General features: G+C 31.5%; 9 protein-coding genes, 1 long non-coding RNA gene and 1 pseudogene across 16 annotated transcripts; 6 read left to right on the top strand and 5 right to left on the bottom strand.

Moving 5' to 3' along the window:
• Window positions 1–23,918: 23,918 nt before the first annotated feature.
• On the top strand, window positions 23,919–32,955 carry LOC124832223 (short-chain dehydrogenase TIC 32, chloroplastic-like). Its single transcript, XM_047306376.2, has 8 exons — window positions 23,919–24,157; window positions 24,744–24,975; window positions 25,061–25,140; window positions 25,474–25,621; window positions 29,114–29,192; window positions 30,552–30,636; window positions 31,395–31,441; window positions 32,513–32,955. The coding sequence occupies exons 1-8, from the start codon at window positions 24,049–24,051 to the stop codon at window positions 32,669–32,671; spliced, it is 939 nt and encodes a 312-aa protein (XP_047162332.2). The 5' UTR covers window positions 23,919–24,048; the 3' UTR covers window positions 32,672–32,955.
• A 4,736-nt stretch (window positions 32,956–37,691) lies between these two features.
• Window positions 37,692–42,923, top strand: LOC124832212 (short-chain dehydrogenase TIC 32, chloroplastic-like). Its single transcript, XM_047306362.2, has 8 exons — window positions 37,692–37,863; window positions 38,005–38,236; window positions 40,538–40,617; window positions 40,924–41,077; window positions 41,644–41,722; window positions 41,831–41,912; window positions 42,047–42,102; window positions 42,596–42,923. The coding sequence occupies exons 1-8, from the start codon at window positions 37,767–37,769 to the stop codon at window positions 42,752–42,754; spliced, it is 939 nt and encodes a 312-aa protein (XP_047162318.1). The 5' UTR covers window positions 37,692–37,766; the 3' UTR covers window positions 42,755–42,923.
• A 3,452-nt stretch (window positions 42,924–46,375) lies between these two features.
• LOC148199655 (uncharacterized) lies at window positions 46,376–48,571 on the bottom strand. 2 transcript variants are annotated; one of them, XR_015786113.1, is made up of 6 exons: window positions 47,740–48,571; window positions 47,401–47,546; window positions 47,220–47,317; window positions 47,019–47,147; window positions 46,878–46,913; window positions 46,376–46,708 (listed from the first exon to the last, which is right to left on the bottom strand). It is a non-coding gene; the product is annotated as an uncharacterized LOC148199655 (long non-coding RNA). The 2 variants fall into 2 exon arrangements; XR_015786112.1 differs by having other exon boundaries at window positions 47,105–47,147; window positions 47,740–48,554.
• A 6,333-nt stretch (window positions 48,572–54,904) lies between these two features.
• On the top strand, window positions 54,905–60,799 carry LOC124832214 (short-chain dehydrogenase TIC 32, chloroplastic-like). 3 transcript variants are annotated; one of them, XM_047306364.2, is made up of 8 exons: window positions 54,905–55,029; window positions 57,115–57,346; window positions 57,424–57,503; window positions 57,585–57,738; window positions 58,395–58,473; window positions 59,877–59,961; window positions 60,305–60,375; window positions 60,465–60,799. In XM_047306364.2, the coding sequence occupies exons 1-8, from the start codon at window positions 54,924–54,926 to the stop codon at window positions 60,657–60,659; spliced, it is 1,002 nt and encodes a 333-aa protein (XP_047162320.2). In that variant the 5' UTR covers window positions 54,905–54,923; the 3' UTR covers window positions 60,660–60,799. The 3 variants fall into 3 exon arrangements, with proteins under 3 accessions (XP_047162320.2, XP_087969881.1, XP_087969880.1); XM_088113754.1 differs by having other exon boundaries at window positions 54,917–55,029; window positions 57,110–57,346; XM_088113755.1 differs by lacking the exon at window positions 59,877–59,961 and having other exon boundaries at window positions 57,585–57,758; window positions 60,465–60,782.
• Window positions 60,800–64,294: 3,495 nt separating this feature from the next.
• Window positions 64,295–64,892, top strand: LOC148199654 (uncharacterized). The gene is made up of 2 exons (XM_088112743.1): window positions 64,295–64,663; window positions 64,824–64,892. The coding sequence occupies exons 1-2, from the start codon at window positions 64,295–64,297 to the stop codon at window positions 64,890–64,892; spliced, it is 438 nt and encodes a 145-aa protein (XP_087968869.1).
• A 1,765-nt stretch (window positions 64,893–66,657) lies between these two features.
• LOC124832210 (short-chain dehydrogenase TIC 32, chloroplastic-like) lies at window positions 66,658–72,705 on the top strand. Its single transcript, XM_088113756.1, has 9 exons — window positions 66,658–66,786; window positions 67,355–67,497; window positions 67,608–67,839; window positions 67,917–67,996; window positions 68,086–68,239; window positions 69,146–69,224; window positions 69,392–69,476; window positions 72,112–72,182; window positions 72,347–72,705. Exons 2-9 carry the CDS (start codon window positions 67,392–67,394, stop codon window positions 72,521–72,523), a joined length of 984 nt encoding a protein of 327 aa, XP_087969882.1. The 5' UTR covers window positions 66,658–66,786; window positions 67,355–67,391; the 3' UTR covers window positions 72,524–72,705.
• Window positions 72,706–78,099: 5,394 nt separating this feature from the next.
• LOC124841150 (short-chain dehydrogenase TIC 32, chloroplastic-like) lies at window positions 78,100–82,601 on the top strand. 3 transcript variants are annotated; one of them, XM_088113165.1, is made up of 8 exons: window positions 78,100–78,347; window positions 79,504–79,735; window positions 79,894–79,969; window positions 80,322–80,431; window positions 80,538–80,616; window positions 81,277–81,364; window positions 81,741–81,787; window positions 82,155–82,601. In XM_088113165.1, exons 1-8 carry the CDS (start codon window positions 78,242–78,244, stop codon window positions 82,314–82,316), a joined length of 900 nt encoding a protein of 299 aa, XP_087969291.1. In that variant the 5' UTR covers window positions 78,100–78,241; the 3' UTR covers window positions 82,317–82,601. The 3 variants fall into 3 exon arrangements, with proteins under 3 accessions (XP_087969291.1, XP_047173320.2, XP_047173321.2); XM_047317364.2 differs by having other exon boundaries at window positions 78,101–78,347; window positions 79,894–79,973; window positions 80,278–80,431; XM_047317365.2 differs by having other exon boundaries at window positions 78,102–78,347; window positions 79,894–79,973; window positions 80,278–80,431; window positions 81,280–81,364.
• Window positions 82,602–84,155: 1,554 nt separating this feature from the next.
• Window positions 84,156–92,187, bottom strand: LOC124841151 (mitogen-activated protein kinase kinase kinase YODA-like). Its single transcript, XM_047317366.2, has 12 exons — window positions 91,873–92,187; window positions 90,166–90,912; window positions 89,024–89,761; window positions 88,819–88,906; window positions 88,620–88,682; window positions 88,247–88,407; window positions 88,054–88,129; window positions 87,612–87,671; window positions 87,413–87,520; window positions 86,994–87,239; window positions 85,564–85,655; window positions 84,156–85,429 (listed from the first exon to the last, which is right to left on the bottom strand). Exons 2-12 carry the CDS (start codon window positions 90,714–90,716, stop codon window positions 84,922–84,924), a joined length of 2,691 nt encoding a protein of 896 aa, XP_047173322.2. The 5' UTR covers window positions 90,717–90,912; window positions 91,873–92,187; the 3' UTR covers window positions 84,156–84,921.
• Window positions 92,188–97,449: 5,262 nt separating this feature from the next.
• LOC124841147 (cation/H(+) antiporter 15 pseudogene) lies at window positions 97,450–100,092 on the bottom strand (annotated as a pseudogene).
• Window positions 100,093–107,080: 6,988 nt separating this feature from the next.
• Window positions 107,081–110,360, bottom strand: LOC124841145 (silicon efflux transporter LSI2-like). Its single transcript, XM_047317360.2, has 4 exons — window positions 110,207–110,360; window positions 108,020–109,274; window positions 107,691–107,880; window positions 107,081–107,550 (listed from the first exon to the last, which is right to left on the bottom strand). The coding sequence occupies exons 2-4, from the start codon at window positions 109,175–109,177 to the stop codon at window positions 107,288–107,290; spliced, it is 1,611 nt and encodes a 536-aa protein (XP_047173316.1). The 5' UTR covers window positions 109,178–109,274; window positions 110,207–110,360; the 3' UTR covers window positions 107,081–107,287.
• Window positions 110,361–117,406: 7,046 nt separating this feature from the next.
• On the bottom strand, window positions 117,407–123,459 carry LOC124841144 (silicon efflux transporter LSI2-like). Of its 2 annotated transcripts, XM_088111828.1 has the most exons (5): window positions 123,304–123,459; window positions 120,827–120,928; window positions 118,663–119,890; window positions 118,374–118,563; window positions 117,407–117,905 (listed from the first exon to the last, which is right to left on the bottom strand). In XM_088111828.1, exons 3-5 carry the CDS (start codon window positions 119,791–119,793, stop codon window positions 117,643–117,645), a joined length of 1,584 nt encoding a protein of 527 aa, XP_087967954.1. In that variant the 5' UTR covers window positions 119,794–119,890; window positions 120,827–120,928; window positions 123,304–123,459; the 3' UTR covers window positions 117,407–117,642. The 2 variants fall into 2 exon arrangements, with proteins under 2 accessions (XP_087967954.1, XP_047173315.1); XM_047317359.2 differs by lacking the exon at window positions 120,827–120,928.
• Between the last annotated feature and the right edge of the window lie 20,720 nt (window positions 123,460–144,179).

Raw genomic sequence — 144,179 nt, 5'->3', positions numbered from 1 at the left:
CTCCCTGACACAGAACATTCCAATTCCAATTCCAAACCTCCCTCCTCGACCTGCTTGACCTCAATGACTGAAAACTCTATAAAACCTAATCTGAAACAGTTGTTAGAACAAAAAGTAAAAACTCTAGAGCAAAGCAATTGGTAGAGAGAAAAATGTTATAGATGGAGAAAACAGTCCAATGAACATCACATTCATGCAACAATCAGATTCATTTCTTTCCATGTCAATTTTCATACATAACAGAATCCAAAAGAAATTTTTTTCTCCCTAACAAACCATATATTTCCATCAACCTAGGCAACAACAAAATCTGCAGTCTCTGGTATGGGTACAACGACGTGACTTTGGAAGCAAGGTTCAGTCTTTTGCTAAATACCCTAATGAGTGGCAAAGATCTTATCCATCATTCCCATTTTGGCAAAAGTTGTCGTGCTCCCATCCTAGTCATTGTTTGTGCGTTTGTTCCAATTCAGATTCCTAATGGAAGACGACCACAAAGCCGAACTCCCACACCCTTTCCCCAACATTTTTTTTAGAGTCCATCAAATTCATCCCAATTTCTTTCATACACCAAAACTCATCCAACCGCAAGAAATCTCACGCCAAAATCAGATTCAATGCTTTAGTGTTTGTGCTAATTCCTTAAATCTTAGAAGTAGATCAAAGGGAGACTATCTTCATCAGTTTCACCCACCAACCATTTCCCCAGTCCTCTACAAATCCTCGTTGAGCCCTCTACTAACACTTCCCTTGCGATTTTTACATAATCCATCAAGTTCCTCATCCTACCCAACTTACTCAATCAGTGAAGTTCATGCTAAATGCCTCCCACTGAATGAAACAAGTGTGGTGGTGTAGTGAAGTGACGCGATGATGATTGAATCGAGCGAAAACAGTGATAAAAAGAGGAGCAGTGGTGAACAGAACAGGAATGACTTAGGGTTCTCCATTTTGGGGTTTTTACGGTATTGGTTGGCAAAAAGAGGTTGATCATGACTGATGTTGGCTGATGAGGTTAATGGAGGATGAGATGCTTTGTGGGTCACGAGGAATGAAGCTTCTAGGGTTTTTTTGGAAACATTTTCAGAAAAGGAATGTTGCTTTCATAATCTTTCTACATTTTTTTTAATTTACTAAATTCCATTTCATAATTTAATTATTTCCACGTAATAAAATATCCACCTCAGCATATCCATTGTCATCACATTTTAACGTCGTCTGTGAAAACTTAACGGACAAGGCTTAATTGGCTCAATTTTTCAAATATAAGGACCCAATTGAGACCATTGCAAAAACGAGGACCCACTTGAGATTCCTCAACAAATATGAGGACGATCCGGGGATATAAACCTATTTTTTTCATGGATAAATGATGTAATCCTTGAAAGGATGCGAGAATTTTAATTAACAAAAGGAGTTGAAGAACTCAAAAATCATAGAAGAAGAAATGACGAAAGCATGTTCCATATGGAAGTTTTCAATTGGACATCCATCAAAACAAAAGAGAAATAAGAACAAGTTGCAAAAGCAAATATAAAATGAATTAAGGAAAGAAATGAAAGTAGTGTTACCAATAAGGTGCATTGGTATTTTAAAAGATAATGATTTTGATGATGCTGTAAGAGAAGAACTTGAAGAATGAAGTTGTAATTTATTTAACAGCACTTTTTGTAGACTGAAAATGTATTAGGAATAACTTGGAACATGTAAACACTTAGAAATTTCTTGTCTTTAGGATATCTGCGCATATAATCGATTATTTGATGTAATAATCGATTATCGCGAGCCTTTTTAAAAAATCATTGCTCTCGCAGATAATCGATTATTGCTTGAAATAATCGATTATCCTGGTCTGGATGAGAATTGCCCAAGTCTCGCAGATAATCGATTATTCCTCAAGATAATCAATTATCACTCTTTTGAAAACCATGTAACGAACTTGAATAATCGATTATTACTTAAAATAATCGATTATCACTGGCAGTTGTATTGTGTCTTTTTAATTTCAGACATGTGGGCTATATATAGTTGTCTAAAACCCTTAGAGGGTTTATCTAAGTCATTTGAGAATACAGTGTGATATGAGGAAGTCCTCAAGTGTTAGTTCATCACTCTTGTCAAGTCTTGTGAATAGGAGAAGCTCGCGCTTTGTGTGTCAAAGGTCGAAGCGGTTCTCTTCAAGTTGGCAGAGCTGTTCTCTTCCGGTTCGTTGGTCGAAGGAAGATTCTTGTTGTACTCTTCCAGTTCGTCTGTCGAAGGAAAGGGTTGGCTACTCGCTTCCGGTTCGCTTGTCGAAGGAAGTTTCCCTCTGGTTTGTTCGTCGAAGGAAGATTTTGCTTTTCTATTTACATTCATTATTCTATAATCTGTACAAGCTGTGAAACTGTTTTTAGTGAAAAAGGTTAATTACTATTCATAGTGATTAACGATTGGACGTAGAATCTTTTGATTCGAACCAGGATAAAAATCATTTGTGTGATTTTTTCTACTCCCTACACTCTTTACATTTTCTGCACATTAACTATTTGATAAAACATTTAAGAGAAAATTAAAGGAACTGTTTTTAAAATTGATCGAACAAGCTCTTTACTTTTAACAATCTGTATCGTACTCTCTGATTTTATATTTCCACAACGCAATACCGGTACCGATTGTTTCAACAATTGGTATCAGAGCTTGCTTTGATATTCTTTCAAACTTTTCGAAAATGGCCGTTCATCAAAATCAAGTATATGCCGAGGGTGCTTCCATCAACAGACCACCACTTTTTACTGGTGATAACTATGCCTTCTAGAAAGTCAAAATGGAAATTTTTATGGGGTTTGTTGACAAAGGTATCTGGGAAGCTGTACTTAATGGTCCTTATATTCCAAAAAGTATTGTTGATGGTGTAGAAGTAGAAAAACCATTCTTTAACGAGACTGCTGAGGAAAACAAAAAGAGCCCAGTTTGATATTAAGACTCGTAATACTATTTCATCTGCTGTTGTACTTGACGAGTTCTATAGAATTTATGTTTGTAAGATAACACAAGAAATGTGGGAAGTCCTCAGAGTCACACATGAGGGTACTGATGATGTGAAACGCGCAAGGAAAATCACGCTCATCCAGGAGTATGAGATGTTCAATATGCAGCCTGGAGAAACTATTTTCAGATGTCCAGAAGCGCTTCACTCATATTGTAAACCATTTGACGGGATTGGGTAAGACTTTTGATACTAACGAATTAAATGTAAATTTTTTGAAATCATTGGACAGGTCTTGGCAACCAAAAGTGACTGCCATTTCAAAGTCTCAAAATCTCTCTCAAATGTCAATGGCAATACTATTTGGAAAGCTTCGTGAGCACGAGTTTAAGTTGAATAGATTGACAACAGAGGAGGATCAAGGCAAAAGGAAGACCTTAGCCTTTAAATCTGAAATCCCAAAAGGAAAGAGTTCAAGAAGAACTAAGGATGACGACTCTGATGTTGAGGAAAACATGAGTCTCTTGATAAAGAAATTTGCAAAATTCATGAGAGAAAAAGGAAAGGATAAATACCGTGGAGAAAGAGAAGAAAGTCATGGATCCACTACAAGAAATTGGCGTATTACCGAAGGGTTTTTACAGACGGCCTCTCGGCCTTCGGTAAAAGTGAGTTACCGACGGTCAGATAAATGATTACCGAAGGCCATGGTGAAATTAGTTATCCCTCCGACCCAGCCACAACCCTCCTCGTCACCCGCTGTCCCTCAGCAGCCCACATCAGTCCAACCCACACCAGTCCAACCCACACCAGTCCACCCATCAATAGAGGAGCAGGATGATGAAGATCATTCTGATGATAGCTATGTACATTATTAGTTTCATTTTCTTATTACTTGTTATAGAAACATTTGAATATTAGAACATTTGGAGTTTAGATAATTTCGATGTTAGATGAACTTGGTGACTTTGAATGTTAGAACATCATTAAGATTGATTGTTTTATGTTTTAACTATAAATACATGTTCTATGGATTAATGGATATTCTATAGATTATTGTATGTTCTATGGATATTGATCAATGATTGCATCTTTCAGATGCACATTATGTAGGTCTGTATGTGCTTGAAAACTGTTTAGCAGGTCTGTTTGTGATTGAAAATTGTTATGCAGGTATGTTATATGTTGTTGGTTTCGCCAGAACACAATTGTCCCTTACATTTCCCTCGAAATTACCGAAGGCTTTTGCCCTTCGGTAAATTCCCACGTTAGGCACTTACTGAAGGCGTTTGCCCTTCAGAAATTACGGAGGGCTTTTGCCCTTCGGTAATTACTGAAGGCTTCTGCCCCTCGGTAATTACCGAAGGCTACTGCCCTTCGGTAATTACCGAAGGGCAGAAGCCCTCGGTAAATGTTAGCGACAAGGGATTTACCGAGGGCTCTTTGGCCGTCGATAAGCCTTCGGTAATTACCTTCTACCGACGGTTTTTAGCTGTTTCCGAGGGCTTCTGGCCTTCGGTAATGCCCTTCTTTTTTGTAGTGATCTCCATCAAGCGTCAAGTGTAATGGATGTGGAGAAAGAGGACATGTGAAGACTGATTGTCCTAAAAATAAGAGAAGTGAGGAAAAGAAGGAAAGAAGATTTCCCAAGAAGAAGAAAGCTTACATAGCATGAGAAGAAAATGCTTTTAGTTCTTCAAGCTATAGTGAATGTTTATCTTGTAAGAGTCATATGTTTGATATTGACATACTTGAAAACTTACTTGCAAAGGCAACCAAGCCTAACTCACATGCTAAAAGTAACCTTAAAAGAAGCAATGTTAAAAATAAAAACATGCATCATCATAAGAAATCTAAAGTTAAGAGAACTCGTAGAGTTTGGGCTGAAAAGGGAACTTTTGTGAAAAACAAGGTGCATGATGTTTGTTGTTTTTATTGCATGAAGCATGCTCATACTTTAAACAAATGCAACATTAAACATTTTGGAATTCCAAATGAAAAATATGCATGGGTTAAAATTGTGAAATGATGTTTACTTGCATGTATTAACCCACAAGACCCATAATGAGATTGGGGACCTAAATTCTTGCTTAATTTGTTTTGTAGGAACCTACAAAGTCAAAGAAGTCATTGTGGTATCTTAACAGTGGTTGTTCAAGACACATGACCGGGGACAAAAAGAGGTTCATCTCTTTTGAGAAGAAAAAGCAAGGTTTTGTGACATATGGGAACAAGAATAAAGGGAAAATTATTGGGACTGGAAACATTGGAGGAGGAAACACCTTGACCATAAAAGACGTACTGTATGTTGAAGGTCTCAAACACAACCTCCTGAGCATAAGTCAATTATCTGACAAAGGTCTCAAGGTAACATTTGAAAGTGATAAATGTACTGTTTATTTTGAGAATTCTTCTAATATTGCTTTGCAAGGTGTTAGGCATAATAATATTTATTTGATTGACATTGAAAGTGAATCTAGTCATAGCATAACATGTTTAGTTTCAAAAGCGGAAAATCCTTGGTTATGGCATAAAAGAGCTGCACACATTCATATGCAACATCTAAATAGACCGATTTCTAAAAATCTTGTGATTGGTTTGCCTAAACTAAAATTTGAAAAAGATAAATTATGTTCTGCTTGTCAAAAAGGAAAACAAACCAAATCTTCTTTTTCATCCAAAAGCATAATTTTTACATCAAAACCTTTGGAACTTTTACATATGGACTTGTTTGGTCCATCTAGAATTAAAAGTTTTGGTGGAAACTATTATGCACTTGTGATTGTTGATGATTACACTAGGTTTACTTGGAAATTCTTTTTAACATTGAAAGGTGAAGCTTTTAAAGCATTCAAAACCTTTGCAAAACATTTTCAAAATGAAAAGGATTTGAAGATCAAAACTTTGAGAAGTGATCACGGTGGTGAATTTGAAAATGAATCCTTTGAAAAGTTTTGTGATGAACATGGAATTTCTCATAATTTTTCTGCTCCTAGAACTCCCCAACAAAATAGGGTTGTTGAAAGGAAAAATAGATCATTAGAAGAATTAGCTACAACTCTTTTAAATGAATCTAATGTACCTAAATATTTTTGGGCTGACGCAGTAAGTACTACTTATTATGTGTTGAATAAGATGCTTATTAGACTCATTCTCAAGTTAACTCCTTATGAACTATTTAAAGGAAGAAAACCGAATGTGTCACATTTAAAATTTTTTGGATGCAAATGCTTTGTATTGAATAATGGTAAAGATAATCTAGGAAAATTTGATGAAGCCATCTTCTTGGGTTATTCGTTAACTAGCAAAACATATAGGGTGTTTAATATAAGAACTTTAATAATTGAGGAGTCAATGCATGTTGTCTTTGATGAAATTGTGGACCTTGAGGTAAACCCTCTTGAGTCGAACAAACCTATTGTAGGTGATGATGATTACTCGAGGGAAGCTCTTGAAGAAATTTACTTAAATGAAAACAATCATAGAGAAACTCAAAATCAAGAAGTGGATCCTAAGAGTTACAAACAACCTCGTGGCCTCTCCCTGGACAACATCATTGGAGACATTTCAAAAGGGGTAACTACTAAACGTAATTTAAATAATTTTTGCCTAACAATGGCTTTTATGTCTCAAATAGAAGCCAAAAACATAAAGGAAGCTCTTTAAGATGATAAGTGGTGCATTGCTATGCAAGAAAAGCTAAACCAATTTGGGAGGAATGACGTTTGGAAACTCATTACTAGAAAAGATGACTATCAAGTCATTGGGACAAAATGGGTGTTCAGAAATAAAGTAGATGAAGAGGGAAACATCACAAAGAACAAAGCAAGGCTAGTTGCAAAAGGCTACTGTCAAGAGGAAGGTATAAATTATGATGAGACCTACGCCCTAGTCGTCAGGTTAGAAGCAATTAGACTTTTACTTGCTTATGCATCATTGATGAAATTTAAACTGTACCAATTGAATGTAAAAAGTGCATTTTTGAATGGTTTTATAAAAGAGGAGGTATATGTTAGTCAACCTCATAGAATTGAAGATTTTAAATTTCCTAATCATGTGTATAAACTGAAAAAGGCATTGTGTGGTCTTAAAGAGGCACCTAGGTCTTGGTATGAAAGACTTAGTACCTTCTTGATTGAAAATGATTTTTCTAGAGGAAAGGTTGATTCAACCTTATTCATTAAGAAATTAGGAAAACATATTTTGATTGTTCAAGTGTATGTGGATGATATTATCTTTGGATCTACTGATGATTTGTTATGTGAGAGTTTTGCAAATATAATGCAAGGTGAATTTGAGATGTCTATGATGGGTGAACTAAATTTCTTCTTAGGATTACAAATTAAGCAAATGGAAGGTGGAACTTTCGTTTCCCAAACCAAGTATTGTAGGGAAGTACCTAAGAAGTTTGGAATGGACACCTGTAAAGAAGCCAACACCCCTATGACAACCTCTTGTTACTTAGATAAGGATGAATCTAGAGAAGAAGTGAATCAAACTATGTATAGAGGGATGATAAGATCTCTATTGTATCTTACTGCTAGTAGACCAGATATTATGCAGAGTGTTTGTCTGTGTGCTAGGTACCAAGCAAATCCCAATGAGTGTAACATCCCAAAAATTCACCCTTTAAAAATCAAAATTTGAAATATTGTAATAATACATTTACAGTAACACCCCGTAACCTCATACTTAAATCTATACATAAGTTTTAAGCTCAGACTTAACTGCAAAGATAACATTAAATCCTTCTAATTCGTTCTTCCATCTCTTCCTTCATTTGCACCGAATCACGTGACAATCCTTCATCTGCTCCCGTATAACAAATACGTTATACGATCATCGCAAAAATATGATTTTCCGGCACAAACAAACAAGTAAGGGTGAGCTACCATGCAACATTCAAAGAAAAACATTACACTATTGCTATACGTAATACATTCACCATAAATTCATGTAAAATGCAATTATCATTCTAGACTCTATTATCCGGATATAATGTTGATGGAAGTCTCGGGTGGTCATGCACTTGTGGTGATTTCAACAACAAAAATTTTGGCCAAATATAATATATCATATCACCCACAAGGTTAATCCATTAATGTCTATAAACATAGACTAGGACCTCCTACTACTCTCACCACATAACACATCCTTCTCTAATTGATACTGGAAGATTATTAGAGTTTTAGGATAACCACCAACAACAGGACCCTCAACATCAACATATACACTAATACCATACCAATATAGAATCTCTCCATGAGACTCATATCATGCTCATTTTTCTCAACTCATGTCATACTATTACAAAATCTCCACATAATACACATATCATGATCAGATGCATAATTTCATGTCAACATCATAAAATACATTTATCACAGTAATTTTAACATATCTCTTGCATTCACATACTTCCACGTAATTCATGTCATACTATGCATAGTACACTTAATTCAACACCAACACAACATTAACTAAAATTGGAACCGAACACTAAGAACTTTGACCGAACGTTAAAAACCGAACGCTAATATCCGAACATTATTGGGACGAATACGGTTTGGACGAACGCTATGGACCGGACGCTATCTGCCGAACGTTATTCGCTGAACACTATTTGGTTGGATCCTATTTGAACGAACGCTAGGGAAACATGTACTATTGAGCTGAACGCTAAAACTCGGGACTCTATATTGACCAAACACTCTTAGAACGAACACAGATCAAACACTAGGCCGAACGCTCAAAGCCGAACGCCAGATCGAGCCCTAGTTGAACGAACGTTCAAAGGTCAAATCTCACTGAACACTGCCTATGATGAACACTATCTGAGTGCAACATCATCGAGACCGAACGTTCCCTACGAACGACCCCTAACTATTTACGATCCATACCTGAGACAAACATCATCCAAACCGAGCATTACCTATGAATGATCACTACCTGAATCATGCATCATCACGACTAATCACTACTTATTAATCGATCGCTACCTAGGAACAAATGTCAAGGCCGATCACTACCCATAAACGATCGCCACCTCAGAAAGACATCAGCAATAAAGATCATTCCCTATAACTCTCGCTTTGAGACAGAACCCTATAAAACCGCACGCTAAGGTCGAAGCCCATTTAACCGAATACGATAAGGACAAACGCTAAGCTTGAAACCCCTTAATCCTAACACTGTAAGGACGAACGTTAAGCTTGAAACCCATTTAACCTAACACCATAAGGACGAACGTTAATCTTGAAACCCATTTAACCTAACACCATAAGGACGAACGTTTAACTGAATCTCATTTAACCTAACACTATAAGGACGAACGTTTTGAGTCTTACTTGAACGCCTAGAGCACTCTGCCGAACACCTAAAGCACTGGCCGAACGTATTCAACTAATCCTCAGGGTACCAAATTAAGACCGAACACTAGCTACCTAAGAGCAACTATCATTAAGATCAAAAGCTACCTAATAACGCTCGCTATCTGAGAACAAATATCATCAAGACCGAACGCTCGCTACTATCCATGGACATTCACTATCTGAGAACAAGGAATATCAAGACCGAACGCTCGCTACAACCTATGGGCGTTCGCTATCTGAGGACAATGAACATCTAGACCGAACGCTCAAGATTGTTACCCGAGAATACCAAGTTAAGAACGAGCGTTTATATTCATTAATACACCAAGGCCGAACGTTTAAGTTTCAAACTTAGAATATTAAATTAGAGCCGAACGCTCATAATCACTAATACCCAAGAACGAACACTTATGATCCAAACTTAAGAATCCCAAATTAAGGACGAACGACTACAATTACTAATTCACTGTATACATTTTGGACGAACGTCTTGTACATGACTAACTTTACCTAAGGACGAACGCTCAATGAAACGCTTAAGGACGAATGCTCAACGAAACACTAAGGACGAACGCTCAACGAAACACTTAAGGACGAACGCTCAACGAAACACTTAAGGACGAACGCTTACTATATCACTCATGAACGAACGCTCACTATATCACTTAAGAACGAACGCTCACTATATCACTTAAGGACGAACGCTCGAAGAAACACTAAAGGACGAATGCTCAATTACACCCATATACCGAACGTTCACTTACACTAAAATACCGAACGTTCACTTACACTTAAATGTTGAACGCTGACTTACACTCAAATACCGAACGCTCACTTACACCCAAAACCGAACGCTCACTTACACCCAAAACCGAACGCTCACTTACACTTGAATGTCGAACGCTCACTAACACTCAAATACCGAACGCTCAACAAATTGGACGAACGTCCAGTTTCACCAGAATTGGACGAACGTTAGGCCGACCACTATCTGGTCGAGCACAGTTGGAACGAACGTCCAATTTTGAATCATCAAAATTGGACGTACGCGCATTCTGCAGAATTCTGCAGAATTCTGCAGAATCGCGCAGATTCCAGAGAAACCCAGAAAACCCCATTTTTCAACCCCAAAATTTCCAGATTTCCTTCCAACCCAAAGCATACAAGGTTTCATACATAAATCACTTCCCTTTGATCAATTATAACAATTCAAACTCACTCAAGTCAATTCCAAACAGCATAACACAGATTCAACACAACCAACCATGCATAATTCAATTCATACACCTAACACGTAATACATCTGAAGAAGGTAATCCAGCTCCCCTTACCTGGTTTTCTCCAAGTACCCTGTCCACTACCCGCAACCCCATATCTCAGACTAGCACCTTCACCTCCTCCAGCTTCTTCCATCACCATAACCACCCCTTTTTGCTCCATCTCCGCCAAACCAGCCACCGCGACCCAACCTCCGATCCTGTCTGCTCTCCTCGGCGTCTCTGCACCGTGTCTGACTAACTGGCTGTTGCTCACCACTGCGATCCCGCCTCTGCGTCACTTCTTCTTCGATCCTGCCACGGCAACTCTTGAAGACTTCCTTCTTCATTCTCCATATTAGAAAGTGACTTCTCTGCTAGTACTGGTCCAAGCTGCTGCCATGGCTTTGCTGGAACGTGGCCTCCGTCTGCTGCTAGACTTCTTCTTGCGTGTTGTTGGATGTTGGGGCTGTGTGCAACCAGTTCGGACGTGAAGACCGTGCGCTCTTCCCTCAAGGACGTGGCTTCTCCAAACTGGACACCTGCTGGACGGAGCGGTTGTGACAGAGAAGCTAGCTGTTTACCGTGATTTCTCCTGGAAGGTGAGCGTGCTGGACTGCGTTGATGGAGCTGCTGTCGCTACTGGATCAGCTGGCTGGTGGACGTATGTGCTCCTCCTTCTTCACGGTGGTGGGTGATGCTTAGCTAGAACCCACCTTCAAAACCGACACTTCTTCATTCACCATGCAGCCGTTCCTTCTCCATCAAGTTCAAGCAAACAAAAGTGAAAGTGCAGCTGGATTAGACCGTGTGAGTGCTCTATCCGTTCTCTCTGGAAAAATTCTCTATGTTATACTACTTCACTTTTTCAATCCATTCTCTGTAGTTAGGCTTTCACGTGAACAAACAATGGCCAAGGTGGTATGTCCCTCGTGACTTTCAAGTGTGACCCCTTCCATTATTTCAAACCGTGTGGTAGATGCTTACCAAGTAGGCCATTACCTTTCCATGTGGCCATTTTCCTTTCCTTGTTAATTGTTGGATGGCAAACACGTAGTGTGACACCAAGCACCCCCAATTATTGCATTCTAATAATGCAAATGGTGGATGACCACCATGCTCCCCACCATTCCTAAAATTACGGATTCTTACATTCTCCCCAACAACAAAAATTTTCGTCCTCGAAAATTAAGCTTACGGAAACAAGACGATGTATGTTTCTCCCATATCATCCTTTGACTTCTAGGTAGAGTTGCCTGTTATAACATCCCAGATTACCTTGACTCGATTGAGAGTTCATCCTCAAACCTTACTGGTTGTACTTGAACTGATAAATCCTTCTCGACTTGCATACTCTCAATCTCAAGCACTGCCCTGAGGTGATCTTCATGCTCACATGAAGGAGGTAAACCAGAAACTTCTTCAGGAAAATTATTTTAAGAAGTCATTCACAACCACGAGGTTTACACTCCGATTCTCCTGCGCCGCAAGATCTGAAACTTGAGTCGCTTCCATAAGTGATAACACTGAGAAACAACTGTCGTCTTCCAGGAGGTTTTGCCTCAAGACACTGATCGACAGAGACATACCTTGGTATCCAACTAAACATAACTCTGAATAATCTACTTGCTGATAAAATTTCATCATCTCTTTCAAAATTTTCACTTAATCTAAGATCCTAACAATACTTCATTCTTCTTCAAAGACCTCATGCTCTGCCTTATGAGACTGCCTCTTGCAGTCTTCACCTTCTACTTCCTTCCTCGATACTTCTTCCCCGTACTCCATTTTAGAATTTTCTATTCCTTTCTTAACTTAAACTTTAGGCCATTCACCACTTTCTTATTCAGATTCCAACCATCACTGATACCTCGATCCAGGTTACCGATCTCCCACAACGTCATTCCATTTCTCACCCACACTTCCCTTTCCTCTGACTGCTGACGTTACTGATATACTAAACCCAACTAATTTCTCAAACCTTGCTACAACCATGCTTTTCCAAAACTTCTTTAGGTCTAACCTCTGAACTTCTTGCGAAAGTACGATATAAGATCTTTTGACTTTGTTTTCTTGAAATTTTCTTCATCCATAACATTACTTCTAAACTCCAATATCTTACCTCGTCCTCCGAAGCTTAACTTTTAGTCTTTAATCTCCTATCTTCAAGGCAAGAACTTGTCTCAAAGGCTTAACCCAATTCTACTAAAAGTATACAACTCAAATTGTCCTCGAAAAAGCATTCCAATACTACTATAGAGTACAAAACGCTACCACAAAACAAGAACAAGACAGGAATTTCTAAGGGAAATAACACTGAAACTCTAACTCTTTCTTAACTCTAACCTTCAGAATTAAGAAAGGAAAATCATCTATGGTAAAAGTCATGAGTGTGCACCCTCAGTACTCTTATCAAGACATTTTCTGTTCTCAAAACTTCTAGTTAGATACACACCTACTACATAAACTCGGAGGAAATGGTAAATCATACCATTTACACTCAATTCTTCACAGAGAAGACATGACAAACCCACAACACAGAGGTCATCCAAAGGATGAACCGCTCTGATACCATTAATGTAACATCCCAAAAATTCACCCTTTAAAAATCAAAATTTGAAATATTGTAATAATACATTTACAGTAACACCCCGTAACCTCATACTTAAATCTATACATAAGTTTTAAGCTCAGACTTAACTGCAAAGATAACATTAAATCCTTCTAATTCGTTCTTCCATCTCTTCCTTCATTTGCACCGAATCACGCGACAATCCTTCATCTGCTCCCGTATAACAAATACGTTATACGATCATCGCAAAAATATGATTTTCCGACACAAACAAACAAGTAAGGGTGAGCTACCATGCAACATTCAAAGAAAAACATTACACTATTGCTATACGTAATACATTCACCATAAATTCATGTAAAATGCAATTATCATTCTAGACTCTATTATCCGGATATAATGTTGATGGAAGTCTCGGGTGGTCATGCACTTGTGGTGATTTCAACAACAAAAATTTTGGCCAAATATAATATATCATATCACCCACAAGGTTAATCCATTAATGTCTATAAACATAGACTAGGACCTCCTACTACTCTCACCACATAACACATCCTTCTCTAATTGATACTGGAAGATTATTAGAGTTTTAGGATAACCACCAACAACAGGACCCTCAACATCAACATATACACTAATACCATACCAATATAGAATCTCTCCATGAGACTCATATCATGCTCATTTTTCTCAACTCATGTCATACTATTACAAAATCTCCACATAATACACATATCATGATCAGATGCATAATTTCATGTCAACATCATAAAATACATTTATCACAGTAATTTTAACATATCTCTTGCATTCACATACTTCCACGTAATTCATGTCATACTATGCATAGTACACTTAATTCAACACCAACACAACATTAACTAAAATTGGAACCGAACACTAAGAACTTTGACCGAACGTTAAAAACCGAACGCTAATATCCGAACATTATTGGGATGAATACGGTTTGGACGAACGCTATGGACCGGACGCTATCTGCCGAACGTTATTCGCTGAACACTATTTGGTTGGATCCTATTTGAACGAACGCTAGGGAAACATGTACTATTGAGCTGAACGCTAAAACTCGGGACTCTATATTGACCAAACACTCTTAGAACGAACACAGATCAAACACTAGGCCGAACGCTCAAAGCCGAACGCCAGATCGAGCCCTAGTTGAACGAACGTTCAAAGGTCAAATCTCACTGAACACTGCCTATGATGAACACTATCTGAGTGCAACATCATCGAGACCGAACGTTCCCTACGAACGACCCCTAACTATTTACGATCCATACCTGAGACAAACATCATCCAAACCGAGCATTACCTATGAATGATCACTACCTGAATCATGCATCATCACGACTAATCACTACTTATTAATCGATCGCTACCTAGGAACAAATGTCAAGGCCGATCACTACCCATAAACGATCGCCACCTCAGAAAGACATCAGCAATAAAGATCATTCCCTATAACTCTCGCTTTGAGACAGAACCCTATAAAACCGCACGCTAAGGTCGAAGCCCATTTAACCGAATACGATAAGGACAAACGCTAAGCTTGAAACCCCTTAATCCTAACACTGTAAGGACGAACGTTAAGCTTGAAACCCATTTAACCTAACACCATAAGGACGAACGTTAATCTTGAAACCCATTTAACCTAACACCATAAGGACGAACGTTTAACTGAATCTCATTTAACCTAACACTATAAGGACGAACGTTTTGAGTCTTACTTGAACGCCTAGAGCACTCTGCCGAACACCTAAAGCACTGGCCGAACGTATTCAACTAATCCTCAGGGTACCAAATTAAGACCGAACACTAGCTACCTAAGAGCAACTATCATTAAGATCAAAAGCTACCTAATAACGCTCGCTATCTGAGAACAAATATCATCAAGACCGAACGCTCGCTACTATCCATGGACATTCACTATCTGAGAACAAGGAATATCAAGACCGAACGCTCGCTACAACCTATGGGCGTTCGCTATCTGAGGACAATGAACATCTAGACCGAACGCTCAAGATTGTTACCCGAGAATACCAAGTTAAGAACGAGCGTTTATATTCATTAATACACCAAGGCCGAACGTTTAAGTTTCAAACTTAGAATATTAAATTAGAGCCGAACGCTCATAATCACTAATACCCAAGAACGAACACTTATGATCCAAACTTAAGAATCCCAAATTAAGGACGAACGACTACAATTACTAATTCACTGTATACATTTTGGACGAACGTCTTGTACATGACTAACTTTACCTAAGGACGAACGCTCAATGAAACGCTTAAGGACGAATGCTCAACGAAACACTAAGGACGAACGCTCAACGAAACACTTAAGGACGAACGCTCAACGAAACACTTAAGGACGAACGCTTACTATATCACTCATGAACGAACGCTCACTATATCACTTAAGAACGAACGCTCACTATATCACTTAAGGACGAACGCTCGAAGAAACACTAAAGGACGAATGCTCAATTACACCCATATACCGAACGTTCACTTACACTAAAATACCGAACGTTCACTTACACTTAAATGCTGAACGCTGACTTACACTCAAATACCGAACGCTCACTTACACCCAAAACCGAACGCTCACTTACACCCAAAACCGAACGCTCACTTACACTTGAATGTCGAACGCTCACTAACACTCAAATACCGAACGCTCAACAAATTGGACGAACGTCCAGTTTCACCAGAATTGGACGAACGTTAGGCCGACCACTATCTGGTCGAGCACAGTTGGAACGAACGTCCAATTTTGAATCATCAAAATTGGACGTACGCGCATTCTGCAGAATTCTGCAGAATTCTGCAGAATCGCGCAGATTCCAGAGAAACCCAGAAAACCCCATTTTTCAACCCCAAAATTTCCAGATTTCCTTCCAACCCAAAGCATACAAGGTTTCATACATAAATCACTTCCCTTTGATCAATTATAACAATTCAAACTCACTCAAGTCAATTCCAAACAGCATAACACAGATTCAACACAACCAACCATGCATAATTCAATTCATACACCTAACACGTAATACATCTGAAGAAGGTAATCCAGCTCCCCTTACCTGGTTTTCTCCAAGTACCCTGTCCACTACCCGCAACCCCATATCTCAGACTAGCACCTTCACCTCCTCCAGCTTCTTCCATCACCATAACCACCCCTTTTTGCTCCATCTCCGCCAAACCAGCCACCGCGACCCAACCTCCGATCCTGTCTGCTCTCCTCGGCGTCTCTGCACCGTGTCTGACTAACTGGCTGTTGCTCACCACTGCGATCCCGCCTCTGCGTCACTTCTTCTTCGATCCTGCCACGGCAACTCTTGAAGACTTCCTTCTTCATTCTCCATATTAGAAAGTGACTTCTCTGCTAGTACTGGTCCAAGCTGCTGCCATGGCTTTGCTGGAACGTGGCCTCCGTCTGCTGCTAGACTTCTTCTTGCGTGTTGTTGGATGTTGGGGCTGTGTGCAACCAGTTCGGACGTGAAGACCGTGCGCTCTTCCCTCAAGGACGTGGCTTCTCCAAACTGGACACCTGCTGGACGGAGCGGTTGTGACAGAGAAGCTAGCTGTTTACCGTGATTTCTCCTGGAAGGTGAGCGTGCTGGACTGCGTTGATGGAGCTGCTGTCGCTACTGGATCAGCTGGCTGGTGGACGTATGTGCTCCTCCTTCTTCACGGTGGTGGGTGATGCTTAGCTAGAACCCACCTTCAAAACCGACACTTCTTCATTCACCATGCAGCCGTTCCTTCTCCATCAAGTTCAAGCAAACAAAAGTGAAAGTGCAGCTGGATTAGACCGTGTGAGTGCTCTATCCGTTCTCTCTGGAAAAATTCTCTATGTTATACTACTTCACTTTTTCAATCCATTCTCTGTAGTTAGGCTTTCACGTGAACAAACAATGGCCAAGGTGGTATGTCCCTCGTGACTTTCAAGTGTGACCCCTTCCATTATTTCAAACCGTGTGGTAGATGCTTACCAAGTAGGCCATTACCTTTCCATGTGGCCATTTTCCTTTCCTTGTTAATTGTTGGATGGCAAACACGTAGTGTGACACCAAGCACCCCCAATTATTGCATTCTAATAATGCAAATGGTGGATGACCACCATGCTCCCCACCATTCCTAAAATTACGGATTCTTACAATGAGTCTCATTTGACTGTTGTTAAGAGAGTGTTAAAATATCTTAAACGAACCACCTCCTTTAGAATTTGGTATCCCTCTGATGCTACACCTAGTTTGATAGGTTAGTCTGATGCAGATTATAGGGGCTGTAAAATAGATAGAAAAAGTACTGTGGTACTTTTCATTTTCTAGGCTGTTCTTTAGTGTCTTGGCACTCAAAGAAACAAGCGTATGTAGCCTTGTCTACCACTGAAGTTGAATATATAGCAGCAGACAACTGTTGTGCTCAAATCTTGTGGATGAAATGACAATTGGAGGATTTTGATATCTCCCTTGATCACATTCCTCTGAAATGTGACAACACTAGTGCAATAAACCTAACCAAGAATCCCATAATGCACTCTAGAACTAAGCATAAGGAGATTAGGCATACCTTCTTAAGAGATCATATCCAAAAGGGGGATTGCAAGATAGAATATATTGATACTTTGCATCAATTAGCAAACATTTTTACAAAAGTCTTGCCTAAGGATAGGTTCTATGATCTTAGAAGAGAGTTAGGAGTTATAGATGTGTCTTAATCTTAAGATTCATGACTTTTTTAAGTTTTTCGTACTTCCAGCGTATTTAATCGATTATCACAGGAATATAATCGATCATTCAAAGCTTGTAGAAAAGGTTTTTGTTCGCTCATAATAGATTATTAGGAGTCATAATCGATTATCCTGACTTGCATTGAAATTTGGGTAGTCATGAACAAACAAACGATTATCACTATCAATAATCAATTATCCTTGCATTTCTGGAAATTATTTTTGAAGAGATAATCCATTATCACTTACAATAATCGATTATCACGCATGTAGTTTCACAAATAGAGTCGTTACAACGTTCTAAAACGGCTATAAACGGTCATAAACGGCTAGTTGTTCAATTCTTCCTATAAATAACCCCTCATAATCGATTAATAGCCACTCCTTTGCACCCAAAACTCTGTCCAACTCATTCTTGCATCAAAATTCTCTCCTCTTCTCATCACACTTCCCATATCCAAATTCTCTCATCTTGCCATGGTTTAATCAAGAAGACCTTGCAAAAGGGCAGCTGGAGCTTCTTCATCCAGACCCCATGCTCCTCGCCCTACAACCATTGAAGGATGGATCTCTAATCAAGAATAGCATGCATAATATATTCACTTCATGCAAGAGCGTCAGATTATGGCTGTAAAATTCATTCGACTTGATTTCTACCGATTCTATGGCTTCCAATTACCAAAACAAAGAGCAATCCCAACTCTCTAAGCACCTTAAGAGCAATCCCAACTCTTAATGAAGAACACCACAATTCTCTCCTTCTAGCTAACGTGCACAAGAACACAATCCTCTGATTGCAAATGATGAATCCGATCTTCATAGTAGTACACCAGTAGTGCATAATTGATCAGAAATCTTTCAACTCACTTTTCTCGCAAGAATCTTGATGATTAACCATGTGATCTTTGATTCTCCAAGACTGTTTTTAGACGCTTCTACAATCAATACTCAATCAACACGTTAGTTATGAAATTGATAGCTCATCAAATTGTATTGAAACAACGCGCAAGACAGTTATTTATAGGATTTTTTAATCCTAACGCACTTTAGTCGATTTCGCAATTAATGTAATCAGTTAAGTTTTCCCTTCTACTTTAATAATTTTACATCTATTTAAGATTTAATATATTATACAACGCATGCAATCGATTATGAAATTCATACAAGCGAACAACTAATTAATATGACCGTTATAAACAGTTAAGGCTTTAAATGAAATTGATTTTCGCAAGATAAATATTTTAACTGGCTACGAAACTTATGTAATTGATTATATTCAACACTTAATTAAGCAAATTTTCAAATCAATTTCTATTCCAAACATATCAATGCATTCATCACACACATGTTGGCATAACGTGTTTTAATCGATTATATAACCAATGTAATCGATTACTACACAATTATTTTTCCCCTGTTAAGCATATACTGATATATGAAAAAATTTAACAGATTATATACAATGTCTAATCGATTTTTTCTACCAGAAATGTAATGTGCAACATGTTTAAACTTATGATTCATTTACACACAATGAATACATGTATCAAGCATTTCAAGCACAAATGCAATAATGATAAAACAATTATTATGTCATTTATTGTGCAAGAAACCATAAAAAATTTCTTTTGTTCAATATCAAAAACATATACATGAGATATATATTGCTAGATATAGCTCCCCTATCAACAATTTTGACTGGATTTTTTTATTTTTATGCTTCACATTGGCCTTTTTGTATTTTTATGTCTCACATTCTACATACTTAACCCTTATTTTTTATAAGAAATTTAAAATATTTTATAACAAAACATGATATAGAATTTTAAAAGGACACTAGTGTAAAATAGACTTTTTATAGCTACTGTTTATACCGGTTCAAATTTATCAGGTATAAAAAGTAATGTAATGGCAATATCGTAAATAAGATAAATTCTTTTACACCGATTATATTGAAAATCGGTATAAAAAATACCTCTACACCGGTTAGAATAAAAATAGGTATAAAAATTCATTTTTTATACCGACTACAACTTTAAACCGGAATGGAATATTTAATATTTTACCCGCTTTCCCTCTTCACTTCCTTTCCCTGCTTCTTCACTTTCACGCTGCACTCCTTCTCCTTTGCTTCTAAATCGCCAAATCAATCGTGAAAACCCTCATCCTACTGGACTGCGACTTCTCTCTTTTGCTATATTTGGGAGGTTAGGGTTCCGCGACTCATCTAGAAGCGATTGATGCTGAAATTGTGGCCATTCTCGATGAGGCTCGAACATCATACGCCACCCACAACCGAAAGCTCATGTCACTCCTCCGAGCCAAATCCTCTTCTTCGGTCTTCTTTTCCGCCTTCTCCAGAACCCTAACTCCTCTCATTGATTTCCAGAGGCACCTTGCCTCTGTTGAACGTGTCGTCTCCTTCGTCTATGCCCTTGCTGCCTCCGCCTCCGACGAGTTCCTCGATTGCTTCCTCAAGTTCCTCCTAGCTGCCGCTACGACATCCAACAAAACAGCCAGATTCCGAGCGTGCCAGATCGTCTTCGAGGTAACTGATTCTCACAATTTCCAAGCACTATTTAATTGAGTTTTCTGAACATTACTGAATTTTATATATATCAGTCACTGAAGGGATAGTTTTATGAAGTCTGATACTGAGGTGAAAAATGCTTACAATTTCAAGATTTATGATTGCACGGAAGATTGTTAAAATTAGAGCTAATATCTCGGATTTGTTGAATTTTAGATAATATTGCGGCTTCTAGATGACGCAGAAGTGAGCAATGAGATATGGGATTAGGTGATTGAGTGGATGATGGTGAGGGTACGAGACAAGATCCCTGTGGTGCGTAGTTTTCCCCTCATGTCATTAGCTAATGAGTGTGCCAAATGTCATGGACTAAAAATTGGGAAGGCAGTTGATGATGATGATGATGTGGGGAACTACTTTGTGATTGCAATGGTGTTTCCTGCTAGTAAGGTTTGTCCTATTACTATTTTTTTTTGAGGATTCAGCACCTTCTTTTGTATCAAAGTTTCCTAATGCTAGTGGTTTGTCTTCTCCACAATTTGAGGATTCCGCATCTAGTGTGCCAAATCAGAAGAGTCAATCACTGATTTCATCTGATGTCAGCTTAGCAGTAAGTGATGAAAGTTCTAAGCAGTCACTTGAGACATGGGCAACTTCATGGTTATATTCTTGATATTTATTTTTAGGGAATCTTGTCAGTATTCCAATGTTTTCAGAGTGTTTTTTCCAAGTGATATGAGCTAAGAAGCTGTCAGTTACAAGTTACAAGTTAGGAAATAGTTGATTTTTCTACTAAGATAAAAGAGAGGATTAAACAAGTTACAAGTTAGGAAATAGTTGATTTTTCTACTAAAATGATGGTTAGATAATAGTAAGAATTATAATTATCACACACCCATCAGGTGATAATTCAAATTCATACAACAAGCGCATACAACAAACAACATAAAACGGGTAGGCTAATGTTAAAGAATTAAGCATGGGGCTCCATAAAACATCACATATTACATTTAATCCAAAATCAAGCAAACATATTGACCCAGACTTGACCATCCAAATACAAGTATGAATGTCAAGCTATGACGAGTCATGCACTTGTGGTGGCCTCTACTACTCTGCAGAGCCATTATCAAATGGTTTTCAGCCTACCACAATAACAAGATTAGTCTGTTCCACGTCTTCGGCCAAGATGAAGCACTTAAAATAGGACCGCCTGCTACTCTCACCACATGTTAGCCCTTCTCTACTTGAGAATGTGTAGTCGTTAGAGTGTTAGGATAACCCCCAAGATTGAACTCTTATATTCATACATACAATACTTGAAATTGGGGATGGCAAAAAAAATTGCGCCCGTGGATACTTGCACATAAAATCTGCTACGAGTAATTGGTACCCACGGGTTGCGTGTAACGGGTATTTTAATACCCGTTTATAAATGGGCCGGATGCAGATATTATACTATCCGATCCGTCGGTACTTGTTACTTGCAAAAAAAAAATTAATTTATATTTAATTTAATTTAAAATAAATCTAATTTATATTTTATTAGATTAAATTTAACTAAAATTAAAATTTAGTTTATATTTTATTTTATTTATATTAAATTATATATATTTTTTTAATTTTATTTAAATTTTATTTTAAAAGTGTAAAAAATATATATATTTTAATATTTGCAGGTATCTCGGATTTAAAAATATCTCTAGAGGTTTTTGAAACAGGTACTCACCTGGGTAGCGAACGGGTTGCGGGTAGAATTTTCATTTTGCACGTTGGGTTGTGGATAGACACTATCTGTACCCGACTCGACCGATTGTCATTCCTACTTGAAACCACCATTTAGAATTTCACCTTAGAAATTCTTATCCAACCATACTTTAAATAAACCATCATTTAATTTAATAGATACTTCTAAACAAACTTCAAGTCCTAATATAGTTCAAAGTTACAATAAAACAAAAGAAAGAAAGCTTCAAATCTGAACAAGTCGTTTAGCGCCTGTCCTGGCCCAGGAAAAGAACTCCTCTCACTCAATGAGAAACCACTTACTCTAGGAATAAAGAAAGAGAGAGTTCTCGTCCACTGCTACAACAAACTTCTCTCCTCAAACTAACGCACCAAGCCCCCAAAGCTCACTCTACAAATGCAGAATTTCGCAGAATACCAATTGTGAAGAATTTGAACCTACCAACTTTAACTTCCTTATTTAAACATAACTCCCGTGTATATGGATCCAATCTCACTATTCTAAACTTAAATTTTAATTCACCAACCTGACTAAGCTTTTAACTCCCACTTTTGCCAAGAATTCATACTTACGGTATTGGCACTGCGTAAAGTCTATGAAACGAGCTAAGGAACCATTCTTCAACTTTTAACTATTTTTCTTTGACAAATATATTCTTTTAATGATTTTTCTTAACCTATTCTCATCTTTATTTTTATATTAAATTTTAATATATTTTAATAAAAAATTATCAATTGTTAAAAGATATATTTTATATTAATGTGCATTTCTTATCATAAATACAAATATAATATCTATGACAAAAAGATATTTATTTATTATATACTTAATTACATAAATTAGATATTTATGATGTATATATATATATATATATATATATATATATATATATATAAATTTAATATTAATTAAGTATATTTTACTGCGTATTAATACAATATTAATTATATTTTTTCAAAAAAAAGTAAAAAGTTAAAAGATAAAAAAAATGTAAATAAAAAAATAAAAAGTAACTGAAAAATAAGAAATAACTTAAAATAATTTGAAACATAAAATTTTAAATATATTGGAAGAAAATATAGGGAAATGTAAGGTATTTGCTGTATTTTAAGTGTGATGCTAGATCCATAACTTTTCCATAATGAAGATAAGATACTACCACGTACATTAGATAACGATAAGACTTAAATACAAAAATATATTTTATAATTTTATTAAAATTTAATGAATATTCATTATTCTTTTATCCCGATATTACAGTAGTCGTATAACAAGGTGTTTTGCCATTTTTGTGAAACCTTTTTCCTGTTTATATGTCTTTAAGACGTTTTTTTTCTTTAAAAAGATTGTAGACCTATAATAATATGAAAATGAAACATAAACAAACACAAAAAGATACTAGAACAAACAAAATTGTAAAAAAAAAAAACTAAAAGATAGGGAAAAGAAGGTCATACCAAGATGAAATAATACGTACCTACCACATTTAATTCGTTGGATGATAAGTCCATGTTTTATTATGGTACACCTTCAATAATATTTGTACGTGATCGATAACCAGATAACTATAATAACAAGAAAATAATATTTTCTTTAATAAATCAATAAAACTAACTATTATTGTTAATGTACGATTATATTATAAGTATTTTCACGTAAATTTTTTGTGAACAATAAATGTGAAAGAGATGCACCATTCATAGAATGATGACTGAAGCTTTATAGTGCAGACAGAAGGGTCATGTCCATAGGTAATTGTGATCATAAATGCTATGGATGAGTATAGAAGAAAATCCATGTCTATTTATTTGCTGGGATAACTCTTTCGGTTTCTTACTGCAATAAATCAACGATGTGGTGGCTGTTCGGAAGAAAAAACTCTTCTGGTTTTTCATCTTCTTCTACTGCCGAGGAAGTCACTCAAGGGATCGATGGCAGCAACCTTACTGCTATTGTTACAGGTTCTCACTCATTTTTTCTTTATTACTTGTTCTTTTTTTAAATTTCATGTTTCAATATCATCAAAGTTGATCATTCCATCAATGCTTTCAAAAAAACATTGGAATTTTCTTTCAAATTCTGTTAAACCGGACAGCTCTTCTGTTAAGACTGTCATAAATCCAACATAAAAACAGGAAATACATGCCTATTAGTCTTTGAACCATTATTGGATCAATTCTAATGAAAAAATCATTTCTCCAAATCTATAAATTTTATAGGTAAGAAAAGAAGGTATGGGATAATTATGAATTTAAAATTTGAATATAAGTATTTACCTTGAGAGTACTTTTGATAAGTATTTACCTAGTTCTGAGACTTAGGTTAACAATAAAAAGACTAAAAAAAAATATAAAGGAGTAAAAAAAATATAAAAGAGTAGATCTCGATTAGGAAACAACCATATATGATTGAATATATATTTTAAATTGATTTTATCTCTAATTAATCGAGATTTTTAATTCATAATTTTAAACCTACGGAAATTTTGGAATCTGTTTTTCATTTTGTTTGTACATTTATGTTGTTGTTGACAATGAGAACAAGTAGGTGCAACGAGTGGTATTGGCACTGAAACTGCTCGTGTTCTTGCGATGCGTGGTGTTCATGTAATAATGGCGGTCAGAAATTTGGTTACTGCAAAAGATGTAAAAGAAGCAATACTTAAAGAGATTCCTAATGCTAAACTTGATTACATGGAGTTAGACCTTAGTTCAATGGCATCTGTTAGAAAATTTGCATCGGACTTCATTTCATCTGCTCTTCCATTGAACATTCTTGTGTAAGTGTAGTTACCTTACAAAAAATTTACTTGCATTAATTCATAAAGTAATAATGTATTTTTGTTTATTTGTTGCAATTGTAAGAAACAATGCAGGAATTTTCGCAGTCCCTTTCACTCTGTCTGAAGACAACATTGAACTGATATTTGCCACAAATCACATTGGTAAGAAATGGATCCTATATAAGGATGTGTTTGTCCTTATATCCTTATGTTTTGTCTTAGCTTATATATTTTAAAATAAAATAACTCTTCAAATGATTATTTTAAAGCACAACCTAAAAAGATGTGTATCAATGTTTTAAACTAGTGGGAGAAGAAACATGATATTTTTTGTAAGATGAAATTAATTTTAAAAGAAATATTAATTAGTTTCTACAAAAAGGATATAATAATCTTTTACTTATACATTTATACTTAAGTCAATTTTAATCTATATATAGGATTTATCTGGGTCTTATTTTCTTATGAAAATTAACCTTTAGCATAATTCCACAGGTCATTTCCTATTAACAAATCTGTTGTTGGATACTATGAAGAAAACAGCTCACGAAAGTAAGAAACAAGGAAGAGTCGTTAATGTCTCCTCTATACTTTATCGATTACCGAGAGGAATCCGTTTTGATCAAATTAATGATCCATCAAGGTAAAAGAGAAATTTATGATTGACAATTTATTTTCATAATTTATGGAAAGATATTTTTTAATGACAAGTCAAATTTTATAAAATTGAATTAAATTTATTTATTTTTTAAACTATTACTTAATTATATAAAATTTAGGATTAAATATATTTTTAGTGTGACATCCCATTTTTAATAATAAAATACTACTAAAATAAATATTACATATATGATAAATTAACTAATATAAGAAACAAACCTACGAAAAATAATATCTACACCTGTAGATTCTTCTGACTTCTTTACTGAATCCCCTCGAACACCTATCGCTAAAGTAATTGAAACAGATGTCTCCCTAAGCTCACACCAATCAGGTGATCATCACAAAAGAGAAAACATACAAGGACAAACAACAGAAAAGTAAGGATAAGTTAGTTTAAACAAAGATTAATCATATACTCATTTACTAAGTTTCATACAAGCATACTATTCATTTACACCACATAACTCTTCATACATAACACCACACTGACTTTGACCGTCTGGACTTTAGAATGATAGTCGAGCTATGACGGGTCTTGTACTTATGGTGGCTTATGATACTTGGGTTTCCCACCCTACCACACTCACAAGGTTAGCCTGTTCCGGGCCTTGAGGCGTACTGGAAGCCCCCAAGACTAAGACCTCCTGCTACTCCTCATGACATGGTTCAATCCTCTCTATTTGAGAATGATTGCCCATTGGAGTTTCAGGATGACCCCCAAGACTGAGCTCCTATTTTCTTTTTAAACAACTAAGAATCTCACCAAGAGATTCAAAACTTTGAATCACAACATAGGGCACCACCATGTATCCTCTCCTTGAGGATCATGAAATTACGTCCATTAACCATACTTTGAAAATAACATACTTTCACTTTGAAACCATACTTCAAGTCTTGGATAATTATAAAATCCATTACATATAATCTTTCACTTTTACATTGCATACAAACATAGATATAATGCTACTTATACTTCAAAAGACCACAAACAACTTAACAAGTCATCAAAAATCACATGAAACCATTCCATGTACGTTAACAAACAATAACAGTCCAAGAAGACCCACTAAACAACACAAAACCCCTTAAATTCATACTTAGACAAGGAAAATAACTTTGAAACCATCACCAACAGTTTCGAAAAGGTCCAAAGCCCCCAAAACGACCTAAAGAACGTCCAAAAGTGATACCCAGAACCCCGATAACCACCCAAAACTGTCTTGGATGATTTTCCGACGACAATAATCGATTATCATATGTGATAATCGATTATTTGCGAGAGCTTTGAAGAAGATACTACTCTCTGACTAGAATAATCGATTATCAAGTGAGATAATCGATTATTCTTATCAGTTTTTGACAACAACTTAATTTTTCTGGTTTTGGTGCATCTTAAACATATCCAAGTGATCAATTTAGAATTTGTAATACTAATATTGATATGGAATATATTTATAGATGAAAGTAGAGTATTGCATTGGCCATTTAGATAGGAATTAAATGTACCAAACCAACTCAATAACTCAAAACCTCCAAAAGAGACTAAAACCAACCTAAGATGCAACTTTCATCTTCATGACAGATTTTCACTGGTTTGAACCTCTATCCAAATCCTAATTAGTATCATAACATGTTCAAAACTCTGCAAAACATATTAAACCCCTTATTTCAAAATCTCACTACTCAAAACCTCATTTTTCCACTAAAAATACTCTAAACTTCAACTACACACTACCTTTTCATTACAGATTAGATTTCAATCATCTTATACTTCCAACAAGTCTTAATTTACCTCATGATAGCACCTCAAAAACAATTTTCTCACATCAGCCCCAAATTCTCAAACTCACATATGAAAACCCCCATTTTTAGGCTTAAAACTCAATAATTTGACCAACTCTCACTCCAATCACTTGAGTTCAGTTTTCAAACATCAAACCAACATTATCACACAAAATCTTAACAGCATAGAACATCAATTTCACACCATTCCAATCATACACACATCATACTTACAAGATCACAAATTAACATACACATTATACACCTAATCATACATATTTCTAAAAATCATCTATAAATCAAAGAAATACTAAATTTATAATACTAACACAACTAAACATGGTCTAACTTCCCTTAACTAAAACTCTTCTTCTTCTCGGCAGCACTCAAGATCAGGAGACGTGGAAGGAAACCCTTTTTGAAACCCTAAACCCCAAATCACCACAAATCAGAAAGAGGAAAGAAACCCCAAATTCAAACTCTAAAATGATCGGGAAAGAACGTCGTGTCAGAGTCACCGAAAACTCACCATGAAGAAGTCGCAACTCCATTGTCGTGAAGAGAACGCCGCTGCCGTCGCACCCCTGAATGGAGACAATTGCATCGCAAAGAGGAATGAGTTTCCTGCTGCAACTCCTTTTCCCTCAAGCCCACATCCTTCTGTGACCTTAGGATTTTCAGAGAAATGAAAGAAGAAAAAGGGAAAGTGATGAGAGAAGAAGACAGGAAAGAGAATGATAGAGGAAAAGAAGGAAAAGAACGGATCTTTACATTTAGTTTTTTAACTTTTAGTAAAAACTAAAACTAATTTCTCTTAAAATTTATGGATCAATTTATTTTCATATTTAAACCTGTCTGAATTAGTTATTTTAATTAAATTTTGTTAAATTTATTTGAAATTTTAAATAAATTATTTTTTACAAAATTTAGTTAAAATAATTAAATCTACGTATTTTTAAAATTAATAGACTAAATTAAATCAAAATTTTAAAAAATATTATTTTCAATTTTTACTTAAAAAAATATTTAATCCTACAATAAATTATAATAAAATTGTTATTTATTACTCTTATCATATTATCTTTTATTGGACCATTACCATATCATCTATTCATATAGTCACTTGATATGCATATACATTTAAATGAATAAGAAAAACTTTATATATTATTTAAGGAATTTATTCATAGAAAAACATATGTGACGGAGACTTCAACTTTATTACCATTGCCAATTTAACTCCAAGATTTGTTTTACTATGGATAAGGAAAATATGACTCTAAACATTAGTTTGTGAATTTTATTGTTATATATCCGTGAAATTGGGTCACATTTATTATTTATGGATTTATTAATATCAACCATATCATAACGCTATCTTTTTAATGTGATTGTGATAGTATTGATGATGACTTGTGTGTATAATCATGATATGATGTGAAAAGGAGAAGAAGGAAAGGAAAAGAAGAACAAGTTTGTGCAAAACATTATTAACACTAAATCAGAAAAGAAAGTTACAAATAAAATACAATGAAAAACTTTTATATATAAGTTCAAATATGCAAGAAAATTATTTATACTCGTCAGATTTTCTGATACATGACTTGTAGAATTTTAGACTAAAAAACAAAACCTTTTATTACAGAAAATGTAGTTTTATGGTATGCTATATAATTCTCCTTATGCGCAGTTACCATATGTGGTTTACATATGGACAATCAAAGCTGGCTAACGTTTTACATGCTAATGAACTTGCAAGACGATTCAAGGTATGTACACAACTATTATTTTCAAATAAATTTATGTTAAATATTTACTTTCACATCTTCACATATTCATATTTTATCATTTCATAATATAATATGTTTATTATAAAAATATGGAGAATCACATCAAACAATAACAAAAATTACATACACAGAATATAAACAAACTATATATATATATATATTATAAAAATAAAATATAAATAAATATATAATGATAAAACATTGAACCACTTAGTCATAAGTATTAGATGATATTATGGTCAAGTATACGGTTATTTAATGCTAAAGTTGGAATGGATGTTGGGAGAGAGGGTGAGTTTAATTTCCCCACCAACAATTTATGGATATAAGGTTGGTTTGAAAGAGAAAAAGGTTATGAAAGGTTGGTATTATTTTAGTCTAAAAATAGATATATTTACAAAAGATATTTTAACGTTTAATTCAGAAACTTATATTAAACATTATATTAAACATTAAAGGAGATAATAGATATTATAATAATAAACATATAATCTAATTATCTCGTAAAAGTTTCTTTTATCATAAGTTTATGAGATTTTACCAAGCTAGACAGAACCTCATAAATAATTACTTTAGTTAACTTGTTTAATGATTTGCTAATAATACACTTTATAACTCTTAACCTTTATTACTTACCGTTGATCTTTTTATCATAATATGATGTTGCCGATATGTTTTCGATCATTAGAGAAAGATGATGTCAAACATCCACTAAAAATAACCCCAAATATATAGGTCAAAATAATCTTGAATAGATATAGGACATAGTCAAAATCTAATTTCATTCAAAACTAAAAACTAGTTAGTTGAATTAATGTATCTATATTTATTAAGGCACAACCTATATTTCTAAGTCTTTTTATTGCATGTTTAATCTTGCATAGACTTGTATTTAATGAGTAGTGATTTCATTACAATTGTACATTTCAGTTTCAACTTGAGACCTCCATTAATTAGCCTAATAGTATATACGTCATTGTTTTCCTCTTTGTTTTGGTCACATTTTCTCATAATTTGTTAAGGAAAAATGGATCCGGGTTTTATTGGAATAAATACGATTATAGATAAATATAAGCACTTCTATGTGTTTAAGAGAAAAAAAGATACAAATTTAAATATATGAAGAAATTTATTGTATTTGTAATCTTTAAAGAAATTAAGAACAAACACAATGATAAAATAATAGATTTAATGTTCTAATATGGGAAACAAGTTTAATAGTGACTTTATGTTATTCTTATACAAAACTCTTTAAAATACAATAGGTTTTGCCATATTATAATTACTTGTCTCTGTTAGTGAAATCACTTGTTTTTGTTATTGGATGTTCTTGATCAGGAAGAAGGGGTAGATATTACAGCTAATTCTCTTCATCCAGGAGCTGTTGTCACCAATATTTTTCGTCACACCAATATACTGTCTGGTAATTAATTTCTCTACACATTGCACTATTTTTTTTATACATCTCATTTCTAAATTGGGAGTTAGAAAAAGAGTAAGAGGTGAAACCCACCCAAATTTCTCTGACTTTAATTTATTAGTCTTTTATTATACTTTTTACTCACCTAATTTTTTTTTAATAAGTATTTTTTGTTGGATTAGTCATTTTATAAAATATTAAAATGCAGGCTCCCATGAAATTATTTTTTTACGGAATAATTATGTAACATGAAAAATCCACAAAACTATTTTTAGTAACTCAATTTTTATTTAGAAACAAATTTGAAGTGTTATTTGTTAAGGAGATTTTGTGATATTTTTGTGTGAATGAAATCTTATGTTTGATTGATTATAAATCTAATTTAAGACTATTCCCCTTGATTTATATTTGAATTAGAAAAATTTTGTTATTTTTTTAAATTGAAAAAAAAATTTATAATTAAGTGAGCCAGTGAATTAACTCATTTAATCCACTAATCCGTGATGGATTGAATCGAATTTGAATTTTTTCAACTCACTAATAAGTAAACCAGATTAAGTTGACTCACTAAGTAACCAACCCGTGGTACATCAAACCGAATGACCCGTTTTAACCACACTAATTTCCTGATAATATACATAATTAATAATTTTCTTAATTGTATAGTACTCTAATAAAAATCCAATGAGAATGAGGGAATAATTTTATGTAAATAATTCATGCACTTATTGACAGTTTAAGGGTTTTTTGTTTTTATGCAGGTTTGATTAATACGGTGGGTAGACTTGTCTTTAAAAATGTCCAGCAGGTAAGTTAAACAAATATGAAAGACAAGTAATTGACATGAGTTATTAATGAAAATATTGGAGTTTTACTCTTTACAATGTTGTTGATTGTTTGTTACTTAGACAAGCAAAATTTTATAATAATATTTATTATTTAAATAATTCAAACTCAAAACTTGTAAACGTAACATCGTCACTTGGCTATATATATCACTTAGATAATTGTAATATTATTATATTAACTATATTTACTCAAAAAATATAATTGTTAATATAATCTTTTACACACGCATAATCTCAACTTCCTAGAGTTATATTTTAAATGGATGTATACATTTTTTTCAAAGAAATCTACCATTTTCATCACATCTTCTCTAACTTAAAGCTATTTTTATGAGTATATACTTAATCATAAGTTTACTTTACCTCATAGATAAAGGTATGGGTTAGTGGTAAATTATTGAAAAAAAAAATCATGAAAAAAGTTCAACAAGAAGTTTATAAGTCAAACTCAAACTTCAAAACTTTAATCAAGTCAAACATTTTTAAATTTTTGACTCATTCAAATAACATTATTTTTTTATAACTCAAACTTAAACCATATCAATTTAACTTGACTTATTAACTAGATTATTACTTCTTCGTTTTTTTAAATGTTTTTTTTTTGAGTTTGTAGTATGATAATATTAAGAAATAATATAATTATCCACGTTTTCATTATTTTTAAACTAATTCTTTAATCACCTCATTGGTTAATATTTCTACAATTTAACATTTTTTCCCCTTTTTCTCCCTTTCATAAATATTCAGAACAATTAAACATTAGGTAAAGAAAATATGTAATCTATAAATTTGCAATTAATATTGTTTTCAACTTTCAAAAATGAGAAATCCATATATAAGCTTTTACTTTTTGGAAAAACCAAACCATAAGCTGAGGAAAAAGTAATAAAATCATTTTTTTTATTGAGATTTTTGCATTCTAAATTAAAAAAACTCATCTTTAATCGTCTCAAAAGACTTGAACTAACAAATCCTTAACATGAGATTGTTTTAATGTTCCAATTTGGCTTTGTTCTCCAACCTTGATGTAGGGAGCTGCAACAACATGCTATGTAGCATTGCATCCACAAGTGAGGGAAATCAATGGCCACTATTTTGAAGATTGTAATGTTTCCACAGAAAACTCACAAGCAAGGAACCCTGAGTTGGCCAAGAAATTATGGGATTTTAGCTTAAACCTCATAAAGTAGAATACCCAAAAGGCTCTGTGGAATAATAGCTTGAGACCTTTTCAATAATTAATTCACACATTTTGTGAATTTAGTCATGAGTTGTCATTTCTGACATAATTAAATTTATGTGAAAGTTCTTGTTTGATGGAAGGGGTTTGACTTTTAGGTACAACACCTAAATTAATTTTTAGTTTACTTTTTTTTTAATATAGGTTGCGATGTTAGGATTTAGATTTGATCATTTCATAGTTATTTTGTATTAATATATATTTAATGAGTGAATTCTAATGTTGTTATTAAGACATTTAAATTATTTTTATAATATTAAAGAAGTATTATAAATCTAGTCAATAAATCAAAAAAGTTCTTTAAGTATTAGGTTAAATAAGAGGGATACATAAAAAAAATCACAAAAAAGACAACACATTAAATGTTTTAGTTAGAGGTTACTATATACTTCGGTAAAATATTTTGACATTTATGATGGGACAAGTAAAATTAGTAATACACCAGACTTATTTATTTATTATTCTTTTTATAGGGAGGACATAATCAATTATATTAGTTTGATGGATGAGTCATATAAAGAATTTTTACATGGAATATTATCAATTTTTATTATAGTAGTTTTTTTTAATATTAGTGTGATCTAGCTTTTAATGTCTACCATTCAAGGTCAGATGGAAAAATAATTAACGTAAAAAATACCAATAACATTATTATAAGTAAAATGACTTACACGTTGACCATTTGGTGGACTAACATCATAAATCCATTTAAAGTTGGCTTTGATAGTCCATCAACATTTAGGCAGTTACTCTCTTCATCACCATCAAATCCTTCTTACACCTCTTCAAACCTTTCCAATTTTTTTTTAAATTCAAAAGTACCCTTTTTTTACTTTAACTATATTTGTTTACTTTTTTTACCCAAGATCAAACACCATGCCCTGCAAAACAAGTAACAAAAAATTAATGTTATGATGAGATCCTCACATTCAGAGCATGCATTGTCATGATTGTTGACTGCTGACTGGTGAACACAATAAAAGCAAAAGGCTGCCAAGACACGAAAACCACATCAGTGAAACGATTCACATAATTCATAAATAAAGATACCCAAGAAATTAAAATTGCAATCAACCTGAGACGAATTGTTGAGACTCCAGAGATGTGAAGACTCGTAGCAGGGAAATTCGCGAAAAAGATTGTAGATTCTGCAGGGCTTTACATCTTTTGGAAGGCCAGCGATGAAGAGGGTGCAAACCTCTTTTGTGGAGGGTTGAGGAGCACCGTAAGAACTGAACACCGCTTGTTGTTGATGCTGAGCCACGTATGGCGGATGCCCGTGGTGCATCGGCGGGACAACTGCGCTAGGTGGTGGTGGTATCACCACCAACAACGAAGGAGGTTGCGGAGGCGACAGTTGATAGTACGAGTGGTAACTGAGAAGGCCCGCCTGTTGGGGCTATGAGTTCACACGTGACAAGCCCTGGAATTTTGGTTTATATTTTTCTCAATTGTTTCATTCGGTTTGGGGGCTTAAACGGATGTCAACATCCATTTGTCCTTCAATCGGATGTCAACATCCGTTTGTGCTTCAATCGGAACTCAACATCTGTTTGTCCTTCAACACATATTCATATCCGTTTAAATATTACTCAAGGGTAAAAAAAGGAATGAAGAGGTGCAGGGAGCACTGTGTGGTGGTGGAGGGAGTAACTCTCCAACATCTAATATGATGTCGAACTCCTACTGGACTTTGTAAACAAAATGACCAATTGGACATTGATAATTGGTCGGACCGATGTTATAAACCCGTTCAAAGTTGGTTTTGATAACCCATCGACGTCTAATATGATGTCGAACTCCTATCAATCTCAGGCTGTTGTGTAATTGTGAAGTTCGAGCTGTCGAGCTCAGGCTATCGAATTGTCGAGCTTAAGTTGTTTTGTTGCTAAGCTTAGGCTTACGGACTTTGCAGAATTGAACCATATGATGTCAAAAGTCTCCAGAGATGGCGTGTAAATCACTTTAGACGTTGTTCAAATGAGAAATTGTCATCAAACTTGTTAGAATCACTAAGGACCTGAACCCAAAAGATATTTTGTTGTCCATAGACCACTTTAGACGACGAAGGGTCATATGAGTACCATTAGATGTCAGCCTACTAGAGCATATAACGTCATATATGCTATTTTATCACTTAAAAAATCGCACGAGAGCTTTTTTTTCACTATTTTTGCACTTTCGTTGTTCTCAAGATTTCGAGCACAGTTCGACAACAAGTTCGACGGCCACCAAGGATAATTTCTACTTCATTTAACAAAAATTTTTCACATTCATTAAATGTTTTAGTATGATTTTTTTTTTCATTTTGATTGATTATTTTCGTGCATAGACACTGTTTTGAACAACATGGATTTCTCTTTTTAATCTCACTAGAGGCTACTCCTCTACTTCAGCATTGACATCGCCCTTAAATATATATGGTTCGTTTGGTTTTTGGTTTTTAATGTATATTGCACTTTATTTATAAATTGGTTGTTAGATTTATTGAGCTTACCTCAAACGGACAGATTACTGTCTAAAGACAGTAATTGGTCTTTAAACCAGTTAGTTTTTCCCTTTAGTTAATTGTTTCCGTTTTTTTCCAAAAACTCTATAAATAGAGTTCTCCCCCTTTTTCATTTGCGTTGTAAAAAGACATAAGACACATGCTATTACAGAGAATAAATAAAGTGCGTATTTTTCTTACCTCCGACAAAGTTTCTGTGCTGACCGTGCTTTTTCTTTCACCAAACATTCATGGCTACATCGGTTTGGAAGGCACCACTCCACTTCTCTTTCTAGTGCCTGGTAGAGCCTTAAGCTCTTTCCCTGGTAGGCACCAAACATTCATGGCTACATCAGCAATTTTACCCAAGAGATATTTTATCTCTCTCACTCCAAGTCAATTGAGCCTTTAACTCCTCGTATATGCAGTGGCCATATTTTAATAAGATTTCATCTTGGCAATTTATTCTTTGCAAAATTTTGGATACCACCGTAGTGGCTGTAGGAAGAAGATGGCAAGTAAAAGTATATTTTGGAACCATAAAGAAGATGGCAAGTAAAAGTATATTTTGAAGTTCATATATAAATAGATAAACCATATAATTGTTTTGATAATTGATTGTAGTTGAAATTCACGAGAGATATAATTGTTCAATCACAACATTTTTTTATCTAAAATTAACAAGAAGTGTTCATACTTGTCTAGTCACAACTTTAATTGTAAATCAAGAATATTTTATAGAGTTAGACAAAGTCATCCAATTGTATCTCAATTGGTTGATTAAAATAAAAGCACGTAATTTATCAAGAAATATAAAAGTATTTTTTGGTTAAATTAAAAAGTAGCTTTGTAAAGTAAGTGTTTAGTGATTTAGTGAAATTATCTTATATTAATGAATTGGGTTATTAAACTCTAGCTACATTAAATTTAACAAATTTTCAATTAAAATATGAACACACACCATATAATGTTGGACACATCTAACTAGAAACTGCCAACTTCTAAATAAATATCATGACAATGAAACCATAGACAATTTTTGTGCGCAAATATGAATTGAAAGCAATGGTTGAGAAGCGTGAAAAGTACTATCAAGGGCTATATTCACTGTTTGACTTCTGTCTTTTTGGATATGAAAAATCTTGAGAGTTCCATCAACTTGTTTGACGAAATGCTAATTGTTTCTAGTTTTCTAATTTTTTTATCAAATCATTAACTCATTAATTTAATTTACTAATATGATCTAATAATTACCTCATAATGCTATCCAATTAGAATTTATTGCTACTACTCTTATCCAATTAGAATTTATTTTAGGACAAATTTCTTCTATATTCTAGCTTCTTTTTGTCTTTTTCCCTTTTGTTACATTTGTACACAAATTCTACTAATTGAGAATATTTTATTTTGTTACTATTCTGCATGTATAACTCTATGTATGACATTTACTAATACTTCTAATTACCCAAGTATATGATTTAATATTTTTGCAATTATTAGGTAGATAGTTAAACAACAATTATCATCATTCATCATGGACCCAGTTGCTCTTAGCCATTAGAATGATCAATATATACTCATGATTGTTGGTGTTTGTTGGATGTCTTTATGGTCTCATTAATCACTCTTGAAATTTGTGCTTCACATTTTACATTCTCTCATCTATTTACATATTTTGCATCTTATTAATTACATAATGTTGCTTTGCGTCATCTTCATTTCAAGGTTATAACTTTAAAACATAGTGTTGAAAAGTGGATAAATCTATTCTTATGAAATTATTTTAATTTTAGTTGAAGAGAAAGTGATAATATATTCAAATAAACTTTCAATATATTTAATCTTATAAAACTTTGTTTTAAAAATTTTATATATTATATATTAAGAAATCAATTTATCTTTAATCGATTTGAAAATTTTAAATGATAGAATCTTGTGTTATTTTTCAAACAAATACACTTTTTTTAATTTACTTTCAAACCCAAGTTAGCTAATAAAGTTAAGAGTATATATTACTTGAGATTTTCTAGAAAAAGAAATTGAGATTTTGTTTACAAATATCACAATAATGTTTTTTTTAAAACAAATCAAACAAATAATTGTTTTTAGATTACAGTATTTCAGCACCAACTTCCAATTTTGTAATAACTCAGCTCAGAAATTTGTTGAAGGGTCGTTATCATCAACATAAAGTACGGTACATGTTCAATCACTATTTATAGGTAATTTATTACTTATATATATATTTATATATATATATATATATATATATATATACATATATATATATATGTATATATATACATATATATATATATATGTATATATATACATATATATATATATATATGTATATATATACATATATATATACATATATATATATACATATATACATATACATATATATACATATACATATATATACATATATATATATATATATATACATATATGTATATATAGTGTGAAGATTAAAGAGAAGCGGCTATAAAATGAGTCTTATATTTTCTTTTGCTGACAGTTTTAATTCAGAGACAGAAGAAAATAACACAGAATGAGCAGAAGAAAGGGTTCTGCGTTTTCATCTGCTTCAACTGCTGAACAAGTTACTGAAGGAATCGATGCCACTGCCCTCACTGCTATTGTTACAGGTGTTTACTTCTTTTTCTTCTTTTTAACAAATCGATGTTTCAATTTTCTCTTCCTGGTATGTATATCATGTTGCAAATTTTGGAATCTGTTTTTCATTTTGTTTGTACATTTATGTTGTTGTTGACAATGAGAACAAACAGGTGCAACGAGTGGTATTGGCAGTGAAACTGCTCGTGTTCTTGCGATGCGTGGTGTTCATGTAATAATGGCGGTCAGAAATTTGGTTACTGCAAAAGATGTAAAAGAAGCAATACTTAAAGAGATTCCTAATGCTAAACTTGATTACATGGAGTTAGACCTTAGTTCAATGGCATCTGTTCGAAAATTTGCATCGGACTTCATTTCATCTGGCCTTCCATTGAACATTCTTGTGTAAGTATTATCAACTTCTCACATTGAGACTTATTTGAATTATTGATCAATTTTTTTATTTAAAAAAAACAATACTAGCTGTAAGTATGAGTTAATGATATCTATTTTAAGCTAGTTATAATTTATTATATAATTTACTCAACCAATTAATGTATATGAGAATAAAATATAATTAGATATAATAGATAATATATATAATTAGTTATTTTGTTTCTCTTATTGAATATTGCTTTCTTTTTTATTTGTGGATATATATTTTGCTTCAATGAATTCTTTTAACTTTTTATGTGAAATAGAAGTGATTATCTGCATTTATTTTAATAAGATGTTTTTTTTCATGTGAATAAAAATTCTAACTATATTTATGTAAAATGAAAATAATTATTTACAATAATAAGGAAATATTTGTGACATGTAAAGAAGAATAAGGAAGATCGAATGGATAGGTTTGGGTCAAAGGTTAAGATTGACTGACTCATGACGAAGGTCGAGAAGGGTCAATCAAGTCAAAGATTGAGATTGACTAGTCTCAATTGAGATGGACTGATCTAAACTAAAGGTTGAGATTGATCAGTTTGGGTCAAAAAGGCCGGACTAAGGCTAAAGGTTGTGACGAGTGGATCGAGTCAAATATTGAAACAAATCAATTAAGATCAAAGGTCGAGATGGATTAGTATGAACTGCAAGTCGAAATAAATAAACCTATATCGTAGGTTGAGTTGGTTTGTAGGCCAAAAGTTAAGACAAGTTATCATGGGCCTAAGATTGAGATTAATAATTGTGTTTTTTGAGTGGTTATTTAACTCATTCTCATTTGAGATTTATTTGAACTATCATCCATATACTAGTACTTATTAGATACATGTATAACTTAAATTGGATGTTGATATTATATTTTTGTAAAATGGTTAGAGCATCCCAAATGCTTTGTTATTATATTTATTATTCTTTGTTTGTTGATAGAAAAAAAAACATGAAAAGGAGAAAAGAAGAAATAAAGGAAGAAGAAACTATTTGCTAATAGAATGTTTCAAATAAGAATCAGTTACACAAATCACTAAAGAATACAGGTTTATAAAGAGAAGCAAAGGCCAACGGATATAGAAAACATAACAAAAAAACCAAAAAAATTAGATGATGTAATAGCCATTATCAAACCAAACGACATAATGTCATTGTCTAGAATTTCAATATTTTCTAATGTTTTTATGTTGATATTGTCTGAACTTTGATTCTGTTTAATACTTTTATGTTAGTGTCATCTATAAGGTTTTAATATGTCTGATATTTTAATGTGTTGTGTTAGTAATTCGGGTTTTATATATATATATATATATATATATATATATATATATATATATATATATATATATATATATATATATATATATATATATATATATATAATAAATAAATAATTAAACATGTTATGGTTATTATATTATTAAATATTAAAGTGATTTAATTAATTATATTTATAGCTAAAAGATATATGTTATGAAATATTAATCGTGTAAATATTATACATAATATTCTAATTTGAGGTGGTTCAAATTAAGAATAGTGATTTTTATAAAAGATAATCAACAAAAATTACATATAGAGGTGATGATCCACGTATGTAAGCATGTACGTATTATTACTGTTTTTTTTTTTTCTTTATCACGTTGTAGAGAAAATCAAGAAAAAAAATCTAGAATGTTCTATAGTTGAAAGATTAAATACTTTTTATCTATCTTGTTCTTGATGGCCATTGACTACATATACTTTCGTTTACTATTCTATGAGCTAACGAGGATTGCTTCATTAATGAAAAGTTTATTACTCATTATTATTAATCTAACAATTTGGACAATAGCCATCATTTAGAGCTTTGAAATATTGTATGATATTTTGATGGTTGTGATACTTTGATTTTGTTGAAATTCTGAAAGTCAACTTAAGATAATAACTCCAAACATGTGAGTATTACACATGGGATTAGGTTTTTATTTATAAGAAATTATTTGCATATGTGAGCTATAATGATGTCTATTTTAAGTTCAATTACATTTTGACGATTGAAATAGCTTGTTGTGATAATTGAACGTGGAAAAATTGAGTAGATATACAATAATAAATTCTCTTTATATACATTTATATTTGTTAGTTTATAATTTATCAAAAACTTTTCACACTCTTACATTTTTCATTCTTCATCCGACTATGAATTGCATCGTCTTATGCAATGCCTATTCAGTCTTATACTGATAAATATATTAAAACTATACTGATATTGCGCTTTATTTCTTGCAATTTAAGAAACAATGCAGGAATATTTGGAACCCCTTTCACGCTGTCTGAGGACAATATTGAACTGCAATTTGCTACGAATCATATAGGTATGTAGAAACTATACAATGTAGTCCTTCTAAAACCTCGTAATATATAGTTAGGGATAGTTTAAAACATAATGTGACTCTTTCCGAGACAGTTAAAGAGTCTAAAATACACTTAATAAACTTAAGAATGATATTTTTTTTAACATTATTTTAAAAACCTAAAACAATTAATATTAAAAAAAATTTAAATTTATTTTTAAAGTCTAATAATTAGTATTGAAAAAATATTTTGGGATCTTTTTTATAGGTTCAAAACAAAGAGTCGATCTAGAATCTTCTAATTTGTTTTGTTTATATATAATGCAGGGCATTTTCTTTTAACAAATCTGTTGTTTGATACTATGAAGAAAACAGCACATGAAAGTAAGCGAGAAGGAAGAATTGTTAATGTCACTTCTTGTGCTCATCGATTATCTTATCGTGGAGGAATCCGTTTCGATAAAATTAATGATGAATCAAGGTAAGAAGTTGTCCCAATACAAATTATGATAAATTAATTATGCGAAAATTTTCTTTTTCTTTTTTTTTTGGAAGATGGATTTATCTATTAAAAATCAACCAATCACATAAAAAATTGACACAATTTTCAATCTAAAATTTTAATGCAATAGTTAATGAGTTTTTACTTTTATATAATATTTTATTTTATCATTTTTATTTAATGTGACTTAAACTCAATTCCCAATACTTTTAAATAGTGAGTCAATTCAGTCCGTCATTGAAAAAAATGTAATTTTTTATACGGGTTAGTTTTCAACCTGGTTCACACCGGCTCATTCGGGTTGAACCTTTGATGAGCCGGATTAATTTACCAACCTATCAAATTTAATTTAATTATTTATTATTTTGTGTTTCAATATTATTAATTAACATTTCTTTTATTACGTTATAGATGAGAGATAAAAAAAGATGTTTCAAGAGAAAAAAATATAATAGATTTATCTAATATTCTAATTAATTAATATTATAGTGTTACGCAGGATACGGGTTTTATGTTGTTCATTATTTCTGGTTCTTTGTGCACAGTTATAGGAAATTTTGTGCATATGCTCAGTCAAAGCTTGCTAACGTTTTACATGCCAATGAACTTGCAAGACGTCTTAAGGTATGTTAATATCTATGGTATTGCATCATAATTCATGTTTGTTGTATCCATTAGTTTATCTAAATTTCTATGAAACATGGTAATTTACTTGTTTAATATGGTGAGCAGGAAGATGGAGTAGATATTACTGCTAATTCTGTTCATCCAGGAGCCATTATCACCAATATTGATCGTTACTACGTTCACTCTGGTAACTACAATAAAGCTTAGTTGCTACATCAATCCACGTTGTTTTCAGCTTTCTATTTCTTTCATTTCTTTTCAGCAATTGTTTCTGCAAGTGTATTTCCATGAATGAAAGTTGCATGCATATGTTTTATGCAGGACTTGCAGCTATACTTAAGAAGTTTATAGGTTTTGCATTTAAAAATGTCGAACGGGTAAGTTAGTTAAATTAAACATTAAATATGTTTTTATTTTTTAACTTTAAGTAAAAATTGAAAATAGTATATTTTAAAATTTTTGATCTAATTTAGTTATCTAACTTTAGAAATATATGAATTTAATCTTTTTAACTAAATTTTGTCAAGTTTATTTAACATTTTAAATACGTTTTGTGATAGTATTTGAGTTGTTTTATAACCTTTTAACTTAGAAACATGTTTAAAATACTAAATAAACTTAATAGACTTTGGTTAAAATGACTAAATCTACAGTTTTAAAAACTAAATTGGTCTAAAGTTTCGAAAAGGAATAAATTTTAATTTTTAAAGTTAAAAAACTAAAAACATAATTAACTTTTAAATTAATACGGTCTATTTACATATAATACATCTCTCTAAAGGTTTTCTAAATTATATTTTAAATTAGTCAGTAACCTATTTTAATGAAAAGGCATTAATTTTTCCTTTATCTTGTCCGATGTTTTTGCAGGGAGCATCAACAACGTGTTATGTAGCATTGCAGCCTGAAGTTAAGGGAATTAGTGGAGAGTATTTTGCAGATAATAGAATGGCGAAAGTAGGGTCAAAAGGAAGGGATATTGAGTTGGCTAAGAAACTCTGGGATTTCAGCATGAATTTGATCAACTGAGTACTTTGTGTCAACGTTAATTAGAGTGCACATTTCAGCCCTAAAACTTTTTAATTCATGCTCCAAAATTTGAATGCACGAGGAACGGGGTAAAAGAAAACAACACATTTGTCATTACTTCTAGCCTTTAAGCTTCTTCAAATCTCAGTTCCTGAAATTTTTTTTTGAAGTATTTGTTGTTATATAGCCTAAAAATGGTGATATGATGCTTTAAAGTTGACAAATGTAAATTAATCATGGTATAAGACAAAATAGATCTCAATTATGATAAAGTTGATAAGAAATAGACTATAAACTTAACTCAATCACACGACTTTAAATCTAATTCAATCTTACAAAACTAACATGTGAGATAAGGTTTGTACGCATTTATATTATAAAGGTTTAATCATTCACAAAGTCCCTATTTTCGCGTGGAATCTCAATTAGGTCCCGTTGTTTTTGAAAATCTCAATTGGGTCCCAAATTTATGAAAATTGCAACAATTGGATCATTTCCGTTAAATTGTCTCCAATGGTGTTAGTGTGTGTTTGACGTGACACGCTGTAGTCAGTTTCTTAACTGACGTTGCTGACTGAAGCAGGGACAGCTGAAGCACGTGAATGATTAAACCTTTTTGCGTTATATCACTCTCGGTGTTATACCACTCTTTGCAAACCAAAGAAATCGAGCTTTTGTCCTTTCAAGATTTCAACATCCCTAGAATTCTTTCCAATACCTCATAAGGAAAAGTGGAGTTTGATTTTGGATTATCCCTCTTTCTCCTACACTCCATCTTCAACTCAAGAATAGAGAGACAAAAAAAGAGCCAAATTTTCCGACACCGTGTGGATCAACAATGAGATTTTTAAGCAGCCACCTTGTCAAATTATGGTAAAGCAACCAATGAAAAAGGAAGACTCAAACAAAGTGAACTTAAGGAGCAGAAAAAGAAACGCGTACAAGGAAAAAGGGTTTGCAGAGAGCAGCAAATTGTCAATGACAATAAATAATTCCCAAAAAGAAAGTGTAAAAGCAGTGAAAGAAAAGAAAGAAATTTGCTGAGTGAACTCTCCAAAGTTGAAAAAGAACCTGCTGCTATGTACCCTTCACTGTTGACTGCAAAGGTACCTGCTTTCAGCCATGTTTTTTTTTAACACAAAAAAACAACATAATTTAAGAGCATTCGGAACTGAAACAAAAATTTGGAGACCCAAATGAGCTTGATGGAATCTGCGATCCGTTAAGAGGTGGAAGGAGATCCAGAAGGTATATATTTATATGGGTGTATGTGAGAGGAGGAAGGAGACAGAAAAGGTTAGGTCACTGAAAATTGGGATCTTTTTCCCTATATAGAAACTTCTCAAATCACTTCTATGACGACAACTGCACATACTCTGTCAAGGTCAACTTGGATTAAACCCTAAATCCCCAAAATGATACTCCAATTTGTGAAATGGAATGAACTGTGGACGAACCCTAGAAGTACTCAGAAGAATCTCAATCCCTAATTCGATCAAATAAAAATCAGAATCCCAATTTTGGTTTAAAACTTTCATTTTCTGTTTACTTAAAAAATTTTATTATCCACGTGCTTCAACTACCTCTGCTTCAGTTAGCCACGTCAGTTGAAACTGACTACAACGTGCAACGTCAAACACACACTAACGCCGTTGGAGACAATTTAACGGAAAGGATCCAATTGTTGCAATTTTCATAAATTTGGGACCCAATTGAGATTTCCAGAAATAACGGGACTAAATTGAGATTCCATGCGAAAATAGGGACTTCGTGAATGATTAAATCTATTATAAATTGATCTTATTTCTAATAGACGTGGGACTTTTAATAATTTCTAATTTAAATTCTACATGACAGTGGTTTAGAATAATGGTGAGACTAGTTAAACAAAATACAATGGTGTGAATTGTTATTTTATTTCTTAATTTGTCTACTACTTTACATTTTTGGATGAATGAACTCAAATTAAATAAAATCTAAACTTAGTTAAAAGTTAATGCAGTCAAAAATTTACTTTGTGGATGTGTTGTGAGTTAAAAAATTCAATCCAATTAAAATCAAGAGTGAATTCATGATTTATATTTAAACTGAAATTATTTTTAATATATTCACATGTAAAAGTTGGTTTCAAAATATCAATAGGTAAACCGAACTTAGATAAAGAGTGATGTAAAACTATTTGGAGAGATCGAGAGATGCTAAAATAGTCAGTATTACCTTGTAAGTAATACAAGAAATTCGTAAAAAAATTATGGGGAGATGTCAATTTTAATGCTTGAAAAAACATTTACTTTAATATGTGTAGCTATAGACATATTTAATCATTACCTATACACAATTTTAATCTAAATTTTAAATAAGATTATAGAAATAAGTTTATAAATATGTAATAACACGCGTATCACAAGTTTATAGTTATGAATAAAAAGAGTCGTAACCTACAGATAAGCTTACAAAATAATTTTAATCCATTAAACATTGCATAAGATTGATGCAATTAAAGGAAGAAAGATAGTGAGAGTGTATTTCTACAAACAAAAGGAAGATTTGCAGTAATTTAACTTAAATAGAAAAGACTATATAAACCATATGGCAGATACGAAGCTGCTTCGCTATTAATAATCACTTTAACTAACTTTCTAAACCCAACAATGCAAGAAAATAAATATTTATATAAGTAAAACTTAGTGTTAATAAGTAAAAGTCGATATTAATAAATAATCATATTTTAAATTCTAAAATTGTATATTAACACAAAATTCACTAGTATTGACTTTGAAGACCGACTTAAAATAAGTTAAATCGATTTTATGTAATATTAACTAATTAAATTTTAAACTTATAATGTATTTATAGAGTTGAAGATATTGTGTAAAGAGTTTTTTTTTTTTACTTTCCAAACTTCTTCAATTTGGTACTCGTCTTTCAAACCTCTTTTGTTCTTCTGGTACTCGTTCTTTACATAATGAGTTCTTTTGTTTTTATATGCAGAAGACTCTCCAAAGCTCAAATTAATGCTTTGAGTCAGAAATTCTGGTCAAAGTATGGTTAATGCAAAAAGTGAAGTTAAAACTCAATTAAAGTAATATTTATAAGAATATTTTACTAACCATGGATCTTTACTTGTATGGACCTCAATGATGGGTCCATTGGCCTAATGGTCCTTTTACTTGTGGTGATGTGCAACTAGTTTTGACTAAGTTAAGTGGTATGCTAACGTTTTTTGACGAACAAGGATAGGTATAGGTAGGCGACACTCAGCTCTAATGAGGAGCGTGTCCATCAGCGGATGACACCTAGTCTTTGGTTTGGGCACTAATACAGTCAGGGGAAACAACAACGGTTATTTTCACCTATAGACAGCGATTTTGGAACCGAGACATATACAGGCGAGGCAAAAGGAGTACGATTTTACCTCGGTTCAAAAGTAACCGAGGCAGTAAGATTTTGCGCCCTTTTTTCTTTTAAGGACTTTTCGCCTCGGTTCTCTTTTGAACCGAGGCAGTATCTTGAAAAAATTAATAAAAAAAACTAGCCAATAAAATAAATTTAATACTCAAACTCATTTTCAAATTTACTACCTTTATACGGTATTGCCTTTGTATTCCCTGCAAGCAAAGATTCCTAAAACAAAGAATATTATATAATCAAATACACTACTTATAGACTTACCTATATTATCTAATTCTCTAACTTTCAACACTGGAATCCCACATTGAACTGCTGTTTAGGACTCTAAGTTACAAGTGCAAGTAACTTCCAATCTTAAAGAAAAAACTATATATTATGCAAAATCGAACTCAACAATGGTGATGGTTGTGTACAAGTCAGGTTCTGTCGTTAAGGAGTAGTTGAATTGAACATATCTACTCTCATGGCCTTGTAATATGCATCTTCTGCATTTGCCAACCGACTCTGGAACATTGTCCATTCCTTTTTACACCTCTCCCTCACCTACCACCAACACCATGGACATGATTCATCAACATGCATATTACTATTTAGTAATCGAAGTATTTGAATAATATAACAAGTATAATGTTCAACAACTATGCAAGCAAAACATTATATAGATGTGAGAAAGAGAGATAAAATTGTATGAAACAGGTATAATATAACATACCCCTTGCCATGGTGCCTTCCCAGATTCTGATTCTCCCTAAAAAAAACACAGAAAAACATGCATATCGTACATCGACAATAAGAGTGCAACTAATGAGACTAACATCAATAACCATAGAAACATGCATATGGTAAATCTTACCTGATTAAGATGCAACCCAGAGCTCAAAAGCTCATTTGGAAGAGAGCAATCAATTTATACATCAAGAAAATGTTTACACAACAAACCAGTTTTCTACTTTGTCCCTTCAAAAGCAGCTCTAGCATGCGCCTGAATGAAAAATAGCAGAAAATTCAGGATCTCTGTTACAGAAGTTCAGTCAAAAAACTTAAAATAACAGACCTCTTGTTATTGACGAGCATAAGTTGTTAAATTCGCCTCTTGCTTGTGAAGACTACTTTGAAGATCATTTAGTAATGAATCAGCTTCTAAGGCAATTCCTTTAAAAAGTTGAACCACATAAATTAAGTTAAAAAGGACCAGAAATCTTAATTAATCAACTTTAAGGTCAAAGACAACTTACATCCTCCAAGGCAGATGAATGCTTGGCTAGTTCAGATTTCAAGTTCTGTTCTTAGTTCAATAGCACGCTCTGATGCAGGAGATCATCTAATGCAGCATTCTCAAGCTCTGCTCTTAGTTCAATAGCACGCTCCACAATTTCTTTCTCTAGAAAAGGCATGAAAAGTTGTTAAAATTAAAAAGATTGGAAGTATGCTCTACACGTGTAGCAATATTCAACCAATGCTTTACACGTGTATCAAAAGATTGGAACTATGACCTAAGGCATGAAACAAGTAGCATTGGAACCGACACATAAAACGTATTTAATAAAGAACACACAAACGACACAATTACTAACTAGATTTTAGGAGATTTGATATCAAAAATTCCTTTTCCATAATTGTTGCATTTGCTTGTTTGTGCCTCTTCTCAAGATCAAATAGCGACTGGTCATTTTATTCCAAACTTTTTTGAAAATATAAATGTCAGAAGTAAGTTGAATTCTTGAATAAATAAAAATTCTGGAACTAAAGAAAATCACTAAACGAAACCCTCCGCCGCGGCGGAGACGGGGAGGCAAGCGAAGAGCAAGCGCTCGAGGGCAACGACGATGGAAGGGTTTTCGAGCAGGAGCCACTTGAACTGGAGAGAGGACCAGACGCCGAGGAGAAAGATGGTGTGGGCGCAGAGGAAAGAGGCGATGACAACCACAACGACGGAGGAGTTAAAGGCGGCGAGGAGGGAGAAGGAGGCAGAGAGGAAGAAGGCGAGCTAGGCAAAGATAAGGGAGATCATTAAGCCAACGACGAGGTTGGCGGCGACGGGGGTGCCACTGAGGTCGAGGAGGAATAAGGCGGATGGAATTAGGGCGATGGTGATCTGGTAGTTGTGGGCAAATGATGAGGGGGTTTGGAGGGATCTAGAGGAGGCGGAGGAAGCGGAGGTGGAAGAGACGCTATTGCCGTGGACGTGATGCGACGGCGAAGGGTGGGAGTCGTTAGGGTTTGGGGAGGAGGAGAAGGAGGGGGCATTGTTGGATGAGGAGGGTGAAATGCGCGAGGACAAGCGAGGACAGGGTTATGGAAAGATAGGGTATATTGCCTCGGGTCCCAGTGGACTTAGGCATTCTCAGGGTGTTAAGGCATCGGGTGGGGTTTGAACCGAGGTCATATTATCTATATGCCTCAATTCCCCTTCAACTGGGTCAGAAAAGTTAACCTAAACTACAAAAATTCCATCACTTTCTTATAGATTTCGGTTCCGCCTCAACGGAAGCCTAATGTGCGAATTCAAATCCAGTTTTTTTACTAGTGGGGGAACATGATACTCGACGTCCGACCATTAATATTCATTATATAACGTATTGAGCTTAATCCTTTATGGTGCAATCCTTAGTCTTTCGTAGATAGCTTAACCTTTACAAAGTATTCAATAATTGACATGCAACCTCTATTGGATACAAGGTACCCAGTATCAGGTATCTAGTATGATAAAAGTAGTGTTGAATAAAATAAGCAATTTGTAAATGTTAAGGTTGTATACTATTTTATACAACTTGAAAACAGTGTCGGACGAAAATGTGATTAACATTTCAAAATGTTTAAGACAAAACTTTATTAAAATGTTGTATCTTTTAAACCCTATGTTACTCAAATAATAGACTTATGAGGCCAAATGCTTAGTACATAAAACATCCCAAACGCTTTATAACATTTGTAACATTAAATGCATGTACGATTTGTACCTCTTTGTTTATGATGTTTTGTTTCTCTTTATTTGTGCATATAATGACAATACCAATGTTTACTAAAGTTCTATACAAGATGAGAAAGACGTTAAGAAATAAGAAAATATTTTTGGAATGTTTCCTTAATACTTTTTTCTCTAAGGAAGTCATACATGCCACCTCTGCGAAAAGCATTGTTGCTTTCACGTTACCTAGCACTAGACTTCGTATATAAAGACTACCTGTCTTCGCTGAAATCAACTCTCTTTGAGTAACAAATCTTTCTCAAAGAAAGTTATAAAAATAGGATTGGATGAAGAGGAGAATACACACATTTATATATCTTTGAATCTTACGTTATAATCCTCTTTCTAAGCTTCTATTGTCTAATATTTTCTTTGGTTAAGAAAAATTCTTACAAATCTTCATATTTCATTATACTGAAAATACACTCTTTTCAAGACCTTTAATTTGTATTTGTTTTTCTAAAACACTTTTGTCATGTTTGTAAATTTTGAAGAAAATTAACATATTTAATTTTTTAGTTCAGTTGAGTTAAACGATTTAATTAGGAGACTAGTATTGAATCAAGAGTGAATAAAATTGTTTATGCAATTGGATTAAACCAATGGTCATACATATTATAATTTATTAAAGATTAGTGCAACTCCTTTACTGTATTTAAGAGATAACTAGTTTATTTATTTACTTTCGTAAACGCTTTTCTCCGGATAAAAAACTTAAATATTTAATACTTATTTGTGAATTTTCTTTTAAAACTATATAATTCTATAATTTTTCCTGTGTTTCATTCTCTTTATATAAATATATATTATTTTATTATTTTCTTAAAATATATGAAGGAACCCACTGGTCTCAATAATTTAATATATTTAATAATTGATTCAACTAAATGTTAATTCATGCATAAATGCATTGTATTGATGTGAAACTCCAATTCTGATAGGATAATAAATAAATCAGTCTTTATGATTGTTTTATTCTAAATATTGTGAGATGTTTTCATTTCTATATGCTTTTTTTTTTTTCATAATCTACATATATGTCATGAATCTCATATTTTTGTTTAGACTTTGCTTAACTAATATATTTTTCCTTTTAATTAGTTTGTGTATAACTGCATGGTCTAACCTTATAAATCCCACTTTTAAGGATAAAAAACAAATAAATGATATACATAAAAGAGACAAAAATTTGTTTAACCATTTAAGAAATAAACGAGGAAGTTCAAAGAATCATTATAACTTTTTTTTATTGTAATATCCTACATTCGAAGAACTTTTTTTATTATTTCAGTTACTGTTTAAAAGAAATTCTTGAAATTTTCTTGATTTCTGCATTTAAACATTCGTATGTGACCATTAAAAGAGACTACTATTTATTTATTTATGAAATATTGATAGAGTAATAATAGTGATAAAAAAAATATTACATTACAAGTAAATTATTTATCATATTAAAGTGTAACAATTCTCTTTCTGGAAACAAACAAAACAGGGATGGAAGTAAGTGTCAGCTTTTATGAAGAACCTACTTGGATAGTTGAGAAGTTCCCAAAAAACGAAGGTAGCTGAGACGATAAATCAACATTCATGGCTGCTTATCATTTTGTTTCTAAATTAAACTAAATTATATATCTATTTAATCTTTATATTTAATTAAACTATGTAAACTATCTATTATGTAAAATATTTTTATAAAATAAATGACATGTAAAATAATCATCATTTAATGATTTACATTATTTTTATAAAACAAAAATAAAAAAAATAATATATCTTTTAATTTAAAAACGAATCATTTTAAAAATAATTTACAATAAAGAAAATAACTTACTCAAGAAACAATTATATATAAATTAAAAGATAATAAAAAATAGTTGAAAATACACATTAATTGATAGGTTGAAAAAAATAAATTAAAATTATAAACTAATAATAAAATATTTTATAAATAATAATTAACATAAAACAAATTGCTTATATAATAATAATAATAATAATAATAATAATAATAATAATGTTAAATTTATACTCATGGTTTACTTTTGCTAATGCAAAACTCATACTTTTTTATATTTTAACTATTAGACAAGATAAGGCACTTTTTTTTCATATATATTGTAATTGACATCTGAAGCTGAAAGGTTTAGGCATTACTAAAAGCATGGATTGAGAATTTAAAATAAAATACTGAAAATTATGTAAAACCTATATCTTCATAAAATCATTTCTCTATTAATATCCTTAACTACCACGATTAAGACACTTAGCTGTATTTATCAAAATATTATTAAAAAATGTACTGTCAAATTTTAATGAGTTTACTCGTCAAAACAATTGCTACACACACCAAAAATATATATTTATAATATAAGAAAGTAGACATTAATTATATATAGTCTCTCACCAACCAAATAGCAGAAAAGGCAAAGAAAGTTTTCCATCACATTAAATTTTTTGTGTTAATGCACAGAATTCATTAATTTGTATCAGTGGCAGCAAGCTCTTAAATTTCTTTCCTCCTGCTAGTCTCAACTAATTTTTTGTCCTTTCTTAAAAGGAAAATTTTACATGAACATCTAATTTTTTTTAACTCTATAATACACTTAAATAGAAAATTAATACTTTTAATATCACCCTTCTAAAAAAGGCTTTAATTTTAATTACTTTAATTTTTTTTTCATTTTATAATATTCCAATGTATTAAGTCTAACTTATTAATGGCAAATTCTAATGAACATTAACTGAACTAATGAATAATATTTCATTAGATAATATTTCAATAACTGAAATATCCAATAATATTTCAATTTTAATCAAATGGATAATATTTTAACAAAAAATGAACTAATGAAAAATATAAAAAAAGTTAAATATATTTTAAGTTCTGTAATAAAAGATTGAAGCTGTACTGTTTGAGTGAAATAGTGAGAAGAAAGATGATTTATGCATGAAAGCAAACCAAAGATCTGCTTTATTATTGTCAGCTTCGGAAATATCATCTTCTTTGTGTTCTGTACTTTGATTGATAAAGTCAAGTACAGATACATTAATTAAAAAGAGATAATTATCTTCAACTATTACATTATAGGTAAAAAGAAGAGTATTATATGCGACTTTTTCATAATCAAATTCATGAGATCAAAAAAATATTTTTTTTTAAAAAAGTTGAAGTTGTCACTTAGTAAAGACTTTTTTTACACGTTAGTTATTTTGAATATTTTACATTATTAATATTTTGAATAAACATATCTTAACATTCAAATTTATTAATAAATTGGTCAACTTAACAATGAAATTAAATTTTGAGAATTTTATTTATTTATTGATTTTGCCACATTTTTTTTCTTCATTGTTATGAATATTTGTACGAATTATCCTTTATTAACGTATAATATAAAAATATATTACACGTTCACTATAGTAAAAATAAAAGAAAAATACAAACAAAAATGGAATGATAAGTTAACATAAAGCCAAAACATTGTAATAACTTATGTATATTTATAAGTTTCACGTTTCACTCTCACCTTTAAAATGTTATATACAATTAAGAGATTTATGTGACTTTGTAATAACTACAAAATATTATATATATATATATATATATATATATATATATATATATATATATATATATATATATATATATATATATATATATATATATATATATATATCTTTTTCTATCTTTTGTTTCTATCCCCTAAAAAATCTTTTAAATAAAAATAATAGTAAACCATTATATCTTATAATATTTTTTTAAATAAATCCTTTTAAAATGATTAATTATCATCTAACTTATTTATTTTTCTTAGTTATTATAATTTTACAGGATCTTACATCGAACATTACTATAGGTTTGACATAAATGAACCAATTTATGTAGACACTACTAGGTTCGACGTTAAAAAGTCTCCAGCAATAAAACAAAGCTATAATGAAATGAGAATTTTTTTAACTAGTTTCAATTAAACGTGTACCATATCAAATGAAGGATTTTGATAAAGTTGAGAATTTTAATTGAGTAAATAAACAGAATCCATGTTGAGGGTAAACCATGAGAATCTTAATAGCAGCACTAGTACAAAAATATTGTACAACGTTAGTGTTTTTTGGTCTTTCACGTCGAATTCGAGGTTGACGTGATATCGGGAGATGTTAAATTGACGTCGAACATAGAACAATTTGACGTAAAACAAATTAACGTCGAATTTTTCCAATATTCGACGTTAATCAATTTTTTTGTTTTTTTTAATTAATTGTGATCTTTTGTACAACTCTATGAGATTTGAAAAACAGAAAAAGAACAAATTTCAGTTTTTTGTATTTTATAAAACATGAATTATGAACGCGTAGTATCAACAACAAACAACAAACAAGTTCAATCAAACAACAACAACAAGCAGGTTCAACCAAACAACAACAAACAAGTTCAACAAGAAAAACAACAAACAAGTCCAACAAATAAGTTCTTTAAAACGAAAACGAAAGTTAACCTTCAAAAGGTGGGTTCGTGTGAATAAAGTGTTGCCACCAGTGAGAGAGAAATCAAAATGCGCCTATGAAGGACAAGAACACGAAAATAATCTGTCAAAATAAACAAAAATCATACATAAAATAGTTAATTAACATGCATTTGTAACAAAATAAGATGATTGTCAAACTTCGTTCTAGAAAAGCTTGAGCAGAGAAGAGAGTATCGCGAGCTAAAATAAAATGAATGAATTTTTAATCTTCCGCTCAAATTTTTATTGAATTCGCTAACCTTTTAACGTCTAATTCTAAGGAATTCGACATCATACGTAGATACATTTTCACCTTCACGCCAAACATTTTCCCAAAAATTTACTCAATAGAACAAATTTGACATCGAATTATGATTGTAAATGAGGTCTAATAATTGTATTTATTTACAAAAATGTCACTAATCATTTTTAACATTGGCTATTCAGTGGTTGGACGTTGAACGTGTGACGTTGTTTTTACACTAGTGTAGGGTGTAGTGCTAGGTTAATTAGATGCAGAAACAATTTGGGAATGAAAATTGTTTTACACTACTTTTTAAAACATTCATTTATATATATATATATATATATATATATATATATATATATATATATATATATATATATATATATATATATATATATATATATATATGAAATATAGTGAATGAAATATTTAAGAAAAAAGACATCATTTAATTAAGTTCATAATACACAACTTTTCTATTTAAACTATTGAGACCTGGTGTTATACCAATTTAGTTGGTTGTTTGTAAAGGTTTTTTATTTGATAGACAAAATCTTATGTTTCACTAGCAACCTTTTGCTTAATATGCAGGAAATTCAACAAAATAATTAAAAATATATTATTCAATTTTATCATCTTTTTAAACTTACACCTAAATTTTAATTTTATGAGACAAGTGAATATCACTCATCCTTCATATGCATTCTAACCTAAGAGATATTCAGATCCAGATTACACTTACACGGGAAACAAAACTCGCCAATAAAAGGAACATAAAAAAAGATAAACTAAGTCAATTATAGCATATGTATTTTTAAGTATTTAATATCTGAAAGTTAAAGATAGAGAAATTATTGAGAGTAGTGGGGTCGTGATTTCTTTGAGCAACTAGAGAAAATGGGAGTTTTTGAGGTAACATATAACCAAATTGTCATCTAACAGGTTCATTTATGATTTGTGTAGGTGTGTTCCTGCACACATCTATTTATATCAGCAAGTGGTACTGCATTTCTGCAATCAATACGTAAGATCTTAGAGATGTGGCCATTCAGTAGAAAAGGAGATTCTGGGTTTTCATCATCTTCCACAGCAGAAGAAGTTACTCTTGGAATCCATGCTAGTGCTCTCACTGCAATTGTCACAGGTCACTATTTCTTTCTCGATCATTTTCTTTTTCTATCAGTTCATGATGTAAACTAAAAAACCAGCTAAAGAAAATATTATTTTCTTATAAAATATATTTCATTGTAATAAACATATATTTCAATTTTTTTTTCACAGATTGTCTCTCCAATCTGAACATTGAAATTTATGTTTCTGTTAAGATTTCACTGTTGGTAAAAAAATTAAGAGAAACAGTAATTTCCTTAAGTGTTAATCCAGTTGTAAGTATCAACCACGACATTCAAAGTTAAGAAATATGATTTATAACTCCAATAATATTGTGCCCATTGATTATATTGACTCTCTTATTAAACAAATGAGATGAAATTAAGAACCTTCAAAATAATAAGACAAAATTAATAAAATCATCACAAATTTACAAAATATACTAAATATTAAAAAAAAGTTAACCACAACATTGAGTTTTATATTTTTTTTCGTTTCTTTCTCGGTCAACGTAATATAATTATGTGAATGAATGAATTTATCACAGAAACACGTTATTATTACTATTCTTTTGTACTTCACGTTCATACACTAGTAAATAAATAGTTTTCTTAACTTATATATTATGTTTCAATTTAAAAAAAGAAAAACAGAAACGTATAAAAATGTGCTAACAATTTCGTAATTTTAACAACAGTGTTTTGGTTTAGTATGAACCGATGCCTAAAAATATATACTATCTTGATTCTCTGATCAATCAAAGTAAAAAAAATTACTAACTTAATGTAAATCAGACTTTTCATTTTATAACTAAATTGATTAAATTGTTATATATCATACACAACCAATTTGTCTTTATATCACTAGCCGTGAAACTTATTATATTAGTTTTAGAATGTATTTGTTATGTCGGTTATTTTGATATTATAGGTTCAGATGATATAAAAAATGTAATTTTTTTTTGACAGAGAAAAATCTAATATAAGAAGTTGAACTTGATGTTGTAATATTTATTAATGTAAGTCTAGCTACTATATGTTGATAACCATATTACAAGAAAAATACTAAACAATTACTAATTTTAATGACCAAAAGTAATTAATTACTATACTAATCAATTTAGATATTAATTTATAAATTAAAAATTATTAATAATTAAAATAATTTCTATTATAAATAAAATTATATAATTAATTTTTAAATTGATAATTAAAATAATTTTTATTATGAATTAATATTTAAATTAGTTATTAACATTAGATAGCAATGTTTTGATTACTAAAAAAATTGGTCTTTAATCAGGAAATTGATATCTAAACATATATTTTTAATCACTAAAATTTGATATTAGTTAGAGATTTATTTTAGTATGCTAACATAATATATATCGTCATTTATTATTGTTTTTCCATTAGTGTTATACTATGTTTCTTCGATGAAAAAATATTTTTTATTATCATTGCATAAAGCACCTTAGATGTCTACGCAACCATGGCAGGAGATCCAAATAGACTATTATTCATATATACTAACACCTCATACAAATACAATTCATAATCCATTTTATCAACACCTCACAAAACCACAATATTCTCATCATATAATTAGAAAACTACTTATTTTCTTTTATCAAATGAAATGGTGTTGACACGGAGTTCAACACTATACAACCTATGCGCAAGACTACCTTATAAGAAAATGTTCTATTTTCTTGAGTTTAAATAATTATATATATATATATAGTTATGTTTTTTTAAAAGAAGGTTATTGTGTTAATAAGTTAGTGACTTTAACTTTTTATTTACAGATATAAAAGATTTAATGTATTTCTTTAGATTTTTTTTCAGAATAAATATAATTTGTATATGTTTTATGAGGCATTATCATTGTTTTGATGTAATTCTTTTAGGTTTGTATTATTTTTTTTTTCAATTTAAAATTTTTAAGTGATGATAAATGATAAATAAACTTTGGAATGTCATCATATAACATAATTTAGTCATCAAAGTTCATAGTTACGTTTAACATGAATTTATTTGAAATAATTAAATTTGAAAAATTTGTTACATGCATAAACATTTTTTTATTGAAGTTGTTGATGGTGTTGAAAGAAGAACAGGTGCATCAAGCGGTATAGGTGCAGAGACAGCTCGTGTTCTTGCATTGCGTGGAGTGCATGTGATAATGGGAGTGATTGATATGATGGATGCTTATAATGTTAAGGATTCGATACTTAAACAAATTCCCACTGCTAAACTCGATGTCATGAAGTTGGATCTAAGTTCAATGGCTTCTGTTCATCATTTTGTAGATGACTTTAATTCAACTGCTCTTCCATTGAATATTTTGATGTAAGCACCAACTTCATCATTCTACTTTTTCTTTCCTTTACTATTTTTCTAACTTCCTTTTTCTCTTCAATTCTAAGAAACAATGCAGGGATTTGTGCATGTCCTTTCATGCTATCCAAGGACAACATTGAACTTCAATTTGCTATAAATTATTTAGGTATTCATTACATTATTATTATTTTTTATCATATTGGGTTGCTGGAAATTGTCAAAATAATCTTTGAACATTATTTGACAGGTCATTTTCTTCTAACAAATCTGTTGTTGGAAAATATGAAGAAAACAGCAAGAGAAAGTAAGATTCAAGGAAGAATTGTCAATGTCTCCTCCATGGGTCATAGATTTACTTATCCTAATGGAATCCTTTTTGACAAACTTAATGATCCATCAAGGTATACCGAGTACTTCAAATGTAAGACAAGTAATAATATGGGTTATTGAAAATATTTGTGCCTGTTTTCTTCATAAAAAAATAATAAAATAAAATATAAAGAAAAAAATGAAATTTACTTTTTACATAAGATAAAATCAAGTTATGCATAAATTAAAAATAATATTTTGAAAAAGTTTTATGAAAAACTTTATAAATTGAATTATGCATAAATTAATTTTAATTCATGGAGAAGTGAATTTTAATTTTTATTTTGTAAAAATTCTTATACCAAATATTTTATAATAAGTTCATGAACTTTCCACTATAACAAGACAGAAAAAGAAATAGTATAAACTATTCGTTTTTTTGGTAGATGCAACTAATTAATGTTGATTTTATTAGGGTTGACGTCATGTCCACCACTAAAATAAACATCAGTATCAATTTGCATTATTGGTGGTAATTTTTTTTACCAAATATTAATACAACCTGATGAATATATTTCATCTATTGATGACTTCAGTGAAAAGATATAATTTTCTTATAATTTATAAAATATTTCTATTATTTCATTTTAAAGATATAAAGATTTCAGCATACAAATATATTAGAATTACAGTATGATTGCAAAATATGTGTGTTTTTCATAATGCATTTGCTTTCTTATATGTACAGCTACAACAATTGGCGTGCGTATGGACAATCAAAGCTTGCAAACATTTTACATGCCAATGAACTTGCAAGACGTTTCAAGGTTCTACCACATTAAATTTTTCATTCTATAATGAAACAAAGTTGTTGTCTATAATTTTTTTTTCTTTTATCTACAATAGAAATCACAGTTATTATATATATATATGCAAGGATACTAAACCAGTCAAAAAAAACAGAAGAAAAAAAAGGCTAAATTTCTACTTGGACATACTAAAAATCCCCAAGAAAGAGTTTTTATGTTTTATTTGCTTTTAGAAGTAAATAAATACCAACAAACATGTTTCTCCAACCATTAATGAAAAAAACTGTTATTACGATTTATCATGACAAATTAAAAAATAATATTTTCATAGTAAAAATAATAGATATTATAATTGGTGAGAAAAGACTTGTTATAATAAATTGAATGGTGTCATAAGAAAACAAACTTTTTATAATTTTCATAACATAAAGTTAAAACACTTATCATTAAAAAGCCATTTTATCTATCATAAAAAGTTCTATTTGCACTAATGAACCTCAACTGAGTTTGTGAACTTAAGGGTTGTTCCTCTTAATTGTAGTTACCATTCATTAATTTCTTAGAAGCATTTCTCTAAAAATTGTTAGATTTTTTACGTTATGTAAAACTTGTTAGATTTTTTACGTCATGTTTTAGCATACTAAACTGTTTCACATAAGATAAAAACAATTTAAATATATAATTTATTCTTTCATTCTTTCTTTTAAAGATTTTTTAATAATAGAACCGTGATAAAAGTTTGAAGCGTTAGAAATCCGATTAAATATAAAATGATTTGCATAAATCTCATCTTACAAATCAGTTTTATGAAATTAAGTTAAATTTAAAATTCATTTATTAATATAATATTTGAATTAATATTTGAACCATTTATTAAGGTTAATCTTAATAAGAATTTTTATTTGTTTGGTCTTCTTTTATTACTTATATTTGTTTTTTATTAAACTTATTATTATATCCGCCGATATGATTATTGATATAATGATATTATCTCAACTAAATTTCTCTCTATGTGTATCGTTTCATTAATGCTTCAGAGCTGTTCTCATACTGTTTAGTTTCTCTTTTAACACAAAACCTGGTGAACCTTGCTGATACAGAGCTTCCCATCAGTCTTTACAAAAGTTTTAAAATTGTACTTTTAACCAGCAATCAAATATCCTAAAAAAAGCTTAAGTTTCTGGTCTTGTTTTTTATTTGACAAAAATACTTATTTTTATTTTAGCAAAAAAGATGCCACCCAATAATGCATTATTTTCTATTTTGAAAAATTGTAGGAAATAGTTAGGACAATAAATTAAAGCATACAACAATTAAAGGTTGTTATGATGTAAGTTTACAAAATTAGAAAACAACAAGATGCATTAAATAGTTGTTTGTGAAATTTAATAATACTTTTGTTCAATATTAAAATTGACCAGGAAGACGGAGTAGATATTACTGCGAATTCTCTTCATCCAGGAGTTATTAACACAAATATATATCTTCAGAATCGATTTCTGACAGGTAATTAATTAAATATTTATATAAATTTACAGTCTACATGAAAATAATGTAAATAACCGTGTTTAAATTGCTAAATAATTATACTATTAGATCTACACAATCTTCTACTTTTTTTCAAAAAGTTTCAATACATACAGTTTTGGTATTAATCTTGTATTTTGTAAATGACATTGCTTGAAAAATGACATCAATGTGTTCACGATGAATTCAAGCATACATGTCTTTATAATTATATATTGAAACATCAACGTATAGGAAAGATATATATTTTTTTCAAGTATACTTTTTCTATAAGATGATATACACGTTGAGTTTTATGGCCATCTTTGTATGGTGTATGCAGGTCTAAGGAATATTCTAGGTCCATTTGTAATTCGTTACCTAGAGCGATTTGTGTTGAAAAATGTGCAGCAAGTAAGATAGTCTTAAAAGTTTCAGAGTTTTAACTCTTGGTGTTAGATATATGGTTTTGTCTTATTATTTTTTGTGTTACATGATGATAGGGAGCATCAACAACATGCTATTTAGCATTGCACCCAGGAGTGAGTGGAATCAATGGAAAGTATTTTGCAGATAATAATGTTTCAGAAGCATGTTTGCAGGGAAGGGACATGGATTTGGCTAAGAAGCTTTGGGATTTTAGCATGAATTTGACCATGAAAAATGAAAGTGACAATGGCCAATATATAAGAAAATAGTGTGTTGTTGAAGCTTAAAGTTTGATGCTTCTGTAAGGGTGGATTTTACGTATATGTATTCAAATGTTATTATAAAGCCCTCGTTAACATAACAAACATTGTAAGATATATCTATATAGTAAAATCCATTGGGAAAAGTTTGTGAGTATTCACGTTAGTTCATGTTTTATACTGGAGAAATAATTTTCCTGAATAATATCTATAATTATTATACAATAACAATAATAATGATAAGTTAGTAATAAAAATGAATTATTATTTAACAATAAAAATAATATATTAGTAATATCAGCAGTAATAATATTAATGATGAAAATAAAATCTTATTCTAATTTCATTGCTGTTTGACCAAAACGTATATTTTTATTTAATTTATTTCTTTTCACCTTTTTCTTCATCCTTTATTTCTTTTCTCTTCATAACCACCTACATAGGGAAGAAGAAAAAGTTTAAATAACCATTCTAAATTTCATTTATCTCATTTATTATGGGTGGAGAGGGGACGGAGAGAAGCTGGAGACAAAAACCCCATATGTTGTCTTTTCTCATAATGCACATCCCCTTCATCTTCTCAAATATCACTCATGTCATGCTTATTTGCATTTATGTCTTCATGCATTAATAACATTTTTTTCTTCGAAAATTGTGAAAAACATATTATTATATTATTCTAAATCTTTTATGCCATAACAAATGAAAATTTATGAAATAGATTTTTAAATACATTTTGTGTGAAATTTTGGTATGATCATTTTCTTTATCCAAGTATCTTTCCCTTTTCTATATATATTCATTGAGAATAATTGAGTTAAGAACTAAGAAAAAAAAGGAAAAACTATGTGAAGCTTTAGAGGTGGACAGTTTCTTTCCACACATTCATAAATGTACTCCATATAAAATAAAATATCTCTTTTGCATTTTTTATTGGGTAATTTAAAGTTAAAAATGACTTTTAAATTATATAATTTAGAAATTTTTTTATGATACAATTCAGAAATTATATTTAGTTTTTGAATCATATAATTTAAAAATATTTTTTCATGAAAAATAATAATTTTTTAGTCATACAATTCGAATGTTATTTTTTATTTTCAGAAAAAAATTGAGAAATTTCCTTATACGATGCTGGAAAAATTTTAGGAAGGATCACGAAGAAGTTGTCTCATAAGTCTTAATGCCTTCTTCTTGTGAGATTCTTCACGCACCTCCATACATTTCTTGGTAAGGAAGAAGATTAAATATAAGGGTAAATATGTCACTTCACTATATATGAGGATAGAGGATGAAATTATGGAGGTGCGGCGCCTTCTTTATTTGCTAATTTTGTTTTGGGCCTCTATTTTTTGTTCGCCTCTTTTTCGTTTTGGGTGTTGCTCCCTCCACTACCATTGTATACTTCCTTCACTTTTTCACATTATTTTAAATATAATTATATCCTTAAGTTAAAAAGATTTTTACTTTTATCCTATTTAAATAATTTGAAACCTTAATTTTATTTTCCCAACACTCATCCACGGAACTCTCTTCCCCTTTTCTCATTTTCGTTTCACTTCCCCATCTCCCTGCTTCTATTCCTTTTTCTTTCCAGTTTTTTTTTTGTTTGAAAGCTTCCATTGCCGTCATGGTGTGAAGCAGCGTCGCCGCCGTGGTGTGGGGAGTGTCGAGGAGCGTCCAGAGCGTCGACCAGCGTGAGGAGGAGGAATTCTTTGCAGTTTTTGTTTCTTTCAGGTTGGTTTTCTTCACCATTCTCTTCATTTTTTATGTTAGGTAGTTTAGTTTAGGGTTTATTATTATTTGTGTTGTCTGAATATGTGCTGTTTTGTCACTATTAATGGTTTGATCTCGCTGTTGGTTCCATTGTGTGCCGCTGAACAGTCCCTGCAAAGGCCAAAACGGATGTGGGATATCCGTTTGGCCTTCAACGGATGTCCGACTTCCGTCGACGGATGTGGGAGATCCGTTGAAGGCCAAAGGAATATCTCACATCCGTTTCGGCCTTTTGGGATATTTTTTTTCAGTATGAAATATAGAATGTAATAAGCACAATGACACTACACTCTCGCAACTTAATTTTCAAAGTTAAAAGCTCCATCGAATATATCAATACGTATAATTCTTCCAATTAGTCAACTCAATTCAAAACACATTTTAATTGTAATGATGTATGAATTGTGCCTCTGGTACCTCTTTAGAATAAAAATCAATTTTGATTTTTGACGATTCATAGGTTTTTTAAATGAAACAATTATATTTTTGTTAGAAATGGTAAGAACACGCGGTGCATCTTTTAGTTCTCGAGGAGAGAGTTCGACGCAAGGCGAAAGTTGGAGAAGATCTACTTCTTCCGCTTATAGAAGGCGTGCAGGTCCTATTGAGGATGACCCTTATGTTGAGGAGCGAGCCTTTGAGGAGCAGACATATGAAGCGTATGAGACTCATGGTCAGGAGGATGCATTTCAGGCCCCTGACGACGATGACGAAGAGCATGCGAATGTTCATAACATACAGGAGGATATCGGTGGATTTCCTGGAGGTCCACGTGATGATTCATTACTGACGCACTATGTTCAACATGTAGCTTATGCTATTTCACAGGGCCGGTGAGTGCAAAAATAAAATTTATTTTATTGTTTTTTTTAATAGAAATTTTATTAAATATTGATGTGTAGGATCGAGGGGACATACTCAAGTTGATCGATCTCTCACGGAAAAAAGTAAATAAGTTAGGACCATGCCACGAGGGAATTCAACACATTGTGTTGAATTTCAGTTTGATGTCTCTCACAGATATTTATTATGATTATGTTGATAAGGGCTTACTCCTCGGATTCATAGAGAGGTGGCATTTCGAGACCAGTAGTTTCCATCTCCCTTTAGGGGAGATGTCGGTTACTCTTGATGACGTCTCGACATTACCTCACCTGCCCGTGATGGGACAAATGTGTGATTTGGAGGAGTTGGAGTTTGAGGAGGCTCGTACAACCCTTGTGCAGTTGCTCAACGTTGATGGTGGCACAGCTGGTGCTGAGATGGAGGACGCACGTGGTCTGAAAGTTAGACTTAGCTGGCTTAGAGAGATATATGTTCAGAGGTGTGAGTCACAGCATTGGGACTATGCTGTCAGAGCATATTTGTTGCATCTAGTAGGATGCACGATTTTTGCAAATAAGAGTGCTAGTTCTATACGCGTGTCTTACTTGTTGTTATTTGGAGACGTACACGCGTGTGGCAGATATGCTTGGGGCGTTGCTGCACTCGCCCATTTGTACAAACAGCTCGGGGATGCGAGTCTCGCCTCCACGAAGCAGATGGTCGGATATTTGACTCTATTTCAGGTACAGTTATAACTTTGACATTTATTTCAGGTATTTATTTCCATGTTTGAAGATGGATGAAATATAATTGAATAATTATTTTTTTAGAGTTGGATATACGAACATTTCCCTAGCATGGGAAGGAGGCGGTTGATGACTTCTTACGATGATATCACACCACGTGCCATGAGGTGGCAGAGCCCTAGGCAGAGTTCCACTCTTGCGGAGATTCGGTCATAGTTAGATGCGCTGACATACAGTGGAGTTGTATGGCATCCGTATGAGGGGCATCGGGCCATTCGACCATTCTTCGGCATCTGTATGTTTTATGGATGGATTCGGATTGGTGACACCCTTTGTCGTCATTTGCCTGAGCGTGTGTTGAGGCAATTTGGGTTTCAGCAAGACATTCCACGATCACCGACTGCGGTTCCAGATGTAGATATAGTGGCCATTGATGATGTTTGGTTGCACTTCAGAGCTCACGTTGTGAATAATGTCAGACATGCAACATTCCCTTCTGACTGTGTCGATTGGTACATTCAGTGGTTTAGGAGGGTTTTGCATCCTTATATTATTGTTGTTACAGATGACGCGCGACCGGCTCTTGCGCCTAGACAGCGCCCTGATGTTCCACAGGAGGCGCGACCCCATCGTAGAACGTCTCCACCTTCACCATCTGGCGCCCTGGTATGTTATTTTTCATTTCTTATATTATTAATTTTTCTTCATCTTGTTTATTTAATTGTTTGATATAATTATAATGCAGGCTAGATTTAGGCGAATGACGAGAATGTTATAGTCCTTGATATCGTGTCGTCATGTGACCGAGGGTATTATTGCACATCAGGTGTCAATGGACCTGCTTCATATTGCTAATGAGGGCATCGACGAATATTCCCCGACTAGGAGAGGGTAACACTCTTAGAAGGGGTGTTACAACAATGGTCATGCACCTCACCTCAGTTGGAGAAAATTACCTCAATGTACATTTTTTTGAAGAAATCAATGGCCTAACCTCATCATTGGTGCAGGAAACACACCCAATAGCATTAAACTCACTCACCCATCTAAAAAAATGAAAAAATTCAACAAAAATAGAGCAAAAGCCATCATGAGGAGTAGTGTTGTTCCAGCTGAGAAGTATAGTTGAAGTTTCTGTACAAATGACCCTCTAGCTTCTGGTAATCAATTACAGAGGTCTTGAAATTGATTACCAAAGGCCAGAGGGCCATTTGTATGAAAAATTCAACTATACTCTTAGTTGGATTAACAACACTCCCCATTAAGGGTTTTGCTCTGTTTTTGGTCATTTTTTCTATTTTTTTAGATGAGTGTGTGAGTTGAATGTGAATGATTGTTTTTCAAGTGCAATAATGGTAAAATAATTTAACATTCGATGATAACCACATAGGTTCCTTGTATTCCATTACTATTAACTTGATCATGTTCATTACAATGATATCATATTACGTACATTAATCCTAAAAAATAATACAGTCATCCTAACAATTAATACAGTCATCCTAAAAAATAATACAATCATCCTTATTAAGCACACATCCATTTCTTTGAATTCTACAAATTTTTCTAAAAAAAAAAACCCACAATTAGGTTTACCCATCTAATTAGTAACTCATTTAACATATTTATACTTAACTTAACATTGTCAGAAATTCAAAAAACTAACTAAATGGTGTCTTTGCAATTAACTTCCTCTGTTGCGGAGTCAATCTTCCATTCAAATCACCAACACACTTCGTTTGAAAGAATGACGCATATTCAAGTGCATAAAAAATAAATCAATTACCAAAGGATAAAATGCAAATGAAAATGGATACATCGAAAATGTTAAAGGGTAAATCAAAATGGAGTAAGGGGAAAGGGAAAAGGGGACATAGACAATACAATGGGGAAAAGGGGAAGGGGACACGGACAATGCAAAGGAAAAAGAGGAAGAAAGCAGCAAATGTCCACTTTTCCCTTCCAAAAACGTCTTCCACAAAAGAATTTAGTTTTTTTAAAAAGACATTCAAGTGAACCAATTATTCGACAATATAAAGTTGGCAAATTTATATTGTCAAATAAACTTTATAGATAGTTGCTTTGTCCCGGTCGGTCTTTACTTAATAAATTGTGTTACCTTTCTCAACCTTTGAACAACTTATCCTTTTGATAACAACCTTTCATATGTAAAAGAGTTATTTTAACAACCCACATATTCTCTTTTCCTCCATTTGTTGACTCTATAATAATAATATTAAATTAAATTGTTTAATTGAAAAATAAATAAAGTTGTTAGATAAAAAATTAATAAAAATGGTTGTTGAAGATAATATATAATAAGTTTCGAAGAGTATAACTTAGCCCATCCTCGATATCAATACCACCTTCACCTGCAAGTCCTTATCAATCTTTTTCTTCTTCGTTTGTTCTTAATTCTCTTGGGTTATCACAAAACCCTTTTATATAGAGAGAGAGAGAGGTAACCGAATCATCTATTCTCAAACGGTCAAAGAATTCTGTAGGTAAATCAACTCCTACCAAATCCTTAATAGTTCTCCCATGTTTTTCATATTTGTTGGTAAACATTTAAAATGTCTGGTGGAACAAGGACTGTCTGAGAAATTGCTGCAACAAAAATTATTTTATATATGTTATTCAAGTTTTTTGCTCTTGTTTTTGTATTTTAGTGTTTATGTTGGAATAGAATCGAACTTATATATTAATCTACAAACTTATGCAATTCAGATTCAACCGCTGGAAAACATAGAGAAGAGGCAAGCTTCACAGATCCAAGGTCTTAAAACCAGGTTTGCTAGTGTTTCTGTTCTAGCAATTTCCAAGGTTCCTTCTAATTATTGTAAGGTCTGTTGTGGGGTTCTCTGCTTGTTTCATTGTGCTTAAAGAAGTTTCCTTCTCATACCACCTTTCTACTTCAACCTACTTAATTTTTCTGTATATTTTCCATACTGTTGCTATTATTATTTATTTATCTTCCACGTAGTTTTGGTGTATATGCTTCTACACCGTTCAAAAACAAAACTCAAATTTAAAAGCATATAGTTAAATTAGACATGAGAGTTTATTATATATAAGTGGATATAGTTAAAAGTTACACATGCTAGATAATCTCAGTTTATTAGTTTATTATATATAACTTAACGTAAATTTTATCTTATAAAATAATTCGTATTATTGAGTTAGATTTAAATTGATTTTTTAATATAGTATTAAACGTAAATTTATCATTAGATTATTTATTAATCTCTAATCTCACTGGATATTAAAAAATTTCACATCAACATCAAAACTTCATCTAACATACGTCATTTATGATTTCATGTCGGTGCATCAACCCACACTGAAACTGATATACAGAAGAATTGAATTGAGAATTTGCGACAGAGAAAAAGAGATGTGGCCATTCAATAGAAGAGGAGGTTCTGGATTTTCATGGTCTTCCACTGCTGAAGAAGTTACTCTCGGAATAGACGGCACTTCTCTTACTGCTATTGTTACTGGTCTCATTCTTCTTTCCCTTCCTCAATAAATGATTCTTTCATATTGCTTAAACGTATAGAAAACAATGACATTTTTATTGAAGTTGTTATTGTTGTTGAAAGAACAATAGGTGCATCAAGCGGTATAGGGGCAGAGACAGCTCGTGTTCTTGCATTGCGTGGAGTGCATGTGATAATGGGAGTGATTGATATGATGGATGCTTATAATGTTAAGGATTCAATACTTAAGCAAATTCCCACTGCTAAAGTTGATGTCATGAAGTTGGATCTAAGTTCAATAGCCTCTGTTCATCATTTTGCAGATCAGTTTAATTCAACTTCTCTTCCATTGAATATTTTGATGTAAGCACCAACTCCTTCTTTCCACTTTTTCTTTCATTTACTATTTTTCTAACTTCCTTTTTCTCTTAAATTCTAAGAAACAATGCAGGGATTTGTGCATGCCCTTTTATGCTATCCAAGGACAACATTGAACTTCAATTTGCTATAAATTATTTAGGTATTCATTACATTATTATTACTTTTTTATGATATTGGGTTGGTGGAAATTGTCAAAATAATCTCAATGTTTTGAACATAATTTGACAGGTCATTTTCTCCTAACAAATCTGTTGTTGGAAAATATGAAGAAAACAGCAAGAGAAAGTAAGATACAAGGAAGAATCCTTAATGTCTCCTCCATGGGCCATAGATTTACTTATCCTAACGGAATCCTTTTTGACAAACTTAACGATCCATCAAGGTACCAAGCAGTTGAAATCTATGCAAGTAGATTTATAATATATATGTTTATATTTATTTAACATATATTATAAAAGTAAAATAATTATAAAAAATAAAATTTTATATTTTTAGAAAAAAATAAAAATAGAAAAGATAATATTAAATAAATGTAAAAAATTTATACGTGATAAAATATCATTTATATTTTCTTTAAGAAACAGCAGTCGTGCATGTCCTTTTTGCTTTTATTTTTCTCCCAAGTTAAAAAGTGTTACCAAAATTTAATTTTGCACTCTCACTGTGACCTGTTAACAACATAATATGTACTAAACAGATATAGTTGATTGATTAGCATGAAAGTGATTAATGGTGTCAGTTAATCTTAGAGGTATCCATATTAAACCTAATAATATATATACATCTTTTTTTTTATATCAGTTACTAGTAATTTATAAATTTATCATTTTTATTCTTTTCGTAAGTATATATTAGGTGCGAGGTCGTAATTTCAAAGCATAACTTAATCGTATTCACAAATATTTTTGAATCTATCCATTTAGATAACTTTCAAAAGAAACTGCACCAGATTCTAAAAAAACCCAGAACAGAACCTCACTCTTTTAGGAATTTATTGATATTTAATTCTATTATACGTTTTGCTCTTAAAATGAAAAGTATTATTTATAGTCTAACTAATCCTTAAATCAATTTTAATTTATAGAAAAGTTTATTTTCTTTTTCTAAAAGTATCTCTGAAGAATTGTTATGAACAAATTCATCCAAAAAAAATCCTATTTATTGATGAAACAGAGTAAAAAGATGTAATTTTGTGTATCATTTATAGAGTATTTATAATTATGTGAATGATACAGATTTCAACAAAAGAAGTGCATATAATTCATTTTCTTTCTTTCTTTGTTTATAGTTACAACAATTGGCGTGCCTATGGACAATCGAAGCTTGCTAATATTTTACATGTCAATGAACTTGCAAGACGTCTCAAGGTTGTGGCATAGTGAGTTATAAATTATTAAATGTTGATAGTTGATTAATAAGTTTATTTAACCATGATGAAGCATGGTAGGTAGTTACCTTTTTCATCAAATAGAATGTTATGTATTATTTCAACATGCCATAATAGTAGCAGTTGTTTGATTTTGCAAATGATCAGGAAGATGGAGTGGATATTACTGCTAATTCTCTTCATCCAGGAGCCACTGTCACCAATATTTACCTTCAGAGTCCTCTACTCACAGGTAATCCATACATTTCTGTAAGTTTATGGTTTACATCAGAATAATCTAAATAACATGATTTCAATTACTAGACAAGTAAATTAGCTGTTTATCATATATATATATATATATATATATATATATATATATATATATATATATATATATATATATATATATATGTTGGAAATTTCACATCGAATAAGATTAATTTTTAGTGAGTACAAATTTCACTTTACAAGTCAAGTTTGTAAATTGAATTAGGTTTAAAATAAAATTTTTAGTGAGTACAAATTTCACTTTACAAGTTAAGTTTGTTGAATTAGGTTTAAAATAAACTTTTTTATATACGATAGTTATAAGTTAGAGGCTATCCTAATAAAGTTTCTTATTTGTTAAGTCTATTATTTCATCCAAAGCATCCATTAATGTATAATATCACTCTTAAAAGTGGGTACAAACTTTATGTTACAATTCGATTTTGTACAACTAAGTTACACTTAAAATTCACTTCTTATCATATGTGTGTTAAATATATTAGTTCGTCTACGTATAATAAATTTAATCTTGATAAAAACAAAAGATTATTTCTTAAAAACTCTTTCCAAACATTGATTAACATGTTAGTAGAGGTGACAAAACGGATCAGTCTCCCCTATTCTGATATGTTAGGCCCATGACTCGTCGAAAATTGGTCGAGCTAGACTGAGGCTAAAAATTGTAACATGTCTCGCCAGAAGACAAGCTGACTTGTCACTTTTTTATTTTTTAAAAAAACTTATTTTTAAATATTATTTATATATAATTATAAATAAATATTTAAAGCATATTTAATTATATAAATGTTTTGTATTTATATAAAGATGTTAATTCTTTTTTGCAATTCTTTGATCTTTTAATATCTTTTGTAATCAAATATTTGGACCAAAAGTTATTGTTATTCCAATAATAGTTAATGTCTTAATTAGAGTGACAAATTATTTCAAATAATACTGGATTGTTTAGTTTAAGACAAATTAAAGTTCAAAGAGTAATCATTTTGTATCTTGCGATATTTAATGAAACTTGATTGTATGGATTAGGAGATGGATGTAGTTTCAGTTATAAACAAACAAATATAAAATTTTGAATTGCAAATCTTTATTTTCCTTTAACTCCTTCAAATTACATTTTATAAAATTATCTCAAGATATTTTCACAAATGATTAAGCTACTTTACATAGTAATTACAATTTTAAATTAAAATAAACAAATTCTAATTAAAAAATTTAGCATTTCTATTTAATTCTCAAAAGTTATATATGTTTTCTTTTGACTTGGAGAAGTCATTTTATTTTTAAAGGAGTTGTTATAAGGAATATTAATCAAAGTTATTTTTTATTTACTTTCAGAAATGTAAATTATTGTAACATTAAAATTATTACTTTTACATTTTTAATTATATCTAGTTGTTACATAGCATAATATAATGAAATACTTGTTACTTTAATTTATAATATTATTATTTTTTATTTGAACTACATATCTACCATCTATACGGGCTAGAAGTTAGTTAAAATAACTTATGGCTTATAACTTAGAATCTCCTAAAATAAACTATTTTGAATGTGTTAATGACATTAATTATAAGTTAATCAAATAAATTAGTAATAAACACATTATAAGACATTGCATTTATTAATTAATAGCACTAAAAAAATTATAAGTAACTTATAATATGTTAAAAAAAATTATTTCATAACCAAAATATACTCTTATACTGCAATTTTCTTTTAACTTTATATATAATGAACAAAATCACCTGCAATTTTCTTAATAGTATTCAGTGAAATTTAATTCAACATTTTCCTAAAATTTTATTTAACATATTATACTTTAATAATGTTAACTCATTCCATGTAACTATAAACTTGTCTTATTCCAATATATATATATATATATATATATATATATATATATATATATATATCAACGTATGTTTAACTAAATTCTAACAAATAACTTTTTTTTTTTCTAAAGTTGTTTAATTTATAACATATATTACTAAAATTTAATTTTACATATACTATTGTTAATAAAATTCGTAGCATATATTCCTAAGATTTGGTTCTACGTACATATAGTATTCTTAAGAAATTTTCTAATTTATTTTTATTAAAATGGAATAAGGAAAACACAAACTATTAAAAAGTATTAGAATAATGTGTTAAAATATATCATAATGAATTTTATTATTTGTTTAGTCTATTATATTATCTATTATTAAAAAATTTATTTTTTAGAAACATACCGTCTCAATTACTATCAAATTACTTATTAATATTTAGTTTTATGCTTAAAATATACATGTTTTCACGTAAGAAAAGTATATTAGATATCTAATATAATATTAACTAAAAATAAGATAAATTTATAATATATAAATAAATATAAACATCATTTTATAGATTAATTTTATAAAATTGAGTTAAATTTAAAATTAATTTGAGACTATGTTGCACTCTTTCTATACAGTCTTTCTATATAAATAAAAGCCATGCATTATATGATATGATATTATAAGTATGTTCTTACATTAATTTTACGTTAACTAATATCATTTTAATAATGATAGTATAATTATGTTACATAGGCATATACTGTGTGGTTTATGCAGGTGTGTGGAATCTGATAGGGCCATTTGTAATGCATATTCTAGCTGGAAATGTGGTGAAAACTGTGCAGCAGGTAAGTTTGACTCACAAGAATCAATATAAGTAGATTTAAATATATTTTTTTTACACAAATTATTCCTCTTTTATTTTACATTTAGCAAAATATAATTTTTGAAGATTAAAAAGTTCAACCAGAATTAGAAACTAAAATGTATAAAAAAACTTGTATGATTATAGGGAGCTTCGACAACATGCTATGCAGCATTGCACCCAGAAGTAAATGGAATCAGTGGCAAGTATTTTGTAGATAATAATGTTTCAGAAGCATGCTCGCATGGAAGGGACATGAATTTGGCCAAGAAACTGTGGGATTTTAGCATAAACTTGACGAAGCAAAATACAAGGTTACAATGATCAATTTAGATATAGAATACCTTTTAGGTAAATAAAAATCTCAACAATGTATGCTGTTTCTATTTTTTGAGTGGTATTTTTCAAGCTTAAAATTTGATTTTTTTTAGTATAAGCGTGGAATTTATACCCATTATTAAAAAATGTAATTCATTTCATAATTTTTATTTGTATAATTCTTGTATACAGATACTCAATTTTTAGAGCATTTTGTTCTTACAAATAATAACAAAATTAAGAAACTTATAATAATATTTTGTTAAGGCATATAAACCAATAATTTAAGTAAATAAAATATCTTCATCCGATCAACATTGCTTCTCAAGTTGATAAATGTATGTCATACATTTTTAAATTTTAATAATCTTTAAAAATTCGGTTTGTCACAATTTTGATAAAAATATTTTTTGCTTTGTCTTGCTTTCTTGTCATAGTAGGTGTAAAATCTGAAATTATATCTGTAAGACCCAAAAAAAAAAAAAAGAAACAAAAAAGAAACAATGCAGAGAAGGTAGCAACAATAGAAGCCACGCTCCAGCACCGTCTCTCCTTCATTTCATTTCACCATCAACCAACCTTTCCACTAAGAGATTTTTCTTATTAGATTATTCATCTACCAACCCATTGTCTTCAACACCATCATGACTAGTACATTGAATCTACAATGGGACACCTCTTCATCAACACCCTTGTCTCCCGTGCACCCACTAATCCAAGTATGGTTAATAAAGTTTGAATGCAGATTGAATGGAGAAGATAGTGCGTTTGGTAGGGGAGACAAAATAATCTGATTGGGAGACACCTTTTGACTACCTTTTGACAGGCATTATCATCTCCAATTCTGGTTAGGACAGGAGGCCAAGACTTCTTTAACTGATTCTAGTATAATCTCCAGCTCACCCTTCCCCTGCATCTAACAAACCAATAGAGACCAAATCACAAACCCCAGGCCAAAAATTGGATTCAATCAGCACTCCCCACCCGCCATCGTCAGCTTCAATTTCTCCTCCTCGCAAACCTTGCTTTCAGTTACCGCCGCACCGTGCACCGTGGACGCGAGCCGCATCACCCAACTCGTAACCAATCAACCATACCTCCCTGCCATCACTTCACCGGCATCCTTGTTTATCCACTCAAACCTGCAAGAAGAAAGTCACAAAAACAGAAATGACTAAGCCACTGTGAACCCTTCAGTCCTTTTCCAATTTGGCCGAACCACCCTCATCCTCCTCTTCGAACCATCATCATCATCAGCCACCATATGAAATTTCCTTGCCTCCATAACAACCATGAGTCACCGGGAGTTTGAACAAACACCTGAAACACGGCAAAAATCCAGAAACCAGATTTGAGTACCATTCGGACGTCGAATCGAGAGACCCATTCACTGGATAGTTGAAGGTCGCGTTGCGAGGAAACCGTTACCGTAAATTCTCAAACCTAGGTTCATTCCTCCATCATCGTGGCACTGTCTTCTCCTTCGTTCCGGCAGTGCCGTGAACCTCCACTCATCTCCACCGCAACTTCCAACACATTTAAGCAGCTACCGTGATTTTGCGCCTCAGCATCACCATGTTCATCTGCCCTGAACCATCGCGCCTCCCTCCGCCTTCGCCCCTTCTCCAAGCCGTCGTCAGTCGCCGTAGCGCGCCTCACTGCCTCCATTGCGTCGTCGTCTTCTCCTTCGTCACAGCCGTTCAACTCCACCATCTACACCACCTTGAATTTCCCTTACCGCCACCAAGAGCCACTCTCCATTATCTTGACCTTTCCTCCGAATCTCGTCCAATCAGGTTTAGTCATCGTCGTTCTCGCCACCCTCGCTGCCGGAAGGTTCCCGTTGGATTCACAACCGCGAACTCTTTCCCGCGAACACTGTCATCGGGATAGGAAGGACGACCTTAGGCGCGCTAATGGCAGGGTTGCTTCGGATGAACCTTTCTCTCGGCGTGAATCTTGTTGCTAAAGAGGAGGATCTTTCCCCAACGCGGCTAGCTAAGAAAAGTGAAGTTTGGAACAACGGGGAGCTAACATTTTTAAGCTTTTTATGATTTAGTATTGTTTTATTATTATTTATGTCTTGAAATTTCGTGTGAATAGTATTAATGCTTACTTATATCTATCTATATTGAATTTCTGTGTTAATATTATATGTTGTTGTTTTAAATCTGTAAATAAGAAATTTGTTAAAACTAGTTGAGGAACACTTTGGTTAAGGAAAGACTTAGTACATAAGTTGTCCCTTGTGAAGCACCTCTCTTTCCTGAAAGTCTACTCAACAAGTTTTTAACTTAAATCTTGTTGAACAGATTATGTACTGTTAAATTATTGTGCAATATATCTTGTTGGAATGAAAATTTCTGATGAATTCATGTTATTATGGTAGATATGGAATTATGAATTATGATTATGATGGTAGGATAGAGGAATCTCAAAACCGGAGTTGGTACATCCTGATCATAGAGCAGTCCTGGTCCAATCTAGTAAGTTGTGACTAGTCATATGTACTGGCGTTTATGGTGAGTTTGATTCGTCAAACATTTGATTCTTCTCCGGTGACCATTATGGTGGTATTTTAGTATTGTTAATTTACTTTGTGATATATTCATTTTGTATGATTTCTGTGATGATTGGATTTGAATTTATGTGTCTGAACATGATATGAGTATTATGGGGAGATATCGTAAGGGTATAATATGAGTTGAGGAATGTGAGCATAGTATGAGTCTCGCGGAGAGATTCTGTAATGCCATGGTATGTGTGTATATGTTGATGTTGAGGGTTCTGAAGTTGGAGGTTATCCTGATACTCTAATAATCATCCAGTCTCAAGTAGAGAAGGATGAATTATTTGGTGAGAGGGGCAGGAGGTCCTGGTCTATGTGCCGGTTTTGGACATAATGTTGAAGACTAACCTTGTGGATGGTATGGAAGGCAAGAGGTCCTGGTCTATGTGCCGATTTTGGACATATTGTTGAGGACTAAGAAGGCATCACAAGTGCGTAACCTCCCATTGACCGCTCATCAACATATCGTCGGGGACTAACCTTGTGGATGGTATGGAGGGCAGGAGGTCCTGGTCTATGTGCCGGTTTTGGACATAGTGTTGAGGACTAAGAAGACATCACAAGTGCGTAACCTCCCGTTGACCGCTCATTAACATATCATCGGAATGAGTGTTTATTGGGCATTGTGGAATGAGTGTCTATTGAGTACTATGGGACGAGTGTCAATTGAGTATTGTGGAACGAATGTCTATTAGTGATTGTGGTATGATGGTATAAGTATCTATGATGCGATTGTTGTATGATGGTATGAGTATCTATGATGCGATTGTTGTATGATGGTATGAGTATCTATGATGCGATTGTTGTATGATGGTATAAGTATCTATGATGTGATTGTCGTATGATGGTATGAGTATCTATGATGCGATTGTTGTATGATGGTATGAGTATCTATGATGTGATTGTTGTATGATGGTAGGAGGGTGTCTGACATAATTATTATATGAGGTTTGTTGAGTAATGGATGAGTATTTATGATGCCATTGTTATATGATGGTATGAGGGTGTCTGACATAATTATTGTATGAGGTTTCTTGAGTGCATCAAAGTAATTATGCATGTTTTATAAATGATTTGTTGCATATTAGCTCACCCTACTTGTTTGTGTTTGTGTTTGGGTATGTGCGATGATCGTATAATTCGTTATACGGGAGCAGATGAAGGAATGTCGTCTGACTCAGTGCCAATGAAGAGAAAGATAGAAGAATAAAGTAGAAGAACTCAAGTTATAATTTTCTAGTTGAAATTTGAGTTTAAAACATGTATAGACATATATCAACTATGAATTTTTAAGTGTGAGATTACGGAATGTTACTGTAAATATAATGTTACAATATATAAATTATGAATTATCAAATGTGAAATTTTGAGATATTTCAATATCTTTTGTTTTCAAAGTTCACAAAATTGTTCCTTTTTAATCAGAGCATGAAAATCATTTCTTTTTTTCTAAATTTCATCACAAACTTATTCAAAATCATTATCTAGATTTCTTCACAAACTTCTTCAAAATCATTAGTTTTGCTATAAATATATACGTCAATTTATCTAGTTTCGCCATAAATATATACACCATCAATCTTTCAATTGACTTCTAATAGACTTCACATATAATAAGAAACTCTTATGACTACATTTTTTTTATAACATTACAATAAATAAGCACATTTTCATCATATTATTATATTAGTTGAAAATAAAGTGTCAACATTATTTGAGAAATAAAATATACAAATTATTCAAATATTATTGAAGAACGGTTTAGTTTATTTAAAAATAAAAATAAGAATCTTTTTACTTGCGTAATTAAAAATCGTAAATAACTGTAATAAAAAATTTATAAAAAATAATAAAAGATTATTATTGATAAGCTACATGTCAATTCATTTTTAACTTATTTGAATCCTTTTAACTGTGAATTAAATTCAATTTGACTCATATTTTAAAAGAAAAAACTAAATTTTGTCTAACTTAACTAGAGTTTAGAGAAATAAGTCAAATTAACTAACTAATTAAACTTACTTTGATATATTTAGTTATAGCTTAGGGATATAGTACATTATATGGAACACATAAGTTATTCATATGATTCTTGTATTCGGGTTATTCATATGATTCTTGTCCTTTTGTTTCTCAATTCTTTGTTTGTAATGATGACTTCCAAGTTTCACATCAACACTAACTTTATGTTTCATCTCCTTTTCACTTAAGTAAATTTATTTACATTCTAAGTAATGTAGAAAATTAACAATTTTCTATCATCCAAATAAATTATTTATGACACCTCGATAATTAATACGATTACCACACTATAAAAGGAAGGAAGATGAAAATGAAAGAAAGAAAAAAAAAAGGAAAAAGAAGATGAAAAAATAATGGATAATCAAGAAAAAAAATAAGTAAATAATTAATCAGGCTTTTTAATGTATGAGTTATTAGCAATTTAACGAATCAAAATTTTGATTTAGTAGTTAAATGAGTAAAAAGTACAACTATAACACTTTTTTTGAAATTTTACAAGACAATTTTATTATTGAAATGTAATTTTTATGAAAAAGAATTCAAGAAGCATTAAGGTAATGTATTTGAAGGAGGAGGAGAGACAAATTATAAAAAAAAAAAATAACTAATCACTTCAATTTTATATTTATAAACTACCATACACTTGAACCTCAATCCATGGAACAAATAAAACTTTCAAGAACATATTATTAATTTACTAATTTTCAAGAAACTGAAAAGTTCATACACATTTAACAATTATTCAATCTACAAAACTTTTGTACAATGAAATGCATAAAATTTTAAAATGAAATAGTAAAATATGTAAATTTCATAATTTCGTAACAAAATTCATGGGCGAAAAATATGCTGAAAAAAATAAATTAAACCTTGGTCAATAAATCTCATTTGAGTATGTTATATTTTCTTCAAAAAAGCTTAGTATTTTTTTAAAAAAAATATATGAAAAAAATACTTATCTTGGTAATAATTCAGAATTTTCAAAGACGTTTATTCTGTTCTTGTACGTCAAAATGTATAAAATGAAGACGATTTTGCTAAGTGTGATTTCGAACGAAGCAAGAAATTGAAGTGAAACGCAGCACAATACGATTGTGTGAGCTTCAGTTTGAACAGGGATAAGAGAAAAAAAAATGTGGTGGTTGGGAAGAAAAGGACCTTCTGGATTCTCAGCTTGTTCTACTGCCGAGGAAGTTACTCAGGGAATTGATGCCACTGACTTCACTGCCATTGTTACAGGTTATTCTGAATAGAAAATGAAAATGGGTTTCCTTTATTTGTTTTGTTCTTCCTTAATTTACTCATTAGTGCTGTTTTTCTTATGAGATGCAAACTTGCCCTTTTAAAAATTTAAACTTTATTTAAATGGGTATATGCTTTCAATCAATATGTTTCCAATTTTCAACCTTTTAGGTTGAGATTTTTGTTTTGTTGAAGTGGAACAGAGAGGAAGAAGAAGAAAAAGGAGAAATGCTATAGGTTTATTGTCTTGATGGTTATTGAGCAAGATTTCACTTTCTGTCTTTATGATTATGCTTGAGACATGCTTGAGACATGCTTGTATTAATCAATCATTGTTGGAGAATTACGCTTCTATGTCTTCTCAACAACGTTTAAATTTTAGTTGCAGTGATGGTTCTTCCTGATGGGGTTTTTGAGGGAGTTTATTGAGAGGAAATTACATATATGACCTTAGTCCAACCTAAAGGGACTGAAAATACTTTTAATTCAAAACCTAAGTCTGACAATTGGATTATTCTCAGCAATTTTTCTTGGTGAGTCTATATTTTTCCATGGTGATCTTTTCGAGAAGTTCAATAGGAAGAGATTATATATATATATATATATATATATGTGTGTGTATGTATGTATATATATATATACGTATATATGTATATATATGATTTTAGTCCAACCTATAAAATGATTCCCATCATTTTTAATTCAAAATCTCGAGGTATTGAGTTTATAGTTTTTTTATATGGTATTTAATTTTGTCATTTCTAACAATATGAGATTTAAATTTATACTTAGATTATCTCTAACACTTCTAGAATCATTTAGTGGATTTGTCAGAATCATTGAAATTGTAAAAAATTGTGAATAAAGTGCTGTGGATGCGGTAACAATTGCAGTTGTGATCAAACCCCAGAATCCTTGATGTTGCGGCTACATTTACATTTTTATATAATGATATTGTTATTATTGTGGTTGCTTTTCCCTGTAATATATTTAGTTGTGAGTGGCTGTGTCTAGAATGTTGTTCTAGATATGGAAAACACATGTTGGTGGAATTAATTCATCATCATGGTGCTCAATCTGTGTAATGTTTGTCGTTTTCTGCGTTTTTTGACGCAAGAGATTTGTTATCATTGTGTGATACATGTTATTTCAGGGGCAACAAGTGGTATTGGTGCTGAAACTACACGCGTGCTTGCATTACGCGGTGTTCATGTTGTTATGGGGATCAGAAATATGGCAGCTGGGGGGGAGATCAAGGAAAGAATACAAAGAGATAACCCATCTGCAAAAATTGACATGATGGAGCTGGACCTTAGCTCACTGGAATCAGTTAGGAAATTTGCAGCACAATTCAAATCTTGTGGTCTTCCTCTGAATATACTTGTGTATGTTACTACTTTCATATGTGCTCTTTGAATTGAAGTTTTGGTGTTTTCTGTGACTTTAACCGTTCATCAAAATGCTGTTTGCTTGAAGAAAGCTAGATGGTAAATTTCAACATAAGCTGTTGTATACACTGAAAGTTATTTGTTTCTGTTCAAAGTAATAATGCAGGAATCATGGCAACACCATTCAGGCTCTCCAAAGACAATATAGAACTACAATTTGCAACAAACCATGTAGGTTAGAATTTCATCTTAAACCTTACGAAGACAATACACACACAAATATGGAATTTGATTGATTGTTATACTCGTTGGGATTGAAACAATAATTGTTTCAAATTGTCATATATAAAAAGATGCCTAGTATACTTCCATATCTCAATTTCATAAGTTAGAATTTATGAATTTGTAAATTTTATCAATTTAAATTCCTTTTTTTTTCGCCTGAAATTATTTAATTATAGTATAGTATTGAGTTGTATACAGGAATATTACCTTGTCCCTTTTCTAGGGGAGTTTGAGATATAAGGTTCCCTTTGCAGGTCATTTTCTTTTGACAAACTTATTGCTTGAAACAATGAAACAGACAGCTATTGAACAAAGGAAGGAGGGAAGGATCGTGAATGTCTCATCAAGACGTCATAAATTATCATATCCTGAAGGGATTAGATTTGATAAAATTAATGATGAATCAGGGTAACGACACTGTTGAATTTTTTAGCTTTATGTGTTCCCCTCAGCTCACCCCCTTTTCATTGGTAATTACTAACCAATATTTTGTCATTTACTTATCAATGTACAGGTATAACAGTTTGTCTGCATATGGGCAGTCAAAGCTTGCCAATGTTTTGCATGCCAATGAGCTTGCCAGACGGCTTAAGGTGACCAACTTAATTGATGTTATTGATTGTGTTATGTTATATCTGCAGGGAGGATGCAGCCTTGGTGGCTTGAAATTTATTTCTTTGTTTCTGATATTTATTTGACATGTAAAATGAGCTCATGTGATGTGATATAACATAAGGCTCAATTTGGCTTTACCTTTAGTTTATGCATGATCTGACTGCAAGTGTGCCCCCATGAATTGTTTGTTTCACGCACTAAATGATCTAGCCAGAAGAATGTATATGAGTGGACCTTTGTCACAAACAACTCAAACTCATATGGATGATTTTGTGGGGAATCTAATATGGTGTAACTGGTAAATGAGAAGCTTGGTGCCTTATGTCAAATCCCTGAATAAGAATTAGTCATGTACATGTTAAGATGTCCTATGCTAAATAAGATGTGCTGCATGATCGTTTACTCAGATATCAAATAATTCATGTATATCCGTGAGCATATTTGTTTAGATTCGTATTGAATCATATTCACCTACTGCTACCATTTACCTCATCTATGAGGTTTTTCCAATCACAAGTTGCACCTATTTCTGTTATTTTGAAAAAGCATTTTCCTATTTCTGGAAATATCATCATTATCAAAAGGTTAAAGCAACACATAACAGAACAGTCACCATGCTACTTGATGTTTACTTGTAGCAGGAAGAGGGCACAGAAGTAACTGCAAACACAGTTAGCCCAGGACCAATTGCCACCAGTCTATTTCGTCATCACAGTTTAATAGATGGTAATTCCTTTTTAGTTTGGTGTTTTTGTTTTATTTTTGTACGTGAAGAACTACATCTGTCATTGATTATGCATGTTTTACATTCTGGTCTATATATTTTTACTTTCTGATGAGGTCCAAGATTATAAAAACATTTCTATTGAGGTTTCAATCATTACCCTTTCTCAACCATCCATTAATCCAGTTCTAAGGTGACAAACTGTGTGGCGATATGTCAGCTGTTAATATGAATCTAGCATGACAGTATGTAACAAATAAAGAGAAGAAATCTTTATTACATTCTACCCTCTTCTTGAAACAGCGTGTTCCTAAAGATGTAAGTGAATTGTAGTTGTTTAGCATGTTATATTGACAGTTTGCTCCTACTTTTATGCAGTGTTTGTTGGTCTACTTGGTAAATATGTGATGAAAAATATCCAGCAGGTAAGCTTATTGCGTATTTGAAACACAACAACAATAAAACCTTATCACACTGTGAGATAAACTATCATTACTTACATGAAATAATAAATAAAGGTGGTGGTGGAAATTTGAATGTATTATATTTTATCACTAGGAAAAATCTTTGTTGAGACAGGTTTGTCAAGTTCTTCCTTATTAGATTACAATTTCATCATATCTGTATTTGTAATGATCAAACTCGTCAAGTTGGTAAATGAATTATGACAATCTCGTATATGACTTAGTTATCATAGTAAATTGCTTAAGGATGTTGTCCTTTATCATAAAGTTATCTAGTATGATTTTCGTCCTTTATCACCTAATATATACTTATTTGCTTTGAACATAGGGAGCAGCAACTACATGTTACGTTGCATTGCATCCACAGTTAAAAGGGTTGAGTGGCCGTTACTTTGCGGATAGTAACTTAGCGGAAGCAAGTTCACAAGCAGTTAATCCAGAGCTGGCAAGGAAACTGTGGGAACATAGCTCAAATTTGGTCAAATCTTGATATTATGTTACCTAACCAATAGGGACTAATATATGACAGTTTCTTCCTTCATCTTATCAAATTTCTCCTTGCACCCCTGAAATATGTTTCCGAAATTGATTTAGTGCGTTCCAAAAAATAGAATCTGCCCCTAATATATAGTCACAATTATCAGACGTAAGAATGATCCATTAAAAATTGAACATGTTAGATAAATAAGTGAGTTGATATCTTATCATAGCTAGACTCCGACAAGAAATTCCAATTAATGTGAGATGTATCTACAGGTATCTGATTATGCTCCAATTTCACATGGCTTAAAAGTAACGCAACTTTATCTCTGGTGCGCTCATTTGAGGATTAATCATGTAATTGCTGAACATATTCTTCTGCACTAATAAGGTTCCTATCATCCCTTTTGGCAACTCTTATATCTTGGAATCTATACTCTTTTTTCAAATTTTAAAGTAATTCATTTTAGAATTAACTATGTTTTCGGTCTTTAAAATATAACATATTTTATAGTTTGATGTTAAGTTTCATATTTAAGAAATATATGAATGTTGTCCTTTTTGTCTAACGGTTTTATTCATATTTAAGAAATATATGAATGTTGTCCTTTTTGACTAACGGTTTTATTCTTCATATATAACATTTTATTTTTCATATTGAAAATATATATATATATATATATATATATATATATATTTAATCTCTAATAAAAACTAAACACATAAGTTTTATTAATTCGAAGAATTAAACAAATTAAAATTCCCTTTTCGCCATTAGCTTAGTGGCTCAAAAAACATAGAAATTAAGGAGGTCAGACCGCAAAAAGTAAACTGCCTCGAAGTGAGGCTATTTCTTCCTGCACCTCCGTACATTTCGTTCTGCACTCTTATAGATTTGTGAAAATATCTATTTGTCCTTATTCCTGTTTCATCTCTTTTTTCCTTCCCTACCCTTCTTCATCTTATTAAAAAATAAATTTTGCATTGGATAATTTGAAATGTATTTTTTATTTTGTATTTTAAAATACACAATCCTAAATATAAAACTTATATTTGAGATTATTTATTTCAAAATTTATATTTCAAATTATACATTTCAAAATATTTATTTTAAATTGTGTATTTCAGAATAAAAAATAAAAAATACATTCTGAATTACATAATCAGAATAGGACTATGAATTCAAAATGTATTTTTTTTTACTCCAGAATGTAGAATTTAAAATATAAATTTTATATTCTAAATTGTGTATTTTGAAATACAAATTTAATATTTCAAATTGTCTATTATATAATATCTCTATATTCTGAAACTCAAAACTCAAAATAAAAATATTAAACTAGATTTTAAAATTGAAATTTTCAAATGTGTATGATGAAATTATAGAGATGCAGAAAGAAGCTGCCCAAAAGTACCTAAATCAGAAGTTGCCAAAGGCCTGTGCTTTGAAGGACAATTCTTGAAATGAGTATGACTCCGTACATCAGTATAAATACAATAAATCAAACTTCAAGAAAATATTAAAACAATTTCTATAAAAACTTTTGAACATTTTAAGTTAAATCTGTAAGTTCCTGGACCATTAGAAATTTTTTAAACAACCTTGAACATATAATTGTTTTTAATTGAATCCTGTGATCTTTAAAATCTTCACATCAATTTTGTGGTTTACCAGTGAACTTACTTTTCTGATTTAGGAATCCGATTAAACGTTCCAATCATTATTTGAAATTTTTCAAAGACCAACTTAGTAATTTAAACATGATTTTAATACATGAATCACTACAGGGAAAATAATACTAGAAAGAATAACCACATCAGATGAGTACTGCATAAAAACCAGTTGAGAGAATCTCAAATCATATATATCTTCAATTTTTACTTAAAAAAATAATGTACATAATAAATCCGGCAGAAGGATTCAGTGATAGTAATATATCTGAGCATGCAATTAAGAGATATATATATCAGTTTCGCAAATCCTTGGCTTCTCATCAATAAATGCAGAATCACAATTCAGTCTCCCATATTCTGTACAGCAATATCACCTCCCAAAAAATAGTCTGGATGCTAAATTTTGCACCAATTTCACTTTTTTTTTGCATCTATATGATGTTCAAAAAGATACAGTTGTCATTGCATGAATTCTTTAACTGAAGGAAGTGCATAAATATGATTAGGAAAATTCATTCCTTGAGCTAATATTAACATTAAACCTATCATTTCTCATATTTCAGACACCAGAGAGAAATCCACGCACTGATGCTGTATCTTGAAAATTCTACATACAAACATAAGCTTCTCTTTTTGCTACAAGTGAGCATTTGCTTCAGTTGATATAGACAAATCAAATGTCAGGAATTTTCATCGTATGGCTTAGTTTGTCACCTCACCCCAAAGGTTCTGAACTCCATAAGCCTGGAGGGAAACCATGCAAAATGGAATAGTCTGACTCAGCTCCCTCTATTCTCCGATCAAAATTTATTACATTGATTCTCGTATGCTTTGGCTCCTTATTTTACAATTACTTCCTCAGCAAATAGAACAATGAATGGATCATTCTGACAAACTTCAAAGATTTGCTCACAAAGGTGGACCAAGGAAAATGCCCCATGTCATAAACCATTAGCCCGGCTGAGCAAAGAATTGGGATTTAGATCAAGGGATGGGTTGATTTTCCCATTATCCCCCAGTAGCTGCCGACAAACACGATCAGCCAAGACTGATTGAACATCATATGCCTCGTTACGAGGAGACCGAGCAAACTGCTTCCCTAGAACATCACTTTCACCTGGAACCAGTTCTGATGAAATGTGAGGCGCCTGTTGCATTCCTCGAAAAATGTCAACATTCAAGTCATGATGAGTAGGGCCACTAATGTAGACACCATTTGAGGACTTCGGCAAGTTTCCAAGACCCTCTTGAATGTAAACTAAGTGATTACTGAATGGAATGGCACCACTACCACCGTTGAGAGGTGTGGATGCACCAGAAGCAGTCCGAGGACTGGATATAGGAGAGGGAGACATTCTCCCATTCATATGTTGTGGCGATCTTGGCCTCAAAAGTGGGCTTCCAATGGGTGAGACAGGGCAGGATATATTCCTCGGAATATGGATTTCACTGTAGATGATAAAGCAATTTCAGATCCATAGGCAGTGTCAGCAACCTTGCATTGCAGTGTTTGTGTGTGTGAGGGTGGGAGACAGGTGTGTGTGTGTGTATGTGTGTGTATAGAGAGAGAGAGAGAGAGAGACCTTGCATGAGGATTACTTTTCAAAAACCTAGAAGAGTGACGGGAAAGTCTATCTGAATCCAATGTAGAAGGACTCCTTCCTTGTCCAATACCCTGAAAATGTATCACAACCACAATATTTACAAAGATAGACAAGAAACCATAAAAGAAAACAACTTCAAAGATCATTCCATTATGACAGCCAAATTTTCCAGTATTATACAATTGAGATATAGTTCAAATGAACACCCAGATAAGAAAATTTATTTTGCTTAATCATAACCACAATTCTGCTGACGGCAACAGTCTTCATCAGCAGTTGTTTCTCCAACCTCCATGTGTGTACTTTCCTCCAAGTTAATGGAGCGATTCTATCTTATAATTTGTAGAAAGCAAATGGTTTCGTAAAGTTTCTCTAGTTGTCTATGCCTAACCCTGTCTTTTTTATTCTCTACTTCCAAGGGAATCAGTGAGACAGGATGAAGCATTGATGGGAATCACACATTTCAACAAGAATACAAATCCTTTTCTCCAAACAATAACACAAAAAGGCTTAAGTTATTACTATGTCATGATTCCAAAATAGAAATATATCAGCTGAATACAGGCCATTTATGAGTTTAATCAGTTGGGTAATCAAGACAACAAAAATATATTGATGCATGACAAAGGGAGGGAAATAATAGTGAAGTTTGATTTTGAATATTTCAGCAATTTTTCAAGGATTTGTTTTTTCAATTTTATGAGAACCTATTTAAATAATTTAAAGGTGATACTGATTATAAACTATGACACAAATTGATCAGGAAGCCCTAGAAGAGCCCATCAAGTATAGTATGTCAATGGACCTGTTTAAATTAATGTCTCTGCAAACAGTGACATGGAAAAAATAAGAAAAAATGAAATAAATCTCTTGCTGAGCTAAAATTAACTTGTACATAAATTAGTTTTGGGGAAGCTATGCAAAAACAAAAGCTGGTAGAGAGGTTTATTCCATTTTTCCTAATACTTTTCTACCAGAAGTTATGGAAAAATTTATCCAAGCAAATCCAAATAAAGGCTTGTTAAGGGTTTGGAAACTATATTTTTCATTCATAAATATTACAATTTTGTACGTAATCCCCCCTCCGAAATATTATTATTATAGTCTCTGATAGATTCAATTATTCAAATTTATATTTCCAAGAGAACAAAATGTCTACACAACATAATACCAAGAAAAATGACTCATCAACCGAGGAATTTGAATGGATGAAGCACACAAAAATGTCTTACATTTTCAAGTAGAAGAGAAGATGGCTTCCTATTTCATTCCTATCATGTGCATGGGGAATAAGGGGGCACAAATATTTAACACATGGAATGCAAGATAAACAGGCAATCCCCAACTTCACACTAATATGAAAATAGACAATTTTTTTACGTGATTAATGTTGCCAGTAGCTTCCTTACCAGAGCTGTAGCTCCCTGTGTGATCCCAGATACGGCTGGGTCTGAAGAAGCATCAGGACCTAGAATAGGTCTCTCTAAAGGTGCAGCATATTTTACAAAAGGGTGGTCCAATAATTCACTTGCCGAAGGGCGATTGTGTGGATTCCGTTGGAGACATTTCCTAACAAAATCCTTTCCTTCACTAGATAGGTGATCCGGGATTGCTGGGAGTTCCTTGCTATTACCAATCTTGAACATTGCAGCAACCTTTTTTGTTATCATGCAAAGCCAATAATACATCAAGTCAACACATAAATTAAAACAAGAAATATCATCAATGCTTTATAAATGAAAATAATAAACTACATAAAATAATAGTCGGGAAATAGAATATAAAAAAGCTAGCTAAAACTTCCAATATATTGACATAAATTACTAACCCCTTCATACTGACTCCAAGGAGGTTTAGTTGTAGCCATTTCCAAAACTGTGCATCCCAGGCTCCATATATCAACGGCAAGGTTGCAACCATTGGAGTTTTTTATAACCTAAAATATTAGAACGACAAGCTATCATGTCATCAAAAGCAAGATGTAATTGAAACTATAAAGAACTGAAACTAACAGAAAAGATTACTACCTCAGGAGCCATCCAATAGGGGCTTCCCTTGAATGATAATGGACATGATTGCCCTGTTATCTGCAAAATTATGCAGGTTAATAGTTGAGGGAACAGGATAGATCATGCAATCTTGCGATTATTTATACCAGATGTGATATCAAATGGCAATTATGAAGGAAAACAATGTCTTTTGGATTCATAGAGATATTTTTCCAAGTTGAAGTCATGCATGATACACTTGTTGGAGGTGTGACAGGAAAGATATCTTCCAAAAAAAGGTAAAAAAATACAAGAAAGAAACCTGAAAAGAAACCCACTGAATTAGCAACTCTCTTGAATTGGTGAATTAGGAAGTTTTAAACCTTGATTCATAATTTCACAAGCAACAAAAACCAAATTTCATATCCTACCAATTGGCTTATATGCAAATAAAAAGGATAATTTTTATCCCCAAGCTTACATGTTTTGCCATGCCAAAGTCCGCCAACTTAACCCGACCGTTAGTATCTACCAGTATATTTGCTCCTTTGATGTCCCTTTACAAGAAATGCAATTTAAGAGATAGATATCAGAACTCATAAGCATAGAAAAGCAGTCACATTATAAGGAATTAGTAAAATTTTAAGTTTTAAAAATAAATGTGTTTAGTTCACCTGTGGACAGTATTTTTAGCATGTAAATAAGCAAGTCCGGACAAAATTTGTTGTGTAAAACTACGAATAGCTAGTTCACCAAATTGTCCATACTCTTGAAGAAGTTTATATATGGAGCCTCCAGCGACATACTCCAGATATATGTAAAGCTTGTCACCGACCTGTTTAAGGGATGATTCATTATAAAATGACAAACTGTAGACAAATTTATAATATTCTGGTGTCAGGTAAATATATAAACCAACTAATAATCTTGTAACTAGATGATCATACAAGCATTACAAATTGGGATAAAATGCCCAAAATAAATATGATCACTTAAAAGTAGCTAATATAAACAGAACGCAAACCAATAAGGAAATGGGCAACTTACTGTTTCAGAACCATAGTACTGCACAATATTTGAATGCCGCAATCGACTTAATAAGGCAATTTCCTGCCACAATATGGGAGTTAGCTTTTCAAAGCTACACTAAATTTGAAACAGAAATAGACACTAATGTATTTCCAATGAGAATAACGGTTGCACATCAAACAAAAAATTCCAGGGTCAAAAAAGGAAATATATTTACCTGCATTAATTGCTTAGCACTTTCTTTAGATTTGGCATCATCTGAAAACAGAGTCACCTCTTTCATAGCACACATTTCACCACTTTCCCTAAACATCAAAATATTTTAACCAAACAATTTATAAGATGCATAAGATAGTGGATTTAAAAGTAGAAAAAAAATTCTTTGTAATAGAATCAAAGAACAATTGGTCTAGAACTCGTACTTATTAAAGCCAACAAAGACATGTCCAAATGTGCCTCTGCCAAGCAGTTTTCCTTTTTTCCAACGTGATCCAGGGCTTATTGGATTATCTGCCCTTCCCGGACTTCTTGGCATGGATGGAGAAGTTGCTGCAGAATTTGAATGAGAGAAAGGTAAAATATTGGTAACTGCTAAAGGAGGAAGGGGCAAACGATGACTCTGTTGTTTTCCATCATCAACCCGTCCTGTCTGTGATTCATTGAGTGTTCCCCCAGCTCTAGGATGAATAGGTGTAACTGCACCACTCTGAATTCTAGAGCTAGGTCCAGGGCTAGTCATTCGGGGACTAGGTACAGGAGAATATTCAGGGCTACCCCTGCTAGGTTGCCAAAATAACTGTCCAGACATGTCTCCTCCCATTGAATTATGTCCAGAATTGTGACCAGAACCTGGACTTGAGCAGTGCCCAGATCCACCTAAATTGACCTCCGAATATGGCTTTCCGGCCCAAAAGGCAGAGTTCAACACCTGTTCAGTGCCAAATACTCTCAATGGACTTCTAGACGGACTTGATTTGGAACTATCAGGTGCACTGCAGAAGGCACCATGAGGAGGAATCTGCAAATTTGAAACATGGTTGCTTAAAGGCCTCCGTTTTGGTGAAGTAGAAGACATGTGATTACCCAGAATGTTTGCCGGTTTTTTGGTTTCTCTTGAATTTATTTGGGAAACAGTAGATGATAGATCCTTGGGCATCGAGCTTCATAAAAAGGCCAACATCCAAAATGAGTAAAATAAAAAATTATTTGCTAGTAATCATAAATTTCATGAACTAGCCATCCCAAAAGCTTAAGCTTAAGATGATGACTCAAGAATGGTTTTATGTTATATCTCCAACACACCCTATATACCATTGAACTTCCTGCATGGATAATTCCTTGGTCCCCTACCTTATGCCAATATTCAACTTTTTTATAGAATGGGGCAGCAAGGATTGAGCTGAGGCTTTGATAACATGCCATGAACCAACTATCCCTAAAGCTTAAGCTTTTAAGTGAAGACACAACTCTGTTCCCTATGTCTAAAAATACACACCCTAGGCATGCTTATGCAACAAAATATGCAAGCTTGAAGCATATTATAGTGAATGCTTATAGAGTATACCTGGAAGGACAGCCTGCAGCAGTTCTAGCCCCGTTTTCACAGTCAGTTGCCAAAGGACTAAGATTGCGAGAGTCCACTGGCTCATCACTGTCAGCAGAGCTCTCACTAGAGACTGAAGCAGTGACCAGGTCTCCATCCAAATCTGCAGGGTTCAACCTACCACGCATGCATGCTGGTTTTGGTAGTGGAAACAATGATGGTTTGGAGCCTTTTTCAAGTCTTGATTTAGCTGATATGCTAATTTCAGAGTCTGCCCGGCTTATATTTGATGGGTGCAGGACAGGAAGTGGTAGCGGCTGAGCATGAGGCCTTTCAGCAAAACTTTGACACCTTGCCACTTTGGAAGGTGACGGAGATCTTGATTCAGGAGGAGACTGAGCCCCTTTCTCAGAAATTGAATCATTGCAATGTCTACGAGATCCTCCAGATCTACTGCTTGATTTACTTTCAGATGGGATTTTAAATCTGCGGTGAAATGAATTGATAAAACTTTCCTTATTTGCTTTCTTCTTGGTTTCTTTTGACGATGATTTCCCCCACCATGTAGGCATATTTGTAATTTGTATAGGCAGTAAACAAGTTTCTTAAATTAGTACCATTGATAGTTTGGAATATCTATCACTTCAAATTACTATCTGGAGTTACACGCAATCCGGCCAAAACCCTCATCAAATGAAGAATCCAATAATTCCAAAAGCAGTATTAGAGTTAGAGACAGAAATTAGGGACTGAATGGTTACTAAAACCCTGCATCAAAGAATAACACATATACTCAATCACTATAAAATCAATATTTTCACAACTTTGTGTACATAATGTATCCAAACTCTTCTACATATGTAAAACTATGATAATACTGTCCTAAATCATATATTTCCAAACGGTGATAGCATAAACTAACAATCCAACGAATCTCTAGTTTATGCTCTGTAACTAATTTATCTACTTTTTCCAATAAGCTGATCAAACAGTGTACGGAAAGAGAAACATCTTAAACTGGATACAACACAACAACAAATTAACTATAAAAAATCAACAATTCCATCAGACTAACCCAGAATCCCAAGCCCAAAACCCAATACTGTATTAATCAAATATAGTCAACTCTAAACACCTCTAACCTTGCTAATCCTAATCTGCATAGACTAATGCAACGTGACATCATTTGCAATACAAATCTCGTATACAGATTCTACAACTCCCCGAAACTTTAAAGCCTTAGTTAGACAACAACATCCACTACTTCACATCAGCTCAAACTCCTTATTTAGCAACTTAAAAATACACAGTTTAACATGCCCCAACTGCAAAGTTATAACCTAGAAATACAAAATAAGTAAATAATGCATACGAAAATATCAACGCCATAAAAATTTGTATACAGATAGTCGAAACAGTAGAAATTCATCTCCAAATCAAACTATTATTCACATATAGATTACCCTTTGAATGTTCTCCAATACCCAGCTTACTAAACCCTGCCTAAAAAAAATTCAACCTTTCAACTTCACACAGTCCAACTACACCAAATTACTCATACCCCCAAGTGAAACCATACCCCCATTACTAAAAGAAATCACATCAAACCCCAGATCCACTCATCACCCACACATAACACTGGACACAGAAAACAGTTAAATCAATCAACTCGATCATGGTTCACTGAAATTAGAACAAGCCCAAAATGCAACAAAGCTGGAAACTTACTGCGAATTGCTCCACGCCAGTGAATCTGAACTCAACCCCACTGTGTGATGCTCAACTCAAATCTGAGTATGGATAAAGGGAAGAAAAAGAAAACATTTTTTTTTCTGAACCACTGAGAACCCTAAAAGGAAAACAGACCCAGAAACCGAAAATGCAAGAAAATGAAGGAGGATTGCAGTGGCGTATGTTGAAAAAATTGGGAATTGGAAGATAGTGAAAGAGATCGTGTACGGAAGAAGGAAAAGAAGAGAGAGGAAGAGAAGGAGAGGGAGAGAGAGAAGAGAGAGTGTGTGTTTTCTCCTGCTTAAGACATCGATGAAGAGGGACTTTCAGCCTTGATTCTTAATAGTTAATATTAATTAATTAATTACAAATTGCAATAAAATAATTAAAAAAATATGGAACCTAATTATTACATTGTTTTTATTATTACATCTTTTGCTGTTGGAAATTATTACAACCCACAACTACATATTATTTATATATTTTTTTGTACAATGTATTGGAGATTGTTTGGGTAGAGATTCTTGGGTTACACTTTTTTATTATTATTATTATTATTACTATTATGAACATTGATACATAGTTATTTGTAATCTGAGTCACTAAGGCATATCAACATTCAATGATGAAACCTTACCTTAAAGGTTATTGGGACAAGTTTAATGGTAAAATAATAAAGATAGTATTTTAATTAAATTATTTGAATTAATCAGCTGTTGAAAATAAAATGAGAAAACGGAATAAAATAATCCACAGAACTGGATAGTGTGATATTACAATCCAAGTGGTTTTTTTTTTTAAAACATGTTGATTAGAATCTTTTAAAAAGTGATATTTTCACTTATTTGAAACCATCAGATATTAAATTTGAACATAGATCTTAACTATTTTTCAAATAAATATTAAATATATTATCTTTTAAAAAGAGTATAAATATTAAAATAAATAAAATACTATAGTGTGATTAAATTTGAAAAATATCTATAGAGAAAGAGTTGAGAGTACAATTAATTTTTACCCTATCAATAAGTTAATACTTTCTAATGTCAGAACTTGAGAAAAATGATATATAAGAAAACAATATAAATATATTCATGTTTTTATATTTTATAGAAATATGTCATGTTAATTTTAATGCATATGAACAAAATATTAAATAATTTTAAATTAATATAAAATTTTGTAGACATAATTAATTTGAAATGAATTTCCAATCCAATTATATATTTTAAGATAAATTATCCAATTAAGAATTTTTTAATAATTTTAGTAGATAGATTTTTAATCATTTAGTTTATTTATACAGTTTCTTTATAGAAAATTATTCAAAAGATTTTGTGAATTTTTTATTTTTCATTTTATTAATGTAAAAAAAATTAAATTTGAATTACACTTTATATTTAAGAAAATAAAAGTAATACAGTGCTTACATATAAATGTTTAAAATATCAATAACTTAATTAGTACACGTTCATCAATATGATTATTTATAATTATATTATTGAGATGACATCTTAAAATTAAGTTTGAGTTTGATTTGGGTTGGATTGGATTCGTGGTTAACTTAGCGTAAGTTAAATTTAATATTTTAAAATTCATATCATATAAATTATCTGGGTTGTGGATTAATTTGAAGTTATTCTAGCATAGTTTTATTTTATACCGAGTCAACTTTTTTAAAAAAGAAATACTTTTATTTTAGTTTTAAATAAATGAAATAAATATACTAAATCTTTAGTTAATAAATAGACTATACTTTATAAAATTTATTACTAAATTTTAACAAAAAAAATTATACTACAAATAAAAATTTAAAATACATCTACAAATTTATAAATATTAAAATTATTTTCAAGCAAAATTATACCATTCATTAAATTGTAATTTTCATTCTGAACTTGACCACTTTTATCTATTTTATTCAACTTTATTTATTAAATATTATTCACTTACTAAAGTCTAACCGATAATGCTCCTCACATTCTTTCAAATATCTTTGAATAGGTTGGATGATTTTTATTTTCTTAAGGATACTTGAAACAAATATAGAGTATTATTGTATATGTAGGTTATAATTTATATATTAAAAATGTTGTAGATGGTTTCTTTATGTTTATTTAACATTGGTAAAGAAAACAATTTATTTGAAAAAAAATTAGCTTTGTTTAAAATCTTTATTCTTATTTTAATAGATTAAAATATATTTAATCTATTAAAGTGTTATTTTAAATTTTTTGGATTTGAAATGAAAAATATTTTAATAATTTAAATTTATTATTTTAATTAAACCTTTAAGCATTTGAATTTCATATTGTTTTAACGGATTAAGCACTTAAATTTCACACTTTGATGATTTTAATGAACTGAAAATATATTTAAATGGATTAAAAATATTTAGACAAGACATTCCATATTAAACTCCCAACTATGTAAGTTATTTCAAAAGCAATTTTTATTAAAACAACTTGAAAAAGTTTTTTATAATTTTTCCAAAACGTTGAGATAAGTTTTGTAAGTGAAAACCTAATTGTTGAAGTAACATTCCAAGCAAGAACAATATAATGTTTTTATATTGATTTTCCTCTATTAAATCTAACTTCACTTTTAAACTCATTAATTACAAATAAAATACATAAGATATTTTTGATAAACACTAGTATTAGGATAGCAATAGGTTCGGTCAGACATAAATAGTGTCTACATGTTATTTGACCCGTAACAAAAAGTTCAACTTGTTATCATTATCAAATATCCGCTTTAAAAATAAACACAAATTTTAAGAATATGTGATATTTATGTATACTCAGATATCTAAACAAATGTATTTTATAAATTATAAATAAATATAATTATAAAAATTAAATTAAATTTTAATTTTAATCAAATTTAACCTAATACAATATAAATTGAATTTTAATTTTAATTAAATTTAACTTAATAAAATATAAATTAATTTTTAATTTTAATCTCTTGCAAATAATGAACCTTGCGGGTACGGGTTGCATAATACTCATACCCGACTCATTTGTACATGAGTATTAAAATATTTACTACTTGTTGATAATAAATACTCATGAGTATCAACTATTCGCAGCAATTTTATTCAGATATATCTGAGGGCACAAATATTGTTGTCATCCTTAACAAGTACATAAATCATTATTATATTCCTTTTCAATATTCCAATGAGTAGGGATGACAATGGGTTGGGTTAGGTCGGGTATGGCTAATGCCTACCTACTACCTGACCCACAAAAAAAATTGTATCTGTTACTCACCCTACTACCCGTGGGATACCATAAAAAAAATCTGCGGATTTTTTTCAACCCAAGGGTACCTGTTGATACTTGTCTACCCGCGAATATTTAAAAAAAATATTTTATGAGTTTTTAAATAAGACTCAATATAAATTGAAAAAAGAACACCAAATAATATTTAAAACATATATTCGAGTATAAGTTAATGACAAGTAAATAAAACTTAAAATATAAATTGAAATTAATATTAGAGATGTTAGTTTTTTTGAAGTTTTTTCTATCTAAACCTGTTTGATTCTAATTTTGGATAACTTTGGAAATTTTTGACATAATACACCATAAGGCTACCATGGTACCTTTGTAAAGGTTTGGACTTGGAGAACGCACTAAATTTCTTTAAGAACTAAAACCTTATGCTTTTCAAAAGTTGATATAATTCAATGCAAACATGTTGTACTCATCTCAAACTATAATTAAGATCTATTCCATGGTAAAAGGGATTAAGACACTAAAGAATAACAATTTCAACACAAATCTTTGAATGTCAGAAACTCAATGTGGTTTAAACACCCTAAAACATTTATAACCATGTTCATATGCTTGAAAGGTAAAGCATAGTAAACATGAAACTATAATATAAACAAATTTTAAAGCAAAAAAGAACATAAACACATATAGGAAAACATTGAATACCTAACGCATTGCAATAACAAAACACTTAAAATTATACATCATAAAAAAATGAATTGAAAGGGTAACAGAAGGCACACCCTTAAATCATTTTGCTAGTGATGGGCACTAGGTCTGTTAGCCCTCTTCTTGGTACTTTGTAAACGAGCTTCCCACCTGTATCGAATTGAAGTAAAAAACAAAAAACTTTTAACCAATGTTCGTTACTTCATTAAAGTTTAGCTAACCCAGAACACATTTAAATTTGAATGTGGTTCGTCAATTAATTGCTTACCTGCTGATGGCTCACTTACGATTTTCTATTGAATCTTCAGAGAGAACATGGCGACAAAGAGATACATAGAAATCAAATAAAAAGAAGTGCACACTAACACAACAACTTACAATAAGATAACTTAATGGGATAAAAGTATAATTTTATTTTTTAAACGGCTAGCGAATACCCGTGAGTACGGGTATTAAACGGCTAGCGAATACCCGTGAGTACGGGTATTATGATGCCCGAACCCGATCCGTTAATGAGCAGGTATTAAATTACCCACTACCGCTACCTGCAGGTACCTATTACTTACAGGTACCAACTCTCTACAACAGATTTTACCCACAGACTCGGTTTTTTTTCCATCCCTACCCATGAACTAAGAACTTCATATATTTTTTTCCATAACTTTTTACTATAACCAAAACAAAGGTTGAATACTAAGGAATAACTTTTGTAAAAAGAATTTAGAACATGACTTTATTACAAGAGTGTTATTTCATAAGAAGAAATATACTATAAAGATACTATAAAGATCCTATAAGTTACACTTGCTCTCGATGTTTCTTTTACTATGGTGCTTTCAACCTTTGTAGCTTTTTTTCTTTTACTAACAAAACCTAAGATTAAAACACATTTCTTGTATATAACAACATATTATATCATCAACAACATAAATTTCACCTATACATGACTATTTATGATGTCATTATATCGTTAGTGGAGCAAATGATGTCATCGATTGTAGAAGAAAATATAAAGAATGTTATCTCATTAGTTTATCACTATTATTTTTCTTTGTACGTTAGTTCAAGCATGCAAACCTCATATTCATTTGATTAAGTAACAAGAGTATGTTCAAATACAAGAGAGAACAAGAAAATGATAAATTTAAAACTAAATTAAGTTACAAACTAAGTTGAATAAGGATGTATAAGTACTTGTATTTGTAGAATAAAAAGATAAACATTTCGTGGAAAATGAAAAAAATTGTAAATGTATATCAATGTATAATGAGAAAATTTTGAAAGAAAAATTTGATTTTAAAAAATAATTAAAAACTAGTATTCCAGTTAAGAAATATAAGCAAAATGAAATTTGTTCGCTTATTAGTTTAATTATGGAATTTAAAATGATACCAAAACAAAACTAAACTAAAATTAAACACAAAATAAATTATATGATATTGAACAAATAATCATCTTTTTTAAAAAGTGAATTTTAAGTCTAATTCAATCTTACAAAACTCGTTTATCAAGTAAGGTTTGCAACCATTTATATACTATAAAATTGATATACATCAAGCTAAGAAAACATTTTCTTGTAAATCCTTGTGTTTCGTTGCAAAAATTCATGTTTATTTTGTCTTCAGGCAACAAACTCAAATGTGTCTTTATTAGTTGCCTTCTGGTTAAGATTATTTCCACAAATCATTCCTCCATATCCATATTGTTGAACAACAAACACAGACGTGCGTGAACCAAAATTGTTTGACACTAAAATATCTCCAATAACTCCAAGTTCTAAGCACTCATACCACTTCAACAAATTTGTGAAGATCTTAGAGTTCCTACAATTCCCTTGTCCAACTATGTAAATATCACAACCAATTTTTCCTATCTCTTTGAGGACTGCAGGAATATCTTCATCACTGTGAACATCAATCTTTGAGTAGGATATTGAATCACTATTGTTAACTACGGTAAGTTTGAATGTGCTTATATAATCTTCACCTAACTCTTTTTGCTTGTCTATATCAATTACTGCAGATAATATCCCTTATGATTCATCATGAACTGAAGCATCTTCTTCTGCCGCTTCACCTAACAAAAGAATTCGAACCAGTGAGAGTTGTGTTCCTGAACATCTTGCCATTCTCCATGCAATGGCTAAGGCTTCACGATCATCAGGCCCCCCAACAAAGACCATACAAATATGAAGGTTCATTTTGGGAATTAACCCAAAATCACGATCAACAAATATTCCCACAGAGCAAGGAGCACCTTGCATTACATTTTGGTTTATATCTTTGTATACAACATTGGTTACTTCTAGAGTACCTTCTAAAGTTAATTGTTTGTGAAAGGGAAGAATAATTAAGCTTGTGCGTTTCTCATCTGCTGAGTGGTATATGTCCTCATGAATAGGAATAGTTGTATATGTTGACACCACATTTAAGGTCTCAACTCTAATAGCGTTATATGCCTCTCCAAGTGCGTCAAATGTGTTGTAAATGCTTTCTAACTCTTCTTGTGACTTGGTCAAGTTTTATTCTCCGAGTTGGTTGTTAGGCTTCCCTATATGTGCAGTAACTAGGGCAGCAGCATGTCTAGTAAGTTCGACAAGGTAAAAGGAAAAAGCATGGCAGGGGAAACTCTTGTGGCATTAAAACATTCAATTATGCTAATCATGCTTGCAGCTTGGCGAGTATTGTGAACACATGCTATAAATCGGAGCTCTACATCAACTATTAGTTTTTGTATGGTCTTTAGCTTATTTTGTTCAAATCTCTGTCTTGGTTTGTAGATGGCATTGATCACGGGAGACACAACTATGGTCATCAAGAACATCACAAGTTACAACGACATAGGTAGGTACATAAAATATCCGCAAGAACACATCCCAAGAAGTTATGGATCAAACTATAATTGTATATCTAAGAAACTAAAGTAATTGAATATACCATTTTAAATAGATCAATACCATTTTATCCCAAGCAATGTTCATCATTATTAATGTCATGGCACCTTTATTATTCAAAATCAAACCCAAGGTCAAACCATCTCGAATACACATACCAAAGAAAAAGGTGACAAATAAAGTGCTTAAAATCTTTAGAGTTCACAACAAAAGTATAATCATAACCGTAAAGGGCCAACTATCTTGAGAGAAAATTGCGATCAACATAAGTCTCATCCCAGTTCCAATAAAGAATAAGGGTACTAAAAAGCCGCTAACACAATCATCTAAAATTGACATGACCAATTCAGCAAATTTTCCATGAGGTAAAATTAATCCAAAAGCAAAAGCCCCAACAATGGCATGTGAACCAAGAAAATTTGAAATACATGAACAAGCTAAAACCCCCATGATTATAAAAAGCAATTGGTTATCATTCCATTGATCTTTGTTTGCCTTGCGATCAATAAACCATTGAATGAGTGGACGTACCACAAAGATGCAAATAACAATGAATATTATTGTGCATAACACAGTGTATATGACTCCTTTACCATTAATTGAAAATGGAACAAATAAAGTGAAAAGAATCCAACCATAGGTGTCACCAATCATGGCTGATGTTAAAGCCTCTTTGCCAAGACTAGTATAGAGGAGCTTAAGCTCATAAAGTGTGTGTGCTACCAAAGGAAAACCTGTAACAGTGAGAATTGTCCAAAGTATATAAGCATTACTTGTACTTTCCTCAAGGGGAAACATCATAATATGCCCATAAACTTTTCGAAACAAAGCATATAAGCATGGTGCAATGAGAATGGGAAAGACAACTCCAGCAATTGCGATGCTTGCAACTTTCTTATTCACTCTTAGAATGATATTTAAGTTCATTTCCAATCCACCAAGGAATGCATAATAAATGAGACCAATGTGGGAAAGGACCTCGACATTGACAATCCCATTTACAGGAAAAATGAACTCAAAAATTACCGTGAATCTTCCAAGTAATGGTGATGTTAGTAGGAAACCAACCTACGTAATTATAATTTAGAATGCCCAAACATTACATTGTTTGAATGCCACATATAAGAATTTTTGAGATATTTTTCATAAATAAAACAACTCTAAGATTTATTTACTTATAGAGATTTGTGAAATGAGACGAGTTTGATGCAGAGGTTTGTAGATTATTGAAAAGAGACGAGATAACACAGCAACAAAAGCAATTTGAATGGCCAAAATAGGGAGCTCTGTTTTCAAAACTCTATCGATTTTCCAAAATTGATTAGGATTAACTATCGATACATTGTAACATGCAGGTATTGTGTCTGTCATTATTCCTTCGATTTTGTATTTGATACACTTACTCTCGATGTTTCTTCTACTATGGTGCTTTCAACCTTTATATCTTTTTTCTTTGACTCACACCACCTAGGATTAAAACACATTACTGATATGTAACAACATAATATATCATTTTTTACAACCTAAATTCCACCTATAAATATCTATTCATGGTGTCACTTATTTTATCGACCTATGTCATTTTCTGTTTAACACAACATATAGTCAAACTTTTCTACAATTATATAACTGCATTATTATTTTATACAACCACTTTATTAATATTTTTAGAAAATATTTAAATTTTAAATATCTTAATTAAATATTTTGTTATTAAAATTGAGTTATCACTGTCTACTTAGAGTAAATGGGTTATCATTTTAATTCCCTATTGATAGTTTATGTGGTTATATATCTTCCTTGATATAAAAGAACATGCAAGAATTAGTTTTTAGTCTTTTTTTTTTAGGTTGGAAAAAATCAAGTAAATCATTTTTAAAACAAGCATGCAACCTCTCGTCCATACAAAGACAATAACATGTATTTTTCATGTTGAAAAGTAGAACTAAAATATACAATCTTGACTTTCGAGAAAAATTTTCACATGAAATTAACAATGTCACTGTTTCAAGTCAACTATTACATTAAATTTACAATAGTATCTTGTGTTGATTCGAATATTTTAAAAGTGATATTTTCACTTAGTTGAAACTACGAAGCATTAGATTTTGTTTGTTCATTTCGTAGAAAGAAGAAACATCACTATTAAATTTGAAACTAATGTATTTATTTGAACTATTTTCCAAATACTTGCTAAATATATTATCTTCTAAAATGAGTATAAACACGAAAATAAATTAAATATCACAGTGTGATTAGATTTGAAATGTATGTACACAAAAGGCTAAGAATGCAATCAATTTTTGCCTATAAATGAGTTGATACTTTTCGATGCCTAACTTGAGAAAAATGAAATATAATACAAATAATATAAATATATTCATGATTTTATGAAAATATGACATCTTAATTTTGATGCCTACACTAGTGAAGAATTGGGCTTTAACGTCACCCCGTAGACGTCGGACCACAAAATAACCAACGTAAATTATTGACCGGTGGTATTTTCGTAAATAAGTGGGCATATAGACGTCTGTTAGGAGGGGCCCCGACGTCTATAATATTATATACGTCGAGATCCCTCCTAACAGACGCCTTAATGCCTGACAAGTAGGTGAAAAATCATTTTTTTTCCGCCTTAGAGATGTCCGATCCCGCCACCCCGACATCTATCTTCAATTATAGACATCGGTGCCTCTCCTAATAGACGTGTATATGTCTGACAGGTAGATGAAAAGTTATTTTTTTCCACCGTACAAACGTCGGATCACGTCATCTGACGTCTAAATGGCCTAATGAAAAGTTGTTTTGGACGTCATATTAGTGAGGACCCCGACATCTAGGCCAGAATAAACGTCGGTTCACCTGGGGAGCCGACGTCTAGTTTGCTGTTAAATCAGACATCAAACCCGCTGTTACGAGCACTTCATCGTCTTCCTTCTCGCATTTTCTCTCCGCAACATTGCTTTTCCAGGTGCGTTTTTGTCTCTTTTGAACTGTTTAAACATACTTTTATTCTGATTATATTAGTCTTTGGTTGATTATCTTTCATTTGAACCGATTAAAATGAGTTTTTGTTGTGTTTTTGTGCAGTTTTTCTCATGTCTTTGGGTAGCGTTGTACTGCATTCTCCCTTTGCTAGTTTCCTCGTAAGAAAAGCTTACGTCTTTTGGATGTCTTATAGCGTTTCAACCCAAAACCGAACTTCGGTCCTTGCCTAGTTCTATTGTCACTGTTCGTTTTCATTGGCAGTTTTAATGGAACTAGGCAAGGACCCAGATTCAATTTCGGTTGAAATGCCATAAGAGATCCAAAAGGCGCAACATTTTCTATGACGAAACTAGCAAAGGAAGAAGGTGTTACTACGCTACCCAAAGACATGAGCTGTAGTAGACGTCGGTTAATGCAATGTTCGACGTTTATGGAGCCCTTTAGACGTCAGTTAATGCAATGTCCGACGTCTATGGAGCCCTTTAGACGTCAGACATTGCATTGTCCGACGTCTATGGAGCCCTTTAGATGTCGGGGTCATGCAGTAGCGACGTCTATAAAGACGTCGGGCCTGTTTGAGTCCGACGTTTGATTAACGTCACCCACAAAGACGTCGGCTCTGGAACTGACGTTAAAAGGCCAAAATAACATACATTAAATGCACTTTCTGCACTAGTGATATGAATAAAAAATATTTAAATAAATATGAATTTTAAAAACATAATTAATGTGAAATGAATTTCCAATCCAATTATACATTTTAAGATAAACTATCCAATTAAGAATTATGGAATAATTTTAGTAGATAGGTTTCAATAATTTAATTTATTTATATATTTTCTTTACAGAGTAAAAAAAAAATAATCTAAATTGTAAAAACAACACTATTTTTATATTGATTTATCCTAACATTTTGGACTATGTAGAGTTGTTTAAGGAACTTCTAAAGGTTTATACTATAAACCATTGACTATAAAAAAAATACACAACATACTCTTGGAATTACAAGTACATATGTCACTTTTATATTCCTTTTTGGTATTCCCATGAGACTAAGAACTACGAGTATTTTTTTTTGTCACTTCTTATTACAACCAAAATAAAGGATGAATATTAAGGAATAACTTTTGTAAAGAGAATTTATAGTGTGACTTTCTTACAAGGATTTTACTTCACAAGAAGAAGATACTATTAAAGTTCTATAAGTTACACTCACTTTCGATGTTTTCTTTAGGATGGTGCTTTCAACCTTTATATGCCTTTTCAAGTGCATCAAATGTGTTGTGAATGCTTTCTATCTCTTCTTATGACTTAATTAGATTTTGTTCTTCGAGTTGCCTACTAGGCTTCCCTATATGTGTTGCAACTAGGCAACAACACCTCCAAGAAGTTCAACAATATACATGGCAAAAACATGTACATGAAAAACTCATGGCATTAAAATATTTGATTATGCTAATCATGCTTGCAACTTAGTGAGTATTGTGAACACATGTTTTAAATCAGAGTTCTACATCAACTCTTAGTTTTTGTATGGTCTTTAGCTTCTTCTACTTAAATTCCTGTCTTGGTTTGTAGACGAGATTAATGATGGAAGGCACAACTATGTCATTAAAAGAACAATAGAAGTTATAACGACATGAGTAGGTAAAGAAAATATCTATAATAGCACATCACAAGAACTTATGGATTATCCTGAAATTTATATTTAAGAAACTAAAATAATTGAATACAACATCTTAAATAGATTAATATTGTTCTATCCCAAACAATATTCAACATTATTAATGTCATGATGTCTTTGTTATTCACAATCAAATCCAAAGTCAAATTATTTCCAATAGATATATCGAAAAAAAAGATAACAAATAAAATGCTTAAAATCTTTAGATCATACAACAAGAGTACAATCACAAGTGTAAATAAAAAACTAAAAATAATATTTTAATGATTATATTCATTATTCTAAAGATTAATTTTGTAATTAATTTTGTTCTTTATATATTTAGTCATTAAATGAACTTTTATATAATTGATCACTAAATTAGGTTATAACAAATCTATTATTTAATGGAAACTAAAAGGATAGCTTATTATAATTTTATAAAATTTAGTTATTTCAAAATTAGTCGCTACATTTAGATACTAGTAATTAAAAATTCAAGTTTTTATTGATATAATAATTGGAAATTATTAGATAATATTGCTTAGATAAATGACAATGACTTACATCTATATGTTGAAGCGCTTAAATTTACACATTATAGTGTTTGAATGAAGAAAAATATTTAAATTTACAAGTCAAAGTGTCTACATTTAGACATTACCGTCCTTAGATGAAAGATAAATAAATAAAATTCTGCAAATTTCTAATACACAACATGTATTGTCATTAGTCAGTCGTGCAATAAAATAAAAATAAAAATATTTGAGTCAAAAATTGAAGAAAAATCAACCATAGTGAAAAATAAATATATATGAAAAAAATTGTTTTGTTGATTTCTTTAGATATTTTTCAAGAGAAGACTACACATAAATACATTCAATGGAAACAAGTGGAAGGAATGGAAGATTCATATAATATATTAAACTATTATTAGAAAAACACTCTAGCAATGTATAATTAAGAAACAAAACTTTCATTTCAATTTATATAATCACTGAATTAGTGACTACTATTTAATTAATAACATTACTAATTTTAGTGACAAATTTTGTATGGTCATTAACTACTACAGATATAATCTCTAATTATATATTCTAAGTTTTACTAATAATAAAAGTTCTTTTAGGCATCAATCATTTCAGGTTAAGAAAATTAAAATTTTGAGAAAAGTCATATTAGAGTGCACAATATTAGTAGGAGACAATAACTTAGATTTACAGGTTGGAGTTCTCGTAACATATTATAATGTTTAGAATGAATAAAATCAAATATATTAAATCCATCTGAAATTTGCTAACATAAATAAATTGAGTTACAATTACATTATAAAATTTAAATCTTAAATATTTTATTTCTTCTAATCGTCAATTCCTTTCAATTTTCGTTCATATTTCCTTTCCTTCGGGAACGCATGCATAAGTGGTGTGTGAGATTGAAAGAAATATAACATATGGTTTTCAAATTTAAAGCAGTTACAAATTGTAAAAGTAAATAACTTAGTTAATTACAAATTATATTAAATATTAATCTAAAGTTCATTGTCTTATTAATTTAATCAAATTAAATATTATTTTTTATTTCTAAATAAAAAGTTATTAAGTTTGCTACAAATTAATAACATTTAATGTTTTTAGTCATATAATTTAAAATAAAAATGTGTTACAAAAATTGAAGAAAAATAAACTATAATATACAAGTTTATGAAAAAAAAATTGTGAATTTAACTATCAAACATTTTCGGTTGCTAATTCGATTGTCAAGACTATATTTAGCGACCAAATATTTTCGGCACTAATTACCATAGTAAACATATTTTAGTGATCAACACATTTTTATAGTTAATATAATATTTAATTTGGTTGCTAATTTGGTGACTAAAATATTACATTTAGCGACTATAAATTTCTAATAGTTAATTATCGTATTAAACATATTTTAGTGATTAATAAACTTTTGGTGACTAATATTATATTATTTCCATCGCTAATTTGGTGGTTAAGACATTACACTTAGTTGCCACATATTTTTCATCGCGATTTTGATCGTTATACAATGTTATTATACTAATTCAGTCACTAATTTATTACTATTATTATTTGGTAACTATTTCAGTCGCAAATTGCGACTAATTTTTATCAATCACTGATTTCATAGTTACTAAATTTACAATTTCTTTTTCTAATTTTAGTTACTAAATTAAAATTTCTTTTAGTGTTAGAGCATTAAAATCAAGTTCAAGCATTGTTTATACAAATATCCTTTATTATTATTTTGATTCTTAAGGATAGAAGTTAAATATAATTGATCATTACTAAAATATTTCTCTAAAACTAAATATTTTAGTTTCATTAGTTCTAAAGAGATTGATAGTAAACAAAGAGACCTAAGTTCTTTTAATGGATTAAGATTTGAGTAATTTAGTAGGTTAATGATAACATAATCAAGATTAACTAAAAACTATAAGAATTAATTGTCTTTTGAAAGGTATAATGAAGTTGCTTCTTATTTATCCTCTAGGGTGTTATGCAAGCAATGTTCCATGCTCACTACATCATCATATAATCTCTTACATTATGTTTGCTTCCAATTCAATTGAGCCGTCAAATGTGCCTACAATTTGTGTCAATGTGTTCCTTAGATTTCTCACACAATCATGTTAACTCATTCCATTCATTTTGGATGCAAAACTCTCCAAAAAAATATGTTACTTTCCCTTACAAAACCAATTATGATGTTTCTTTTCATAAATTTCATAATTGAAATCAAATACTTCATATATATACATATGATTGTGGTATTAGGAGTTTGATTACAAAAAGAGACACAAAATTATATGAAGAATTGAAGATATGCAATTGACATAAAGAATTAAGCAATGAGAGAAGGCACAATAACATTAAACTTGAAAATAAGGCAAAGGGAGATGTATGTGACTTTCCATGGGTGGCACCCTCCCACGTGCCATGCTCCCACATTACATAACCATGCACGTGTCTTCTTCATATTATCATATATTTATTTATATAATCTTGTTTTTCATGTTTTACAAATAGTTATAGTAATTAAGTAATTTTAAAGGACAGAATCAAAGGATAAAAGTTGTTAACTAATATGTTAGCATTTCAAAGATAGAATAATGAAACACATTCGTTATACATATTTTCAATACAACGTATAGTTTAATATGCATGTATGTTCCATTTCTGATTCACTTATCAGGGTTTAACTGAACTTAAATCAATACACTTTTTTTTATTGAACAATTATAAAATTTTGAAGATTTTATATCTTATTTCATGAGTTCTACTTTAATAAAAAATTGTTAAAAAGATTGTGATGGAAAATAGGCTGCTAATGTTTCTTTACTTTTGTCTTTTTGGTTGCTTTTTCCATTCAATAATTCCCATATTGTTTCTTTCACTCTTATAATCTTTCTTTGGAGAAATTCATTAATTACATACACTTTTATTCTGTTCATTGTATTTGGCAAAGTCATCAAACATTTGACAATCCACAGATAGAGAATTGACATGTTTAAGAGATCCACACACTTCTATTTCCTTTGATCTCTCAAAATATGTGGAAAAACAACCACCAAACCTTTGATAAACAAGCTTTCAGATCATGGCAACCCATGGGACATAAAGTTGCAAAAGGGTAGCATCTGATGTGAGTGTACTAACTTAGAGAAAGTTAAGCAACTAAAGAAATATAACACTTGGCATTTTATTATTCAGAGAATTCCTAACAAACTTTTTTGCTAGGATCATCGTGATCATGCATTTATTTGATGATATAAATGATAAAAAAATAGAGAAATCCTTTGTTTATGTACATGTACACAACCTTAAAATGTGCTACAATGAACATAACTTGTTTGTGTAAATGTCTGATTCAGTTATTCTTTTATCATCTTATGAGGATTAATCCAATGGCAGTGACTATGAGAGTTGAAGGAAGACCAAATTTGAGATGAGTCCAAAAAGTTAATGTGTATCCATTGTTTGGAGCTCTACGAGCTTGTTCACACACAACCAAGTTTGCAGCAGATCCTAACAGTGAAAAGTTTCCTGCTATAGTGCTCACCCAAGCTAGGATTAGCCATGCCTTCTTCTCATCTTCTTTGGAAATTGCAGCAGCTGAGGCTGCAACTCTTGCTCCAAGCAACAGAACTGTAAAACACAGGTAGAATGTTTTGGTTCATCAGATGAAAATGGCTCTTAGCAGAGAAGAAAGTACATCTAGTTTTGGTCAATTTTGGTATTCTAAAGACAAGAAGAATAATTATTTTGGCAAATGATTATGTGCTTACCAGTTGGTACATTTGAAGCCAAATTTGATAGGACAAGTATAACTACAGCAAGTATAGCTATTCCAGTAGCATGATCTATTCTGGAATAAGGCTCCATTAAGTCCCACAGAGCACTTGGAATTCCAGTTTTCTTGAAGCCATCTACTGTTATAAACATTCCACAGAAGAATATCAAAAGGGAATAAGAGACCTGTTTGTTCCAAGAAGCAAAATCACTGTAAGAGATTGTTCAAAGTTCAACTGACACAAAAATAACAATAGCTAGAGTTTCAAAAGGAAGAGAGATACATGAGATTATGTACAAAGAGGTTGTATGATATAAGTTTTACCTTGTCTATGCTAGGCCCTGCATCTTTGAAATCAAGCACAACCAAAATTATTGCAGCTGCAATTGCAGCCCATGCCATATTTACACCAAGAAGCATTGCAATCAACATCATCAATGTGATTGCATAAACACAAGATTTCCATAGTATCCTTTTCCATTTTAAGCTCAAATAGTCCTCCTTTCCTTGTGAAGAGTGCATAATACGTGCTTCTATAGGTCTATCCACTACTACTGCAACATCTTTTGAAGGATTGGTGTCACTGGTCCCCTTCTTGGATGCATTTGTGGTTGTTGTGGAATCCTTTGAGTTTGTGCTACTAACACCCATCTGAACTTCACTTAAACTATGCACTTTTTGGTTTGTCATAGTGTGAACTTGAGAAGAGTTCTGAAGATTATTAGTTGGTTCTGAACTGTCATTGCATTCTTCAGAATTAAAGGATGCACAATGAGCCATTATGGCTGGAGAAAACTGATGAGACATAATCTCCTCTTCTGCCACTTGTGAAATTGGATCCTCTTCATCCTTGTGAATAGTTAACACCCTCCAATATATGACTATAAGCATTAAAACATTCACCACAAGTCCTACAAGCATAGCTGGAAGAATGCCAGTTAGAAAACTCCCAAATGATATTTTGCCTTGAATAGCTATAACCAGATTCTGGGGGTTCCCAATTGGGGTTGCTGAGGAGCCAATATTAGCACTTGAAGCAAGTGCAAGAAGGAAAGGGTAAGGTGGGAGGTTATGCTGCCTTGCAATTTTCAACACAAATTCAGTCAGCACAACACAAGAGGTGTCATTGGTGAAAAAAGCACTTGAAATAGCAGAAATCACACAGATTCTACAAAGTAAGTCTTTTGGTCCTCTACTTTTCCATGAGAGCAGCTTCCCCAAGTACTTGAACAGGTCTGCTCTTTCAAGAAAAACAGTAACAACCATTGTGCCAAAAAGAAGACCAAGAATTGGAATATCAATTGCAGCAAAAGCTTGATCTGGAGTCAGAACTTGGAATATGACCATAAGCATTGCACCCAGTAGGGACCCTGCCGTTCTCCCAATAGGTAGAAAAGGCACACATGGGAAAACTGCTAGAACCCAGAAGACTGCAAAGGCTACTGAACCAAGGGCAACTGTTGGAGGGGGAGCCAGTGCCATTCTTGTGCTTAAACAAGCAACACTTTTAGATTTCTAGACAAATATTCAAACTTCCACCTCCTGGTCAACACAATACAATGTTGTCTGGTAGAATTTCCTGAACATCCAAAGCCAATTGATAAGTAACTTAGTGAGACTAATGAAAATCCAACCCTTAAGACTCCATTACCTATTCAATCTAACACTTCAAGACATGAAATAAGTAAATGATTATTATTGAATTAGATCAGACATTGGACTTTCATGTTATAAAACATGACAACAATGATGTAAGATAAAATCGCATGAATTACAAAGCCTTGAATAAAAGTTGAAAGGAGTAGTTATGTAAAAAACAACTTAAGACAAAAATCATAATAAGCTGTAAGCCAACCAACAATCCAAACCAATAAAAGAGGAATCACAAATAATATTAATATGAGCTGTTTCAAGTCTTTGTCAACGCCACGTGTCAATCTTACTGGAAAAAAATGGTGGTTTTTTCTTTGCCTACAAAAATGGACTAATTGGTACCATATTAGTACTGTCAAAACCTCATCCAAGATACACTTGACTTGATAACCATATCCACTTTTTCCTTTTTTTAAGGGCTAGCTGTCCAAAGTCAAGGCCTCAAATACTAGTATTTGATTGCATCATGTTATGAAGTACTGACACAGTAAACATGGAGGAAAGTACATCTGTACATGCTAGAAAAATCGAACAACAGTAAGAGTTTGATAGAACCCTCAAACTGCATCAAATCTGTAGGTACACAAAGAACATATAAATGGACTGTTCAACCACTTCTAAAAACAAAAGTTCTAATCCTCTTTTGACTTAAAACCACCCCTGAAAGCCAGAATTTGAAACCACTCGATACATGTTTTTGGTTTAAAGTTACAAAGTTATTCTTTCAGCTTTTTGTTAAGCCATAACCATATTGATCCACTGAACAGCAAAGACATATAACACAGCAGTTAAATCAAGGAAAAGCAAAACAGCATAACATAAACATTCATCATCACACACTTTACGTCATATTGTTACCTTATTGATAACTTGAAGGCTCCATGTAAATGCTATGAACTCTGAGTCTCTTTTCTGAATTGGATTGAGAAAAAATATATTATGTCAGGACAATTGCAACAGAGCTGAAAAGTAGCTAAGAGACTTCACAGTATTTAGTGAGAAAGATGAGTGTCTTGCTAGTCATATATACGTGCACACTTAAAGGGATGAGTCCTAAGCGGCAACTGAGTCCAGTTGGCTAAAAGTGACACTTTGTTTACATGCAAAGTCTAGAGTATAGAAGTCGTGAGAGGCAACTTTATGTTCCATCACGTGTGCTTCATTACAGTGATACTATCTTCTGCTCTTTAAACAAATCCTATATAACTGGAATCAAAACTAAGTTACTGTGATTTTTGAACTGCTATATTCTTTAATAAAAATTTAAACTTTGATTACCCATTAAAATTTTAAACCTAATAGAAAAACCTGTGTTAGAAAAGCTTTACCATGATGCTTAATTTGTTACATTTTCCAACCGGAATAGTAGGAAGAAGAGAGACAACTTCGTACGACAACTTGATGAAGGGACCCTCCACTGTGATGTGTGTTTGTATGCAAAAAAGTCATATGAGGCAACTTCAAACATAGCTTCAAATCATTGTTACGGGGCACACTCACTACTCAAGGATTGATTTTTCAAAACGCTTTTTCAATAAATTTTACTGTAATGAGAGTGAAATTATGAGGGATACTTAGGATGTTAAAAAAGTGGATAAAATTTGTGATGAGTATTAAATAAATATGTTTAATAGATATCAGTAAATAGTGAGTATTTATAATATTATAATATTGATTATATGGATACTGTTATCCATTCATATTATATATATATATATATATATATATATATATATATATATATATATATATATATATATATATATATATATATATAGCCCTAGGTAAAAAGAAAATTCATGAGTAGTTTTTGATATATATCTCAAGCACCGAATAATGAGACCAAGATATTATCGGTTAACTAAATTTCCAAAATTCTATGATTTTTAATAGGGTTAAGTATTTTTTTTTTATATATTTTCAAATTTGATGTGAAATAAAAATTTCAGATATATTTTTATCATAAATTTTAAAAATAAATTTATATAATTATTTTAATTTAATTATATTAATTTTTGTGTGTTAAATAGTATAAATAAATTAAAATGTTAAATAATACACGTTTAAAACTTAAAAAATAAGTTAAAAGCATATATTTTTAAAGTTTAAAAATTAAATGTATCGAAGTTTTATAAATAAATAAATTTTAATTTTGTACTAAAACCTTATTTATTTTTCTTCTTAATAGAAAAGAACATCTTCATGAGAAATTGTTTGTAAGAGGTTGTTCCAAAATGAGTTAATTGAATTAAAGGTATGGAAAACAATTTTAGTTGAAAGTAAAATGCTCTGTTCTGTTGTCTTCTTCTTCTGTTTCTGTCTCGGATGATAAGGCTTCTGTCACATTCATTGGAGGTTTCTGGGTAGCATATAAATTTTTCTTTTTCTTTAATTAAGCTATTTTATAGGAGAATTAAAAGTTCATATATATTTTTGAAGTATTAAGATTTTTTGAAACACCCAAGTAAGGGACACGTATGAGTAGAGTATGCGTACCTGTATTGATATGGACGTAGGTGGACATGTTAAATATATTTGAATACTCTTTGAAAGTTGTATTTGTAGAAATGTATTTGATATAATAAAACATCATCAATTGTATATAAAATATAATTATATGAATTTCGAACATAATATAATGTTTGAATACTATAAAATAGTCATTATATATTTAATGTGATACATTACTCTCGAAAAACTAAAATATAAAGTTATTATAATAATCAAAATAACCGCAAAGCTAAACTTTATATATACACTATCTATAACAAAAATTATAGACAAAGACAAGTCTAAATGAGAAATTAAGCATCCTCAGTCCTTCCACCAAGAGCCTCTTCCAGCAAAACTCAATCATTATTTGATCACACCTACCGGATAATCATAGCTAAGAATAATACACCAAAACATACAAGCAAATCATAAATAAAAGGGTAAGCTAACAATACAAACAATTCATAATATATCAAAAACATGTTAAACATTTTACACAAGATACATATATCACACCAAACCAACCAAACACTTTATGCATGACAATCCTTTGACTGAGTATCCGAATTAGTATGAACATCGAACTATGAAAGTTTGTGCACTTGTTGTGGTGAAACAACTCACTCATCCCAAGTTATCACATAAAGTTAGTCCTTTATCACTCGTCTTAGACCAAGGTAAAACTCCTATACTAGGACCTCATTCTATTCTCATGACATGTCTCACCTCTCTATACTTGAGAATGGATGACCATTAGAATATCAGGATGAATTCTAAGACTAAGCTTCCCATATTCACACTTACAATACTTGAAACCAACACTAAGAAATTCCTCCTTGGAACTCTCTTCTATACCTTTGAAACTATTGAGATCACTTCACATTCACATAGTATACCAATACATGAGACTACTGATCATACATTAAAGAAAGAGAAACACCCTTACAAGTCATCAGAAATTACACAATAACACAATTTTCTTTATAGCAACTTAATACTCATAGTAGGCAAGGAAAACAACTTTGAAAACTCATAGTAGGCAAGGAAAACAACTTTGAAACCCTCACCAACAGCTTCAGAAGAGTCCAAAACCTTCAAAATGACCTAAACGTCCAAAACTGATATTCAGAACCCTGAATTTGAGATCCCAAAACTAAAAAAAAAAACAAAAGCTGGCTGAGGGGCACTTAGGGGGTGCCTGAGGACACTCAAGCGAGTTCCTCTCATAAAAAGGGCACCCAACGTTGCACCAGGTTCTAAAACTCTTCTATTTTGAATTTGGTGACCCTTTACACAAGTTTAAATGATTCCTAAACACTCTTAGGCACTGAGAAACATCTAAAAACATACCTCTAACTTGAATTGACAATTCCAAACCCAAATTGACCATTCTAGACTATCTAAACTCACTTCTATGACTTCCCACACAAATTTCAGCAAACTAAAGGCCTAGAAAAGTCCTAAATGACTCAAATACAAACCTTAAACTCCCCAATTTTGTCTCAGCCCCTTACATTAAAATTTCACTAACCAAACCCCCAATTTGCACTCAAAACAACTCAAACACTAACCATTGACTACCCTTTTTGGTTCTATATCAATTTCCACCCAAAACATACTTCTAACAAGTTTCAATTGACCCCATAACAGAAGTGGAAAAACTGTTTCCTCTCACCAGTACATGTCTCACCGTTCACCTATTAAAACCCTCCATTTTTAGCCTTAAAACCCAATTATTTTATCATTTACCACTCTAAACAACTTGGCAGTCAAATAGAACCATCCAAACAATTTTATAACATGTAATTCATAGCAGCAACGACATCACAAATTTAACCACAGTTAGAACAAATCATCAAATTAACTAAACATATTTAATCACCTAAATTAGCATAACAAAATTCTTGAAATTCTAAACTCAATCAATTTAACAAACATACAAGCATCAAACACATTTACCCAACATCAATTAAAAGCACACATCTAGCTTCCCTTACTTTAGAAAGAACTCCTACGACTCTAGGAACTCTCAGCCGTCCCTTACACCACAAGGAACTCTAGAAAAACCTACAACTCACCAATTGGTGATCAAAATCAAACCTTAGAACCTCAAATTGACCAAGAGTCAAGAAAGAAGCACTTTTGATACATGCAAAAACAGATTTTTTTTGTATGATCATACTGCAATTAAAAGGAAAAGGGGATAGAACTTATTTGCTCTAAACAAAGAACTGATTGGATATAATTGGAGATTACTTCGTCGTGATCTCCTAGGTACCTCCTGGTCGTTAAACAGATGATTGAGGAGTTAGAATTCTTAGAGAGAAAGTAGAGAACTCTAAAAATGTGGTTTCTAAAAATGTGGTTTCTAAAAGGATAATACCTTTTAAAATAATGAACTCGTTTATAACAAAATTATTTATAAATAACTCTTTTAATATTAAAATAATCGAGTCTAACTATTTTTAAACTATCACCACTTTTAAAATACTATTTTTTTCGGGTTTTAAAATGATATAATTACATTGGGGTGATTAAAAAAATTATTTATCAAATATAATTAATGAATCTCATATTTAGGTAATCACGAGATTAATGCTTATGTGGTAATTGTGGGTGTCTTTTTAGCAAATTAACTATGAAAATTCATTACTAATAAATGTGAGTAAATTAATATAAAATATCTAACATAATTTCATTTACCCAAAATTTTAAAATGTTAAATTTATGATTAAGAAATAAAATAAATTAAAAGAAAAAATATGGAGGTGCCATAAAATAGTTTGTTAAAAAAGTGTACAAAATGCCGAAAATCTCTCTGCAATAAAAAAATGAATTTAAAGCTATGTAAAAAAATATTAATAGCCCACATAGTCTATTAGAATAATTACTTTTAATATATACTTAAATGAAATTGTTTTCAGTTTACTAAGTTATTTCTTAAAACGTATTAATTAAAAACTTATGTATTATTATTATACTTAATTGTTCGAGTGATTTACACTTTTAGGACAATGTATTTATTTGATCTCTAAAAGAGACGTTAATTTTATCCTCTCAAATGCATTAATATGCATCAACTAAGATCATTCCATCAATTTGTTAGAAACTGCATTAACTGTGTGGTAATGTGCCAAAACAGTGTCATGATATGACAAAACACATGTGTAACAAGTAAGAATGTGTAAATGCAATGTGCAATGATGTTCTTCATGTGCCTTTTAATGGAGAAGTTTGTAGCTTGCTTTAATTGAAGTTTGAACCCCAAGTGAAGTTTGAAGTTTGTCCTAGTCTCCCGTCCTTACAAGCTGCTTTATGAAGTATGTTCCTAAATAGGTGCAATGTCATGCAACCAGTATTGTTCGTTTTGTTTATGGGGATACACACAATCATACATATTGAACACATAAACACCTTTGATCTTCAATGGAACCCATTTTGCTATCAAAGAAAACTTGATTTTCCACTTTCACTTTGCCGTCAATGAAATCTCCAATTTCACTTCTCTTCTTTGCTGTTGGAATCCCCAATTTGTATGTCCACTGTCTATTATTTTTTCAATCCTAATCCCAAATTTCCACATTAGAAAGCCCAAAATAGACACACAAAAATCATATATGTTCAACACATACGCACCTTCGACCTTCAATGGAACTCACTTCACTATCAAAGAAAGCTTTTCCACTTTCACTTTGTAGTCAATGAAATTTTCAATTTTGTTTCTCTTCTTTGCGGTTGGAATCTTCAATTCGTAAAAGGTTCACTGATTAATTTTTTTTTCTAAACCCTAATCTCAAATTTTTCACATCAAAAATTCCTTATGGGTTACACTTTAAAAAGCAAATATCACGACACTACAAAATTCCCACTACAACATGCTCAATAAGTCAACGTGAATTATTTAAACGTTTAAACAAAAATCGAATTGATTAATGCACATTAATGCATTCGAAGACAAAATTGATACTGAAAACCAAGTAAAAACAATAGAACCACTGAACAATTAAGCTTATTATTATTATCATCATCATCAAATAGTGATACTTCTTAAAATATTAATTTTAATGGTTTACATTTTTTGGTTTTGTATTACTTGACTTCAACAAGTTGATAATCTGAAAATATTTTATAATTTTGAAAATAAATAATGTTTGTGAAAATATATTTTTTGGTCTCACGTTATCTCTGCATATTACTACAATGGAAAATTAGTCTTATATAATTCTTTATGCAAAAACATTTTGAGTTGGTAAATATATTTTTTAATTTTGAAACTTTTTGAACTCAGTGTCACAAGTTTGTCACAACTTATAGGTTGTCAACTTTGTTAGATGATCAAACATGAAAAACTTCTAAAGGAGTTGTTTCTAAATATTTATTTAATTTTTTCTCAGCATTTTAAATTGAGTTAAATTAGTTTTATTTATTCATTATTTTTTTCTCAGCATTTTAAATTAATGTAAATATAATTAAATTGCGTCGGAATATATTTTCAATTCAGTAATTTAAAAGTAATTATTCATTACAGAAAATGCCTCAAAATACATTTTCCATATTTTTTAATTATTATAAAGTAATATACTTATAAATAACATTAAAACGATAAAATATAAAATTATCTGTGATGATAAAGCTATTATACAGTTAAATTGAGTGTGATAAATAAAATTCAACCTTATGACCAAAAAATATAATTATATTAAAATATTCCAGTTAGGAATAACTCTTTTTACTCTTTACTGTTTACATGTCAAAAAACATGAATTTTTTTTCTCTGTTATACTGAAATAAAATATTATAAAAGAGAACTACCAAGAGAGAAAAATACATCAATATAGATGGTGACAAAATATATTAAAAAGTGATATAACAATTTTGTAAAATATTAAATATATATTTTAATATATGTGCCATGGGGGAAGCAACTTGCTTTGTGTGCTGTCACACTGAAGACGACAGTGATGGCATGTTCCATCTTTGGTTGTGCTCACACTTAGATTTTCCACAACAACTAACTCTTCAATTGTACGGATTGACTGCTTGATGTTTTTTTGGGCTCCACTTCCACTAGTTTTGCTTATTCTGTTATTCATTTTAAAGTATTACTTTTTTATGTTCATGTTGCCCTTAAATAATATTATTTTTAATTTATTCTTCCACCATATCTCTAGATAAAAGTAAAGATATGTTAGTATAAAGTTCATCGCATTGAAAAGATGAACTTGAAAATCCCTATCACATTTTTCTCTAATATTTTTTGAATTGAGTCTTTTTCAATCTTTTTATCATATTCTATCCTCCAAAAGGTAGGTATTATGTTTTCTGATTCCATGCCGTGTAACAGTAAAAAAGGTTTGATGTATTACTTATGATTTTTTAATCAATGGAGTAAAATGTCATGGGTTTAATATTCCAATATTAACTTTATTAAAATAACATTAGCAGAATTAATCGGTATTATTTTGGAGTTTAATATTTTTATTTTGTCTTTAAAAGTTAGACTGATAAATATATCAAAATAGTTTAGAAAAGAAAAGTAAATTGTTGTAGCAAAGATTTTAGATATCTCCCAAACTAACATTTATTACAACATGAAATTCCAAAGCATTGGTTACAAACTTTCACCAAAGACATTACAGTTACTTTGACGACATTAACAACAGAAACAGAGAAAATTAATTGCTTGTTCATCTATCTATATATTTTTGTGACAACCTTAAAATATACTACAGTGAACTGACTTTACTTGTGTAAACTTCTTCTACAACAATGTTGTTTGAAGATTAGAAAATTCTTTTCATCTATCTTATGAGTGTCAACCCTATTGCAGTGACTATAAGAGTAGAAGGAAGTCCAAATTTGAGATGAGTCCAAAAGGTTAGAGTGTATCCATGGTTTGGAGAACGACGAGCTTGCTCACACACTATCAAGTTAGCAGCTGATCCTAACAATGAAAAGTTCCCTGCTATGGTGCTCACCCAAGCTAAGATTAGCCATGCCTTCTGTTCATCTGCTTTCGAAATTGCAGCAGCTGAGGCTGCAACTCTTGCTCCAAGCAATAGAACTACAAATTATGAACACAAGATTGTGATGCATCAAATGAAAATGGATCTCAATAAATTTTAATAGGATTAAATATCTTTTTAGTTTTTAAACTTAAAATTAAAATTTATCTCTATTTTAGTACTTAATATATTATGCTCTCTAAACTTTTAAAATAAATAAATATAATTTTTTTAATTTAATGAAGTTAATTTTTTAACTTCTTAACCAGAATTTCATAATAATATTTGAATTAGAACATATTGAACAACTTAAAATTAAAAAGATCATATGTATCGATTTATTTTTAAAGTTTGAAGACAAAAATGTATAAAAGTTTGGATAAGAACTAAATCTAATTTTACGTCTGTTTTAATATCTACCATTAACTAAATAAGGTCAAATTTTCGGACTTTCTCATAAACATGAATGTGAGCAAGTTGTAAAGGAAAAAAGTATTGCTTTAGCAGATGATCATGTGCTTGCTTACCAGTTGGAACATTGGAAGCCAAATTTGACAGGACAAGTATAACTACAGCAAGAATAGCTGTTCCACTAACATGATCTATACGAGAATAGGGCTCCATTGCATCCCACATAGCACTTGGAATATCAGTTTTCTTAAACCCTTCTATTGTGATAAACATTCCACAGAAGAATATCAAAAGTGAATATGATACCTGTTCCAAGAAATAAAACCACACTAAGAATTGGTTTGAAGTTCAATTGGCACAACAAAAACAATAGCTAGCATGTTAAATATTGAAAGAGATTTTTACCTTGTCTAAGCTTGGCCCTGCATCTTTGAAATCAAGAACCACCAAAGTTATTGCTGCTGCAATTGCAGTCCATGCCATATTCAAACCAATAAGCATTGCAATCAGCATTACCAATGTGATTGCATAAACACAAGATTTCCACAGTACCCTTTTCCATTTTACATTCATATAGTCCTTTCCTTCTGAAGATTGCACAACATGTGCCACAACAGGTTTATCTACTACTATTGCAACATTTTTTGAAGGATTGGTTTCCTCCTTTGTGCCACTATGAACCATCTGAACTTCACTTTCACTTGTTGCTGATTGGTCTTTAATAACATGAACTTGAGAAGAAACCAATGCATGAGAAGAGTTTTGAACAGTATTACCAAGTTCTACACTTCCATTGCATTCTTGAGGATTCAAAGGTGTCAAATGAGACATTCTGGCTGGAGAAAACTGATGGGAAACAGCTTCCTCTTCTACTACAACTTCTGAAATTGGATTCTCTTCATCCTTAGGACTACATAGTACCTTCCAATACATGGCTATGAGAAAAAGAATATTCACTACAACTCCTACAATCATAGCTGGAAAAATACCCATCAGAAACTTCCCAAATGATATTTTACCCTGAATTGCTATAACCAGATTTTGGGGGTTCCCTATAGGGGTTGCTGAAGATCCAATATTAGCACTTGAAGCAAGTGCAAGAAGAAAAGGGTAGGGTGGGAGGTCATGCTGCCTTGCAATTTTCAGCACAAATTCAGTTAGCACAATGCAAGAGGTGTCATTTGTGAAGAAAGCACTTGATATAGCAGAAATCAAACAGATTCTGCAGAGTAAGTCCTTTGGTCCTCTACTTTTCCAAGAGAGCAATTTCCCCAAGTACTTGAACATGTTTGCTCTTTCAAGAAAAATAGTAACAAGCATTGTCCCAAAAAGAAGACCAAGAATTGGAAGATCAATTGCACCATATGCTTCATCTGGACTAAGAACTTTGAATATGACCATAAGCATTGCACCCAACAAAGACCCTGCAGTTCTCCCAATGGGTAAGAAAGGCACAGCTGGGAAAACTGCTAGTACCCAGAAGATTAAAAAGGCTACTGATCCAAGAACAACTTTTGAAGTAGCAGCTAGTGCCATTATTGTGATTGAACAAGCAACAGTCCTCAAAATTTCAAAGAATTCTCAAGAACTTCACCTTTAGGCCAACACAACAGAATTTTGTTTGGTTGAATTTCTGACATGGAAAAACAGTTGGTCAGTAACTTAGTAAAATTTCATGAAATCCATCCTTAGACACCATTTCTTATTAATCTACTACTTTTAGACATGAATTAAGTGAATCATCATTATCACTGAAGATTAATAATGATCAAACAGATTAGATATAGATATTTTCATGGTATATGCAGTTAAACTACGTTGCATCATGAATATGGCTACACCTATAAGTTTTTAAATGATTAAATTTGAATCAGATACTTTGAAATTCAAATTATAAAGCATAATAACTTCGAACAAAATAAAAGTAATTGAGTTTCAAAGCATAGCATAAAATATTAAAGGAGTAATTATTGTGAAAAGCATCTGGAGGATTAGAACTTAACAAGCTCATAAATAATCTCAGAAAAAAGAAGGGTAGACCACCTTCAAACCAAGCACTAGCTATAACCAAGGAGCAAAACAACAGCAATAATCTCTTCTTACAAAAATAGTTTGTTTTGTACTTTAAAATTATCAAAACAGTATACTTTTGAAAAAATTACTTACAAGATGCAACTAAACTCTCTGATATAGAAAACCATAGAAATAAATCTGAGATATATACAGCATATCAGTACCTATAAACCATACAAATGTATAATATGCTAGTTTTCTTTTCTCTTCTTTTGTAACTGCTACTTAATGAAGTAACCATAACAAGTTTTTTTCTTTTCCTTTTCTAGATTCTCGAAATGCACGAAACCTGGTACGTCGAGCAACTTCTTTCAGACAAAAAAGCAAAGATTGTATTCTGTTTTTGGTTAATTGAAATGAAATCCAGAATTGGAAAACACCATAAGTAACATGTTAGCAACAACATCATCATCCTATAATAAACCATTCAATTCAAGAGAACTTGAAAAGAAAAACAACACAAGCATCTATTACACATTGCACAACCTATTCTTACCTCAAAAGGAAAAAAAAAACGGTGGAAGAGGTCGAATTGCAGCAACCTCAGAGCTGAAAACTATTGAAGACACTTCACACCAATGGGTGAAATGTGACCCTCCTTTTATAAATATGCAGAGAGTAGTTAAAAATGTATAAACACCAACTTTAATGGCTTCCAATCAGAATAATGGCATACAGTTAATTAAGAATTTACCCTTTTTTTTTCTTTGATTAAAGGCACAAGATATTTTGCATACTGACAAATATTTTTGTTTAATCTAGGATATACCAGTAGTATTGCCTTTTGATTGAAAAACATGCTTCTCACACATACTTGCACTTGCGTCACTTCACACTATATTATTTAATAATAGCAACTGATTTTGAAATAACCAGCATGTGATACCAATTCATACTTTCCACAGCACCTTAACACAATGATAATTAGGATTGTGCAACATAAATTAATATCTAATGGTACTTTGTATATTTAGATAATCTTATACCTCCATTTCCTTCCACTTGGTTGAGATATTTTTCAACCTTTCATGCAAGGATAATTCATGATGATAGACACATATACATACATATACATAAGAAATGAGTATTGTTTTAGGTCACCATGACGTTAAATGACATGATAAAGTATGAAAAATTGCACAAAAGCTAACAATACATAAATTTCAAGCATACATATAGTATAAAAGGGATATTTGAATTGTCTTCAATTACTATCAAATAATAGGATGTATTATATTAGACATAGCAAAAAAAATATTTTTTCATCGATCCAATTGGTATTACCTTTTCTATTTCCTGTGTGTGTGTGTATATATATATATATATATATATATCCCATGATAAGAAAGGATTTAAATTTAAAAAACATAAATGAATTAAATTTTCACAAATTATTAGGAAAACTAACCGGGGTATAAAAAAAATGAACAAATTAACTCATAATAATCAAGTTCAAGATATTGAAGCAAAAAATTTCGTAATATAATTTGTATATCTTAACGATAAATTGTTACTACATATATACAATAGTTACTTTTTCCCTCTAAGGTGATAATTAATGTTTGTGTATATATAATTATAATATTATTGATAAATTACTCGTGCTTGAAAATAATGATTATATATATATATATATATATATATATATATATATATATATATATATATATAGGTATATAGTAAATATTTTTCACTTAATAAATTTATATCATACTTAAAACTTAACTACTAAAACTGAAACCTTATAACGCTAGCTTTTATGTGTACGGAAACTAAATTTATGTGAAATAAAAAATTGTGAATGTGTACGGAAATTATGTAATGTGTGAAATACAAAATTGTGAAAGTGTACGGAAGTATATTTAATTGACGTCATAACAATCATTAGACTATGTTTATAAGTAGATTAGAAATATTTTTGGAACTTGGGTTCAAGTGCGTCCTCCATAATTACTAGATCCAAAACTCTTGTTATTTATGCATCAAAGAAGTGTTCGAGCATGCATTAGTTTTCGTTATCTTTTTCTCTTTTTCTCTTTTCAGACAGAAAGAAAATAGTACATTCGGACCACTAATTTAATTTTTTAAATAGTTACGTATTCGTAATTGGTTGGTTTATAACACTCACAAAATAGAGTAGTGATAGGGTTAATTAAAATTAACGAAACTAGGGTAGGTTCTTTTGTTCTAGAACACCATGGCACTATATAATAATAAAATCATTAAAATCTCAACATGCACGAGACGATACTTGATCATTCATAAGTCTAAGTAAATATAAAAACAACCTAAATGTGAAATGAGAGCTACTACATCTTATGATGTGTGATATTTGAATAAGTATTAGAAAAATAATAACGTCATAATTTACTAGTATTAAAAACCATAATCATAAGTTTTCAGCGTCTAGAGTATACATAAAAAAAAATGATAACATAATATTGAGGTCTGATTTGACAATACAAAATAATATTGAGGTCTGATTTAATACAAAATAATATTTTTCAACAACAAATTTAATTATTAATGAAAAGAAATAACGAATACTTTAAATGTTTAGAGAAAAAAGTCAAAATAATGTCTTTTCGGTATAAAAATTTCTTAGAGAAAAAAGTCAAAATAATGTCTTTTCGGTATAAAAATTTCGTTGACTCGTTGTGAACCAAGTTTTATTTTCTTTTGACGAGTTTTTATTGATTTTTCTTTTTCAATTTTCTTGAGTTCATCAAATTTTAAACTGATTTATTTTAAGGTCAATTGTTTGATTTAAGTGGACTGAACACCAGTTCATGAGTTCTCTGGCTGCAATTTTAAAATATATAGAAACATAACAAAATATTTCCAATAAAATCAATATTAATATTGAAACAATACGTGAAATCCCATGTTATATGATTTTGCATGGTAAACTATCAAATAATGAGACAACTTTTAATTAAATAAAAATGGAAAATGAGAACAACATATATTTACCTGATAACGAGAATTCTTTGTATAACTTCGAAGCTCAAAGGTTGTTTGTTAGCTTCGATTTGTCATGAAAAGCTGTTAACTTTTTCTCTGAGATATAGAAATAATTTTAGTGTTGTGGAAAACTAAAGGAAGAGAAATGAAAGGAAACTTAGGGCTAAAAACATAACACCAAAAATTCACACCACATATTGAAAGGTTGGCTTCTATTATATAAGAGAAGCTATGATAAAAGTTATAAAGTGCAATAACTTTAGTGGAACCATAATAGTGATATACATTATTAGAGGTGTTAATGGGTTAGACAATCTGGTAATACAAGCTAACCTAATTTAATCTAAGTTTAATTTTTTTTATTGGACTATTCAACTTAACTTAAATGAAATTGATTTAATCTTGTACTAGTTGTGTTACGACCTCATTATATTTGACTACTATAACAAAAATAATGCATATCATATATAAGTATAAATTTTTTATTTTCTATTACATATTCAAGGTACTAGATATAAACATGTTTACAATTTACTTCACATGTATTTAAACATTTCACATTTATTACTTTTAAAGATAATAAAATATATTTATTATCAATAAAAAGACAAAAATTTATTAAAAAAATTTATAAGATTAGGCGATTTTCATAATAGTGTATTAGCTTTGGAGTTAGAGATAAATATATTCGTCATTTATATTTTATATAACCCTCATATTTTACATATTTACGAGGTGACTCCCCACTCCAATAGTAACAAAATTTTATCAATTCTCTCATGATACTTTGATTGATATGACTAAAGTTATCATAAAATACATCATTATACTACAAGAAATTGTATATTTAGCGATGAAATAAAAATATGGATAAAACAGATTTATTGACTAAAAATATTATAGATTTTAGAAATTTTACTGTCTATGGATGTTTATATTGACAACCAGAATTCTAAAAGAGATGTTAATGATTTGTGGTTTCAATATATGCGTGTGTGACTTTGTGTAATAGGTAATAGATAGGTTGGTAACTGGTAAAAATTCTCAAAAATTAAAATTTTGTAGTAATCCATCAAAATTTCTATTAGTAAAATGAGTGTCAAATTTTTTGCTTTAAATTTTGGATTTTGACCACTTTATAGTAAAATTTGTTTTTAAAATATATTGGTAATTGAGCTTTTACAGTAATTTGCTGGTAAGAATTATCGATAAAATCTATTGATAACAATTGTTGATAAAATCCATAAAAAATTTGTCGGCTAAATTAATTAGTAAAATTTGTTAGTAATTAAACTTAATTCGTTGGTAACTTTTGTTAATAAAATGGACGTATAGATGCTAAATTTATCGAAATTTGTTACTTGTTAGTGAAAAAGTTGGACTTATAACCTTTTCTTACGTTCCCTTTCAAATCCTTCAAATCAATTTTATATCTTATAAATAATTATCGATGGATAATTACCGCGATATACATATGATCATTTAATTACTAAGACAATTCTTCTTACCGATAAATATTTGAATGTTACTTTTCAATATTTTCTTTTTATTAATGAAAATTTGATATTAACGACATATTTTAACCATTAATATTTATATATTTTTTCTTATAGCGTTAGATCATGGAATTCCCAATTTAAACTCACATTGTATATCATCAATACGTTAATGCACTCCTGATAAATATTAACCTTTCACGTAACATTTATAAACATACTCATAAATGTTAAAATAATTTAAAACATCACACACACATATCTACATTTGCTAGCAAGATTGTAATTTTATTACATATTCCGCGAAAAAGCTAATTAAAAGGAATCTGTATAATGAGTAAACATGAGTAAATCTTATCAAAATTATATTGTTATCCTAAACATCTATATTCCATTGCAAATCGAGAAATGTAGCTTGTATGGCGACAAAGAACTCTTTGATATATGAAAAAGTAATCTATATACATGTGATAAAACATATACACATTTGTTTTTTTCAATTTTATGAAGAAATAATAATAGAAAACATAAATTATGTGAGAATAAATATCATAAATAATCAAATAATATTAATAAAATAATACATTTATATTTATTTCTTACCTTTAAGATTTTTATCATTTTATTTTATTTTTTATATTTATGTGAAATTTAATCATCTTTACTAAATATCACAAGATTTTATCTCAATAATATGTATTTATATAAATCCTCAAAAATGAAATCTTTATCTGCATAAAATTAAGAAAAGCTAAAAGTAAAAATAGTTATTTACAAAAAAGAGAAATAATATATATTAACATTAAGAAATAAATAAAAATATATTTTTTGTATATTAAATAATGATAAAATCTTAGAGGAAAAAGTTAGAAACACTTGATAACTATTAAATAAAACTTAGTAAAACTAAGAATAAGTAAATATAATTATAATGTAATCAAACAAATAAACCAAATGTGATTAAAATATCTTAATAAATAAATATGACTCTAAAATTAACGAATAAGTAAATAAACGAAATTATAATTTCAAAATGAGTAAATGTAATTTTAATACTAGCAAACAAAAAACTAAGTTAAAATTAGAAACATTCTAATAAATAAATATAAATTATAAAATAAATAAGTAAATAGATATAATAATAGAATTTCACTTCCTCACTTTACTTTAGTTATCGTAATCATATGCAGAAATTTTAATAATAGTTTTCTTTTCAATTCGTACAATTTCTTTATCTTTTTATTTTCCTTATCTCTTGTTTTTTAAATTTTTAATTTTTTTTACTTTAAGTTTTCACTTTCTTAGATTTGGATTTGTCAACGCCAGTATTTACAGGGAACTTGAAATATATGGTGTTTCGTAGAGATAAGAGCGTCCAGTCTGTCACGATAGACTATCTAATTTTTTAAAAATAATTTTTTAAAATAATTTTTTAAAATAATTTTTTATTTATAATTAGTTTTTTATTATTTTAAAATAGTTGATGATATAATATCGCAAGAAAATAATAAAATATTTAAATTATCAAGAAATAATGTAATGTATTCTATTTAAAAAATATTGTCATAAACTTTTGGTTGCAACATATTTTTTAAAGAAAAATAATTTTGTTGATAGAAATTTAATTCGTTTTATATTGTTTATATTTTGTTCAGAAAATTCATATAATTGATTTTTATTACAATTTAACTTTCCTATTTCTTTTTCTACTCTCATTGCCTAATTTAAATAAATGTTACTCTTGCTTAGTCAACAATAAATTGATTATTTAAAAAGTCTACTCTTTAGTAAGAAAATAAGATGAAGATACTCATTGATCTCTTAGATTATTTTTAAAAAAGTCAAACATAACAAATAAGCATACAATCATACATTTAAACTAACATTTTTTTTTCTTAACTGAATATACATGACAACTTCTACACAAGGTTATTTAACCATTTATCTGAATAAAATTAACTTTAGTCAAAATTTTATTTACTTGTTTAGGACTTCAATATAAAAAGAAAGTTGAAAATTTTGAAAGAATTTATATTTTAAAAGATAATGATTTAAAAAAAAGAGAATAAAATTATTTTTGTTATATATTTACATATGACCTTTTTGACTTAAAACACAATAATTACTACCATCTACACCTAACACATAACACTACTAAAATTATGTTTGTATAGATTGAATAAGACATTATGTATGCTTAATATGAGAAATTCAACCCTACTCAACCAAATTTATTAAAAGAAAATAGTTATTTTATAAAGATTTAGTTATGTTTTAATTTCAATTTAGTTTTACTTACAAAATTATATTTGTCTATTTTTAAAAACATTATTTTAAAATATTTAACAATTTTTTCTTAAAATTAAAAATTAAAAGATATTTGTCAAAATCATAACCCAATTCTATGATCAAATGGATTGAATTGAATTATGTATTAAAAAAAGTGCAGAAAACTATTTTTTTAATTGAGTTGAATTATGAGTTTACCAACATGATTCAATACAACTTGTGTACATTTCTATACATTATTTTGTTTCTGGAGAAAAAAACTAACATTACGGAAAGTCTTGAGTATAAATAATGTAATTATTTCTCTCATTATAGTTTATCCAATGTCAAACTGAACTTTTAACCTAAACTACTTACTTTGGGTCCAAATTTCTAACCAATTAAATAAAAGTCTTATGAAAATAAATAAAATTGCATTCCTTTTCAAAAAGTAATTGAATTTCAGGCACATGATAATTTTTGGAGCCAGTCCAATTCTTTAATTAAATTTAGACATATAGTCCACTAACTTATAATTGAAAATGCTACTAGCTCACACGTACGTGCATTACCGCACGTGACACCACTTTATAATTTAATTTACTAACTTTTAAATGATTGAGATATTAAGGTATTTATGATCAAAATATTTTTAGGTAGCTTAAATTATTCAATCATACATTTTTTTAAATTGATTATGTAGGATTTTTTTTTAAATAATCATGTAATGTCATTTTTTGTGTGGTTAAAGTTCTTACAAATTCAGGATAATATTAAGTTATAATTAAGACATTAAGGATGTCTCGATCCTTATAAAATAAATAAACGAGATTTTATATAAGTTTTGATAGATACTTTATTAGATATGTGTTGATGATTTTCACGTTAAATTGATATACATCACTTGACTTAATTTTTACATTTTAATATTCAATTATGACTATTTTAAAATTTTCACCATTCATGTTTTTATTTCTTGTTTTTTAATTCGAATTTTACCATATTTTACTCAATACTCCTTTGGCGTTAATTGACAGTTAAATATAGTTAGTTGTTAATAACATAACATCATCGACTATATATAGACGTGAGACTCTATAATACTAGCATTAACATAAGAATAACATTATGTAAATTAATTTTATATTGCCCTTTTTAACATGATTTAAAAAGAATGTATATTTACTAATTATACCATCAATAAATATAACAATAATATATAAAAAAGGATTTTTACCTATTTTATTTCTTGAAAAGATTGTAAATTGTTAAAGCAATGACAAGACCACACTTGTGAGTACACATAATTTGAGCCCCATAAGCTCTTCTATATATTTTGGAATTACTTTTAGCTAAATTCCAATAAAAGATTTAACTTTAACTTCTAATTTAACACTTCCTCTTCACCTTCTTTAATGGACATTCCCCATGGAAAGACATCCACCAAGAGTACAATAATCATGAAAAAAATATAAAAGTTAATTTTACTAAAAAGAAAATTGCATGTGAACTATTAGTTGTCATCTTTGCTCATGCCTTAACTTTTTTAATTTTGAAGTTTCTAATATTATAAAATGATAAATCTTTTGATGAAAAATTATTCTAAAGATAAAATACTAAATGAGATTTAAGTCTAACTTTATAAATTATTGATATTATATTCTTAAAACAATATATTTATATTTATTTTATTTTATAATGTAATTTTGTTTTTACTTTTATTTAATATGAAAATTCAACTAACACTTAAATTTCAGCCTATTTTATTACATTTTGCTTGCTGACGTTTGTTAAGGTTATATTTAGATATCATAATTAATTTAATTAAGGAGAATAATTAAATATTTCCAATATAAGAATGTTTGATTGTATAATGAGTGTCATTATTCTGATTTCAAGTATGTTGAATGACATTGTTAATCATCATACATGTGAGGTATTGTCTGCTCTTGAACTTTATTTGTTACAGTTTTATTTTTAAATGACCGCTCAAATAATGGAATGAAAAAAAAATATTTAAATTGTGTTTGACGTAGACTTTTAAAGAAATGTGAGAATTAAGTGTGGTGAAAAGAATTTTAATGATAAAATTTTCTAAATAGAAATAAAGCCATAAAATGTCAGTTTCATTGCTCCAATGAAATAGAAAAAGCAAATGGTAATTTGAAACATGAAATCTACTTTATTTGTGAACTTAATTAAGAACCACAAGATTTATTTTATTTCATATCACCTCATAGATCATGACAGAGACTCATTGATGATTCTATATTTTCACATTTTAAAGGCAAGAACTATATATACATTATTCTCCAACATTACGTACAACATGTACTCACTTTAATACCTAAAAGAAAGGTTTAAGCTTGAATAATGCAAAAAAAAAAAAATAGTAATTAAAACTTGAAAATTTGAATAAAAGTGATCAAATATTATTCATCATTATCGACAAAATTCATAACAACTATTTTATGTGGTCTATCGTTGATGTAAGTATCAGTCAATATTATCCAAGATTAACCTCTTATTAAAATATTAACCTAGTCATTTACAAACTTGGTTTGAAACAATGTAGGAAAAATATGGGAAGGAAATTGTATTCGTTCATGAAAACAAAAGAAGAGCTTAAAGACTCCTCTTAAATTTTTACTTTATTTTTTTATTGTATTTTTAAAATATATTGACTTTTATATATTGAAAAAAAAGCCTTTAATATATTTTAAAATATTAAAATGAGTGTATTTAAAAATACGATAAAGAGAGAAAACAAAAAGCTAAAGAAACACTAATACAGTAAGGGGAAACGAAAGCGGTTATTTTTGTCTATATGTAACGGTTTTACAACCGAAGCATATACAAGTGAGGCAAAAAAGATAGATTTTTTGTCTCAATTACGAACCAAGGCAAAAAGAGGTAGGATTTTGCCTCGGTTCTTAGGTAACCGAAGCAATAGCGTGTTTTCTTTTTCTTTTTTCTTTTAGTCCTCGGTTCATACTGAACCGAACGGTTCACGCCCTCGTCAAGCCCTAGCCGCATTGTCGTTCTTTCGCTACCATCGCAGCGCCCTTGTCGCGCCTTCGCCACACTCTAGTTGCGTCGTCGCTGTTCTTTCGTTGCCATCACAGGGCCACACCCTCACCCCACCCTAGCCGCATCGTCGCCGTTCTTTTGCTGCCATCGTAGTGCCATCGATGATCCTCCCAGGTTGATTGTCTGCGAGAAAGAAGCTTGAAGCTTCTGGGTTCGCGGGTTCGCTCAAGATAAATTATAGAGAGAAGAGATTGAGAATAAAACCTCTGAATAGGTTTTGTTGAGAGAAAGCAACAATAGGAAAAAATTGGTGTTTCTCCTCTCTACAATACCAACCTAGAACCAGTGAGAAAGGGGGAAGAAGATAGGTGTCCCCAGCAACCCTCTCGCGCAAGACAAAGAAAAGGGGAAGAACAAAACCTATGTTTGCTTCTTGCACTTACTGTAGAATGCGTCTGACATCTTCCTTCTCTCAAGGTTCCAATATAATGCAGGGGACTATTTACACGCGAAAAGATGAGCTAGGTTGGAAGATGGGCGCGAGAAGAAGGCACATGGGAGATGAGAGAGGAAGACGCTCTTGTGCGAGAAGAAGAAGAAGGGAGGGGAAGAAGAAGAACCAAGAGGCGTGCGCTAGGGAAAAGAAAACTGCGTAAACTCTTAGTAATTTGAACTAGTGAAAGAGATACTACCTCAGTTCCACAAATAACCAAGGCAGTAAGAACACTACTAACTCGGTTTATCTGATAACCGATGCCTAAAGAGCTAAAAAAAGGATTGAAATGTTCAGTCTTAGAGAATGACCGTTCGGTTTTATGCTTCGGTTTCATAAATAACCGAGGCAGTAGAGTGCATAGGCTTCAGTTCTACAAGTAACCGAGTCAGTAAGGCCTTTAGGCCGTAGTTTAGAGAAGACCGAAGCCGTAGAGGTCGACAAAAGGGATTAGAACGTTCGATTTTAGAAAATGAATGTTCGGTTTTATGCTTCCGTTTCCTAGATAATCAAGGCAGTAGAATGCATAGGCTTCGGTTCTACAAGTAACTGAGTCAGAAGGCCTTTAGTACGCGGTTCGGAGAAGACCAAAACCGTAGAGGTCGACAAAAGGGATTGGAACGTTCGATTTCAGAGAATGAACATTCGGTTTTATGCTTCGATTTCCTAGATAACCAAGGCAGTAGATTGCATAGGCTTCGATTCCTAGTGAACTGAGACATATAAGTTCGCCTTAATTACAAAAATATTATCGCGTTTTAATATGCTTCGATTTTATAAAACCGAGACGTATTAGACGCGTTAAAAGACTGTTGTTTTAGTAGTGATAAAATTTAAATTCAAAAAAGTTAAAATGTGTATAAATACAAATAGTTATCCATAATAAATAATATAATTGAGTATGACAAATAGGCAAGTGATTATATTATTAAAACGAGAGAGAAATAAGTATTTTTATGGACGTAATCAAATGAACATAATATAATATTAAAAATACATAAAAAAAAAACTACGTATGTGGTGAGGTTTTTAATATAGAGATTTTTAAAACATATAGTATAATATAGTAATTTGATAACGGTTATAATTTACATGTGTTGTTTAGGATTTTTAACCGTTACTATTTTAACTACTAATAAAAAATATTACGTGCTATATAATATTTAAATTTATTAGTAACAAATCAAATTATTGTGTATAATCTTTTTATCAGCAAATAAATTATTGTCTACAAATAACTTGAATTTTTTTTTTCTAAATCATAATTTTTTTCATCACAAAATTTAAACTCATGATAATTGAAACTAATCCTATTTGTACAAACAACTTACTGATAAAGTGAATAAAAATTATATACATAATATGAAAAATTAAATATGGTCATTATGTTGGAGAAATAATACCATTATTAATAAACGAGTGGTACAAAAGAATTCCAAATTAATTATACATTATCCTTATTGCATAACACCTAACAGAAAGTCTTTCTACTTTAATTGTACTTTGTTTTTGTGTTTTTCTGACTATTTTACAATATTAAATTAGAAGGAATTAAAACTACCACTAGTAAAAAAACTGGATTTGAAATCGCATAATAGGCTTCGGTTGAGGCAGAACCGAAATCTATAAAAATGCGGTGGAATTTTCGTAGTTTAAGTTAACTTTTTCTGACCCGGTTTAAGGGAAACCGAGACACATAAACAATATGACCTCGGTTCAAACCCCACCCGATGCCTAACACCCTAAGAATGTCTCAGTCCACTAGGACCCGAGGCAATATACCCTATCATTCTAGTACTTTCGGTCCGAAAGGGGTAAGGGGTAATCATATTTCATTTTCAAAACCTCGGCCTTCATTATTGGTTCTTCTTCTTCTCGCGACCAGGCGACCAGGAAACGGTGTGGAGATGGCACAACCAGGCAACGTTCGTGGTGGCTCCTAGTGGCGCATGGGTTGTTGTTGTTCTTCTTCTTCTTCTTTTCCATTTTGGGTTAGTCTTTGGGTACTCTTCTTCCCTTTTTTCTTTTCAGGTTCAGACGCAGTTTCGCGTAGGGAGGGGCGGCCGGCGCGACTTCGTCTCCGAGGCGTGACGGTCCCTTTTCGTGGAGGTGGCAGCAGCGGCGTTGGCGATTCGATTTGGGGGCTTGGTGACACTGTGGCTTGGCATTGGCGATTCAATTTAGGGTTTCGATTTGGGGCTTGGTGACACTGTGGGAGACGCGACTCAGGCATGATCTCGCCTTCGTTGGCGGCGGCTGGCGATTGGCGGTGGATCTCGCCTTTGTAGGGGATCGTCCTTAGAACAACAATGGTGCGGCGATGGAGCGACAAGGGCGAGGTGATGGTGGGGCGGTGGCGCGGCAAGGGCTTCTGCGTTTGGCAGCGAGGGTTTCGTTTGGGGATTTTTGGGTTCTCTGTGCTCGCATGAGGTTAGTGATTTTTGGTGATTTGAGTTCTTGTAACCACTCTCTGCACGCAGTTCTACTTCCCCATGCTCCACAAGGATCTGCCCCACCCCATCACAATACCAGGGTGTGTGCCCTTTCATGATAGGGATCTCTATGCTCAAGCATAGGATCGAAACACAATGGTCAATTGCAAACTATTTTTGATTTTTTTTACTGGAAACAGTTTTTATCAGAGCATTCAAAGATGAGGAAAGGGGTTACCCTCCTTTGTATCCTGTTAGACCAATTGTTAAAATTGGGACAACTATAGCTGGTTGTACAAGAGGGTTGAAGTGTCTGACATGGTTGGAGAAGCAACAAGATGGTTCGGTTTTGTATGTTTGTTTTGAAGTGGTGGAACACTCTCACAAGAGAAAATGAACGAGCTGGCACATGGTTTGGAATTGAGCAAGCACAAGTTCTTGTGGTTTGTGAGAGCGTCAAGCGATGAGGCCAACGCAGGTTATCTCAGTGGAGAAAAAGATGCTGGAAGTGTTTGTGCTCAAAGTCACTGGGTTGGAAGAATTTGCCTTGAACTAATTTCTTATCACAATAAGCTGAACAAAGTGTGACCAGAAATAAAAATGTAAAAACTACTCTACTGCCTCGGTTCAGGTCACAACGGAGGCAGTAGAGGACAAGATACTAACTCGGTTCACAACCAAGGCATAAAAGGAAGACTTTTTACCTCGTTAGTATATGTTTCGGTTGATGAATCACTGCCTATAAACAAAAGTAATCAATGTCATTTCTTTTGACTGTACTAGTGGACAAATAAATATAAATATTCTTAATTTTGAGCATTTGAATGAGTAACATGCATCTATAACACTTGTTGGAGAAATGGAAGAGAAATAGAAAGAAACAATAGAATCCATAATTGATAAATGATTGTTATAAAAGAATTCCCAATTAATTACATATTACCTTTCTATTGCATAACACACAGTTAACAAAACTCTCTCTCTCTCTCTTTTATTTTTTTTATTTTTTTGTAGTTTTTTGTGTTTATTGTGAATATTTTACAACTCCAACATACAATAAAAAATATAAAACCATAAAGAAATTATAATTATTTTTAATTTTGAGCATTTGAATAAGTGAAATGTATTTTATCTTTTAACTTCCTCCTTGTGATTGAATATGGCTGGACTAACACATTATTCTGTCTTCGTGGCTTGAATAAAATATTCTTACATTTAATTATAATATATGAAAGGTTCATATCTTCAATTAATTCTCCTTAGTGGGTTGGAAAGTATACACATTACGGCACGTGATTATTTTAACGAATAAATCTCAACTTTATAAGATGCAAGTAGAATGAAAAGATGAAACTGTGTGTAATTAACTATATCCTAGCATGCTAATTTGTATATTAGTTAAAATTAGGTAGTAAATATAGATATAATAATATGGGAAGATAGTACGTACATTATCTCAAAACCGTCCCATGAGTAAAATATATGCAGTAATTGATTTGCCAATCTAATAAGTAGGTAGGTTTGACAAAAGCAGTAAATATGTTAATGCAAATATGCAGTGGAGTGGTATATTAATACGAAGTGCTGTTTCTTAAAAATCTGACAAATGGTGAATCTCTTATATGCATGGCTGCACATTCTATATTACCACTAAATTTATCCAAACATGGAAAGAAGAAACAAATTAATAATAATTAAGCTCCACACAATAAATATGTTTACTGTAAACATCACTTGTTTATATTTGCTGTGATGGTTAATTTTTATACTATTTTGTACAGTTTCATGCGGGTGTTAGTTAGTTATGAACTATCTTATAAAGGAGTTTATTACGAAGAGATATTCACATCATCAATCAGTTGTGTTACAAAGAGTTTATTATAAATAAGTTATATAAATATATATAAACTTATGAATCTTTCAATTTATATAATGTTTAATTTTATCTTTTCTATTAACGTGATACCTTAATTTAGACTTAAATTATTCTCACCAGGTAATATATAAATTATCTAATATTTTGTATAAGTAGTGTCTAATATTTGAATTTTAATTTTGTATTTGTAAGACCCATGAAAAATATTTACAATTTTATTACTAGTAAAAATATATTTCTTTGTGAATGAAAAATATAATAAGTTTATAATATAAAATGTGGAAAGTTAAATAAGAAATTTTGGTAGCTTAATTGGTAGAAAATTTTGGTGATGGGTTCAAACTCTTTTCTACCTTTTTGTAAAAAAAAATGAAAAAGTAAAATAAAATTTAAAATATTGATAATGGAGAAAGCATTCAGATTTGAAGGCATTATTGAGGAATCCATTATGTAAGTAGTGATTACGAAATTAATATAATAAAATAATTTTAAAATAATAAATAATAAATAATATTAAAAAATTGATGAATAGTAAAATTTTTGGACTATAAATAGCCATGAGGGGGAGGCTATTTTGCACAAAGAGAGGAAGAATCGAGTGAGAAACCTTGAGAAATAGAGAAGAAAGAGTTAGGAAGAAATTTTTAGTTGCAAGAAGAGTAGAGCCTCTAGAGGATTTTCAGGGAAAACAAATTCGGAGCAAGAGAAGTCTGGAATAGAGGTAGAGGAGGTAACATTTCTAAGCTTTTATATTATGATTTAGTATTGTTTTATTACTATTCATGTCTTGAAATTCTGTGTGAATACTGTTAATGCTTACTGTATATCTATCTATATTGAATTTCGGTGTTAATATTATATGTTGTTGTTTTGAATCTGTAAATAAGAAATTTGTTAAAAACTGGTTGAGGAACACTTTGGCTAAGGAAAGACTTGGTACTTAAGTTGTCCATTGTGACAGACCTCTCTTTCCTGGAAGTCTACTCGATGTGTTTTTAACTTAAATCTTGTTGTACAGATTGAGTACTGTTAAACTATTGTGCAATATATCTCGTTGGAATGAAAATGTCTGATAAATTCATGTTATTGTGGTAGATACGAAATTATGAACTATAATTGTGATGGTAGGATAGAGGAATCTTAAAAACCGGAGTTGGTACATCCCTGATCATAGAGCAGCCCTGGTCCAATCCAGTAAGTTGTGACTAGTCATATGTACTGGCGTTTATGGTGAGTTTGATTCGTGAAACATTTGATTCTTCTCCGGTGACCATTTATGGTGATATTTTAGTATTGTTAATTTATTTTGTGATATATTCAGTTTGTATGATTTCTGTGATGATTGTAATTTATTATATTGGATTTGAATTTATGCCTCTAAACATGATATGAGTATTATGGGGAGATTTCGTAATGGTATAATATGAGTTGAGGAATGTAAGCATGCTATGAGTCTCGCGGAGAGATTCTGTAATGCCATGGTATGTGTGTATATGTTGATGTTGAAGGTCATGAAGTTGGAGGTTATCCTAATACTCTAATAATCATCCAGTCTCAAGTAGAGAAGGATGAATTATGTGGTGAGAGGGGCAGGAGGTCCTGGTTTATGTGCCGGTTTTGGACATAGTGTTGAGGACTAACCTTGTGGATGGTATGGAGGGCAGGAGGTCCTGGTCTATGTGCTGGTTTTGGACATAGTGTTGAGGACTAAGAAGGCATCACAAGTGCGGAACCTCCCGTTGATCGCTCATCAACATATCGTTGGGATAAGTGTCTATTGGGTATTGTGGAATGAGTTTCTATTGGGTATTGTGGAAGGAGTGTCTATTGAGTGTATCAAAGTAATGTATGAATATATATATGATGCGATTGTTGTATGATGGTATGAGTGTGTCTGACATAATTATTATATGATGTTTGTTGAGTGCATCAAAGTAAATATGCATGTTTTATAAATGATTGGTTGCATGCTAGCTCACCCTACTTGTTTGTGTTTTTGTTTGGGTATGTGCGATGATTGTATAATTCGTTATACGGGAGCAGATGAAGGAATGTCGTCTGACTCAGCGCCAATGAAGAAAGAGATAGAATAATAAAGTACAAAAATTCGATCTATACTTATGAATTTGTAGTTGACATCTGAGTTTAAAACATATAGATATATATCAACTATGAATTATCAAGTGAGAGATCATGAGATGTTACCTTAAATGTAATGCTACAATACATAAATTATGAATTTTCAAGTGTGAGAATTTGGGATGTTACAGTATTTATCTTTAATATATATATATATATATATATATATATATATATATATATTATACAATAATATGAAACTCACAGTTAATAAATTTACTAGCAAAAAAATTGTTTTTTAACTCGCGTTATAGGCTTCGGTTTAGGTGAAACTGAAACCTATCAAAACGCGGTGGCATTTTTGTAGTTTAAACGAACTTATACGCCACGGTTCAAAAGCAACCGAAGCATATAAGGCATATTACATCGGTTGATACTACAACCGAGGCCTAAAAGCCCACCTGCTCCCTGACAGATGTTTGAAATTTGAAGTCTGCGCAGAGCCTATGGCTTCGGTTCATTCAGAATTGGTGCGAAACAATGTTTATGCCTCGGTTTAGGTGGAAACTGAGGCGTATAACCATTTCATATTTTTTTTTCCTGAGGACTATATGCCTCGGTGGAGAGTAGAACCGAGGCATATAGGCATGTATTGCTTCGGCTGAGCATAGAACCGAGGTAGTATTGCTTACCTCTTAACCCCCCGTGTCGAAAAAACTTAACCTACTGTTCATTTCCTTCTTCCTCGAGACCTCCTCTCTCGGACTTTCTCACTCCCTTGCTTCTCGCTCTCGCTCCCTCGCTTCCATTGCTCAACTTTTTCACTCCCTCGCTTCTCGCACTCGCTCCCTCGCTTCCATTGCTCGTGTTTAGTTGGTGCCTTCCTCCCATCGGTGCCGCCATTGTCGCACCTGGTGGAAGCTTCTATTTCGTCGCTGCACCAGCCCATTCTGCCCGCTGCGCCGACCCTGGTGAACCACCCCCTGGCTGCTCCGTCCCCTTCCTCCACGACGTTCATTTTTGTCGTGGCGTCTTCTTCTTCCTGGTAAGTTTTTTTAATTATAATTTGTTATATAATTTGTGTTATATAATTTGTATTAATTGGTTTATATAATTTTTAGGTTTATATAATTTTGAATTGTTAGGATTGAATTGGATGATGATGAAAATTGATATATAATTTTGAATTAGAGTATGGAAATTAAGGAATATATTTTGATAAAGTTTGGATTAAATTGGTTGATTTGGTGATGAAATAAATTTTAAGGTTAGAAATCACGAAACTAACTAATGTGTTGTTTATTTTTGTCTAGATATTGTATTGTTCTGCTGAGGTTTTATACACGGACATTCTCGATAGTTCACCGACTTTCACGCTCCCAAGTTCCTATTCTTAAAATTTTCCTTTTAATATGAACTTGTTTGCTTTAATATATTGTTTGTTTGAATATATTGCATGTTGCATATGTAATTATGTGTTTGCTTGAATCTATATTATTGTTGTGAATTAGCCTTAGTTTCCCGTTTGAGATTCAATACAAAAATTATTTACTATCTCCAGATTTTTTTGAACAAATGTACTTTTTACAAATGAAAAGAGAGGAGATGGTAATAATAATTTACAAGTATTGAATTTTGAATTGTCCGGTTGGACAGTTTAAGAAGGGTGATAACTTTTTCATAGTTTATTAATACATATAAATTTTAATATATATGTCTTAAATTTCATGAAATTTTGCAGTTGTGTTTTGTATTGATCTTCAGGTGCATATTTGATTGTGATTTATAATCACTTTCATTTCATGTAACCTGAAGACCAATGCAAAATGCTGACATAATTTCGTGAAATTTTAGATATGTTGTTTAAAATTGATATGTTTAATAAACTAAAAAAAGGGAATCTTCTTGAATGGGATATGGTCACACCTTGAGTACAAACACTATCAAAGTGATCATTCAAGATTATTGAAATTGTGTAAACAATTTCAGTAAACATGCGTACGGGTCGAGGGTGGATTATATTACCACGCATCAGCACTGAGTACGAGAGAAGGGTAGAAGAATTTATAGAGTTTGCGCAACATAATGCGAGTCCAAGTGGTGATGATGAAGTCAAGTTTAGATGTCCCTATGTGAACTGTTTGAATAGGAGGAAGTTGAACGCAACCGATATTAGGGAACATCTTATCTGTGATGTTTCCATACGAAGTTATACAACATGGATCTGGCAAGGCGAGGCACCAAACTTTCCAACTGTCTGTCGAATTGAAAATGTATATGATTCCACCATGGATATGGAAGATCGACCGGAAGAAGACAACTTAGAGGACATGATCCGCGATGTTGGCGTAGAAGCTTTTGCCCAAGCACATGTGTATGAAACGATGTCCACGGATACGGAGACTCCTTTGTATGTCGGTTCAACTAAGTTCACACGGTTGTCAGCGGTGTTAAGGCTCATGAATTTAAAGGCGAGCAATGGATGGACTGATAAGAGTTTTACAGAATTGTTGTCGTTATTGAATGAAATGCTGCTAGATGGAAATACATTACCCACTCGTAATTATGATGCAAAAAAAATCTTTTTCGGATGGGTATGGAGTATAAACGGATACATGCATGTCCGAATAATTGCATATTGTATAGGAATGAGTATGATATTTTGACAAAGTGTCCAAAATGTGGGTTATCACGATACAAGGCAAAAACAACGATGAAGATAGTGGTCACACAGAAAAGAATGGTTCTGTTTTGAAAGTAGTTTGGTACCTTCCACTCGTGGCCAGACTTAAGCATTTGTTCGCGAATCCCAAAGACGCTAAAAACCTAAGATAACATGCAGATGAGAGAACAACTGATGAGCTGCTTCGTCATCTAGCTGATTTAAAGCAATGAAAAGATATTGATCAAGAATTCCCCCAATTTGGTCAAGAGTGTAGAAATCTTAGGTTTGGCTTAGCTATTGATGGAATGAACCCTTTTGGTAATTTAAGTACCAATCACATTTGTTGGCCCATTGTACTGATAATTTACAACTTATCTCCTGGATTATGCATGAAAAGAAAGTACATGATGTTGTCAATGTTGAAGGGTCATAAAACATGTCCTATATGTGAAGAAAACACTGCAACTCAACAATTAAAACATGAAAGGAAGACAGTGTATATGCGTCATTGGCGATTTTTACAATCTAATAATCCATATCGAAGGTTAAAGAAAGCATTCAATGGAGAACAAGAGAAAGACAATGCACCCATTTCACTTACTGGACTTGAAGATCTTGAAAAGGTTAATAGAGTACATCATGTATTTGGGAAAACGTCTAAGAAGTCTTCTGTAACGACCCTTTGGAAGAAGAAATCAATATTCTTTGATCTTCCATATTGGTAAAAGTTAGATATTAGACATTGCATAGATGTCATGCATGTAGAGAAGAATGTTTGTGATAGCTTGATTGGTACACTACTAAACATCCAGGGAAAAACAAAAGATGGAGTGAATGCGCGTTTGGATTTGGTTGACATGAAGATTCGAGAAGAGTTGGCACCAAGAGAGATTGGTAAATGCACTTATTTGCCCCATGCATGTTACACAATGTCCAGACAAGAGAAGAAGATAAGTTTTTGTCTTTGTTTAAAGAGTATCAAGGTACCACAAGGATACTCTTCAAATATCAAGAGCTTAACGTCATTGCAGGACTTAAAGCTTGTTGGACTCAAGTCTCACGATTGCCACGTCTTAATGCAACAATTGTTACCCGTGGCAATTCGTGAGATTTTGCCAAAAAAAGTTAGATAGACCATAACTCGATTGTGCTCATTTTTCTCGTCAATTTGTAGTAAAGTCATCGATCCTACAAAGTTAAATGAACTTCAAAGCGACATTATCATCATCATGTGTCAGCTAGAAATGTTTTTCCCTCCATTCTTTTTTGACATCATGGTGCATTTACTTGTTCATTTGGTCAGAGAAATAAAGTTGTTTGGACTAGTATACTTAAGATGAATGTATCCTATTGAGCGTTATATGAAGATTTTGAAAGGGTACGTAAAAAATCAATATCGTCCAGAAGGTTCAATGATTGGAAGATATATTGCTGAAGAAAGTATGGAGTTTTGCTCTGATTATATGACTAAAGCAAATCCGATAGGATTCCCTCGGACATCATGGTTGAATAGATGTTATACAAGTAAAAGCATCCAAGGTGTGAATGTGGTGACGAAAAGTCGTGAAGAATTGATGCAAGCACAAATGTACATATTAAACAACATAGATGAAGTGATCCCTTTTTGGAAGCACAAAAAGCCGTTGTAAATGACAAGTATCCAAGACAATCAGAGAAATGACAGTTGATGCAGCATAACATAACATTCTTGTCCTGGTTCAAATATGAAGTTTTGAAAGAATCACGGTCTTCTAAGACTTTGTTGTGGCTAGCAAATGGTTTGAAGTTTGATGGTGTATGTTGTACAGGCTATGAAGTTAATAATTGCACATTCTATACAAATACTTTGGATGATAAAAACACAGTACAAAATAGTGGCGTCAGTCTAGAAGGTGAGTCGCTACAATTTTCCACATCCAAAGATCAAAATCCTGTAATTGGATCAATGAGATATTATGGTAGAATAGAAGAGATATGGGAGGTTGATTACACTAAGTTTTCTGTTGCACTCTTCAAATGTAAGTGGGTCGACAATAAATGTGGTGCCAAAATAGATGAATCTGTTATGACACTAGTTGATTTTCGAAAGGTTGGTTATGGAGACGAACCGTTTATCATGGCATATCAAGCAAGTTAGGATTTTTATGTCAAAGATCTCGCGTCTGACCATTGGTATGTCGCTCTTCAAGGAAAAAGACAAATTGAAGATAAAGAAGAAAATCTAAGTAATCTTCATATTGCTGATAACCATCCAATTAAAACGACAATTAATTTGGATGACGATCCTCTAATTGATGATATACAAGCAATTCAGGAAGATCACAATGAGGGAATATACATATGACCAATCCATATGATTATGTATGAATTTCATATTTGTGTAAATATTTATGGCTTTTGTTAAATAATATATGTTATTTTATAAGTGTTTTATTAATCTTTCATCTTATTTTTTGTGACAGATATATGGTTGAGCCACCTCATTTGTCAGGGGATGAAGTCTCCATCACTTCTAGACGGACGAGAGGAGCGATGAGGCTACGACAACTTATACTTAGAAGAAATGCAGGTGACAGGACACCTGTCATTATTGACGTGGTCACTGGAGTTGCATCTGGCCCAAATGCAGATGTATTTAGGTCTTACCTTGGAGTACTAGACATGATCATATCTCTATACTTACTCCCATCCTTTGACCATGTATCTGAGGCTGATCGGAATCTTATCTAGCAAGATCTATTAGTAAGTTAAACAATATTGCTCCAAATTCTAAATTCTACATATTGATAAATTTGTATTGATATAAGGTTATTACTTTCTTTGTTGCAGATGACATTTGATATGTCAAATGTCGAGATCCTAAGGGGTAAGTGTTTATCTGCAATTGCAGAAAGATTATTGGGGTTTAAGACAAAACTGACATCCAGATATATATTTGTAGCAAAAAGTAATGAAAATCCATGTTCTAAATATTCTGCAATTGACGAAGAAACATGGCGTCAATTTGTAGAGCTTCGTTCATCCGAGACATGGCAGATAAGTATAGGTAAAATCATTCAATTCATCATTTATAATTTTATATCATAACAATTGTTGCATTTTGTCACAGGAAACAGGGTCAAAAGCATAGGGTATAAATGCTCAGAATAAAAATCCACACCTACTGTCTCGTGGTGGATACAGGAAGCTTGAGGAGAAAATAATGAAGCAGAAGTCAGATAGTAGACTTTCAATTTCTGAGGGTGGTGACCCTCCTCCTCCTTCACCACCATCTCGGCACGAGAAGTGGAATAACCCGTTTAAGATCATCGGGCTCCTACACTTTCGACACTGCTAGAGAGATATCAGAAAGAATTGTAAGATGTCATTTTTCATATTTAAACAACATTTTTGTTATATATATTACATAGATCTTTCAAATAATTATGAAGTTTTGTCATGTTACAAGACTCCTTCGTTGAGCAGAGCTCCCAAGGTCAATTCACACAACAAGGTCGTGAGGATATTCTTACCACAGCTATTGGACGACCTGAGCACCCAGGACGGGTGCGTACTATTGAGACTGGCATAGGCATATGAAAGTTCTTTGGGTCTTTCTCACGTCAATCTTCATCCGGATTAAGTAAAGAGTATGAACAAAAGTTGAAGGAGGAGATCATAAAGAAGGTTCGGGCAGAGTTGTATGATGAAATTGCTGAAATGGTTGCGCGCCAGTTCCAGCAGCGTTATGAGGATTATGACAATCATTCTCCGCCATCTCCTATAGCGGAACATGTTGTGCCCCCTACAGCTAAACTTAATAATCATTTTTATTTATTAATTTACTTTTTGCATAACCTAACATTTTATTTGACTGGTAGAAGTGGTAAAGGAAGTTGCTCAGCTGTCGGTGCCCTAGGGGACGACATGGATGACACTCGTCCATGTCAGTTATATATTCTCTCTGATACCGGGACCATGCTAGTGGCTCGTGGCACAGTCTATGAGACAACCACTATAGTGCATGGTGTACAACTAGCAAAAGATGAGATCAAGGTCACAGTGGATGAAGTTGTCGTACCAAATGCCATTCTTCCTGTGCCTACAGATGAGTTTTTCACTATGGAAGAGGCAATTAAGTCCTTCGTCGCCTGGCCTAGACATTTGGTTGGTGATGTATCTGATCCCCCGGTAAACACTCCTACTATATACTTCTCAATTTTAATATTTACTTCTAATTGACGTCATAACATAACCATTTTTTCATGTAACAACACATAGGTCAAGAGGGAAGTCCTACACCGAAGAAGACTCGTTTATCTGAGGACGACCCTCTTGGTGTGTTAGACGAGCTTGCTAAAATTATTTCAGATGCGCCGATGATTGTACAGTGGGATTCTACTACATTTGGAAGAGAAGCTCAGATCCCATTGTACTTGCATCAGCAAGATGTTAGGGAGCTTGCGTCGGAGAGAGAATAAATTAATATTACACTCATTCAGTTGTGGATGATGTAAGTTTATGAGAACTTTTTTATATAGTTCTTTTTTATCAAGTTACTTATATA

This window comes from Vigna umbellata, chromosome 4 (assembly GCF_029865625.1).
Source record: "Vigna umbellata cultivar VRB3 chromosome 4, Vumbellata_1.0, whole genome shotgun sequence".
Lineage (NCBI taxonomy): Eukaryota > Viridiplantae > Streptophyta > Magnoliopsida > Fabales > Fabaceae > Vigna > Vigna umbellata.
The sequence above is the reverse complement of the archived record's forward strand: the minus strand, read 5'-3'. Positions and strand labels throughout refer to the sequence as shown.

What these genes read in the sequence shown, in the direction of transcription:
- LOC124832223 (XM_047306376.2), top strand. Translation starts at nt 24,049, where the DNA reads ATGTGGTGGCTGTTCGGAAGAAAAAACTCTTCTGGTTTTTCATCTTCT. An exon ending in ATTTGCCACAAATCACATTG is followed by an intron (nt 25,141 to 25,473) that starts GTAAGAAATGGA and finishes ATAATTCCACAG; the next exon opens with GTCATTTCCTATTAACAAAT. An exon ending in AACTTGCAAGACGATTCAAG is followed by an intron (nt 29,193 to 30,551) that starts GTATGTACACAA and finishes GTTCTTGATCAG; the next exon opens with GAAGAAGGGGTAGATATTAC.
- LOC124832212 (XM_047306362.2), top strand. Translation starts at nt 37,767, where the DNA reads ATGAGCAGAAGAAAGGGTTCTGCGTTTTCATCTGCTTCAACTGCTGAA. An exon ending in CCTCACTGCTATTGTTACAG is followed by an intron (nt 37,864 to 38,004) that starts GTGTTTACTTCT and finishes GAGAACAAACAG; the next exon opens with GTGCAACGAGTGGTATTGGC. An exon ending in ATTTGCTACGAATCATATAG is followed by an intron (nt 40,618 to 40,923) that starts GTATGTAGAAAC and finishes TATATAATGCAG; the next exon opens with GGCATTTTCTTTTAACAAAT.
- LOC124832214 (XM_047306364.2), top strand. Translation starts at nt 54,924, where the DNA reads ATGTGGCCATTCAGTAGAAAAGGAGATTCTGGGTTTTCATCATCTTCC. An exon ending in AACTTGCAAGACGTTTCAAG is followed by an intron (nt 58,474 to 59,876) that starts GTTCTACCACAT and finishes AAAATTGACCAG; the next exon opens with GAAGACGGAGTAGATATTAC. An exon ending in TCAGAATCGATTTCTGACAG is followed by an intron (nt 59,962 to 60,304) that starts GTAATTAATTAA and finishes TGGTGTATGCAG; the next exon opens with GTCTAAGGAATATTCTAGGT.
- LOC148199654 (XM_088112743.1), top strand. Translation starts at nt 64,295, where the DNA reads ATGTTTTATGGATGGATTCGGATTGGTGACACCCTTTGTCGTCATTTG. An exon ending in CTTCACCATCTGGCGCCCTG is followed by an intron (nt 64,664 to 64,823) that starts GTATGTTATTTT and finishes ATTGCACATCAG; the next exon opens with GTGTCAATGGACCTGCTTCA.
- LOC124832210 (XM_088113756.1), top strand. Translation starts at nt 67,392, where the DNA reads ATGTGGCCATTCAATAGAAGAGGAGGTTCTGGATTTTCATGGTCTTCC. An exon ending in TCTTACTGCTATTGTTACTG is followed by an intron (nt 67,498 to 67,607) that starts GTCTCATTCTTC and finishes AAAGAACAATAG; the next exon opens with GTGCATCAAGCGGTATAGGG. An exon ending in AAACTTAACGATCCATCAAG is followed by an intron (nt 68,240 to 69,145) that starts GTACCAAGCAGT and finishes CTTTGTTTATAG; the next exon opens with TTACAACAATTGGCGTGCCT.
- LOC124841150 (XM_047317364.2), top strand. Translation starts at nt 78,242, where the DNA reads ATGTGGTGGTTGGGAAGAAAAGGACCTTCTGGATTCTCAGCTTGTTCT. An exon ending in CTTCACTGCCATTGTTACAG is followed by an intron (nt 78,348 to 79,503) that starts GTTATTCTGAAT and finishes ATGTTATTTCAG; the next exon opens with GGGCAACAAGTGGTATTGGT. An exon ending in AGCTTGCCAGACGGCTTAAG is followed by an intron (nt 80,617 to 81,276) that starts GTGACCAACTTA and finishes GTTTACTTGTAG; the next exon opens with CAGGAAGAGGGCACAGAAGT.
- LOC124841151 (XM_047317366.2), bottom strand. Translation starts at nt 90,716, where the DNA reads ATGCCTACATGGTGGGGGAAATCATCGTCAAAAGAAACCAAGAAGAAA. An exon ending in AGTACTATGGTTCTGAAACA is followed by an intron (nt 88,408 to 88,619) that starts GTAAGTTGCCCA and finishes TCCCTTAAACAG; the next exon opens with GTCGGTGACAAGCTTTACAT. An exon ending in CCTATTGGATGGCTCCTGAG is followed by an intron (nt 87,521 to 87,611) that starts GTAGTAATCTTT and finishes CTAATATTTTAG; the next exon opens with GTTATAAAAAACTCCAATGG.
- LOC124841145 (XM_047317360.2), bottom strand. Translation starts at nt 109,177, where the DNA reads ATGGCACTGGCTCCCCCTCCAACAGTTGCCCTTGGTTCAGTAGCCTTT. An exon ending in CAGGGCCTAGCATAGACAAG is followed by an intron (nt 107,881 to 108,019) that starts GTAAAACTTATA and finishes TGGAACAAACAG; the next exon opens with GTCTCTTATTCCCTTTTGAT. An exon ending in GGCTTCAAATGTACCAACTG is followed by an intron (nt 107,551 to 107,690) that starts GTAAGCACATAA and finishes TGTGTTTTACAG; the next exon opens with TTCTGTTGCTTGGAGCAAGA.
- LOC124841144 (XM_088111828.1), bottom strand. Translation starts at nt 119,793, where the DNA reads ATGGCACTAGCTGCTACTTCAAAAGTTGTTCTTGGATCAGTAGCCTTT. An exon ending in CAGGGCCAAGCTTAGACAAG is followed by an intron (nt 118,564 to 118,662) that starts GTAAAAATCTCT and finishes TTCTTGGAACAG; the next exon opens with GTATCATATTCACTTTTGAT. An exon ending in GGCTTCCAATGTTCCAACTG is followed by an intron (nt 117,906 to 118,373) that starts GTAAGCAAGCAC and finishes CATAATTTGTAG; the next exon opens with TTCTATTGCTTGGAGCAAGA.